The sequence below is a fragment of the Rana temporaria genome, chromosome 4 (genome assembly GCF_905171775.1).
Source record: "Rana temporaria chromosome 4, aRanTem1.1, whole genome shotgun sequence".
Classification (NCBI taxonomy): domain Eukaryota; kingdom Metazoa; phylum Chordata; class Amphibia; order Anura; family Ranidae; genus Rana; species Rana temporaria.
In genome coordinates, this window is record NC_053492.1 from 306,583,961 (window position 1) to 306,728,139 (window position 144,179).

The window sequence follows — 144,179 nt, forward strand, 5'->3', positions numbered from 1 at the left end:
TCTACTGGCAGCACATACCAGGATTCTTGACTTGTACCGACAAATCAAGTAATTCTGACCGCGGGTATAGCGGCTCTGGCGCTGTGATTTGCCGGAGCCGCAATGAAGTCACGCCCGTGCGCGGGAGACGCCGGTTACGGCACACTCATTGAAGCAACAGCACGTACGTGCCATTGCTTCAGTGTGCATGTGCCAATGATATCGGCACATGCAAATACAGGGGATATCTCCTAAACCATATAGGTTTAGGAGATATCCTGGGTATCTACAGGTTAGCCGTATTATAGGCTTACCTGTAGCAAAAAGTGGTCTGTAAGGGTTTACAACAACTTTAATACAGGAGGTGTGTTGCTGGACAGATCACCAGGTGAAAACAGAGGGGAAAAGACCAAAGTATAGAAAATGATACAGCCACCACATCTAATGATTGGAAAGCTGCAATATATTACATTTTTGGTTTGGGGTTTAATACCGCTTTAAATCTTGGTGGTGGCAGCATCGTACTATGTGGATATTTCTCTGCAGCATACTCTTAAAAGCAGGTGAATGTAGAGGGTAAAAAGAATGCAGCAAAATACTAAGAAAATCAGATTCTTTCTAAAAAAGCAGAGGTAGAAAATTGAACCAAGCATAAGGCCAGTAGCTTTGCAGTGAGTTTTCCAACTTTTTTCAAAGTTTTTGTAATAGCGTTTTTTAGCGTTTATTAGCATGTTTTTGTGTTTTTCTGCGTTAGTGTTTTTTAGAGGTTTTCTTTTTCAATGGATCAAAAACGTTTAACGCTGGCGAGTGATGTTTTTGAGTGTTTATCTGCGTTTATCAGTGTTTGAACGTTTTTACAGCTGAAAAACGTCTCTTAGAACCCACTATTTGTTTTTTACTGCTCAAAAACGCCACTGCCCAAAACTGCTGATAACAGCCTATGTGTGCATAGACACATTGGATAACATGGAGAGTTTAATGACTGTAGAAAGAAACATCTACTGCCAAAAACAGCTGCTGTAAAAGCGATCTTTAAAGCAAAAAAAAAATTTTTTCTCAAACACCATCTTAAAAGCCCTAAACCGTCCGCGGGAACTATTCAAACTAGTCGCTCAGACTATGAACCCTACCTGTCTAGAGCCGCCAGCAAACGACACTCAAGAATTCTGTAATGAACCATCGGATTTTTTTATTGGCAAAATCGAAAATATTCGTGTAATAATTCAACAGAAAAAAACATCCAACCCCATTCGTACATAGCAAGAAGAAGAAATCACCACAAATAGTCGACAAATTTTTCGTTGGACATCTTGGCACCCACCATAACGCACATCATAAACCAATCGTTCAGGGAAGGGTTTTTTTCCGATCACCCTCAAGCAAGGCATAATTAAACCCCTCCTAAAGAAACCCAACCTCGACCCTAAAGACCCAAACCATCGCAGACCAGTAACAAGCCTGAACACCATCTCCAAGATCATGGAGAAAGCAGTAGTACAACAGCTACAACCCCATCTGGACTCCCACAAACTCCTAGACCCGCTTCAATCAGGTTTCCGCCCAGGCCACGGGACAGAAACTCCTCAAGATATGGGATGACGCCCTTGAAGCAGCAGATGACGGAGAATCCTGTCTCCTAGTGCTGCTGGACCTCAGTGCAGCTTTTGACATGGTAGACCACAACACTCTGCTCACTCGAGTCAAAGAAGTAGCCGGAGTCTCAGACTGGCATCCTTCCTAGAAAATCGATCACAGACCGTGAAACTAGGAGGCTTCACGTCAGAAACATGGACCATCACATGCGGAGTCCCTCAAGGATCACCCCTTTCACCTGTACTCTTGAACATCTACATCCGCCCACTCCTCAAAATCATCAGCAAACAGGACCTGCACTACCACTCTTATGCTGATGACACGCAACTTTACTTTCGAATCACCAACAAAAAAGACCAATATCAGGAACTAGGAAAATGCCTCACTCTGATCGATAATTGGATGACGGAAAGCTCCCTCAAACCCAATGGATCCAAAACAGATCTCCTTATCCTTCACGCAAATCGTAAATCTAATTCTAGGACCACATAGACACTACCCACTATCCTTGGACAAACCATCACCCCAAGCAACAAAGTCAAAAGCCTCGGAGTCATCTTTGACTCAGACATGACGATGGATGCACAAATAGGAGCAGTAGTCAGCGGTTCTCACCATCTTCTCCGCCTGCTGCATAGACTTATCCCCTTCATCCCGGAAGAGGATACAGCAGTAGTGGTGGGAACAATCAATTCCCGACTCGACTATACAAACTCACTCTACTTAGGACTACCCAAATACCAGATTTTGCGTCTACAAGTAGTCCAGAACATGGCAGCCAGACTGGTAACAGGTAAAAAAAACGTGGGAACCAATCTCCCCGGTCTTGAGGTCCCTCCACTGGCTAGCCGTAAAGGATCGGGTCTTATTCAAGACCCTCTGCCTCACAAACAAATGCAGACAAGGAAACTTGCTGGCCAGCGCTTTGGACTATTGCCATTTTTTCCCGTGTTTAAAACATCCATGCTTGTTCCTAAAGCAGAACTACCCTGCATCTGAGCACCAAAAACTGCTTTTAACGTTAAAAACAAATTAAATACAAACTCCCCATCCATGTCTCCATGCTTTATGCATTATTTTTGAGAAATCACTTTGGAAAAACACCCCCAAGCATTTCTGGCTGTGGCAAATTGGACAAGTGCAGATAATTGCTGTAACATTTGCTTCCTGGGATCCATTGGCCCTTTTGCTCAGGCATACAGGCAGGAGAGTGTGCTTAGCTGAGAAAACTCCTCCTCCCCTCCCAAAGATTCCTGGGATGTATGACATCATTTGCCTAGGCCTAGAAACCAGGAAGTAACTGATAAAATGTAATAAAAAGGTTAAAACAAGTAAATCTGATATACCTTCTTATCTATTTACTAATGCTATCAGCATAAGGATTAAAAATGGTCAATGTTGATTGAGAGAGTAAAGTTCCACTTCCGATTTAATCTACATTATAAATCCCCTTTAACCTCAAATAAGAAATAAACTCGTAAAAGACAACTAAGACGTTATTCATTTGGTCATTTATGGATTTTGTTTTATAATTTTTTTTTCCATGGGTGTCTTCTGAGGTTTTTCTTTGGACAGACTAGGACTGGTCTAGTAAACTAATGTACAGTAAACATGCTTTTTTTCAGGTTTACTTGTTGGGGTATGACGGACAGCTTGAATGGATAGCGCTCGGAGACAAAGGAATGGTTGTAATATTACCCAGACTTGGACCTGCAACTCTTTCTTGGGGATGGACTCTCAAGATATCCAACTTGAATGAAATTGTAGTAAATGCCACATAGCTGTGTACTGTACATAGCTGAGAGAACTCTACATATTTGAACTACCTAAAATAATTGCACTCTTCTTGTGCAGCTACAACTCAGGGAAAAAAATAAAGATTTTATGATGATCTGATTTTCTAACTGAAGTGGGATTTACTTTTTTCCTCATGAAGAATATGCCTTATCTTTATACTACGTAAGAATACTTTGTTAGCAAAATGAATAAAACATACTTTAAAAAAAAATTGTTTGCTTAATTTTCAACAAGGTAACCATAAAATACTAATAAATTCATTGTAGTTTGTTCCTTGGCATTGCAGAACTGTTTCTTCTTCATCCATTTTGGTGGTCTGCACTTTCCAGATGGCTCCTCTTTTAACATGCTGCTTATGATTGATCTATAGCTGCTTTTCAACTGCATTAGGAAGCTGATACATAACAACATTCACAATAACCTCCGATTGCTATTACTTCGAAAGACAATTATCAGACATGGTCTATACAGGCCTAGTTTTCATGAAAGTGATTGCTGATGGAAAAATCCATTTCTGTCATGGTACCTTCTTATAGCCATATACTGCATTTGCAGTAAGTGGTAGTTTAGTGCAGTGATTCTCAACCTCAGTACCCCAAATGGCCATGTTTTGGGAACTTCCCTTCGATAAAATAGCTTTTATCAATACCGTGTCATTGATATTGATTTAGAGCAGCCGTGCAAAGTAAAGGAAAACCTGAAAACATGGCCCGTTACTTGAGGACTGAGGTTGGGAACCTCTGGTTTAGTGGACAAGTCATTGTTCTAGCTTTAATAACTGCCACAAAAATAGTTAAATACAATAAAAACACAGAACTAGTACAAAAAAAACAAGTTCTGATAGATCCAAAGTTTAGTAAACAGGTTACAAAAATCCTGTTTTTTTGTTTTTACTTACTGTAGAAGTTTAATGGAGTTCATTAAGCCACATAATTCAATTTTTGGAGACAATTGGGATATACTGCTGTCTACATAATTTGAATACTGACAAAGACAAAAAAAAAAGATGGCCAACCAGGTATAACCTTTTCTACTCCCAGCATGCTTCAGTTTGGTTGAAAATCAGCATTTAGGAATAAGTCCAAAACATAAAGGTGTAGGACTTGCATCCCTTAATGAACGCCATAAAAATTGGATTTTTACGTCACACTTACCTGTAAAATCCTTTTCTTGGAGTACATCACGGTACACAGAGCAACCATAAAAATGACTGTGTGGGTTATACGCCACCTACTGGTGGATGGACACTGGCGATAGTCCAGCAGGAAGTCCACCCCTATATAACCCCTCCTACACAGGAAGGACCTCCATTTTGTAGCAAAGCAATGAATATCCCAAAAAAGATGGGATGTCCGATGATGTACTCCAAGAAAAGGATTTTACAGGTAAGTATGAGGGAAAAATCCTAATTTCTATATTGTACATCATGGGACACAGAGCAACCATAATAATAATTATATGGGATGTCCTAAAGCAAAGCACTTGAGGGGAGGGAGACACAATCACAGAAACTACCACCTGAGTAGGACTCATACTGTGCCCAAGCAGTATTCCCCGTTGCTTTGATATTCACCTGGTAAAATTCTGTGAATGTATGAACAAAAGACCATGTAATGGCCTTAAATCCTGAGCCACTGACACCAGATGGCGGATGGCCCTAGACCCCCACACACCTGGTAGCGAGCGCTTTTACCAAAAAAGGGGTTGGGGGGACCTTGCCCTTTCAAGCCATAGGGTTGAATAATTCACTGGCAAATCCAAATTAGAAAATAGTTAACTTGGATGCCTCCTGCCCATCCTGGGCTCTACTGGCAGCACATACCAGGATTCTTGACTTGTACCGACAAATCAAGTAATTCTGACCGCCAGAGTATACAGTTATCTATTTCTTGCCAACTGAGGATCAGAAAGGGGCAGTGCAGTGGTGTAGTGTAGTGAGTAGCACTTTTGCCTAGCAGCAAAAGGGTCGCTGGTTCGAATCCCGACCACGACACTATCTGCCTGGAGTTTGCATGTTCTCCCTGTGCCTGCGTGGGTTTCCTCCGGGTACTCCGGTTTCCTCCCACACTCCAAAGACATGCTGGTAGGTAAATTGGGTCTTGTCCAAATTGGCCCAGTATATATATATGTATATCTGTGTGTATGACTGTGTCCCAAGCGTGTCACGATCCTACGGTTTAAAATGACCGCACCAGCCAAGCAATCACTGGCTGGAAAAAGCGCCTAGAGGCCATTCGGTTCGCATGTGTAGCGCTATACAAGTCATTCATTCATTCAGAAAAGAAGGCAAGACATCGTCTTGAGAAACGACACCCAAAGGATAAGTAATCTGCTTACCAAATGTATCCGACTTCTTTAATTAAAAAGAAAGTCAGATATCGCTTTGGCAGGATAGTGTCTGCTCACATATAGATATGATAGGAGAAGTATGATAAACCTCTTCCTCGTAGTTAAAGGCAGGATATATAAAAGGAATAGAAGACATCCATAGCGTAATACTGATTTAATTGTAAAAAAGCATATAAAACAATAGCCAAATGGCTCTACATTAAAAAGTGCCTATCCCGGCACTGGGGCTGCTGGCTTATCTGAATCACCTTGCGTCCACCGCTGTGAATGGCATGGGACATAGATTGCACACCCTGGGGGATTCTAAGGGCCAGCCGGTATTCTGCATTTCCATTTATTTTACAATAAAGACAACTTTTGAAGTTCCTTTGGAGTGCGGCTGTCCATCCCTTTAAAATTTCCACATTTTGCCTAGTGCATTGCCAGCACCCTTGCTTTCCTGAGGCCTCGTACACACGGCCGAGGAACTCGACGTGCTAAACACATCGAGTTCCTCGGCGAGTTCAGCCCTGAAGCCGCCGAGGAGCTCGGCGGGCCGAGTTCTCCCATAGAACAACGAGAAAATAGAGAACATGTTCTCTATTTTCTCGACGAGTTCCTCGGCGGCTCCATCGGGCTGAAAGTGTACACACGACAGAGTTTCTCGGCAGAATCCGGCTCTGACCGAGTTTCTCGCTGAATTCTGCCGAGAAACTCTGTCGTGTGTACGAGGCCTGAGAGGTTCCTGATTGCTTGTTGGACCCACCTGGAGCGGTGACTCCCTTCCCCTGACCCCCTCACGAGGGTTTGGGCTTAGCTGCATGCTGACCCGAGGTCACGACCCCCAGGTTCACCCTGCTCGCGAGGAGAGTACCAGAAGACACAGTCCGACACGGATGGATGAAGCAAAAGTAGAGCCGGATAGCCAGCCAAGGTCAGGGCAGACAGCAGGCAACGTAATCAGGATAACTAGCCGAGTATGTACACAAAAGATCAGTTCACGAGAAGTCAGGTTAAGCAGGTTACAGGAAGGGTGCTCAGGAAGAAGTGTTGCTCAAGCGACCAGAAACTGGTCTGAGTGGAATTTAAATAGCGAGGCACATGGGGGGCTGGACAGAAAGTAGCAGGAAGGAAGGATATATTAAGCAACAGGTGAAGCCGGCAACACCCATAGCTGCTGAGTGCAGCCAGAGCTGAACACGAACTTGTGGAACAACAGCAGTAAAGGTGTGACATTGGAATCTAGTAGATTGACCTACAGAGTTAAATTTTGCCGATTTTCTATACCTGAAATATGCACGGATGATAGAGATAGTCCTTGTGCTGTCCCAGACAGCATGTGGTTCACCTTTCTGAGCCGCATGTCTCCTGGTGCCACCCTGGTGGTACATGCCCCTGCAGAGGCTTTCCCAGATAAAACCTACAACTGGTTTGTACCATAATCCAGAGCAAGGCGTACTGGCTGAATGCTATAAGATATTTATGGGCAGTATACTCTTCTGTGGAGTACTGAACTGTAGCCACCCTCAAACCAAATGGAGAAACTGGCATCATTGGTTATCATCTTCCAATACCTGAAAGGAAGAATTCAACCTTTATAGATTTCAAACCATCAACCACCAATCTTTAGCTGTGCAACACCCTGGGAACAGAGCCCTCCGGCAATACAATACCTGGATCTTTGATTTCCGAACTGAGAGAATGATCCTCTCCATGACCTGGAGTAGGACTGTACATAAGAAATGTGCTTTGACCTAGCAACAGCTTTCTACTGCAAAATGTATTGAAGGAAAATCTGGACCAACTGCTTCCTGAGCAAAGGTTATTGAGGTATACTGAGATTGACACCCGCCTGCGTCTTTAGCAAGTCCAGCACCGGAGCTAGGAGCTTTGTGAACCTAAGAAGCTGTGTCCAGCCCAAAGGATGGTCACAAAAAAAACCCACGACTTTTCAATGCAATTACAGAAATCTTTGATGAGGCTGGAAACAACCCAGTACATGAAGCTGTGTGTTTTCTGATGATTCTGAAACAGAAGGATGCCCAGCGGATTGAGATCTAAAGATAGACCTCATGCTCCTATTCAGTTTTAAAGCTGCTACCATTTAATTGTTTACAATAATGAGCCAATAACTTTTGCTCCAAGACCCAACGCAAGGCAAAGACTGACCCGGCTAAGGAAGGGGCAACCACCTCAGACTGCTCTAAAATCTTATGGTCTGAGATACTTTCAAACACAGCAACCTCAGACGCCTCCTTCACTTAGGAAGGAAACCTGGGCAGTCTCCTATCCAAGTATTAACCAGGCTTGATCCGAGATTAAGCGCCACAATGGCTCAGATTACCCCGATACCATTGGTCCAACAGGAAACGTGAACATTGCCAGATAACTGAACCTGAGGGCGGTGGCACCCTTCTAAGTAATTTAGCTAGTCTTAACAGATACATAAAAGTGACTGTATTAGACAAAGTAATACACAGTTCCACAAGGATGCAGGCCTAGGCAATGTTGGTCTACCGCTATACAACCCCATAAGTATGCAGGTATACAGGTATGCAGGTATGCAAATATGCAGGTATAAAAGTTTTCTTGCCATTCATGCATCTATGTATGCAGCTCAAGGCAATAAGCACATTTGTATGTAGTCCTAGGCATAAAAAATGATATGTATGTAGTCCTAGGCAACAAAGCACATATGTATAAAGTTTAATGTAAATAAGCACATATGTATGCAGTTCAAACTAAACATATACGTATGCAGTACAAACGAAAACATGCCAGCATGCGTTTAAGCAATATGTATTTATGGAGGAATGCTTTTATAGAAGCATGTAGGTATGTGCATTTAGGCAAAACACGAAAGCGTGTCCATGCAAACACGCACTTATGTAATACGTTCCCATGGAGACATGCATTTACATAACAAACAAGCATGCGTTTATGAAATGTGTTTATGCAACATATTACTCAACACACATCTATGCAAACATGTATCTATGTACCATGTGTTTATGCAAACACGCATCCATGCAAACACGTATATATATATATATATATATGCAACATGCATACACATTTATGCCCACATGTCTATACAAACATATGCATCTAAAAGCCTGCGTTTAAGTAACATGCGTCCACACAGATGTGCCATCACAGCCAGCCTTGGGGGGACTGCATGCTGGGCCCGGCTCCCCTTGTCGAGCGTGGCCCTCTGCGAACATGTGCTTATGCAGGCTTGTGTTCTATACAAGTAAGCAAGCTTGTATACTATGCTACACATGCTCAACTGCACCTGGGCCCATACTAGTTATAGTCAGGATTAGCCAAGTACACAGGCATTTAATGCAGCCTCTATGCTGCTTCAACAGCCTACGGCCTCTTCCACACCTGTGCGACCTGTCCTGCAACTTGAGACTGCAAGGTCGCCTGACAAGTCGCACCCCATGATTTCCAATGAGTTCACTTCACATCCGTGCGTCTTTAAGTCGCAGCGACCTCAAAGCAGCCCACTCCGGTCCGACCTTGGCACGACTTGAGGTCCATAGACATCAAGATTAAACAGGCACTGCTTTATGTCGCTGCAAAATCACATTAAAGTTGTGACCAAAATTTGCAACTTTTAAATCGCACAAGTGTTAAAAGGGAGGCCAAAACTCAGCTACTGCAGACCCAATGCATGCTTTTCTGGAGACAACTTCTTGAAAGTGCACTGATGCCCAAGTATACTATGCTGCACTTGGCCCTATACTAGTTTTTACTAGTTTAGCACATATGCATGCCACGCAGCCTTTTCCTGCTTCAGCCAAAAAAGTAAGCTCCTGCAGACCAAATGCACATTATTCTGAAGTTTGCAAGTATTCAACTGTTTAACTGCACCAGCCCCCATACTATTTTTGTGCTAAATGCACAGTATTCTGGAGACCCAACACTTTACAGTGCACTGCTAGGGGTGTATCGACTTACAGTTGTACAGGCCCCCCAGATTAGGCAGTAAGTATGCTGTATATAATCATGACTTGTCTGGCCACACATTTCTCCCATAGTAAGCTGTTGAATCTGTCGAGCACACGGCTTTCTAAACATGGCCGCCCTTCCACTTCCTGCCTATATAAAAAAAAAAATAGGCCATACTGAGTGAGCCTGCACCCTCTAGTGGCTGGATGGGAAACAGCAGCCCACACGACTAAGAAGTACACAACATGATTAAACAGCACACTGCCCCCAGTGGCCACTGGAAGAACAGACAGTCAGACCTCTCTTTTTTTTTTAAAGAGGAAACTGCAAAAATGCAGGACTTACCATTTCTGCTGCAGGACTCTGAAAAAATAACAGGAGTCCAATCTTCACCTATCATGGCAAGCTTTGTCATAAAAGACCTTCAGGGACTGGGTCCCCCTTAATGTGGGGTCCACTCCCCTGGACCTCCATAGCACCCTGCAGGAAAGCACCTTGGTCAGAACAAACACTGCACAGGGTTCCATTACGCAGGGTCCAGTTTCGTAAGGCTGCATTACAGGCAAAACCTAGAGGAATCTTCTCTCCTTCCCATGAGGCTCGGGTACCATGCATTTTGGCCGATAGCTTTTTTGATTGGATCCGAATGAAGTCCATGATTCTAAATAGAACCATCCAGACCTCCAAGTATGCTCCAAGAGCACATTTATCACATTAGGGACCATTTCCACCTTATAGACACTGGTGAAAAAACTGAGGTCCTTCCTGTGTAGGAGAGGTTATATATGGGTGGACTTCCTGTTTGACTATCTGCCAGTGTCCATCCTCCAGTAGGTGGAATATAACCCATATAGTCATTATGATGGTTATTCTGTGTCCCATGATGTACAATAACATTTTTTTTTAAGGTAAGTACAACAATCCTGTTTTTTTTTCTTGTTTATTAAGTGACACAGAGATCAGTATTCAGAGATTTTTTGGGGCCCATGTAAAGAAAACAAAACAGTAAACCAGAGGCAGCCTGCAGCTAAAAGAGCTGCCTGAGGGACCTTATACCCGAAACTTGAACAAGTACGAGAAAGTTGCCTGATCCCTAAAAGCTCACAAAGCACAGATTTAGGAGAGTGCAAAGAAGGCACACTCAGTGGTGATAGCAACAAGCAATGCAATCTTGTGAGTGAGTGTACAGTGGAATATTCCTGATGGCTGTCCAAAAACCACCCTTTTGACCTAACAGAACCAGTTTAAAGACCCTGATATCATAGGAGGTTGTACAGAAGGAACAACATGAGACAAGCCTCATACAAAAGTCCTAACCAATGAATGGGGGACTAGTAGTCTTATGCATGTCCACAGAGCTCTGGAATGTTGAATGGCAAATGCGATTCCTCTGGTGATCTGCTGTGACATTGTGCAACTAAATCCTGAGCATACCAGATTGTTTGCAAACCCAGAAAAAAATCGGGACTCGAGACAACGTCCTTTTGTGTGACAAACACGTAGGGTGAGCGACGTGCTGACGTCACCACGCTTTCCACGTTCCGCGAGCGTGCTTTTCACTATTTGCCGGACGGCTTTTGTTTGTTTATACTATACCTCTAGTCTAATGCCAATACAGACTTCTATTTTTATTGAATAAATCATTATCTGGTTTTACCGATGGCGGTCTATTTTTATTTTCTCTCCTTGGGTGCATGCATCTATTGAGACCAGCCCCTCTGCTACGTTCCCCTGTTGGATCAAACATCAAGTTGCCAACATCCAGTGTGCTAGCTGGCTTTTGGGATTACCACAATATCCAGGCTGGAGTTCCAGGAACGTTAGGCCTGTGAATCGCAGTGTAGAAGGATCTTAACAACCCAGGTTGGGTGACAAGCCATTCTAGCTTGATCAGCTAGTAAGCCTTCATTCTGTGTGGTGGCGGATTCCCAGTGTCCCGTGTCTATTGAAGACTTGTCACAGGGTGTTGCAGCGTATACTCTTCTTGAGCATCCATGAAAGAGACATGTTATGCTATTTGTTTTCTACGGTATATTAATATATGGTTTAATCTCAGTTAATACCATGGTTTATTGAGGACCTGATTTATGGGGTTCCAGTATGCAACAATTTGGCAATTTTTTCACTTGAATTTCTTTGGTGTGTTATCACTGTATGTATATGTAATTTTATATCTCTAATCTTTTTTGGTAGCCCTCTTTGTTTGATATATAGTATCTCACAAAAGTGAGTACACCCCTCACATTTTTGTAAATAGTAATCATGTCCTTAGTCTGCCTCTCTTCAGCAAACTGTATGCAGGCTTTCTTGAGCATCATCTTTAGAAGAGGCTTCCTTCTGGGACAACAGCCATGCAGACACATTTGATGCAGTGTGCGGCGTATGGCCTGAGACATTTACAGGCTTACCCCCCCCCCCCTCAACCTCTGCAGCAATGCTGGCAGCACTCATATGTCTTTTCTGGTTGACCATGGCAAGGCCTGTTCTGAGTGGAACCTCTCCTGTTAAACCGCAGTATGGTCTTGGCCACCATGCTGCAGCTCAGTTTCAAGGTCATCTTTATGTAATGCAAGTATTCTTTTTTTCAGATCCTCAGAGAGTTCTTTGCCATGAGGTGCCATGTTGAACTTCCACTGACCATTATGAGAGAGCAAAAATACCAAAATTTAACACACCTGCTCCCCATTCACACCTGAGACCTTCTAACACTAATGAGTCACATGACAACGGGGAGGGAAAATGGCTAATTTGGCCCTATTTGGACATTTTCATGTAGGGGTGTACTCACTTTTATTTCCAGCGGTTTAGACATTACTGGCTCAGTGTTGTCCCATTAAAAGATATAATAAAATATTTACAAAAATGTGAGGGGTGTACTCACTTTTGTGAGATACTGTATGTATGTCTTTTTATATATTAGAAAAAATACTTTTTTTTTTTTTATCAATGTACAGTATGTGTACAATACATTATCGGGGAACCACCATTTAACACCCAATCCTTTACCATTTCTCCTTTCCATATATTTAATGTATAGGGCTGGTGCTCCCTGATAATTTGTTGAGCTATTTTAGCCAAAGACCCTTGACTATATATTTACCGTGCTCTGTTTCCAATAGAGGAAAAACCCATAGCACAGAGCACAGGAATATGGGAATATGTTCTATAGTTTTCTACAAAGAAGTTCAAACACATCCTTCAAACACAGTATTAGAAAGAGGGAGAAATCAACAACCAGATTTTTATTAAGCCCCATACACACGGTCAGACTTTTTGACAGCAAACTTCAAAATGAGCAGTTTTTCAAAAAAATCTGACCTTGTCTACGCCTTATCAGACAAACTTTTTCGGTTTTCATCGGACAAATGTTCGCTCTGCAAACAGACAAACTTTTCGGCAACAAAAGTCCTACGGTACAAAGTCCTATCGTGTGTACAGAAGTTCATCGGACTTTTGTCCAAAGTACAAGCATGCATGCCCAGAATCAATGTTAAAATCAACCAACAATAGCAGAAGTTGACCAAAGGGTGGCGGTAAAGAGCAGAAAAACCGCGTGATTTTGGGAAAGTTTGCTGAAAAAGTCCTGCCGTATGTATGCATACCAAGTTCACGGCCAATGCCCTTCAAACAAAAATCCACGGAAAAGTTTGTTTGAAGTCCGACCTTGTGTATGGGGCTTTTTTGAAATCTTTCTTAAACTAGATGTGAAAAGTACCTTTGCTGATCTTTAAGTCTGCAAAAAGGTAGCTGCCAGGCTGTCATGCTGAATCAATTACTATAATTCTTTAAGTCCCTAAGCTATAACAACAAGTAAGCAGACAAGTATTTCTGCCTTTATTAATATGCATAATTATGCTGAATTAGTGAGTTAGCAATCGCTGAAGTCAGCTGTTAAGAACAGCCAGAGAGAAAGCAATTTTCTGAGATGGTAACCCACATCTTTCTATTGGTAAATGTTTACTTTATGGGCTTGTTTAACCTTGCGGTTGGGGGGGAATACAGGGCTGAACCATATTTTTACTGCACCCCCCCAACTGTTCGCCCTTAAACTGCAAAGGCAGTGGCAGGGGTGTACACATGCCGCATCCATGATGCTTTACTTGGCAGCAGGAATCAAACCTCCTGTGAAAAAATTCAAGTGAATGGGCTGTGCTGCAACGGCTCCCTAACCACTTGCATTTTTAGCACAATAGTGCAGTATTTAGGGGGTGAGGAGATGACATATCGCCTCCTTAATGCCTGCCAAATGCAGTTATTGTCGCATGTATTAACAAGCCCTAAATGATTAGGCTACATATACTCTAAATGGATCATTGTGCATTTAAATAGATTCTCTGGGTTGCTAAGAGGCGGATTCTATATTCCTTTATGCTGGGAATTGGATTCACCTTGTCTCCATACAGTAGATGAAAAAAAAACATTGGATGTAAAATTGTCTATCTGGCCAATAGTATATAAGCACTACTTGTATAAGTGGTTTTTATGTCTATAATACTTTAGAAGTAATCAAACTCATGTACCCTTGTTGTAGACGTTTATTAGTGCAACGTATAAAGTATGTTTTTGCTCCCAAAAATAATAAGTAGTACCCTTTCCTTAAAACCCATATTAAAATAGAACGGAATGCCCTACCTTCATATAAGAACATTGTCCTGCAAATATCAAATGTTTTTTGCTTTTACTGCTAGTATACAGTACAGATTAGCCATTTTCTGCAAAACAATTTCATAGAAGATTATGTTTTATAAACATAGTATAATCATAGTATGGATAGTGCCACTATACTAGGACTACAACACACCGCACTGTGGGTGTGATAATTGGCTTACAGCCTGGAAGAGCGTTAATTTTACACTCGCTAGTAGTTTCTTTTACTTCTGGTTTTTACATGCCATGTGTATGACAACCTAATCCACCTCCTCTAGTAGATGTTCGTACAGGACATTAAGCTCTCTCTCATGACATGCTTTAGACCAGTGGCATGCAACCATTTGACCTTCCTGGGCTACATTGGAGGCTCGAGCCACGGCAGCTCATTCATTTGAATGGGTTACTGCGCCTGCGCTTCATGCATGAAAATGGATCCTGCACCATTTTTTAACCCCATTGGTCAGAAAATCGTGGTTCACACAGCTGAAAATATGCTTTGCTTTTAACCACTTGCCGACCGTATCACTTAGATATACAGTGGCAAGACGACTCTACTACGCTGTGTATCTAACACATGATACAGCACTTCCGGGTTGGGGGTGCAAAGGGCGCTCTGCTGGTGGCCTGCTTCCGCTGTGATTATTTACAGTAAAAGCCGAACACCTACGATCCTTCAGTTGGTTGACTCCACTGCTAGATTATCTTACCAGGTGGCAAGGGAGGGGGATCTGTCCATAACCTCCGAGATGGAGAACTGGTGTAAATGGAGTATGCAAATCCATAAAGTTGCCTTGATTGAGGCAACTTACAAAGTCCACGCCCAATGGTATTTAATGCCAGAGCGCCTGTCAAAAATGTACTCTGGCACCTCGGCTACCTGTTTCAGGGGCTGTGGCCAGATAGGTTCACCATTGCATGTGTGGTGGTCATGTCTCAAGGTCCGTCGTTTTTTCAGATGAGGGTTCATTAAATTATTTTTACAGTCACAATGGTCAACATCACTAAAGATGCGAGTATTGTCCTACTAAATAAGCCTGTTGAAAATGCTCCACAACATACTCAGACCTTGATCTACCTTATATTTCGAGCAGCCAAAAATCACGATAGCGACAGCATGGAAAAGTCCCATCATACACATTGCGATAGTAAATTGAAAACTCACATGGATCATTTTGAATGAAAAAATTGTGAGTGTCTTACGAGATAAACAATACATTTTTGACAAAGCATGGTCCCCTTGGCTTACTTACAGGTTCCGAATGACTGAATCTAATACTACGAATAAGTTGATACTGGATCCCCGGACGGATCCAATTCTTTTCTTCTCCTTTTTTTTTCTTTTGTTGTTCCCTATATTTTGGCCAGCCTTGGCATCACGTCCATTTAGCTTTTTATTCAAGCACTTGACATTGGTCTCCTCTCCCTAACAGGACATGGATCTCTGTGTTTACACACAGAGATCCACGTCCCTGGCTCTGTGTCTGCCCATCACGGGCGGACATCGTGGCCCCAGGCACGTGCATCGGCACCTGTGTGACGTGGCGACGCGCGTGTGCCCCTCAACGGTGCGCGGCCAGAGGCCTCCCGGCAGATTGGAGCCACCTTGTGGCCGTAAATAGTCGGTGGCTGGATGGCAGGTGGTTAATGACAGTTGGCAACCCTGGCATGTACTGTGTAGAGAGATAGAGGGAAAGTTGCGGGCAGGGGGCACAACTAAAATCTGGGGGGGGGGTGCAGCTCACCCCAGCACCCACCTGATACAGCCAGTTGGTATTTACTTGTCTGGCGTTATGTGGAGTCCTTGCATTTTCTGTTTCTTTCACAAAAAGGCACTCCCAGCATCCCATCAGCTGTGCCTGATCCTAGATCTCTGTGATGGCCGCCCCAGCCTCTATGCATATACAGCCCTGCCGACCCCTGTGTTTTCTTAAAGGGCACTCCTCCAGCCATGCACGGGCCACACTCTGAACTATTCTGGGTCGCATGTTGGACACCCACACTTTAAATATTTATTAGCCATTTGAGTTGGGCATGGCTAGGCGGTCTTTACTGTATAGAAGAAGAACATGAAAATCTACCTGAACAACAAGAGATCACAGATCAGTAAGGGTGGGTCACTTTTTTGAAGGAGATCGCTTACCATGACCACATTAAAAAGTATTAGTAGAGCAAGTAAAGTCCAACCAGTAGTTAGCTCACCCTCTTCCACCCGAAAACAAACAGACACTCACATCCTTGAAACATCATTACAGCTTTTTATGTTTTTTTAGGAAGAACACAACACGGTGCACTCACCAAGCAGGCAGAAAGGTGACAGGGACTTTCTTCTTTTCCTCCCTCTGACCAAATGCAACATCTTTCCTGGAAAGGAGGTCCAGGCGAGAGCAGCCAGCACCACCTCCCAGTTTTCTCCTCCTCCCCAGCGTCGGCTTGCCAGCCTGGCTGCTGACAGGAGTATTGAAGCTGCTGTCACTACTCTTGTCAGTGGGGTGGTACAGACAGTAAAGCCCAGTTGTGTACTACCAGTGACATGGCTGCCATCACTGGGTAGATTGAAACTGACCCATTCCCGACCCCTGGTCTAGATTATCATTTGTCCAGCTGTGTGTGCTTGAACCACATACAAATCCAGGATGATGCTACTCAGCAGAGTGCAGTTAATAAAAGCTCTGGAGGGTCCAAGTAGCTTGTGGGCCATTGGTTAGTCCTCACAGGTCTGGAATATGTAAACAGTTATTAACAAATGTGTCAGTAAATCCACAATATATTTAATAAAACAAAATGCATCATCCTAAAGCAATCATTTTCTTGCACATCAGCACACGTTGTATGCCCTCATGCTTATTTTTCAATAGCATTACAAACAAAAACTGTACCCAAACTGCAGGTTACACTAACTGAGATAGCTAGAATTTAACCCTAATATTGGTTGCTGCACTTTGCAAAATCTTATTTACAGCCTGACCTTCAAAATGTGCACTACTGTGCAAACGTTTTAGGCAGGTGTGAAAAAAAGGCTGTAAATTATGACTGCATTCAGAAATAGAAGTATTAATAGTTTATTTTTTATCAACAAGATGGAAAGTAAATGAACTGAAGAGAAATCCAAATCAAAGCAATATTTGGTGTGACCACTTTGCCTTCAAAACAGAATCAATTATTTTAGGTACACATGCACACAGTTTTTGAAGGAACCCAGCAGGTAGGTTGTTCCAAACATCTTGGTGAACTAACCACAGATCTTCTGTGAATGTAGGCTGCTTCAAATCTTGTTTCTTCATGTAATCCCAGACAGACTCAGTGATGTTGAGATCAGGGCTCTGTGGGAGCCAAACCATCACGTCCAAGATTCCATGTTCTTCTTTATGCTTTAAGATAGTTCCTAATACCATTGGTTGTATGTTTGGGGTCGTTGTCCTGCTGCAGAATACATTTGGGGGCCAATCACACACCTCCCCGATGGTATAGCATGATGAATAAGTATCTGCCTGTATTTCTCGGCATTGAGGTTACCATTGATCCTGATCAAATCTCCAACTTTAGTTGCAAAAATGCAGCCCTAAACATGCAAGGAACCTCCACCATGTTTCAATATTGCCTTCAGACACTCATTTGTTGTACTTCACCCTTCATCAAACAAACTGCCTTCTGCTACAGCCAAATATTTCACATTTTGACTCATCAGTCCAGAGCACCTGCTGCCATTTTTCTGCACCCCAGTTTCTACATTTTTTCCATGTCGAAGGTATGACGTTTTGGCCACAATTTTTCCATGAAGACAGTTTCTGGCCAGACTTCTCTTCACCGCTGGACATCTGATATCGAAAGGAAGCAATCATGATGCGTTTTTGTTTTGCTTTTGTATTAAGGTCATGTTGCAATAATTTAATGAAACTTGTAAACCATGGGTCTTCAAACTACAGCCCTCCAGTTGTTCGGGAACTACAATTCCCATCATGCCTAGTCATGTCTGTGAATGTCAGTGTGTTACAATGCCTCATTAGATGTATAATTCTACAACAGATGGAGGGCAGTAGTTTGAGGACCCCTGTTGTAAACCCACAAAAAAAAAAAAAAACCCTGCAAGACAGAGGCATAATGAGCTAGTATGCATAGCACCTTAGATCGAAGCCCCTGCAGCGGTCCCTGTTCACTGCTCCGGCCAGCGACAATCGCTCCTGGAGTTACTTCCGGGTATGGCGGACTTCGACGATGTCATTGGCAGGAGCCGCGATGATGTCACTCCCGCACGCGGGAGCTTTTCGGTAATGGCACACTAACTGAAGCAACGGCACGAACCATTGCTTCAGTGCGCATGTGCCGATGACGTTGGCACATGCAGATACAGGAAATATCTCCTAAACCGTGCAGGTTTAGGAAATATCTGGAGTAGCTACAGGTAAGTCTTATTACAGGCTTACCTGTAGTAAAAATTTGTAAGGGTTTACAACCACTTTAAACACTTGCTGACCAGCTGCCGCTGATATACGACAGCAGGTCGGCTCTATTGCATGATTCGCCGCAACGGTACATCGGTTCGGTTGATAGATACAGCGGGTGCGTGCGCAGAAGGAATCAAATACCACCAAAAGAGAGCTCTATTTGTGGGGGAAAAGGGACATATATTTTGTTTGGGTACAGCGTTGCACGACTGCACAATTGTCAGTAAAGTGGCACAGTGCCGTATTGCAAAAAATGGCCTGGTTATTAAGGGGGTAAATCCTTCTGGGGCAGAAGTTGTTAATGTGCTTTTACTAAATGAAAAATAAAATGCTGTACATACAAAACTATTAAAATTATTTTAGGAATACAATACAAGACTGGTAGATTTACATACAAACAAAATGTAACCTACTTCCTAGGAAATAAGCAGAAACTATGGTGTGTAAACAGTAAAAATACACTGAAAAGTTACAGAGTAACTCGGGCTACAGTGGGTTCATGATCTCCGTAGGCGAAGAGGATCCCAGGCTTAATCTATAAGTGTTTGCTGGAGATCAGGTGAAAGCATCTTTAGTTATAAATTCTTCTGGCTGGTACAGACCTTCCTTGGTGTTTAGTCGTTAGAGAGTCCCCCTGTCCGCTTTGCCTGATGACCTTTTATTTGGAAAGTTCCAAATTCCACCTGGGCATATGCTTTTCTGCCTTATGACACCAATGTCAGATATAGGGAAAACATTTTCTAAGGGCTAGTTTACACTTGCTTCAAAACATGGCTTTGGACACTCTTTGTTAAAGCTCTCTGAGCATCATTCAAAGCCCCGTCACTAAATAAAATGGTTAGCTTACAGTCCTGTTTACCTTGCTTTTGCTTGGTGCTTCAATGAGGCTTTGGTGGAGCTTCCATAAGGCTTCAGCGGGGCTTCAAGCGAGCTTTGCTATTGACTTCTATGAAGGCTTTGAAGGACCACTATGGCTAAATGGGGTATAATTTTTGAAGTGAAGCCAAAGCAAAGCAAAAGAAAGGTGTAAACTGACTGGGGAAATTGTATTTAGTGATGGGGCTTTTACTAGCGTTCAGAGAGCTTTAACAAAGCCTGGCCTAAGTCTTGTTTTTGAAGCAAGTGTAAACTAGCCGTTAATGTGTGTTGAAGCCAAAACAAGCAAGTGTAAATGAGCCCTAATGCAACCTCTAGCTGGAACTGTTGTATCATACATGTCAAAATGTGTTTGACCAGGTTACAGAAAAGACTTGTCCGACTGTCAACAATGGTATCTATGTTACCACTGTATCCAGGGTATTTGATGAGTATCCACTCAAAACTCTCCAGGAAACTTAATGTCTGCCTCCAAGACAAACATCTGAACTTACAGTTGTGCTCATAAGTTTACATATCCTGGCAGAATTTATGATTTTTTTTGCCATTTTTCAGAGAACATGAATGATAACACAAAAACATATCTTTCACACATGGTTAGTGTTTGGCTGAAGCCATTCATTAGCAATCAACTGTGTTTACTCGTTTTAAATCATAATCAAATAAACCACCCAAATGACCCTGATCAAAAGTTTTGATTGGTGATTTGAAGTGATTTTAGCCTGATAACATGCACACAAGTTGACACAAAGGGGGTTGAATGGCATTTGAGGATGGTTACCTTTTAATAGCCAATCAGCAGTGTTCAAACTCTAATCAAGAAGTGGAAAATGAGGGGTTCTGTTGAAACCAAACCACGGTCAGGTAGACCAACTATAAAATTCAGCCACAACTGCCAGGAAATTTGTTCAGGATGCAAAGAAAAACCCACAAATAACTTCAGGTGAAATTCAGGACTCTCTGAAAACATGTGGTGTGGCTGCTTCAAGATGCACAGTAAGGAGGCACTTGAAGAAAAATGGGCTGCATGGTCAAGTCGCCAGAAGAAAGTCATTACTATGAAAATGCCACAAAGTATCCCACTTATAATACACCAAACAGCACAGAGACAAGCCTCAAAACGCCTGGCTCAAAGGTCATTTGGAGTAATGAGACCAAAATTGAGCTTTTTGGCCACAACCATAAAGCTACATTTGGAGAGGAGTCAACAAGGCCTGTGATGAAAGGTACACCATTCCTAGTGTGAAACTTGGAGGTGCATTGCTGATGTTTTGGGGATGTGTGAGCTACAAAAGCACAGGAAATTTGATCAAAATTGATGGCAAGATGAATGCAGTATGTTATCAAAAAAATACTAGAAGAACATTTGCATTTATCAGCCAGGAAGCTGCGCATGGGACGTACTTGGACATTCCAACATGATAATGATCCAAAACACAAGGCCAAGTCGACCTGTCATTGACTACAGCAGAATAAAGTGAAGGTTCTGGAGTGGCCATTCCAGTCTCCTGACCTCGATAACATTGAGCCACTCTGGGGAGATCTCAAATGTGCAGTTCATGCAAGACAGCCCAAGAATTTACAGGAACTGGAGGCTTTTTACCAAGAGGAATTGGCAACTTTACCACCTGAGAAAATAAAGAGCCTCATCCACAAATATCACAAAGGACTTCAAACTGTCATTTATGTTAAAGGGGGGCAATACACGGTATTAAGAACTGGGGTATGTAAACTTGACTTCAGGGTCATTTGAGTAGTTTCTGTTGTCATTACGATTTAAAAATAGTAAACACAGTTGATTTATAATAAATGGCTTCAGCCAAACATGAACCATGAGTAAAAGAAAAGTTTGTGTGTGTCATCATTCATATTCTCTGAATAATGGCCAAGAAATCATAAATTCTGTGAGGGTATGTAAACTTATGAGCAGCACTGTATTCTTCTTATGCAAATCTGAGAAAAAAAAAACATACAAAAATGTATATCAAACACAGCACATTCTTTCATTTGCATTAAGTTTCCTTGACCATCCACTGCCTCTATGGACCTCAACTTTGCAGGTTCTTCATGCTTTTTCAAAAGAGCTTGAACATGCACACATTGAACCCCAGTCTGCTTTGAAATGTTTGCCTGGGAGAGACCTTGCTGATGCAGTGAAACTACCTTGTGTCTTGTTGCTGTGCTCAGTCTTGCAATGGTGTATGACTCGTGACATGAAACAGTCTTCCACAACCTCACCTTAGTAGCAGAGTTTGACTGTTCCTCACACAGCCCCCCTGCACAGCTATTTCTTCACTTATTGACTGTTTCTTTAATTTTATGTATACATTCTGTATTTCTCCAGATATATAGAAACAAAACAGGTCAAATTAACATCAAGAAAATACAAAAATTTGGTAATAATATTACAGGCTATATCTACAAGAGTAATAAAAAGCTCTATTTAAGGATATATTTAGCAATAAATTATTCATATGATTTCTAGATTTATACTTAAGGTTAGTTCTGCAAAATAAACAGTAGTCAGGAGGTGTAAAAGAAAAGGAGTGGGATGAGAAAAAAAAAAAAAAAAAGACTTAAGCCTCGTACACACGACCAGTTTTCCCGGCAGGAAAACTGCCAGGAGAGTTTTGGCCAGGAAAACTGGACATGTATATGCCTCCTCGCAGTTTTCCCGTCAAGAGAACAGGCGGGAATCCCGTCAGGAAAATAGAGAACCCGCTATTTTCCCGTCGGGATTCCTGGCGTTTTTTTCCCCGCCAGATCTACTACTTACCTATGGGAAAGACTGTGAGGCAGTGCCGATGGAGCATACACACGGCCGGGATACCTGGCCAAAGCTCCATGGCAGTTTTCCTGCCGGGTTCTCGGTTTTCTCTGGAGACTTTTTACCGCGGAGAAAACCGAGCGTGTGTACAGAGCTTTAGAGAGAGAATTTCTATACAGTAACCAAGGTTTCAACCTACATATAAAACTGATGATCATTAGCACCTACTTGGTGTAACTGGTTAATCATACACCTTACTCTAAACCTACAAAATCCCTGACTTTGTGCAAGTGTACAAAGTGTGCAAGTGTAAGATTTGATGCTGGCTTGAAGCCAAAGGGTCATTACACCAAACTTTGATCTGATTTAGATGCATCTTCTGTTCGCTCACTTTGCATTTTGTAAGTTGATAAAAATGTAAATATATATACACAACATTTCTTCACACTTGCAAAACTTTTGCACAGCACTATATTTTAGAACCAATGCGATCCAATTGTCGTAACTAGTTTCAAGTTGATTAAACACAGGCTAAACTGTCTGAAACTTGCTGTGGGTATGGCTAGCAGAGCAGAAGTGGGTGTTCCATCCAGAAAAGCAGCATGAATATGGTATATTCATTACATATGTACTTGCTGGCAGCAGCTAGGCCTATTCATCAATAAAATCTTATTTTTATTATCAATAGGTTTAGCAATATTAAAATATTTTACAGTGCAGCAATATGCTGGTTACAACAATTGGCTATTAAGGCGAGTTAGGAGTCTTATTTGAACACAGTGTGTTAGCCATGCCACATTCATTTTGTTTATAACTTTACTGACTCACTTATATGAAAATGCAGATTAATAAATTACCTAAACTAATAATTAAAGACTTATATGTCGAATACTTCTCACAAACCTGCAGCAAATAACATGATGGAATATATAAAACAGACGTTTGATTCTGCACTGACTGAATGTAAAAATTGCTGTCCATTGTCACGTAGGCAAAGTATCCATTCTTCTGGTCAGGATGCAGTCATTTTACCTTACTTTAATTAAAAAGGAATGGTATGCACAATCTGTAAACATTAGTGTTCCTCTGGATTCTGAGGAGAGGTCTGGCACATTGGTGCCCAGTGGAGTGACACTACTTCTCTAGTTGCTGGGGTGTGCTGAAAGCCTCATACACATTAGCAGCAAAGTCCTTCACTTGTTCCATGAGTAGTAGTTCCTGCAGGGTGATCACAATTAAATAAGTGGGCATACAAATATTAAAAGGGATGCATATCATTTGTAAAATGCTGCCATATTTGTTGCAGCTGCAAGTATAACATCCAACCTAATATTTGATATATTGAGAGTCTGTCAAAACTTATGTAAGTATAATCACAATAGGACTTATTTGTTAGTGTCTAAAGGAAGTTATTTTGCTGCCCATTCCAACAACATAGCTGGATGAAAGAAATCCCACATGTCAAGTATTCATACTTCATTTTAGGTGAATAAAGGGGGCATACACTATACCAGCTGATTGTACAATCACCTTTAGATTTACCAAAACATAATAGTTAGAGAACACACCCATCTATCCAATCAGGCAGGCCCATGAACTAGGTGTACCCACAGTCACCATCCTTTTTTGACGACTATCAGGGCCTCTGGTTCTATTCATGCGCTTAAAAAAAACCCCACCCGATTGGAATAGTAGATTAGGGGGCCGATGAATTGCACAGGAACACAGAGTGATCCTGTGCAATTCACATGCAGTTCCTATTGTAAATGGGCCCTAAGAGTAGATAAACAGGAACAAAAAGTTGAAAATCTTCATTCTTTTCCTCGTTGTGACTACTGTAACACAGGTCATGATTAACCACTTCCAGTCTGTGCCAATTCTGTAATTTATCTCATACATGTAAAAATCTACATTGTTTTGCTAGAAAATTACTTGGAACCCCCAAACATTATATACAGTATCTTACAAAAGTGAGTACACCCCTCACATTTTTGTAAATGTATTATATCTTTTCATGTGACAACACTGAAGAAATGACACTTTGCTACAATGTAAAGCAGTGAGCTTACAGCTTGTATAACAGTGTAAATTTGCTATGCCCTCAAAAGAACTCAACACACAGCCATTCATGTCTAAGCCGCTGGCAACAAAAGTGAGTACACACCCAAGTGAAAATATCCAAATTGGGTACATCTAGCAATCTTGCCCCCACCCCCCCCATGTCATGTGATTTGTTAGTGTTATAAGGACTCAGGTGTAAATAGGGAGCAGGTGTATTAAATTTGGTGTTATCGCTCTCACTCTCTCATACTGGACACTGGAAGTTCAACATGGCACCTCATGGCAAAGAACTCTCTGAGGATCTGAAAAAAGAATTGTTGCTCTACCAAAAGGATGACCTAGGCTATAAGAAGATTGCCTAGACCCTGAAACTGAGCTGCAGCACAGTGGCCAAGACCATACAGCGGTTCAACAGGACAGGTTCCACTCAGAACAGGCCTCACCATGGTCGACCAAAGAAGTTGAGTGCACGTGCTCAGCGTCATATACAGAGGTTGTCTTTGGGAAATAGATGTAGAAGTGCTGCCAGCATTGCTGCAGAGGTTGAAGGTGGGGGGGCGGGGTCAGCATATCAGTGCTCAGACTATACGCCCCCACACTGCATCAAATTGTCTGTCATCACAGAAGGCCATCGCACAAGAAAACCCGCAAACAGTATGCTGAAGACAAGCAGACTAAGGACATGGATTACTGGAACCATGTTCTGTGGTCTGATGAGATCGAGATAAACTTATTTTGTTCAGATGGTGTCAAACATGCGTGGTTGCAACCAGGTGAGGGGTACAAAGACAAGTGTGTCTTGCCTACAGTCAAGCATGGTGGTGGGAGTGTCATGGTCTGGGGCTGCATGAGTGCTGCCGTCACTGGGGAGTATGACCATATACTGTGACATACTGAAGCAGAGCATGATCCCCTCCCTTTGGAAACTGGGCTGCAGGGCAGTATGCCAACATGATAATGACCCCAAACACACCTCTAAGATGACCACTGCCTTGCTAAAGAAGCTGAGGGTAAAGATGATAGACTGGCCAAGCATGTCTCCGGACCTAAACCCTATTGAGCATCTGCGGGGGCATCCTCAAATGGAAGGTGCAAGGTCTCTAACATCGACCAGCTTCGTGACGCCATCATGGAGGAGTTGAAAAGGATTGCAGTGGCAACCTGTGAAGCTCTGGTGAACTCAATGCCCAAGAGGGTTAGGGCAGTGCTGAAAAATAATGGTGGCCACACAAAATATTTGGGCCCCAATTTGGAAATTTTTACTTAGGGGTGTACTCACTTTTGTTGCCAGTGGTTTAGACATTAATGGCTGTGTTTTGAGTTATTTTGATGAGACAAAACATTCACACTGTTAAACAAGCTATACACTTACTACTTTGCTACAATGTAAAGTATAATTTCTTCAGTGTTGTCACATGAAAAAATATAATAAAATATTTACAAAAATGCGAGGGGTGTACTCACTTTTGTGACATACTGTATTTTTTAAGCAAAGGCCCTGGAGAATAAAATGGTCGAGTTACACAAGAGGTCTGGCACTAGAATTGCCGCCCTTACTCGATACCGTACATATGTGATGCGATCACCATTTACACATGTGTGCAGGACCTTCACATTTGCATGAGACTACAGGGGCGCTCAGATTTTTTTATTTACATTTTTTTTAAAACAACTTTATTGCTATTACAAAGGGTGAACACCATCCCTTGTGATAGCATGGCCGGTGACAGGCCCTCTTTATGGAGAGCTCTGGAGTATATTGGACCGTAGATCTCTCCTCTGGCCTCCAATGCAGCCGATCAAACACAGATCAGCTTGATCGGCTATATAAGTACCTAACATAATAATAATAATAACTACTATGACGAGCCATGCTAGAAAATTATACTTTTGATTCTACTAAAAATGTCACTTTCACATGTTTTTTTTTTTTTCAGCCTCTAAACACACCTCTATGTTAGCCTATGTGGCCATGCACACAGAGTTGTTTACAGGTGTATTAAAAGAGCAGACAGGTCAGTTAAGGGTCAGACATTTATGGTGGGTGGAATGGGGATAGATGGGGGGAGGGTTATGGCAGGTGACAAGAAAGTTCCCATGTTGCAAACAACCATTGGAAATAATAGTGCTATTTGTACTATTAAAAAAGATATGCAAAACACCAGCGCAAAACGTAATATTGCATTAAAGTGTTTGTTCACCAACGCCAGAAGTCTGCCGAGCAAATCAGGTGAGTTGGAAGCCCTAGTGCACGGGGAGAGCTACGATGTAATCGGTATTGCTGAAACTTGGCTTCGTTCCTCACATGACTGGGCTATTAAAATTCCTTTCTATGCGGGGGTAAAAAGGAAAGGTGGAGGGGTCTGTCTCTAAGTGAGAAGTGATCTCAAAGAGAGTGTGAATGAGGACCTAATTGATGGAGAGTGTGATGAGTCTGAAGCATTATAGGTGGAACTGCATACAGATGTGCGTAGTTCAAAGTTAATCATTGGAGTTTGTTATAGACCACCCAATGTTAATGAGGAGGTGGAGACTCAGTTCCTTGCACAGGCAGAAAGGGCTGCAAGGGCTGGGACAGTGATAATAATGGGGAATGTTAACTACCCGGAAATTGACTGGAGTAACGGCACTGCTGGATCAGTTAAAAGGGCAAACATTTATAAACCTATTACAGGACAATTTTATGGTCCAGTTTATTAAGGCCCCAACTAGGAATGAAGCTCTGTTGGACCTGGTAATCTCAAACCATGCAGAGTTTAACACTGTTCATATAAAAGAACATCTGGGTAGCAGTGACTATAACATGATTTCAGCTGCCTTTCTCTTATCAAGAAGAACTAACTCCTTAACTGAAGTATAAAACGCAGTAACTTCATGTGAAAAAGTAGACTGTAAAGGGGCATTCTTCCCACTGACCACCAATGTAAGGGGCATCCTTCCCACTGACCACCAATGTAAGGGGGCATTCTTATCCCTGACCACCACACCAATGTAAGGGGCATTCTTCTCCCTGACTACCACACCAATGTAAGGGACATTCTTCTCCCTGACCACCACACCAATGTAAGGGACATTCTTCTCCCTGACCACCACACCAATGTAAGGGGCATTCTTCTCCCTGATCACCGCACCAATGTAAGGGGCATTCTTCTCCCTGACCACAAATGTAAGGGGTATTCTTCACCCTGACCACCGCACCAATGTAAGGGGCATTCTTCTCCCTGATCACCGCACCAATGTAAGGGGCATTCTTCTCCCTGATCACCGCACCAATGTAAGGGGCATTCTTCTCCCTAATCACCGCACCAATGTAAGGGGCATTCTTCTCCCTGATCACCGCACCAATGTCAGGACACCCACTAACACACAGCTCTTTTCTCCATCTGCAAAGTAGAGAGCGTCCTGACCCTCCTGCTCGCCCCCTCCCCCTCAAGAGGCTTTCTCCACACCAGGGAGAAAGCCTTGCATTACGGTGTGTAGTTACAGACAGAAGAACAGGAAGTGAGCATTTCTCAGAAGAAATAAGGACATTTAAAAGCAAAATCGAAGGATTAGGTAAGTGAAGGAGGATTGCACTAAGGTAAAGGAAGCTATTTAGATAATTTTTTTTTACCTTTACAACCACTTTAATGTAGATAAATGTAAAGGTATGCACTTGGGGGCTAAGAATATGCATGCATTATACATACAAGGGGGAATACAACTGGGGGGGATCCGTAGTGGAGAAGGATCTGGGGGTTTTGGTAGATCGTGAGCTCAATAATGGCATGCAATGCCAAGCTGCGGTTTCCAAAGCGAGCAAAGTCCTTTCCTGTATTAAGAGAGGTATGGACTCCAGAGAGAGAGAGATATCATTTTGTCCCTGTACAAATCATTGGTAAGACCTCATCTGGAATATGCAGTTCAGTTTTGGGCACCAGTTCTGAAAAAGGATATCGGGGAGCTAGAGAAAGTGCAGAGAAGGGCAACCAAACTAATAAGAGGCATGGAGGAGCTCAGCTATGAGGAAAGATTAGAGGAACTGAATGTATTCTCTCTTGAGAAGCGAAGATTAAGGGGGGATATGATCAACATGTACAAATATATAAGGGGTCCATAAAGTGAACTTGGTGTTGAGTTATTCACTTTACGGTCAACACAAAAGACGTCTAGAGGAAAAAGATTTCATCTCCAAATATGGAAAGGTTTCTTCACAGAGAGAGCTGTGAAATTGTGAAATAGACTCCCCCAGAGGTGGTTCCGGCCAGCTCAGTAGATTGCTTCAAGAAGGGCCTGGATACTTTCCTAAATGTACATAATATAACTGGGTACTGACAATTATAGGTAATGTTGATCCAGGGAAAATCCGATTGCCTCTTGGGGGTTTAAGAAGGAATTTTTTCCCCTGCTGTAGCAAATTTGATCATTCTTTACTGGGGTTTTTCACCTTCCTCTAGAATAGATCAACTGTGGGTATAGGATTGGGAATATGGGATTGTTTGATATTATTTTTTATTTATTTATAAATTTTTATGACTGAACTAGATGGACTTGTGTCTTTTTTCAACTTGACTAACTATGTAACTATGTGTTTAGAGGCTGAAAAAACAAAACCTCATCACTTTCACGTTCAGGAGAGGAGCGTTTGAGCAGGAAAAAAAAACACTTGCATGCCTAAATGTAAATGCTAGGCCCATTTAGTGCTTGAATGTTCATTAATTTCAATAGCTAGAATAAACTAAGATTTTGGCCATTGGAACGAAAGAACGCCCATATGCTTATTGTGATGTCTAAAAACATTAACAATTTACATACCTGCACAAAGTGATTGGGCATCTCGCTACATATTGAGTGGATCTGTCCGTTGACAATTGGAATAACTTTGGCCAGAGGAAGACTAATGGTAGAAAGGCTTAAAAAAAGGAAACAAAAATAAAAGCACTGCGAAGGGTCAACGTACTTACACACGTATATATGGTCTCGGTACAAAATGCATAACATTGACTAAATCTAAAATGCTTGCTGTTCCATGCGCTTTTACAGTTAGGCCTGGTTCACACTGCCACGACTTTACTTTGAAGATGACATTCCAGCGCGACTTTGGCACCACTTGCATATGACTTCTTTAACAGAAGTTAATGCAAGTTGTGCCGAAGTCGCACCAAAACTAGTGCAGAAGACTTTTTCTCTGAGTCCAAGCGGCTAAAGTCGCTCCTATTAGATTGGTTCCATTGCACTTACTGGGGTGCGACTTGTCATGCGACTGTGTGAATTGGGTCTTGCATGAATACTAAGCTACATATTTTCAGCCATGTGTGGCCGTTTAGCACTAGCAATGACAGAAAAGATATACAATTGTATCCTATCCTATTTGAGGCTTTAACTTGTTCTGTGGGCTGTCTTGGTACAGTATATGGATGTCACTCAGTTTGTTAGTAACTCTCTGCCTGTTAGTGTGGACAGGCAATGGGTGACAGCATGAATGACAACAATGTTGCAGCAAGTGTCTGTGTCCATGAGTCTGCATCCAAGGTGGTTAACAGCTTTGAGGCTGGATCTCAGGGTGCAGGAGAGGTAGCTATCAAAGAGGTTCACATGCAGGAAAACTGACAGCAGTATTGCCTGTTGGGGGAATTATTCACTTTTGTATATAGCAAGCGGATTGTATCGAGTGCATGATTGATTGCACAGAATCATGTGAGTGTTCATTTGTTTTTACATAAAATATATATATATTTTTTAATGGCTCATTTGAATGCTTCTGAAACTCTGATCCTTGACATCCTGGTATAGCCGTTACCAGATTGCAGGGAATCTGCATCTAGATCTTTTATAATCTGAAAGACCATCCAGCAAGGTGAGAGTGTGTCCAGAGTGGGGAAGGTGGTGGTTGCACTCCAGTTTATACTGTTTGAAGTCATAAGGAAACCAAGAGCTAATTTGTATTGCAGCATACCGTACATGTAAATACATATCTTATGGGACTTCTTTTTTCTTTAAAAGATAATGAGTATATGTCTGATGCACTTTGCACCTGCACCAACTCATTATGCACAACTGTGGACACATTTTTTTCAGCTATTTGCAATTTATAGTTGTTTTGATAAATCCATCTATTGCAATTCATTGCCATTTAGGTATAATTTATATTTATATATATATATATATATATATATATATATATATATATATATATATATATATATATATATATATATATATATATATATATATATATATATATATATATATATTTTGTATTATGCACTTTAAATGATTTATTAAGGTGGTTCTAAAGCCTTAAGTTTTTTTCCTCCATGCATTCTATGTAAGAAGTTAAAAAGCCTTCTGTACTGCACAAGCCCCCACTTATACTTACCTGTGCCTGATCCTTACCACCAATGCGCATGAGAGCAGCAGCTCCCATCACCAGCTCCCTCCTCACTGGTCACATTGATGACACCGGGAGCCATTGGCTCCCACTTCTTTTATTCAAATGTTTGACCAGGGAGTGGGGGGGGGGGGGCTCAGCGGAGCCGCCTGATCTGTGTCAATAGATGCAGACAGGGTGGCTCAGGAGCAAGCACATGTGTGCTCCAACTTGCTTGCTATTTGGGGCATTCACCAAAGAAGAGGGGTGCAGCAGGGGACCCTAAAGGAGGAGAAAAACGGGGCTGCTCTGTGCAAAACTATTGCACAGAGCAGAGAAGTATAACATGCTCATTATTTTGATACTAAAAAACCCGAAGGTTTAATGTCACAAAGGCACATTGCACTTTACAGTGAATAATTTAAGATTTAACATTGTATTCATTTAAATAGTTAGGGTGACACTCTCACATATACAGTATATATTCGTGGATGACTCAGCTTTTCAGGTAGACATGCACAACAACGTTTTTTTTTTATAACAGAAGAATTTGGTTAAGCAAATTGAAACTAAATACTTCTTGATAACTTTAAATTTCATTTGTTTTTCAAGTAATAATAATAATAAAAAAATAAAAAAATAAAAATAGAAGAAAAAAAAAAGTACCTGTCTGCTGGACTATGCTGGGTAAGCTCTTGGTCATTAGGTCGAAAGAACTCAGCGATGCTGTCAAGAAGCCTCCCGAAGCCTCGACTTAAGCATGAATTCAGCACTGTGCTAAAATCCTGACTGTGAAAACATGAGACATATAATAATTACATAATGTAATTCATAATGCACCCTTAATTTCTAGTTGACTATAGATGCAGCTTTTTTGTTTGTGTAAAAAAAAAAGAAGGATTTGGCACTGGAAAATGTAAATTTCATTCTCACATGTCAGTGAGAAGATGCAACACCTCACATCTCTATGACAGAAATTTCATGTACAATCTTATTCTTGTGAAATTAATTGCTCGCAATCAAAAGAATTTATAAATGGGGTTATAGTTCGATATAAATGATAGAACACTGCCACATTGAAGCCTGGAAAAATTTTCCTTAAAAAGAAGACTAAAAATGACTACAGCAGAGCATCCATCTTTATTGATGGGACTGCCCATAATATCATTATAGTGTACATATAAAGCTGTAGCACACACACAAAAAAAAAAAATGGTATTGCTGCAGTTGGAAAAATGGTCGAACATTGTGTATAAAAACACCTTGCAGGCCCATTCATACTTATCCATTTTCCTCTTTTACTGCACAAAAATACATTTTATAGAACAATTCCCTTTACCACTATGTGGCTAGATCATATATACGAGGGGCATTCAAAAAGTTTGTGGAAAATAATTGTATTAAAAAGTAAACTTGAACAGGGTAATATTTAACCTCCCTGGCGGTATGATTATTTCAGAATTTTGGTGCTGAAAGCGGTACCATTATTTTGCAAGGAAATTTGGCGTTTTATATTGTAGGCCTGCAATTCTTAGGAATAACTCACTTAAATCTGTCCAAACAAGAGTCTAGTAGACATCTCGGGTATGATAAAGTTTGAAGCACAAAATCATAAATTATAATATAATAAATAACTATAATAAATAACTATAATAAATAACTATAAATAATTATAACAAATAATAATATAATAATAATAAAAATGATTAGATAGAGATGAAACTTGGCTTCATCAGTATGATCCTGAAGACAAATCTCAGTCAAAACAATGGCTACCTAAAGAATGAAGGGGTTCAGTCAAAGCAAAAGCAAACCTGACAGGAGGAAAGATTATGAAAACAATTTTTTGGGATATTGAGGGAATTCTGCTGGTTGATTTTTTGGAAAGGAAAAGGATGGCAATATCGGCTAATTATGTAAGTGTATGGAGAAAATTAGTTAAACAGCTAGCCAAAAAATGCTGTGGAAAGCTTCATCGGAGAGTCAACTTCCACCACACCAATGCCCCTTGCCCATTCCTTTCAACAATTAAAAGTTAGCATTGTGAGAAATTTTGGTGAGAAATCATTAGACATCCACCTTACAGTCCTGATTTAGCACCATCTGACTTTGTCTCATTCCCAAACTTAAATTATTATTTTTTTGTTAGTGCACTCTCAGCCCAGAAACATTGGCTGCCCAGCTATGCATATGTGCAGTGTGTGGGCATTAAAGCCCACCCCTTTGCCCTGTATACAGTGGGGAAAATAATTATTTGATCCCCTGTAGATTTTGCAAGTTTGCCACTTACAAAAAAACAAAAGGGTCTATAATGTTTACCATATGTTTATTTTAAATAAGGAGACAGGATATCAACCAAAAATTCAGAAAAAAAACAACACATAATACAAATGTTATAAATTGAGCTGAAGTTCAGTGAGTAAAATAAGTATTTGATCCCCTACCAACCAACAATAATTCTGTCTCACACAAACGGTCTACAGTATGTACTTATATGGTACACAGAGTCCTGTCAATTTAAGAAGGTGCTCCTAACGACAACTCGTTATGTGTATAAAAGACCCACCATCATGGGCAACACCGAGCCGTCAAAGAATGTCAGGGGCAAGATTGTGAACCTGCACAAGGCTTGAATGGGCTACAAGACCATCTGCAAGAAGCTTGGTGAGAAGGAGACAAAGGGGTTGATTTACTAAAGGCAAATCCACTCTGCAATGCAAGTGCACTTGGAAGTGCAGTCGCTGTAAATCTGAGGGGTAGATCTGAAATGAGGGGAAGCTCTGCTGATTTTATCATCCAATCATATACAAGCAAAAATGCTGTTTTTATTTACCTTGCATGTCCCCCTCAGATCTACAGCGACTGCACTTCCAAGTGCACTTGTAGTGCAAAGTGGATTTGCCGTTAGTAAATAACCCCCAAAGTGTTGGAGCGATTATTCGCAAATGGAAGAAATACAAAATAACCATCAATCGCTCTCGGTCTGTCGCTCCAGGCAAGATTTCGCATTGGGGTAAGGATGTTCATGAGAAAAGTGAGGGATCAGCCCAGAACTAAATGAGAGCAGCTTGTGAATGATCTCAAGGCAGTTGGGACCACAGTCACCAAAGAAACCATTGGTAATACAGTCCTGATCAAAAGTTTAAGACCACTTGAAAATTGGCAAAAAATAATTTTTTACATTGTTGGATCTTAACAAGGTTCCAAGTAGAGCTTCAACATGCAACAAGAAGAAATGAGAGTGAGACAAAACATTTTTTGAGCATTCAATTAATTGAAAATCAGTAGATGGCCTTCGTGCGGCTGTCTTCACCACTTGGAGAAATGTTCCCACTCACCTCATGGATACGCTTGCATCAAGCACGCCGAAACAAATTTTTGAAGTGATCAACAATAACGGCGGAGCTACTCATTACCGAGTTCATGTTTGGAAGTTGGATTTCTGTTTTGGGGGGGTTTAGTTTTTTTTTGGAGGTGTGGTCCTAAACTTTTGATCAGCTGAAAAACAGCCCGTTTCAGTTTAATCGTTATTTTCAATTAATTGAATGCTCAAAAAACGTTTTGTCTCACTCTCATTTCTTCTTGTTGCATGTTGAAGCTCTACTTGGAACCTTGTTAAGATCCAACAATGTAAAAGATGATTTTTTGCCATTTTTCAAGTGGTCTTAAACTTTTGATCAGGACTGTACAATACACCGCCATGGATTGAAATCCTGCATCACCTGCAAGGGCCCACCTCCGCAGGAAGGCACATGTACAGACCCGTCTGAAGTTTTCCAAAGAACATCCAAATGATTCAAAGAAGGATTGGGAGAAAGTGCTGTAGTCAGATGAGACCAAAATTGAGCTCTTTGGCATTAACTTGAATCGCCGTGTTTGGAGGAAGAAAAATGCTGGCTATGATGCCAAGAACACCATCCCTACAGTCAAGAACAGAGGTGGAAACATTATGCTTTGAGGTTGTTTCTCTGCTAAAGGTACAGGCCGACTTTGGCGCATTGAGGGGCCAATGGACAGGGCCATGTATTGTAAAATTTGGACGAAAGCCTTCTTCTTTGCTCCCAGACCAAGCCGTGGATGGGTCTTTCAGCATAACAATGACCCAAAACATACCGCCAAGGCAACAAAGGAGTGGCTCAAGAAGAAGCACATTAAGGTCATGGGGTGGCCTAGACAGTCTCCAGACCTTAATCCTATACACAATGGGCCAGATTCTCAAAAGAGTTACGCCGGTGCATCTACAGATACACCGGCGTAATTCGAAATTCCCGCCGGCGTATCATTGTTTTGTATTCGCAAAACAAGATACGCCGGAATTAGGCTAGGATCCGACTGGTGTAAGTCACTTACACCGTCGGATCCCAAATGCAATACATCGCTGACCGCTAGGTGGCGTTTACGTTCAGGTCTCATTTGACTATGCAAATTAGCCTGATACGCCGATTCCCGAACAAATTTGCGCCGCATCGTCGTTTCCGTAAGCGTAAGGTTACCCCTGCTATATGAGGGGTAACCTTACGCCAGTCCGCCGTATGCCATGTTAAGTATGGCGTCGGGTCCGCGTCGTCTTTTTCCGTCGGTTACGTCATTTTACTAAGTCGTTCTTGAATACGACTTTACGTCAATGACGCTCACGTCGAAGTCATTGACGTTTTCCGTCGTGAGCTGGAGCATGCGCACTGGGCTATTTTTCAGCCCGGCGCATGCGCAGTTCAATCGGCGCGGGGGCGCGCTTAATTTGAATACAAGCCGCCCAAATGTATGTGAATCTGGGCCCATGTATAAAAAGGGAGCTGAAACTTTGAGTTGCCAAGCAACAGCCTATAAACCTTAAGGATTTAGAGAATATCTGTAAAGAAGATAGGACCAAAATCCCTCCTGAGATGTGTGCAAACCTGTTAACAGACTACAAGAAACATCTTGCCTCTGCGCTTGCCAACAAGGGTTTCTTCACCATGTACTAAGTCACGTTTTGCTTGAGGATCAAATACTTATTTTACTGCAACTCAATTTATAACATTGGTATCATGTGTTTTTTTTGTATTTTTGGTTGATATTCTGTCTCTATCATTTAAAAAACACCTATGATAAAAATTAGAGACCTTTAATTTTTTGGAAGTGGTCAAACTTACAAAATTTGCAGGGGATAAAAATAGGATTTTTTGTACTCACCGTAAAATCCTTTTCTCTGAGTCCATGGACGGACACAGCTCCTTAAATCTTGACAAGTGGGTTATGTTCCCTGTTTACAGGAGAGGACTAGGCAAAAACATGTTAGATAATTAAATACATGTTACATTAACAGAGTTGAACAGCCCTGCCCAGGGGGCGGTCCCTCCAGACATAACACGCCTCACTGCAGCCTGCAGCCTCAGTTCGTAACAAGCAGTACAAACCTAAAAAGGAGGGGTGGGTGCTGTGTCCGTCCATGGACTCGGAGAAAAGGATTTTACGGTGAGTACAAAAAATCCTATTTTCTCTTATCGTCCATGGACAGACACAGCTCCTTAAATCTTGACAAGTGGGACGTCCCCAAGCAGTGTCAAAAACGAGGGGTGGGAAATATATCAGTAAAACCAATTTTAACTTCACCCCAAAACAAGCAGAGCTCCTCAACGGAGGAGGTGCAACTTTAAACAGCCGCCGGCAAAAACTAGCGGCCGAAAAAAGCATCATAAGATGCACTCACAGCAACCATGTAAATTCTGGAAAAAGCGTGAAGGGACGAGCAAGTCGCCGCCTCGCACACCTGTGAGACCGACGCATGATGTCGGAACCCCCCCCCCCCCCAGGAAGCACCAATTGCCCTGGTCGAAAGTGCCGTGACCGGAAAGGGGGGCCCGCCCCTTAAGAGCATAGGCCTGTATGACGGCCTGACTGATCCACTGAGGAATGGTGGTCGACGAGACCGCCAGGCCCTTTTGTGGACATGACACAGACACAAAAGAGAGTCAGAACTCCGAAACGGAGCCGTAGTAGGCTGGTACACCCGCAAAGCGTGTACCACGCCTAAAGTATGAAAGGTCGAAAACCTCCTTCGGAAGAAGGGAAGGTTGCGGGCGCACCATCACCTAATCCTTATGGAGGATCAAGCATGGTGGCTTGCAAGACAAGACCGCCAACTCAGAAACCCCTCTAACAGAGGTAAAGGCCACTAAAGGGGCCACCTTCTGAGATAGTGTCAAGAGAAAATCTCTCTGATGTTTCCAAAAGGAAGGTTCCTGAAGAACCGAGAGCACCAGAGTCAAAACTCATGGGGGAAGAGATGGGCCAAGAGGGGAAAGTATATGACAACCCCCTGCACACAAAAAGGGGCCCACCAGGGAACGGGCCGCAAAAAGGCCACTGAAATTACACAGCCAAGGCTGAAATCTGCCCCCAAATGGTGCTTTAAGCAATTTTTAGATCCACTCCAAGCTTTAAAAACAGCAGGACCCTGGACACCAAGTACGTCCGTGGACGTCACTCCATCCCTTCGCACCAAGAGATGTAGGCCTGCCAGGTGCAACGGTAGATCCTCCCGAAGAAGACTACGGTGCCCTCATCATTGTTGAGATGACCGAGTCAGACAGACCCAGGTCACATAAAGTCTGGCTTCCAATTGCCATGTTGAGCAAGTCAGTGACTGTACAACAGGAGGAAGTATGGGACCTCGAGACAGAGGGACCTCCTGCCCTGGCAACCGCCAGGGTACCTTCACTACCAGGCGCCCGATATCGGCGTATCAAGGACGCCAAGGTCAATCTGGAGCAATTAGAATCATCAGGATCTCCTCAGCTTCCACTCTGTGGAGCAGCCGAGGAAGCAACTACCATGGAGGAAAGGCAAAAAGTTGCCGATACAGACCCCACAGGGCCACCAGCGCGACTGACGTGTCTGTACCAGATCACTAGGACTTGGCCACTAACTTCGACACCCTTACGGCGGAGACGATCGGCCAGGAGATCCATGCCCTGTGAGGCTCACCTCCTGCAAGGGAGCCGAAACCCCCCAAGCACAAAGACCAGTCGCCCTGGTCCAGCATCTGGCGACTCCAGTAGTCCGCCTGCCGGTATACCTGATGGTAGACCGAAGCCACGACCGTGGCGTTGTCTGGCTGAAACCAGATCGGTCGACCATGAGGAGAAGCATAGCCTGATCGCCTAAAATATGAACAGTAGACAGCACCTGGTATTCCCAGGCGGTCTCCCACCCAGGCACTAGCCAGGCCCGAACCCTGGGTAGCTACCGAGACCAGACACATTCAGGGAGGTGTGGCTGTAGGTCCACGCAAGTCCAGCGACTCAGGGCCGACTGGAACCCCCCCAGGTTCACAACCCGTGAGCTGGCATCCGTCGTAAATACTGACCACTGGAAGGAAGAAACAACTTCTCTGTCACCAACTCAGAGAGACTCTGACTAGGTGGCGCACCGGAATCTGATGATTTCAGAGACAAGAGATTTTTACCACCTGGACAGTATTTCCCAATGAAAACCCGAGTGTGGAACTGGGCATACAGTACCGCCTTGAAGGAGGCTACCCACAGGCCCCGAACCAGCAGGCGCCCGGAGAGAAGACCGATTACGTGATGCCAATACCTTCACCGCAGACTGAAGAGTCTGCAATTTCTCCAGGGGAAGAAGGACCTTCGCCACCAAGGAGTCCGGATCAACACTACATACTCCAACACTGAGTCGGAACCTAGCATGCCCAGGATTTGAACCCTGGGTCGCACACATGGAGGGCAGGCTTGCTGCCACTGAGCTACACCTTCTGGCCTAAACGTTTAACACCCACCCGAATCTTCGGAGGGTCTGAATGGGAATAACACATCCACTAGGTCGGAGACAGAAGCTGCTCTCAGAAGACAGTTGTCCAAGTAGCCAAATTAGGCAAAACCTTGCTGTCCCAACAAAGTTAGGATAAGTGCGAGCTCCTAGCTGAAAACCCATGGTGCTGACGCCAGATCAAAAGGGAGGGCCACAGGCTGACAGAGACCCTCTCTCATCACGAAGCACAGAAAAAAACACTGACATGCGCAAAACGGGACATGCATGTATGCGTCCCTAATGTCCGAGGACGCCAGGACGTCCCCCGGATGGAGCGCAGCTACCACCGAACAAAATGATTCCATGCAGAACTACCCGACGTTCACAAAGGTATTTAGGGCTTGAGGCCGATAGAAAACCCCAAACCTCTCGTCCTGCAGGAAAGGTAAAATTACCCCGCAGCTTAGCAAATCCCACACTGCCCAAGGCAGACCAACGGGCCGGGAGAGGAAGACAAGAGGAAAGAACTTTGTTCTGTGGATAGGAGGAAACCCTATCTAGTACTCCGAAGAGACCACCTCGCAGACCCACTGGTCAGAGAGCAGGGAGGTTTCACCGAATTGTGAACCTGCAAGCCGCCCCTCCCACCTAGAGACAGGGAGGGAAGGCTACATACATTGGCAGGATTTGGGTGCCGGCGTCATCGGCTTACGCACCCAGGGACGGATTAGTCCCCCAGCTGGGCCTTTGACGGCCTGGGAGGGTTGCCCCTAAATAATACACACACATAGTGTGTATGTATATTATGTAGGTGTATGAACACATGCCTTTGGAGGAAACCGGAGTACCCGGAGGTAACCCACGCAGACACAGGGAGCGACAATGCAAGCTTCAGGCAGATTGGCGTCAGTGTCCAGATTCGAACCAATGACTCTCTTGCTGCCAAGTAATGGAGTTAACCACTACACCACTGTGTGCATAAAACCATTCTGAAACAGAAGCCCTGGATAACAAGGGCGCAGCATTCAATGAAGCATCACAGACCTATATGAGGCCCTGGACCAGCTGGTCCGCTAGCCTAATAACTTCGGGAGAGAGTCGGTGCTCCTCCACTGTCTGGTGCAAAATGCTCACTCCGTGAGTTGTATACAGCACTAGGGGTCAGGACTACTCCAAGATGGCTGCCGAGCGTTCAGAACGCGGCCACAGGAAAATGGCCGACCGCAATGTAAGCTGCGCCATAGCGCAGCTACGACAAAATGGCCACCAATGGGAGTTTTCAATGTAATTTAAAAACCCAAAAAATGGCACCAGGGCCGACTGAGACCCCAGAGTAGTGGCCACAATAGGCCGCAAGTCAGACCCCAGCATGGTAAACCTGGAAAGGGTCAGTACTTCGGATCTTCTATCAGTCAGATCTATACAAGCTATGAAGAAGCACTAAGGCATAGTGCGAAACGTCAGCTTTTCTTTTGTTGTGCTGTTTTTTGCTGTGGCATGTATTTTGTGATTTTTAATTAAAGGAGGAGTTTTTTTGGAGTGCGGCTGTCCCAGCTTTTTTCCTTCATCCTAATCCATACAAGCGGGGGGTTCCCGCCCGGCGGTGAGGAACTACAAAAGCCCTCAGCGGCTTTTCTCATTCCGCATCTCAGAAATTATCAAAGAAGGGCACAGAAGGAAAAAACCTACACAGAGCGGTCCGATTTGTGTGATCCAAAAAAGACAGAGCCCTCGGCGGAAACCCAGCTGCACTATCCAGCTTAAGAGAGTCCCTTGCAGCAGTAAAAAGCGCACCCATAAATGCCTTAGTCTGCTTTTTTTTTTTTTTACTACCCAGGTACCTGGTCCATGGCTCCATAACAGAGCGTTCCCCAGGAGATAACGGGGGAAGGGGGCACTCTTTTACCGCCTGTCCACAGTCCACCCCCACCCTGGCACAAACGTGTCCAGGACTAACAATAAAACCTCTGTGGGAATCCCAGGTGCCAACACCTGCTGCCACCACCAGCATGTGGGGAAGGACCCAGATACTGACTCCAGATATTAATAATATTTACATAGTGTGTATTAGAATATGCACACCTGTCCTTACAAATAAACAAAAGCTCCTAGAGCCCTATTCAGGGCCTCTCACCCACTTGCTGCGCTGACCAGGGGACTCACCTCAGGAGGAGACTGCCCAGCGCTGCCGTCCGCTCTCAGCACACAGCGTGTGAGAGGAAAAGAACCGCGAGGTAACTGTGCGGCATCTGCAGGGACCTGTGTGCCAAATGGCGGCAAAATGCCACATTTAAACAGGAAAAGCCTCCTAGGACTTTTTTTAAGGATAAGACACAGATACATTGCAATGAGCATATGAGATATAATGACCATACAAAACCGTTACAGGTGGGTAAGGATCACCAATCAGTCAGCGTCTAACTACTCACTGAAGTATAACACAGGGTAATCATAAACATCTGTGCTCATCACAGGGCTTTTTAACAGTAAAAAAACACAGGCCATATAACACAGTCCCCTCAAGAAGGCCCCCTCCCCCCTGACAGCGATGTTAGCAATGCAGCAAGGGAAAAGGAGCAGGGAAGGGAGGAGAAGAGGACCCCCGAAACCCCAGGAATGCCTAGCCGTACCAACCCACCGAAGCAGGAGGGACTGTACTTACCCGTCCGAGCGAGGACTAGCTGACTCATTCCTGACAGAACTACAACCACAATGGAGGTAGCTGTCGGCCCGGTCCACTGTGAGTGAGACAACACCACAGCCCAGTCATATGTGGACCTCGGAGCAAAGCTCACCGGCCACCCCAGGAGTCATGGGGTATGGCGTGGCAGACCCAGCCTCTTTGCAAAGGTGTGCCCACGCTTGCTGGTCGGACTGAGTAGACTACAAGGATCTATATTATCCAGCCTGTCTCTCAGCCGACAGTTGAAAGAAGATTCTTCAAGAAAAAGTAAAATAAAATAAAATACAATTTCTCCTCAGGGCGCTGGGCCCAAAGGGAGCCATACGTCCTTATCCTTGTTAGGCAGAACAAAACTGAGGCTGCAGTGAGGAGGGTTATGTCTGGAGGGACCGCCCCCTGGGCGGGGCTGTTCAACTCTGTTAATGTAACATGTATTTAATTATCTAACATATTTCTGCCTAGTCCTCTCCTGTAAACAGGGAATATAACCCACTTGTCAAGATTTAAGGAGCTGTGTCCGTCCATGGACGATAAGAGAAATAATTATTATCCACACTAAATATGTGTTATGCACAAAAAGGTTGATGACCAGGATAAAACACTGCACACCAAAGACAGACCACCCTTTTAGTAAAAGAGCGGCCTGTCTCCTCCCAGGGCACACCCCTCTAACATGTTTCATCCTCCCACAGGGCTTAATCATTGAGCCAATACGTTTAAGCCCTATGGGAGGGAGCGAAATATGTCAGGGGGGCAGGACAGCTGTCTTTGGTGTGCGGTGTCCTATCCTTGTCATCAGGTATCTCATAGCAAGCCGGGACAAGTTTCCTAGATGCCAGCACCGGTTAGCGAATGAGAGCCACCAGATGAGTTTAAGTTGGTGCTTTGTGTGGCGCTCTGTGAAGATGAAAAAAGGTTTCTTCAGGCAAATGGTCAATATCCCCTGTGTAATTTAGAAACCCAAGATAACAATTTCTTAGCCTAATATAATAAACCTTTTATAAATAAAATGTTGCATGTTATCTGAAAGAATCTGCATGTGCTTACGAAAATTTTTAATTTTTAAACGCTATGATTAAGGCGTATCTAAACTCAAGAACAAAAATGTAACATACTGCAGCTTACCAGTCCTCATATGTGGTGACTGAATTAATTTTCTTTATTTTTACCTAGTGATTTTGTCAGTAATTTGTCACTCACTGTACTGTATTTGGAGGACCAGCTTTGTCACTCCAAGTTGCTCACTCCTAATTTTAACTACGGAATACACCCCCCCCCCCCTCTCCTCATCTCTGTAATACATATACTGTATTTTGTTACTGAAACACATAAAACACTTTCAATGTTATACTGAACGAATCAAAAGAGAGCAAATATGAGAAGACATTTTTACATACACTTTAAGACCTTAAGCAATGGACACAACATGCATCCTTTACCTTTCTAACATGTCCCTGGTTTCATTTAGTAGCCGTATTGTGATGACATCTTTTTCTGTCAGTCCACATGCCTAAAAAAAAACAAAGGTATACATAATCAGCAAAGACAACAGTATAACATTGAAAGTGTTTTATGTGTTTCAGTAACAGCTCTGAATTATTGTATGTTTATCTCATTTCTCTAAATGGAATACAATGCACAGGCAACATTGATTCCGCTATGTTTTTAAGGGGGTTATTGAATGACAGAGCTACATAAAACTAGAAGTGGGATAGAAAATACCTGAGCTGTTAATGGGTTCTCTTCATCTGCCATCATAAATTGACACAACATTGACTTGCTTTGAGATGCCTTTACAGTTGGTGTTTCACCGTATTCTTCCACCAACCTTCGTATTTCTTTGATATGTTGCTCCAAATCCATGAGAGAGAGAGAGTGCTTCAGAGATAAGCTGTTAAAAAAGTATAATCAATGTACCTGCACATTATGCCAAAAAATGTATTTCTAAGACTGAATATGAATTTGAGATAAAAACGATTAGGTTGATTGGGAAGTTTTAAGCACCACAATATTATCAATGAAGAAAATAATGAAAACTCAATGGGACTTTTAAGGTGCTGCAATAAAAAACATCTACAGAATGGAATTAAAAAATACATACAACATACAATTGTTACTATACCACAACAAGGACTGTACATTATAACATATACAAAACACATACTCATTTTTTAGAAGCGTTGCCACTGGAAAAAGTGGAATAGTCTTTTCGGATGCGTTTTACACTTTTGCTTCTTAGCCTAGGTTCACACTGAGCTGCGGAAATTAAGCCGTGTGAGTTCAGCTGAACACACACTATTTCACTCAGCCATGTCAGTCCAGATTTCGGCCGCAATTACAGAGACATCCGTGCAGGTTGTCCGAGGTTATCAAATCAGTGTCAAGCAAAGCTCTCACTATTGGTGGAACATTGTCCCCTAGCCTTTATACAAGCAGGTCCCAGTGTTCACATGGCTGCAGTTTAAAAGATCGTTTAGATGTGAGGGCAATTGTTGCCCATGCTGCCCCCACATTTTACGAGGCGACACGATTCATTCTAGATACTTAGATAAAGATTTTAAGGCATCTTCATTCATCAATTCTAACACTAGGTATGTAGTCACCTATGAACAATGTTCTGTCCAATACGTGGGGCACATGGCCCACAGGGATAGCCTATATGATCATCTTTATGATATATCCAGAAATCATTCCACCAACGTAGCGAGGCATTGGAATTTATGCCACGATAATGATGTCAGTAGCCTACGGATCCAGGGGGTTGAAAAGGTTATGTTATCAAAAAGGAGAGTTCATTGGATATTCCATCTCAATACCAGGCAGCCCATCGGCCTTAACTTTGAGTGGGATGTCTCACACTTTTAACACAACTTTTTTACACCATTTTGTATACCACTTCTATACCAATCTTTACACCCCCTTTATACTGAATGTTTTTACATTCGCTATGCCAAAATTGATGGTATATTTGATGGTATATATACACTTTTGGTTTGAGTTACATATGGGACCTCCCCAACTTGGAATAGTTCTTTATATTTACTTTTATGATATTTCTTGATGAGATGTTATGATTGTCCGCTGCTTGCCAATACATTCCATCTTAGTTCTGTTTGGTTCACACATTTTCTTCTTTTTCTGCCATGTTCCCTCTTTTCTTAACCACTTCCTTACCAAGTCATTTTAATTTATATTGCGAAGAATAAAAAACCCAGTGGTGATTAAATACCACCAAAAGAAAGCTCTATTTGTGTGAAATTATAAAAATGTTATTTACGTACAGTATTGTAAAAAAACTTCCTTTTGTCGGAGGTCTTCAAGCTGGTTGTGTGACAGGCAGGGTCTTGTTTTCAGCACTAGGTGGCACTTGATGATGCAGAGAGCACTGCTTACATGATAAGAGATCATTCTTTGCATCAACAAATTAGTGCAGGGCATCATAGGGACACAACCACTAATGGATCACAGGAAGCAGGTTGAATGGTGCTGGGATTTTTCAATTCGGAAGAGAAATGGCACTCAGTCGTAGAGCAGTTAGTCTGTTAAGGACAGTGCTGGAGAGGAGGCAATCATTACAGCAAGAACTGCTGTTCATATATTTACAATTGTTTCAAAAAATAAATCTGGAATTGGACTTTCAAGTAAAACTAAAAAGGCAAATTTTTATTTTTATACTGAATAAAGTAAGGGCGGGTTATATCCCCTGACGTTTTTTTTTGTCCCATTGGGGAAATTGTTTTTCACCTCCTGCCCTATAGCCAAAACAGAAAATCCCGCCAAAGTGGGGGACTCCCTGATTTTCACCAGGGTCCCCACTGGAAAAGTTTCCTATTATATCTGCCCTGATGTTATTCCTAAATTTAGAAATGTTATTTAATTTCCACTGATGATAATGGTAAACAGAACAAATAAAGAGAGTAAATCTCCCTAATGGAAGCGCAGAGAGCAATAAAAACCTGACAGGTGTTCCAATCCCTCTCTTGGAGATCAAGAAAACAATGGAAACCTTCACTTTTATCATCCCTGCCTAAGAACTCTTTACACTGGGGCCGCAGTCGTGTTAGCGCTAAAGTGCTGCTTGTTTAAGAGAAGCTTTACCGCTGTTTAAGCTGCGCTTTTCGGCCGCTAGCGAGGTGCTTTTAACCCTCCAAAGAAGGGGTTAAAAGCACCCATGTTGCGGTGCTTTCGAAGCGCTGCCAATTCATTTCAATGGACAGGGTTGTTTTATGAGCGCAAAATACAGTGCTCGCAACCCGCCCGAAAGATGGTGCTTGCAGGACTTTTCCTAACGTCCCGCAAGCGAACCCCCCAGTGTGAAAAGGCATACTGAAATGAATGGGAGGCGGTTTTCAGGCGCTATTTAGAGGCTATTTCTAGCACTAAAATGCCTGAAAACCACCTCAGTGTAAAAGGGGTCTAAGGGTTACAGAATGCACATGCTCTTATTGTAGTTTTTAAATATTTTATTTTAACAACAATACAAATCACAGTAAATTAAGACTTTTATAAATAGCAGCTTGTTTGCTTCACACAAAATGGCATAAGTGTGTAATCTGTATGAAACCTACTTCTAATTAGACTTACCTGCCAAGCACCTTCTGCACTGCTTGTTTCACTATTGTTATCAGTTCTGTCAGGCCTGAGGAAAAAAACATAACAGATCATGCCCTCCACTTCCGGAGTAAGCACAGGTATTCTGACATGGAGAAAAAGCCTAACATCAGATACTTCAAAATGAGCAAAGTGTGAAATTATATCGTACCATCTCCTAGGAGGTGTTGAATGCTAGACAAATACTGTTGTTGCACCTCTGGAGATGCTTGGAGACCCTGGTAAAAGAATAAAATAATGTTTTACTGCCAAGTCACCCATGTGTGCAACACATTTAAAAAGCAGTATTTACAGTTTTCTGTTAAAGTAAAGCAATTTATTTTAGACAGAAACTGACAGGGGTTTTAAAGGCCAAGTTCACCTTTCTGGAAATGTTACACCCGTATCTAGGGGGTAACATGCACACACCTCCCCCCCCCCCCACCCGCCAGTGGGTGGGGGGGATCCTTTCCCTGAACCCGCTATTGCAATTTGAAAACACGACAGAGTCCTTCATTCACAGTTTCCTGTAAATGAATGGACTACAAGTACCAACGGCCATTGTGGCCAACAACTTGTAGTTCTCAATAAACTGTGAGGGCGCTGGTGAGCGCGCTCGTAGTTCCTTGATCCTGCTGCTCTCAAGCAACTGCCTGCCCACATCCGAGGTACAAGCAGGCAGCCACCCTGAGAATCTTCAGAAGCCTAGCATTGCACCCAAAATCTGATATAGGGCGCAATGCTCTTCAAGCTCCCTAGAAAAGGAAAACTAAATGCACATTTTTAAAAAAAATTATAGGCGTAAATCGCACTGCAAATAATAGCATGCGATTTGAACAGGAATGTGGTGCGAAAGGAATTGCACTGCATTTCGGTTCAAATCACATGCAATTCTTTGCAATGCGATATGGGCCCCTCTTTTTTTGTATTGACGCAAATCTCACCGCAAATTATTGCTACTCAGAATTGGCAAGAACTTGACCAAAAGTATCGGTACTCATACTTGCCGATAACAAAAGATGGTATTGGTGCAACCATACATTTCAGCAATTTCTACAGAAAAAAAAAAATCTATAGAATAGAGCATGGTGTGGGGGACGTGTCTAAATCTTGAAGTTACTAGATTAGTCTTTTGGCTTATATAAAGGTCTAGCTTGGACCAATGCACAGACAATGTGCAGGTGTGTTTCTTGACTTACATTACAGGGTTTTCCTCCTGATGAGTTGTCCAGATAGATGTATCCACCGATAATATTTAGCTGAACACGAAGCAGAACAACCAGCATACATGTGCTATAAACTGCTCCTATACTCCTGGTGAAACCTGAGAAATTACAGAGTAGTATACCCTTGTGTTAAAATGTTAAACTTTGATAACAATTATTCATAACCCAAAAAGGGACATTCCAAAGTAATTAAAATGTAGAAAAATGGAAATCTCCCAATCAGATTTCACATTAGTTCGGTTGTATTAGTACATACAGTATATTGCAAAACTTTTTATTCAAGGAGAGAAAAGTCATCAGGTATATTACAGGGCTTTTTTTCAGGGGGAACTCAGTTCCACCACCTCTGGCTCAGACCCTTGCCTGCTCACCACAATCACTTGTAAACACAGAAGTCTGGTTTCTGGGTTTACAAGTGACAGCTCTACACTCTGTGTGTAACCCCCTGAACTCTACACTATGTATGTAATGCAATCCTGGTATTTAATGCCCCTTTAAGACCTTCCTACTGTTTGTGAAATTTGAATGGGGTCGTGGTTGAGTTCCTGCACCTATTTTTTGAGAAAAAAAGCTCTGGGTATATTTTTATATATATATATATATATATATATATATATATATAGATAGATAGATAGATAGATAGATAGATAGATAGATAGATAGATAGATAGATAGAGATAGATAATGGCGAGGTATGGCAGCACCTTTAAAAAAAAATCAAAAAAATCAGATCAATGTCATCACATGCTGCAATTGTGAAGGATGAACACTGGGGTGGATTCAGTAAGCAATTGCGTCTGCGTAACCATAGTTACGCAGCGCAATTGCTTAGTTGCGCCGGCGTAACGACTTTTCTGTATTCAGAAAGCTCGTTACGCCGACTGCAGCCTAAGATATGACTGGCAAAAGGCTCTTATGCCGTCGTATCGTAGGCTGCATTCTTACGATGGCCGCTAGGTGGCGTTCCCGTAGTGGTCAGCGTAGAGTGTGCAAATTGCATACTAACGCCGATTCACAACCGTACGCGCGCCCTACGTACGCAGTTTACGTCGTTTACGTTCGTCGGGTTCCGCGTAAGGCTGCCCATGCTATTAGCAGGGGCAGCCAATGCCAAGTATACCCGTCGTTCCCGCGTTGCGATGTTTGAAAATGACGTTGTTTGCGTAAGTGAATCGTGAATGGAGCTGGACGCCATTTACGTTCACGTTGAAGCAAATGACGTCCTTGCGACGTCATTTGCCGCAATGCACGTCGGGAAAGTTTCCCGACGGAGCATGCGCACTACGTTCGGCGCGGGAACGCGCCTAATTTAAATGATCCACGCCCCCTACGGGATCATTTAAATTACGCGCCCTTACGCCGGGCAGTTTTAAGGAGCGCCCGCGCAAATTACGTAGCTACTGCTTCATGAATGAAGCGTAGCGCAGGTAATTCACGGAGGCGCAGCGTTAAAACGGTACGCTGCGCCTCCGTAAGAGGGCGCAATTCCGACCTGAATCCAGCCCACTGATGTGATGTGGGAAATGCACAGGAATTGCTGCGTTTTCAACATCACATAGCAATCACACTGTGTTAATGAGATCTGCCATGGGCGTCAATTAAACCCGGTTCACACTGTCACATCACATGTGATTTGCACAGGAATCGCACCACATTCCTGTGCAAATCACATGTGATTCTGTGCATTGATGTTCATACCCATGCAATTTGATTCAGGCAAATGCTTTGGGACCTGTTTTGCAGGAAACACAGCAATTCCTGTGCATTTCCAGCATCGAATCAGTGTGAACCGGCCCTAAAAGTTAACAACACTCCAAAAGCACGTTGCAGATTGCAGTGTGTTTGCCTGAATCAGATCGTATGGGTGTTTATACCAGTTTATATCCAGTTCAGCAAAAATGCGGATGTGGTGCCATTTGAGCCATACAAAATGATAGGCTCAAAAAACACTGCATAGAATCACATTTGATTTCCACAAGAATGCAAAGCACTATTCCCATTTCACGTTTCTGGCTGTGTATATAAGTGGGTGCTAAAGCAACCACTGGCTGGAACCATAAATAGTCAGAGTTAGACAATGTTACCAGCACACCATGAATCTCCAGAATAGGTCCAAAGCTTTATGCAACAAAAACATCGTTACAGCACATCTTAATGTTTCAGCGCCTCGAAGGATTCCTCCATCAGGCATGCAAAGGGGTCCTTTGAGGCTCTGAAACATTGCTATTTGCTGTAATGATGTGATTGCTGACCCATTCTGGAGATCAATGGTGCTCTGGTGACATTTTCTCGTTATACAGGAATGCGGTGCGATTCCTGTGCGAATCACATGCAATGTGACAGCATGAACTGGGGCCTCTTTCCTACAGGTGGGCCGGTGAGGATGGCAATAACAGGCAGATGGGCCACTGAACATCCACTTAAACCTACCATACAGCTGAAGGGTGCTGTATACATACCACAGCCACAGTGCTGTGTGTCATGGTCACAACAAATTTGTTGAATTTACAGCTCGCCAATTCAAGTCAAAGGGGCAGCACTGCAAACACGAGCCAAGTGCTTGGCTTATAGTTTTGGTATGTTAGGAGGAATTAAACATTTCTGTTCAGCAAAAAAAAAAAAAAAGACAGAAATCAAAAATGGCAGGATCATCTGAATGATTGGAAGCAGCTGCCTGCCATCTTTTAAAAAGTAATTAACTGCAAATTGTTTTTATAGACATCCCAAGATATGATCTCACTCTGCAATTAAAACAGACCTTCCAGGTAGAGATATCAGTACCGTTTGTTGCTTAGCAATATATGCATGGACTTTAGCTTTTAGCTAAAAGTCAACACCATTGACTATGATTAATCATTAAAAAAAAAAAACACACACACATACAATCCTACTGGGTCTGTATTATACAAACTTTTGGTCTAGTGGGGGGGCTCCATAACATACATACACAATTACAAACCCAAGAGCAAATGGATATATATTAATATACAAGATGTGTGCAAGTTTTAGATTTTAGTGCAGTCTGGTCAGCTGGTTGCTTTTAACATAACTATGTCTGTCTAGTTGTCTATTAGCTGGATTCAGGTAGGGCGGCGTATTTTAGAGCCGGCGTAGCGTATCGTATTTACGCTACGCCGCCGTAAGTCAGAGAGGCAAGTGCTGTATTCACAAAGCACTTGCCTCCTAAGTTACGGCGGCTGATTTACGCATTCTAGGCGTAAATCAGCGTTCACGCCCCTAGCGGCCGGCGGAACTAGACAGCTAAGATACGACGGCGCAGGCCGTCGTATCTTAGTTACATTTAAGTGTATCTCAATTTGAGAATACACTTAAATGTACGACGGCTTAGATTCAGAGTTACAGCGGCGTATCTACTGATACGCCGGTTTAACTCTTTGCGAATCTAGCTATATGTGTATAAATTTGTGTATTTTTAAAAGAATACATTTTAATTGGGGGCTGTTTTTCCTTCCTGGGTAATATTTTTGGAGATGGGCTTTACCTTTTCCCAAACCACTAGTGTTTTCCTGCAACCCTACTAGAGCCGCACGATTAATCGCGAAAAGATCGCAATCTCGATTCACCCCCCTCCTGCGCGATCCCCAGGCTGGATGACCCGCGATTTTCTGATGCGGCCATTTGAAAAGTCCCTGACTTCGGCCTAGCTCCGGAGCGGCGGCCATCTTGGTACACCTGGCGGCAGCTGTCTCGTCGGGAAGTGAATTTTCGTCGCCGCCATCTTGCTCCACCCCACACTCCTGCACATCTTGTTACACCCAACGGAGTTTTAGATTTCACAGTTATTTTCAACACAAAACGGAGCTTATGTACTTAAATACAGTATATGTAAATCTGACAAACTGTTTACATGTTAAATTTTAAAAGCAGCAGCAAACTGTACATGCTTGCTAATGTGACAGAACACCTCTGATTTTTACATTTTACATTTAGTTAAGGTCAGCAGGTTTGCTGCGGCTTTTAAAATTTAACATGTAAACAGTCCGTCAGATTTACATATACTGTATTTAAAGAGGTTGTAAAGGTACAATTTTTTTTGCTGAAATAGCTTCCTTTACCTTAGTGCAGTGCTCCTTCACTTACCTCATCCCTCGATTTTGCTTTTAAATGTCATTATTTCTTCTTAGAAATCCTCACTTCCTGTTCTTCTGTCTAACTACACACTGTAATGCAAGGCTTTCTCCCTGGTGTGGAGAAAGCCTCTTGAGGGGGCGAGCAGGAGTGTCAGGACGCCCACTAACACACAGCTCTTTTCTCTATCTGCAAAGTAGAGAGTGTCCCGACACTCCTGCTCGCCCCCTCCCCCTCAAGAGGCTTTCTCCACACCAGGGAGAAAGCCTCGCATTACTGTGTGAGAAGAAATAAGGACATTTAAAAAGCAAAATCAAAGGATGAGGTAAGTGAAGGAGGACTGTACTAAGGTAACGGAAGCTATTTAGGGAAAACAATTTTTACCTTTACAACCCCTTTAAGCACATAAGCTCTGCTTTGTGTTGAAAATAACTTTAAATAAATACATTTTTGAGAATCGTGATCTTCATTTTATGCAAAAGAATCGCGATTCTTATTTTTCCCAGAATCGTGCAGCTCTAAACTCTACCCAACAAGGCCATAGGATCAGATACAGTATTTGAATTGGACATTTACTGATCGCAGTCTGTGCTTCCCTGCACGATTGTGTCAAAAGTAGCAATCCAGGGGTCTCGGGGAAACATAAGGCATTGAAAGTTACATTATACTTACTCATAACCTTTAAATCTTCCCAAATTTCTATCTTGTTTGTTGGTCTGTATCACAAAACAAATAAATTATGGTCAAATAAATATTTCAACGTCAAATCGTTTTTTAATGAATACAAATTTTAAGAAAATAGTTTTCCAAGCTGAAGAGACTGTGGAATAAAGAGATTTTTAATACAGCTTACCTGTAAAATCTTTTTCTTGGAGTACATCACGGGACACAGAGCGGCATTCATTACTATATGGGTTATATGGAGTACCTTCAGGTGTAGACACTGGCAATCTCAAACAGGAAATGCCCCTCCCTATATAACCCCCTCCCATAGGAGGAGTACCTCAGTTTTGTAGCAAGCAGTATGCCTCCCAAAATGGTCCTCAAAAAAGAGGGGTGGGAGCTCTGTGTCCCGTGATGTACTCCAAGAAAAAGATTTTACAGGTAAGCTGTATTAAAAATCTCTTTTTCTTTATCGTACATCACGGGACACAGAGCGGCATTCATTACTATATGGGATGTCCCAAAGCAATGCTTACAATGAGGGGAGGGAGAACATCTCCAAGACAAAAGGATTTAATTTAGAGATATACTCAAATCATAATAAATCCAACTTAGTTGAGAAAAATAAAATTTTTAAATTTAACTCGAACAAGAGGAGCCCCCGGAATCCGAGGGTCTCAAACTGCAGCCTGCAGCACTGCCTGCCCGAAGGCAGTATCAGTATTCCTTCTTACGTCCAACTTGTAGAATTTTGTAAACGTGTGGACAGAAGACCAGGTTGCCGCCTTGCAAACTTGAGCCATAGAGATCTGGTGGTGTGCTGCCCAGGAGGCGCCCATGGCCCTAGTAGAATGAGCCTTTAATGATACTGGAGGAGGCAACCCTTTCAAGCCGTAGGCCCGAGTGATTAATTGCTTAATCCACCTAGAAATGGTGGACTTTGCAGCTGCCTGCCCCTTCTTGGGCCCATCCGGTAGAATGAACAGCACATCTGTTTTCCGGATCTTCTTTGTAGCTTTAAGATAGGCCTTCATGGCCCTGACAATATCCAAGGTATGCAGCAACCCTTCCTTTCTGGAAGTAGGTTTAGGGAAGAAGGATGGTAATACCAAATCCTGGTTCAAATGAAAACTGGATATGACCTTCGGAAGGAAGGAAGGATGAGGGCGGAGAACGACCCTGTCCTTATGAAAAACAAGATATGGTTCCTTACAGGATAAGGCTGCCAGCTCCGAAACTCTTCTTGCGGAAACTATGGCAACCAAAAATACTAACTTCCTTGTCAGTAGAACCAAAGGAATATCAGCCAACGGCTCAAACGGTTGTTTCTGTAAACTTGACAGAACAAGATTTAAATCCCACGGACAAAGCGGGGATTTAACTGGAGGTCTAATACGTAAGACCCCTTGAAGGAAGGTCTTAACCAGCGAGTGGGTGGCCAGCGGCCGCTGAAACCACACTGACAGAGCAGAAATCTGTCCTTTGATTGTGCTTAATGCCAATCCTTTATCCACTCCTAGCTGGAGAAAACTTAATACTCTATCGATGGTAAATTTGCGAGAAAGCCATCGCTTGGACTCACACCAGCCTACATAGGCCTTCCAGACCCTGTAATAAATCACCCTAGAGACCGGTTTCCTGGCTCTGATTAGGGTAGAGATTACTTTCTGAGACAGACCTCTACCCCTGAGAATCAGGGATTCAGCTTCCAGGCCGTCAAATTTAGATGCCGTAAGGCAGGGTGGAGGATCGGACCTTGCGATAGCAGGTCTGGCCGTAGAGGAAGAGTCCACGGGTCTCCCACTACCATCCTTAAGATTAGTGAGTACCATGCTCTTCTGGGCCATGCTGGAGCTACCAGGATGACTGGTATGTGCTCCACCCGGATCCTGCGCAGCAGGCGGGGTAGTAACTGGAGCGGGGGAAACGCATAAAGAAGTTTGAACTGATGCCAAGGGCAAACCAACGCATCGGTTCCGCAGGCCATCGGATCCCTTGAGCGGGACATGAACCTGTCTAGTTTCTTGTTGAGTCTCGATGCCATGATATCCACGTCCGGCACTCCCCATCTTTGGCAGAGTGCTTGAAAGACTAGTGGATGCAGAGACCATTCCCCCGGCCATAGAGTCTGGCGGCTTAAGAAGTCCGCCTGAAAGTTGTCCACTCCTGGAATGAATATTGCCAATATGCAGGGCACATGAGCCTCTGCCCATAGAAGAATCAAGCTCACCTCTCTCTGAGCGGCTTGACTCCTGGTTCCCCCTTGGTGATTTATGTATGCCACGGCCGTGGCATTGTCTGATTGAATTCTCACCGGGAACCCCTGCAATTTTGACGTCCAAGCCCTGAGGGCTATTTGAGCAGCTCTGAGCTCCAAGATGTTGATGGGCAACTGCTTCTCTGGCTTTGCCCAAGTACCTTGGCGAGTGCAACCATCCAAAATTGCTCCCCAGCCCGTCAGGCTGGCGTCTGTGGTCACTATCTTCCAAGCCACTGGGCTGAAAGACCTCCCCTTCAGTAGATTCTGAGGGTCTAACCACCAACACAGACTTTGTCGGACTCTTGATGAGAGCGGCAACGGGATATCCAAGGCCTGTGGCCTTCTGCTCCATGCTGACAGGATGGCTGCCTGTAGGATGCGAGTGTGGCTCTGGGCGTATGGTACCGCCTCGAATGTGGCCACCATCTTGCCTAGTAACCTCATACATAGGCGAATAGTCGGTTCTTTCTTGCTTAGAACCAGTAGGATTAATTCCTTGATGGCTTTTACCTTCCTCAGAGGTAGGAACACTCCTTGTTGTTCTGTGTCTAATCTCATGCCGAGATATTCCAACTGCTTTGTGGGCTGGAAAGCTGACTTTTCTCGATTTAGGACCCAGCCGAACCTCTCGAGGTATTGGACCGTGAGGGCCACTGCTCGCTCCAAGCCGGGAGACGAGTGATCTATGACTAGGAGGTCGTCCAGGTATGCTAGGATCGTGACCCCTTGGATCCTTAGTTTGGCTAGGATTGGAGCTAGGACCTTCGTGAACACCCGGGGGGCCGTAGCCAACCCGAAGGGAAGCGCCACGAATTGGAAGTGACGCGAAGCCACCATGAAGCGTAGATATCTTTGATGTGGCTGATAAATTGGAACATGAAGGTAGGCATCCTTTATGTCTATGGACGCCATGAAGTCGTCCTTCTGGAGTGTGGCAGCTGCTGACCGCACGGATTCCATCCGAAATGAGCGGATCTTTAGATATGCATTTACCATCTTTAGGTCCAAAATTGGCCTGACATCTCCATTGGATTTTGGGATGATGAATAGGTTGGAGTAGAAACCCAGCCCCTGTTCCAGGACTGGTACCTCTACTATTACTTCCTGGGAAAGTAGATGATCTAATGCCGATCTTAATGCGGCTCCCTTTTCCGGATCGTTTGGAATCCTCGACTTCTGGAAATGAGGAGGAGGAAACCTTAGGAAATCTAATTTGTAGCCTGTGGCCACGGAAGACCGTACCCACTCGTCGGGAATGCTGGCTTCCCAAATCTCTGAAAAGAGTCGCAGCCTTCCCCCCACCTTCGTGGGTGGGGGCGCCCCTTCATAAGGTTGGCTTGGGGGCTGGTTTTGCTGGTTTGCGAAACCACTGCCTTTTGCCTCTAACAGCCTGTCCTTGTGATCTGCTGTTGAAGCCGAAGTTTGCTTTTGCAGGAGGCCGTCGATACTGCTTGGCATTAGAGGGCCCCTGCCCAGGGGAATACTGTCGTTTAAACGCAGGTCCCTGAACCTTCTTCTTAGTTGGCAAGAGAGTACTCTTGCCGTTTGAAATGGTCTGAATGTATTTATCTAGGTCTTCTCCGAAGAGTCGTCCTCCATGGAAGGGGAACCCTACCAGGAGCTTCTTGCATGGGGGCTCAGCCTCCCAGTTTTTTAACCATAAGAGTCTTCTCATATGGATAAGGGATAACGATAAACGTGACGCTTGCTGGATAGAATCCTTGATTGCGTCTACCGTAAAACATATGGCCTTAGGGACATCCGAAAATTTTTCTGCCTGCTGGGCCGGAATAAGTTTAAGCATCTGCTTAAATTGATCCGATAATGCTTGAGCGACCCCAATCGCAGCCACAGCTGGCTGTACTACTGCCCCTGCAGTAGTGAAGGAGTTCTTAAGTAGTGCTTCCAAGCGCTTATCAACTGGATCCTTGAACACCTGTATGTTTTCTACAGGGCATGTTAACGATCTGTTAACACATGAGATGGCTGCGTCCACTGCAGGAGTAGCCCATCTTTTGGAAAATTTTTCTTCCATAGGATATAGGACAGAGAACCTTTTAGGTGGTAAGAAGATCTTATCTGGCTTGTTCCAATCTTGGAACAAAATTCCCTCTAATAGAGGATGGATCGGAAACACAGCATTGCTTTGAGGCGCCCTCAGTGAGCCCAAAGCTGAAACCGTCGATACCTGGAGATCTGGTACTGGCAAGTTGAATGCCCTATGGACCAAGTCCGACAATCCTTGAATCCACCAGCTCTCCCTCAGGGAGACTGCCCCAGACTCCTCTGTATCCGGGTCTTCGATCCCTGAACCTACTTGGTCCTTGTCCAAGAGGTCGTCCAATTCCCCTGAGGAAAGGACCTCCTCTTCTGAGGGTCCGCGCTCGGGCGACGGAGATCTATTCCGCTTACTGCCCCGCATAGCTGCGGCTCCCATGCTTTTCTGCATCTCTTTTAAAGAGGTGAGTAATACCTCCTCCGTGACCATCTTAGGGTTGGACTGACCCGCGTCAGCTCCAGCCCCAGATCCCGATGGCCCCAAGGCTCCCTGTAGGGAAAACAGCGGCCTACCATGGTACAATACCGAGGTACACCTGCTACCTATTGGTATTTGGAACTATAAAAGTTAATTGTCCAAACACCTGTTTGGGGGATAAAAAAATGCTTCCTCTCCCCTAGATGACTTTTTTTTTTTTTTTTTTTTTTCGTTTTTGTTTCAAATCCAGGAAAGAAAAAACATTCTGTCCCCCTGAGCAGTATTGCAAAGAAAAACTATGAGATGGAAAAGAAACAGCCTATTTCTAGGCTTGAAAAAACAGTCCTCTGAAGACTGCAATATCCTTTCTGGCCACTGTGTGTCCTCGGCGCCCCGTGCTGCCGCTCTGGTCTTTCTCCTCAGTTCCAAAGTATTGAATGGAACAAACAAGGAAGGGCCGCCCCTTCCTTTAAGCCACTGACCCGCCCTTCCCCCCCAGCAATCTCAAACAGGAAATGCCCCTCCCGACAGGGGGAGGGGGGGGGATTTTGGGAGGAAGGGACCTCTCTGTTCCAGCAAACTGCAGCCTGCAGCCTGGAACCATGAGGAGGTCAGCGTTTTGCCTGCTTGCAGGCTCTGAGGAGGAAGACTGAATGGAGCATCGCCTGGAGGCCTGCAGGTAAGCAAAGCTCTCTGACACACACATATATTTTTATATAACACAGGCCCCACTCAATGCTTTTCCAACACTACAAGGGAGGTCACATCTTATGGGGAATAATACATAGAGAGCCATCCTATCTTTATGATATGTGACTAGTTTGCCAGATGCAGTGCATAACTTTAGGCATGTCCCCTGTGACCCCCCAGAAAAAAACCTGCTAAGAACCAAGTTCCGCAAGTTTTCCCCTCACTTACCTGCTCCATGCCGCAGGACTTTGCCAAGCAAGAGGCCCAATCTTCCCCCATCTCCGTGGGGATGTCTAGACCTTCAGGCCCTGGGTTCCTATGAAGGATCCACTGTCCTGGGCCCATATAGCACCCTGGCAACAGAAAACTTTAGGTACCCAAAGGTTTCTAAGTTCTGGGCCCAGGGTCCAGCTCTCTAAAAAGAAAAGCATTATGGGCTATACCCCAAGGGTTTGGGGTCCGGTTACTGACCACTTTAGCGCTGAGGCTTTTTTGGACAGAACCGGTAGCTCACCTAATCCCAAGGATGCGGAGGCAAGCTAAACCATGACTAACACCTAAGACACTGGCGTAAAAACTGAGGTACTCCTCCTATGGGAGGGGGTTATATAGGGAGGGGCATTTCCTGTTTGAGATTGCCAGTGTCTACACCTGAAGGTACTCCATATAACCCATATAGTAATGAATGCCGCTCTGTGTCCCGTGATGTACGATAAAGAAAAGGCCTCATGTATACCGCAGCAGAAAAACTGACATTTAGGCTGGATTCACACTAGTGCGGTGCAAATTCCAGCTCTGTTATCTCTGCAAAGAGATAAGAGAGCTGTTCAGCAGATCATCTCCGTTTTATCTGCGAATTTGGAGACCTGGGAGAGGGGAGGGGGAGGGGGGAAGTGTATTGAGGAGAATGAGAGAAATCCTGATGAGAAATGAACACATCTGCGAATCAGATGCGTGCCCATAGAAGATAATGGGCCTGAATTCGCACCTGAGCCGCACCGCAATGCCTATAAAACGCACACGTTTTTTGGGCAATGTACAGTGCGAATGCCTCATTAAAATCAATGTATTTTTATAATGGTATGCAAATTGGATGCGGTTTAAGCCGCACTCAATTCGCATAGTTGTGAACCCTGCCTAAGGAACATTTGGGCGTTTTTTTTTCAGCAGCCCCTGAACTCTATGGGTACATGTACACTCAAGTGTTTATAGTAGTTTAGAAGCAGTTGAGGTTAGAAGTTTTTTTTTTTTTTTAAAGCAGGAAATTGCAATCAGGAGAATAGTTGAGGGGCACTTGAATTGGCAAATGCTTGCAACGGCATGTAACAGCGACTTAACGTGGTAACTCGTGTTTATAAGGCCCCGTACACACGAGAGGATCCATCCGCTGGAATTGATCCGCGGACCGGCTCCAGCGGATAGATCCCCTGGTGTGTACAATCCAGCGGATCTGTTTCCGCGGATTTTTATCCCCTGGGATGGATTTCCAGCGGATAAAAATTTGAAGACATGCTTTCAAATCTATCCGCTTGAATCCATCCCAACGGATTGATCCGCTGGTCTGTACAGACTCACTGGATCAATCCGTCCGAATGAATCCCCCGCATGCGTCGTAATGATTCGACGCATGCGTGGAATTCCTTATATGACAGCGTCGCGCACGTCATCATCGCGGCGACGGCGCGACACGTCATCGCGATGGGATTTCGGCGCGGATTTCGATCCAATGGTGAGTACACTCCATCGGATCAAAATCCTCGCAAATCCTCGAGAGGATTTATCCGCGGAAACGGTCCGGTGGACCGTATCCGCGGATAAATCCTCTCGTGTGCACGGGGCCTAAGGGTTTTTGTTTATAGGTGTTTTCAATGGGGAATCATTGCCAAGCATTTGCAATGGTAAAAAAAAAAAAACAGACTTTCCAAAACCCTTGTATATAGTGGGGTGCAAGGGGGAGAGAGAGATTATTTTCCAGCATTGTAGGCATTTGCGAGGGTCTAATCGGTTATCTGTAAAAAAACACTTCTAAAAATGCAAACGCTCATAAACGCCGCAAAACACGCATAAACACGGCATGCACGAGTGGCAAAATGAACGTTTTTAACTGTCGGTTACTAGCTGTCAAGTTTCAGAATTCAGAAGAGGTTTTCAAATGTACTGTGTACATGAAGCCTAACAATGGAACTACAAATATTTTTATATAGATACATAAAAAATTACAATAAAAAAAAAAAAAACCTGATAAATACCCTTTGTCCCTATTTTATAAGTGATCGCTTTCCCTCTGTTCTCAGATGTATAAGAGCTGGGGGACGAGAAACAGCAGTACACTAAGCAGTGAACGGCTGTGCAGCAGGGGAGCGTCACAAGTCTGATCATTGGAGTAGAGTACACCGAGTTCCCAGCATAGCTAGAGAACTGACCACTGTGTGCTGCCCTGCTTAGTGTGGTCAGTTTTTAATAGGAAAGCAGAGGGACTGGCAGGAACACCAGAAATTTCACATAAAGGACACAATACAAAGAGAACAGGATACTTTCTTATACAGGTATATGGTACAGCAGGCACATATCAGGAATATGACGTTTTGGGCTAACAAATCCAGAGATGGGAAATAACACAAGAACATATAGGGGTTGGTTTACTAAAACTGAAGAGTGCAAAATCTGGTGCAGCTCTGCACAGAAACCAATCAGCGTCTGTTTTTTTGTTTGTTTTGTTTAGCCAAAGCTTAATTGAACAAGTCGAAGTTAGAGGCCAATTTGCTACCATGCACAGCTGCCCCAGATTTTGCACTCTCTAGTTTTAGTAAATCAGCCAAATTGTCCAAAGTAACTGGAGGGTTTAATCAGTTAATATACATGCTTGGGCATGATCCAGATGTTTGGGCCCCAGCCATACATTCACATGTGGTGAGAGACAAAAAAGAAATAGTCTTATGCCACATACACACAGTCAGAATTTCCGACAAGAAAAAAAAAATCGATGTGAGCTTTTGGTCGGAAATTCTGACTTTTTCTGTCGGAGCTTCGGACAGCAAAAATTTTAGAGCCGATTCTAAAACAGGAAAAGTTCTTGTCGGAAATTCCAATCGTCTGTGTGCAATTCCAACGTGCAAAAAAAAAAAAAAAACATGCATGATTGGAAGCATTGAACTTCGTTTTTCTCAGCTTGTCATAGTGTTGTACGTCACTGTGTTCTTGACACTCTGAATTTTGTGCGAACGTATGCAACACAAGTTTGAGCCCAACATTTTTTTTACCCCATCATCCAGCTAGTAATTCTATTACTTTTCAACTTCCTTTACCAGACCAAGTGGTCCAGCAAAAAAAGGAAAGGTTAAGGGTTATAACTGCGTCCACTAAAACCAATGCTGGGGGTTATTATTGTGTTAACTAACATCAATGTTGGGGTTTTTACTGCATCCACTGACACCAATGTTAGGGGTTATTATTGTGTACACTAACATCAATACTAGGGGTTATTTTTGCACTCTCTGAAATTAATGCTAGGGCTTCACTCCCTGATTCCCTTACCGAAGATGGTGGCGGCAGCATCTGACAGCAACTGCAGTATTTGTAGCTGCCGACTTTAAAAAAAAACATAGACACACTCCTAAACTTTGTGGACAGCCTTCCCAGAAGAGTTGAAGCCGTTATAGCTGCAAAGGGTGGGTCAACTTAATACTGAACCCTACGGACTAAGACTGGGATGCCATTAAAGTTCATGTGTGTGTACAGGCAGGTGTCCCAATACTTTTTACAATATAGTCTATATGCACACACACATATTATATAGAGGTTGACTTTTTGCAGCATTTCTAAGCTAGCCATAAGTTTCAGTACTACATAAGCTTCAGTAGTTAATCATGTCACCCAATGGAGTTTGTTGATCAAGGCACACCATAGATTTATATCTGCAAGTATTGTAACCAGTTAAATATCAACAGAGATCTGTAAAGTCTACAAATCTGTAACAAAGTTGCTAGTGTGAGAGAATCATTAGCAGCACATTTTAAATGCAAGTAAAAAAAAAACAAAAAAAAACTGCTTGCTGCATCTTTGATGAAGTTTCCAAAATGCATGTTATGTACATTTTATTGGGACTTAACATTAAACGTTTCTAAAGTTTACCACGTCTAAAATGTGCAGATGTAAATGGGGCTAACAAGGCTTATGTCACACGCATCCAAGTACAAAGGAAACTTTGGGCACAAGTCAGTTATCCCGACCGTATGCCTTCAGATCTATAGAGAAAACAAAAATACCCAGAGAAAAAAAAGAAAGGAAAATTCAAAAACTGTACAGAGACAAAACCTATATGCCATAAACGGGTAAATGGGGGGTATCCATGGAAAAGGTTAGACTGTGTTTTATTCTTCATGGTTATACAATAAATGTAATTTGCTGATTTTATTTTTGGAAGCAAGATTTATCTATTTACCTTTGTCCTACCCATGGATAACCCCCATTTACCAGTGAACAGCATATTAGTTTTGTCTTGGGTTCTATAGATTACCAGAAGCATGGTGCTCTTAGGTTAATAATTGCATCTTTATCGGGCCACCAAGTGTTTAGCACCTTTGGTCCAGTTGTGAATTAAACTGTACAGACAGAATATATATCAGAGCTGCAAGGTAAAGGGCTGGGTTTACCATTAGGCAAATCAGGCCTATGCCTTATGCCTAGTACACACATTTAGAAAATCGGATGACAAAACTCGGTTTCGGAGCGATCGCACGATAATCTGATCATTAGTACACATCTTTCGAGTCGATCAGTATAGTTCGTCCAACAATATCTGGAGGGACAAGTATGACTTTTTTCGGAGGATACCAGATTGTCTAATTTTTGTTTATTCAGTACAGTATTCGTCCGAAAAAACGAAAAATAATCAGATCAAGACCACGCATGCTCGGTAACGAAATAATACATTACAACACATTTCATCACTTCCTAAGTTGTATTCTGTCGTACAGCGAATTTCATAATCTCATTGTGCGTAGAAGGCTTTAGGCCGGGTTCACACTAGTACATGTCATGACAGTCGTATAACTATAGATCTGACTTCGCCCTGCGACTTGAAGTTTGACATCCATCCGATTTCAATGAACAGAGATTCAACTTTGATCTCGACACTACAAGGCACTTTATGTCTGGCATGAATCTTTAGGGCAAACTCCATGCCAAATAAAAAAAATGGCATGGGGATCCCCCTCTAAGACCATACCAGGTCCTTTGGGCTAGTATGGATTTTAAGGGGAACCCCCACGCCAGAAAAACAAGCGTGGCCCCCCCCCAAAATCCATACCAGACCATTATCTGAGCATGCAGCCCAGCAGGTCAGGAAAGGGGGTGGGGACAAGCAAGCGCCACCCCTCCTCCTGAACCATACCAGGCCACATGCCCTCAACTTGGGGGTGTGAGTGCTTTGGGGCAGGGGGGGCCCTGCACCCCCCACCCCAGTGCACCATTTCCCCCATGTTGATGAGGACAAGGGCCTCTTCCCGACACCCTTGGCCGGTGGTTGTCAGAGTCAGCGGGCGGAGGGGCTTATCGGAATCTGGAATCCCCCAGATCCTGGCCCCCACCCTATGTGAATGAGTATTGGGTACATTATACCCCTACCCATTCACCTAAAAAAAAAAAGTATCAAAAACAAAAACAGTACACAGATTTTTGACAAAGTGATTTATTAAATCAGCTCCGGCGTCTCTTCCGATTTCTTCTCCCCTCGCTGTCTCTTCTCCCTCCTCTTGGGATGTCTTCTCCCTCTGCCTGTTAGTCCCCCCTCTCCGGGTCTTCTCTGGGCCTGGTATGGTCTTAAAGGAGGAACCCCATGCCATTTTAAATTTTGCGTGGAGTTTCCTTAGAAGATCCTCAAAGCACAAGTCGCAGTCCAAAGTCAGATCAGTTAGGACGATGATCCAAATTTAATGCTATTCAATGGGCTGAAGGAGGATCAAAGTTGGACCAAAGTAATGCAGGAACCTTTTTCAAAGTTGGACTGACTTCTGTCAGACCAGTTAAGAGGTCTCTCATGCGACATGATCTCCGAATGTTGGTGCGTTTGTCGTACAAGTGTGAACATGGCCTAAGGCCCCTTTGACACTTGCATGACTTGTCCTGCGACTTGGGACTGCAAAGTCGCATAACAAGTCGTTCCACGCGATTTCCAATGACAACCATTTATATTTGTACGACTTCAAGTCGTGCCGACTTCAAAGTAGTCCCTGCACTGGTCCGGCTTTGATGCGAGTTACACAGGCATTCCTCAAAATCGCACCCGCGAAATCACGGCGAAGTCGCAGTAGTGTAAAAGGGGCCTTGGGCAGCATGTTCTCCATATAAGTTATTAGCTACATGTTTCCCATCATTTGTTATTTGACACCTGAAAAATACAAGCTATAATGTGGACTGCTACTGAATCAACTGTACCTGTAAATTGGCAGCAGCAAAGTGAGAAAGGGTACATAATGTAAAAAATCCCAGTAAAACCAACTATAAGATGTTTTTACTATAGAAATTAATAAAAAAAACGTAATACCTGCTTTTCAGAAGACTTGTTAGGCTCTCCGAATTCAGTTGTTGCATTAAAGCTTCCTTCAAAGCAGGGAGCATTGATAAAACTATAATGGGAAAGAGAAAAATATAATAAATGAGTGTTTCAGTATGATATTTAATGGTAAAAATAAATATGAACTTGTGTGACACATACTATGTTGCGCTGAGCACAAAGGGCAATATTGCATATGCAGAAAGAAATGTGAATACACAGCTCATCTACAGCTTATATAAAGAAAAAAAACCTGCTCCACAAAATGTTAAAGGGGTGGTTCCCCTAAAAATAAACTTTTGACATTGCATTTGCTATAATAATTACAATTAGAATCGGCTGGTTTTATGTAAAAAATACCTCCGTACGTAGCGTTTGGTATATTCGTTCCCACCGCCACTTCCGGGTACGATGCCGGCGGTGGGCGTTCCTAATTGATGGACAGGCATCCGACCGACGCATCCATCGCGTCACGAGATGCCGAAAGAAGCCGAACGTCGGTGCGCATGCGCCGTATAGAGCCGCACCGATGTTCGGCTTCTTTCGGCATCTCGTGACGCGATGGATGCGTCGGTCGGATGCCTGTCCATCAATTAGGAACGCCCACCGCCAGCATCGTACCCGGAAGTGGCGGTGGGAACGAATATACCAAAACGCTACGTACGGAGGTATTTTTTACATAAAACCAGCCGATTCTAATTGTAATTATTATAGCAAATGCAATGTCAAAAGTTTATTTTTAGGGGAACCACCGCTTTAAGCCTAAAGCAGAAGATAAAGCTGCCAGAATCCTGCTTTGTGTAGTCTGGGCTGGATGTTGCATGCAAGAATTCAGTACAAGGGTATGTTTCTTCCTTATGGAAAAAATACTAACTTATGGTGGAAATTGATCTGTAATAGGGCTGGGGAAAAAAAAAAAAAATCAATTTAAAAATTGAGTTGGAAGGTCAAATCGATTCATATTTAAAAAAAAAAAAAAAGAAAAAAAAAAAAAAAATGTTTTTCCCCCCAGGACCGGCGCTAAGAATCCTCCTATTACCGGGTGCAGACCCTGACAAACGACCCACCTGTATCACTTCTGTCTTAAAAGCCTCACCGGGGTGTGCAGGGGAGAAGTCAGTCAGCCGCCATCCCAGGAAAGGGCCACGAGGTAGGCCGTCTCGGACTAGGCCGAAGCCGCGGCCTCGCCTAAAAAATCCTGCCTGCAGCTCCTCAGGACAGGAAGCTAGAGCCCTCCTGCTACCGAGTGCGGACCCTCACACCTGACCCTTCTGTATCCCTACGGGGCCTATTTTTAGTGGAAAGTGGATAAAGCCATTTGCTCCCCACTGGACTGATGAGTAATTCATAAAACACAGGCCATGGTGTGGAGCCTATGGTGGCTCAATGAGTGTTTTCTGCATAATGCTGCAGAGAAAACTCCATGATGGTGGAGAGGTCAGTTCCATGACTGAGAGGTCATGTGACTAGACTTTCTTCTTCCAAGGTTTTTTAATTCCTCATTTCTTGAATTGAAGCCAAAACAAGTGAAGTGCTAAACACATTTGTAAAGCACAGTGTTGTGCTTCAAGCGGAGTTCCACCCAAAAGTGGAACTTTCACTTATCCGTCTCCACTCAACCCCGCCCCCCCCTCCGGTGCCACATTTGGCACCTTTCGAGGGGGGAACGCATAGCTGTTTTTTCGCAGGTACCCAGTCCCCACTTTCATTCGGACTTTGCCGGAGCGAAGTACATCAGAAGTTTGGCCCCCTCCTCCTCCCCCGCTGCTGGGCCAGTAAGAGAGTGCAGCGCTCTTTGCGCATTCGCAGTAGGGACCCGACCGCGAAGCCCCAAGGCTTTATGGCCGGGTTCCCTTACCACGGCAATGGCGGCAGCACTTGACAGCCGATGGAAACATTGGCTGCAGTGGCAACATCGTTGGATTTCAGGACAGATACCGTATTTGCCGGCGTATAAGGAGACTGGGCGTATAAGACGACCCCCTAATTTTCCAGCCAAAATGTGGGTTTTGGGATATACTCACCATATAAGACGACCCCCTTTCCTACTAGTCTGTCTGGAAGCTGAGGGGTAGCCGGAACAATCGCTTACAGGAATCTCACTGTGCCATTACATGCCACACTGTGCCATTGCATACCTCACTGTGCTCATTGCATGTCTCACCACGACGATCCCATACCTTATCCCTGTATGCAGTCAGACTGCGGGTGTCCATTATTCAAGAGCCACGCCTCCTCCTCGTGCTGTTTCGCGATAGACGGAACACTCAGTTTCCCAGCATAGTCTGTGTTCGGTGTTCCGCCTATCACGTATGTCCTCTCGCCCGAAGATGAGAAGACATCCATGATAGGCGGAACACTGAACAGAGGCTCTGCTGGGAAACTGAGTGTTCCGCCTATCACGGAACAGCACGAGAAGGAGGCGCGACTTTTGAATAATGGACGCCCGAGATCTGACTGAGACAGGTACCGGCGTATAAGACAACCCCTGAGTTTTGAGGCAAGTTTTTAAGTACAAAAGGTCGTCTTATATGTCGGAAAATACGGTAAGTAGCTGCTGACTTTTACATTTTTGGAGAGGAGGGCCAGAACACGGCTTTAATAATTGGGTGCGTTCATTTTCCAGGCACCATAAGGCACACCGCTGCTTTATAAATAGGCCCCTGTGATGTATTTACCATTTTAAAGGGGTTATAAAAAGGTACAATTTTTTTCCCCCTGAAAAGCTTCCTTTACCTTAGTGCAGTCCTCCTTCACTTACCTCATCCTTCCATTTTGCTTTTAAATGTCCTTATTTCTTGTGAGAAATCCTCACTTCATGTTCTTCTGTCTGTAACTCCACACAGTAATGCAAAGCTTTCTCCCTGGTGTGGAGTGTCATGCTCGCCCCCTCCCTTGGACTACAGGAGAGTCAGGACGCCCACTAACACACAGCTCGCTTCTCTGTCTGCAACGAAGAGAGCGTCCTGACTCTCCTGTAGTCTAAGGGAGGGGCCAGCACGACACTCCACACCAGGGAGAAAGCCTCACATTACTGTGTGGAGTTACAGACAGAAGAACAGGAAATGAGGGTTTCTCAGAAGAAAAAAGGACATTTAAAAGCAAAATCGAAAGATGAGGTAAGTGAAGGAGGACTGCACTAAGGTAAAGGAAGCTATATAGGAAAGAAAAAAATTGTACCTTTACAACCCCTTTAATTTATTTATATATTATAGATTCGTCAGTTTGATGAATGGGCAGAATAAAAATAATGACCTGTCATGTTGCATGTTCTCTGGTTGCTTTCAAAATGATACTGCCTCCGTGCCTGAGCAATGTACTCAGCAGCTTCTCTCTCCTGGATTTCTCTAATTTTCTTCTGCGCATACTTCCCCAGAATATAAACACCTAGAAAAAAAGACCTAATGGATTATCTTGCATACCAATTAAAAATATCCACACAGATTGCATGCCTGTCACTTCCCCCCTATCCCATCTGTAAAAATGAAAAGAAAACATTTACTTAAAGAAATACAGAAGCTGCAGTTGTTGATCTTGTGTTGTAAAAATGTTAGTTGCCTGGCTGCCCAGCTAATATAATAATTTCAGCATTTTCTAAACAAGAACAAGCATAAACATTAATTCTGACTCTTTGGCCTGATTGGCAAGCGTCATGTCTGGAGGAAACCAGGCACCACTCATTACCTGTCCAATACCATCCCTACAGTGAAGCATGGTGGTGGCAGCATCAAGCTGTTGGGATGTTTGTCAGCGACAGGAACTGGGAGACTAGTCAGGATCGAGGGAAAGATGAATGCAGCAATGTACAGAGACATCCTTGAATAAAACCTTCCCCAGAGCGCTCTGGACCTCAAACTGGGACAAAGGTTCATCTTCCAACAGGACAACAACGCTAAGCACACAGCCAAGATAACAAAGGAGTGGCTACAGGACAACTCTGTGAATGTCCCTGAGTGGCCCAGCCAAAGCCCAGACTTGAACCTTATTGAACATCTCTGGAGAGATCTGAAAATGGCTGTGCACCGACGCTCCCCATCTAACCTGATGGAGCTTGTGATGTCCTGCAAAGAAGAATGGGAGCAACTGCCCAAAAATAGGTGTGCCAAGCTTGTAGCATCATACTCAAATAGACTTAAGGCTGTAATTGGTGTCAAATGTGCTTCAAAAAAGTATTGAGCAAAGGCTGTGAATACTTATGTGATTTTTTCATTTTTTTTTTTTTATAAATTTGCAAAGATTTCCAACAAACTTCTTTCCCGTTGTCATTATGGGGTATTGTTTGTAGAATTTGGAGGAAAAATACCAGTTACACTTACGGTAGCTGTTTTTCTGTAAGTCTTAGGCCGGGTACACACGGACAAACATGTATGGTGAAAGCGGTCCGTCGGACCGTTTTCACCATACATGTCTGCCAGAGGGCTTCTGTACGATGGTTGTACACACCATCGTACAGAAGTCCGCGCGTAAACAATACGCGGGGCGTGTCCGCGGTGTCGCCGCGTCGATGACGCGGTGTCGCCGCGACAATGACGCGGCGACGTGGGCGGCCCGCCTTTAAAATGCTTCCACGCATGCGTCGAAGTCATTCGACGCATGCGAGGGACGGCGGGCGCCTGGACATGTACGGTAGGTCTGTACTGACGACCGTACATGTCCGAGCGGGCTGAATTCCAGCGGACTGTTTTAAAACAAGTCCAGGAATATTTGTCTGCTGGGAAAAGGCCCGGCGGGCAAATGTTTGCTGGAATTCGGCCCGCTCGCGCCCACACACGACCAAACATGTCTGCTGAAACTGGCCTGCGGGCCAGTTTCAGCAGACATGTTTGGTCGTGAGTATGGGGCCTTACAGGACGGCACCTTGAGAGTAGACTGGCTCCACCTGACAGGAAACACAATCAGAAAGAGGTTTAAAAGCCCCGCCCCTCCCCGTGCACCTCAGTTAGTGATAAAGTAACCACCATAAGAGCACGGGAACCAGTATATAAAAATACAAACCATATAAATTCCTCAGGGTGGGAAATAGGCCTGCCGTCCTGTAAGACTTACAGAAAAACAGCTACCGTAAGTGTAACTGGTATTTTCTCAAGTCGTCTTCCAGGACGGCACCTTGAGAGATAAGCAAGTAACCCTCAGGCCTACCTTAGGGCGGGACAACTGCCTGCAGGATTCTTCTGCCAAACGTCAAGTCTTGGGGTGACAGAAGTTCCACTCGGTAGTGTTTGAGAAAGGTGTTCTGGCTTGACCACGTTGCTGATCTACAGATTTGTTCCACTGAAACTCCTGCTCTCTCTGCCCAGGAGGTTGCTATAGATCTCGTGGAATGTGCCTTGACTTTAGGTACTGTTTTGCCAGCTTTAATGTATGCTAATGAAATTGCCTGTCTTATCCACCTAGATATAGAGGCTCTAGATGCTTGGCAACCCTTTTTCTGTCCTGAAAAATTAAATTAGCAAGTGAGATGAGCGTCTGAACTCGCTCACCCTTTCCAAATAACTTAACAAACAGCGTCTTACATCCAAACAGTGGAAGGTCTCTTCCCTTTCGTTCTGTGGATTTGCGCAAAATGAAGGAAGAATAATTTCTTGTGACCTATGAAATTTCGTTGCCACCTTAGGTAGGTACAGGGGATCCTGACTTAGGACTACCCTGTCTTCAAAAAGACGAAAATAAGGCTCTTTGATTGAGAGCGCCTGCATGTCTCCTATTCTTTTGGCCGTAGTAATAGCCAGAAGAAAGGAGAATTTAAATGTCAACAGCCTAACCGGAATGCTGTCTATCGGTTCAAACGGAGGTTTGGATAGATGGTCTAGAACCAAGGTGAGGTCCCAGGGGGGAACCCTGGAGATTTGAATAGGGGATAACCTATCCCTAGCCGACAGGAATCGCTTGATCAGCGGATCCAGGGCCAGCCTCTTGTCTAAAAAGTAGGACAAGGCGGCTACCTGTACTCTTAAGGTTCTTGTGGCTAGTCCTAGATCAACTCCTTCCTGGAGAAATTCCAGGATGACAGATATTTCAGGTAGTGGGGCTTGCCTGGCTGCACACCAGCGTGAAAAAACCCCCCAGGTCTTAGCATAGATTTTCCTAGTGACCTCCTTATGACTAGCCAAAAGGGTATTTATTACCTTCTCCGAACAACCTCTCCGCTGCAGGTTCCACCTCTCAAGTACCAGGCCGTCAGACTGAAAAAGTCGGGCTCTGGGTGAAAGATCGGTCCCTGCCGCAGAAGGTCCACTCGGACCGGGAGAGGAAGGGGAGGAAGAACTGACCAACGTTCTAACATTGGGAACCAAGCTCTTTTGGGCCACTGGGGAGCGATCAGGATCAGCTTCCCCCGTGAGCGACTCAGTTTCTGTAGGACCCTTGGGATCAGACTCAGGGGAGGGAAAGCATAGGCCAGCTGAAATGTCCAGGCCTGGGCCAACGCATCCACACCCTCCGATCCCTGATCCCGGGAGAGGGAGAAGAACCTTTCTACCTTCCTGTTCGCGAAGAGGTCTATCTCTGGGTTGCCGAAACGATGTCGAACCCAGTCGAAGACTTCTCGATTTAATTCCCACTCCCCCTGGAGGATGGGTTGGCGGCTTAGAAAGTCCGCTTCTAAGTTTAGGACTCCCCTGATGTGGATTGCTGAAAGGGAGAGGACTCTCTGTTCTGCCCAACTCAGAATTTCTAAGGACAGCCTTAGGAGGGAACGGGACCTGGTGCCTCCCTGGTGATTTATGAACGCCACCGTGGTTGCGTTGTCGGAGAGAATCTGTATTTCTTGGTTTATGACTCTCTCCTCGAACGCCTCCAAGGCCTTCCCGACCGCTAATAATTCGCGGAAGTTGGAAGAGGACCTGCTCTGTTGTCGATCCCAGCACCCCTGGGCCTGGAGACCCGACATGTGGGCTCCCCACCCCCAGGAGCTGGCATCCGTGGTTATCCTGAGAGGATTTGTCTGGTTCCATGGGAGGCCTTCCTCCAAATTCTGAGGAATGAGCCACCACCCCAGTGTGCATTTTACTGACTCCGGGATGCTGACCCTGGAGTCTAGGGATGAGTCCTTCCCGTCCCAGGAGGAGAGCAGGAAGGCCTGCAGGGATCTGTAATGAAGCTGGGCCCATGGGACCGCTGGGATGCATGAGGTCATCAGTCCCAGTAACCTCATGATCTGTCTGAGGGAAATTTCTATTGACCCCATGACGGACCTGACCACTGACCCGAGTCTCTGGATCTTGTCCTCTGGAAGAACCAGCTTTTTCTCTATGGAATCTATCAGGAATCCCAGATACATTTTTCTCTGTTCTGGGAGGAGAGAAGATTTTTCTCTGTTTACAATCCATCCCAAAGATTCCAGAGTAGTCAGGACGGTGGCCAGATCCGAGAGAAGGAGTTCTCGGCTGGGGTTGAAAAGCAGTAGGTCGTCCAGGTAGGGGACAAGGGAGATCCCTTTCAGATGTAGAAAGGCGACCACCTCTGCCAGGACCTTCGTGAAAACCCTTGGGCTGGAGGCCAGACCAAAGGGGAGTGCGGTGAACTGCCAGTGCTGAATCCCCTGAGGGGAGGCAATGGCAAATCGGAGGAACCTTTGATGGTCCCTGAAGACTGGGACATGGAGGTAGGCGTCCCTCAAGTCTATGGTTACCATAAAGACTCCTTCTAACAACAGTCCCTTGAGACTGTAAATGTTTTCCATGCGGAATTTCTTGTAGAGGAGAAAGGTATTTAAAAGTTTTAAATTTATGATCAATCGGAATTTCCCCGAAGGTTTGGGCACCATGAAAATATGTGAGTACACCCCCTGACCCTGTTGTCCTGGCGGAACTGGGATTATGACTGCCTGCTGAGCTAGATCTGTGACACTTCCCAGAAGGGCAGCTGCCTTGAGGGGATCTTGGGGTAGATGAGTGAGGAGAAATATTGGGGGGGGGAAGTTGTCGGAATTCCAATCTGTAACCCTCCCTCACTATTTGCAGAATGTGAGGACTCCGTGTTATACTCTCCCAGGCTGGAAAAAATTGGGAGAGTCTTCCCCCGACTCTTAAGTCACTTGGAGTCCTTACCTGCGGGTTTGGGATCGGGGAAAAGGATACCCCCTTTTGGCTTATCCTTTCCCGCGATCCAACGCTTATTAAAGGCCGATCTTCGGTCAGAAGGTCGGTTTTTATTCTGGGGGCCTCGAAAAAATCTTCTCCTGTTAGGTCTAGGTTTTGGGGGTAACCGTTTCCCCTTTTCTGAGGCCCTAGTTAGAGCTTGATCAAGTCCTGCCCCAAAGAGAAGAGTACCTTCAAAGGGCAGGGCACATAGACGGGTCTTGGAAGCAAGATCACCTTCCCACGTCTTGAGCCATACCGCCCTTCTGGCGGCGTTGACGAGAGCACCCGTCTTAGCAGAGGATCGGACTGTTTCAATCGATGCGTCTGCAAGATAGGCAACCGCACTGCCTATGACTGTAAGAGAATCTCTAATTTCTTTAAACTTGGAGGTCTGAGGTACATGCTCCAGAAGTCTGGTTAACCAGGTATCTGCATTCCTAGCGATGCAGGAAGAGGCTAAAGCGGGTCCAAGGGCGGCCGTATTAGCCTCCCAGGCCCTGCGAAGGGAGGTGTCTGCCCGCCTGTCTAAGGAATCCTTTAAGTTTCCTGCATCTTCAAACGAGAGGTCAGACTGCCTGGAGAGTTGGGCTAGAGATGCATCTAGTTTAGGAGTTTTAAACAAAGTATTTTCTAACTCCTCCTTAAAGGGACAGCGCCTCTTCCAGGTCTTGTACCTTAGTAGTTTCTTTTCAGGCTCAGCCCATTCCCTCAGAACTATATCTTTAAGTGACTGATGGACTGGGATAACCTTTGGCTGGGGTTTAGCTAAACCCTGGTACATTCTGTCCTGAGGTGACACCAGCTCTGCTGGCTGCTGGATCCCCTCAGAGGCATAGACAGCAGACAGCAGACCCCCCATGTCATCTGTAGAAAAAATATATTTGCCTGATCTGGCATCCTCATCCTCATCCTCAGAATGACTATCAACTACCCCATCTTCTGGAGCCTCTGAATCTTCGGTGTCAGATAGGAGAGACTCCCTAGCCCTGGAAACTCGTGGCACTGGGGTGGATGAGCTCTCTTGAGAAGAGGGGCCGGCTGCTATGGGCTCAGGATCCCTATTTTTTAAGGTGTCCTTAAATTCCTTTAATGTGGAGAGCATTTGGGATTGGACAGCTAGGAATTCTTTCATAATCAGGGAAGTTTCCTTTGCTGTCAATTTTTGTATGCATTTGGCACAAAGAAGTTTGGAGTAATCTGCAGCCAGCTTAATGCTACAGTTACCACACCTCTTGGTTTTGGAAGTGTGTTTTAGGGAGAGAATAGCAGCTTCCCCCTGGGCAGAAACCTCCTCCCCTGTAAGGGGAGAGAAAAAATATATCACAGTTCAAACATCAAGTGTGAGAGGAGAGGAGAGGGGGGGGGGGGGGAGGGAGAGGACCCAGTCCAATATGCCCCCCTGACATTCTGAGGCAGACTCACCCTTGGTGGTGTCCTCGGCAGCGGCTGCTAGCGAACGATCCTCGCGCTCCATAGCGAAGTCGTGTAGGCGCCACTCTCCTCCTTGCTGCAGTGAGAACAGCGAGGAGCCGACGCCGCTGGCGGCCGCCATTTTGGTGAAGACCGGAAGCGGAACTTCGTCATCACCGCGCGCCGCCTGTGACGCGGCGTCGACTGCTGGCTCCATTCGAAAATGTCCCTGGGAGGACAGTACACCGGAGCCACGCTGAGGAAGCCCTCACACCCGCCCAGCAGGTAAGGGGTCCTGGAGGAGAGGGAACATGGCCACATAGGAGTACTGGAATAGCCACTATCCCAGGGATTCCTACAGAAAGGAAAGAAGGGGGGTATTGTTTGCAATCTTCCTCCCCCCCCCCTATCACACGGGGAAAACCCCCCGGGACAGGCATTACACCTTTAAGCTGAGGCAGGGACGGCCCCCAGGACCCACTGCTCAGTACCCGGAGGGGGACCACCAGCCCCAGGCCTTAGGTCTGATAAAAAATAACAAACTGTTTCGCTGGTGGGAAACACAATCAATAACTGAGGTGCACGGGGAGGGGCGGGGCTTTTAAACCTCTTTCTGATTGTGTTTCCTGTCAGGTGGAGCCAGTCTACTCTCAAGGTGCCGTCCTGGAAGACGACTTGAGAAATAATGAATTGAATCCATTTTGGAATAAGGCTGCAACATAACAAAATGTGGAAAAAGTGAAGCGCTGTGAATACTTTGCGGATGCACTGTACTTATTTTACTGAAAAAGCTAAAGTTTCAAACCATTTAAAAAAACGTATTGACTAATCTAGGTAACAGACGCAATTTATCCTTATAAAGTTCAACAGAAATCTTTATTTATTTTATAGAATTTTATTTTATTTCTGCCAATGCATGTAGTAAAGCAACACAGACAAGGTAATGCTACTGGTAGTTGCAACATTTACTGCACCATGTTTGAGCTCATATTAAGAAATTACCTCCTGCAAATGCACCAAAGAAGAGGAATTTTTTCTTATGACGCTTCAAGAAATTCCAGACAGACAGCATTGCTATTGTTAAAAGGTCTAGAATGAAACAAACAAAAGGATAAAGTGAATTCAAATCATTTTGCTTTATGGCACATTGGCAAGGTTAAAAAATGTTTTTTTACATTCTCACCTATTACCACAACAAATTCAACAGATTTTTATGATGGGACTTGTTATTAAATAAAGAGTCACTGAACATACCAATAATTGCCACTAAAAAATGACTATAATGCCTTGTACACACGATCGGAATTTCCGATGAAAAAAGTCAGACGGAATTTTTTTATTAGATACTCCGACCGTGTGGGCGCCCCATCAGACTTTTTTCTGTCGGAGTTTAGAAATAGAACATGTTTTATTTTTTTACGATGGAAAAAAACCGACGTTAGACCTACCGGTAACGGTATTTCTATGAACCTTCCAGGACGGCACCCGAGATGATGGCTCCTCCTGCAGGAAACACAATCACATGACAGTTTAAAAGGCCCCACCCTTCCCCTTGCTCCTCAGTATGCAATAGAGTAATCCTGAACTGGTTCACAAGGGACGTAGTCCTTATCGGTACTTACCTTTTCTCCCTTTCCCCATAGGGTGGGAAGTAGGCCTGCCGTCCTGGAAGGTTCATAGAAATACCGTTACTGGTAGGTCTAACGTCGGTTTTCTCTTACCACCTTCCAGGACGGCACCCGAGAGGATAATTGAGTAATAAACACAGGCCTACCTTCAGGGTGGGACCACAGCTTGTAGCACCTTTCGACCAAAGGCTAAGTCTTGCTGTGACAACATTTCCACACGATAGTGCTTCAGGAATGTATGACGGCTGGACCAGGTGGCCGCACTGCGGATTTGTTCCCAGGAGGCCCCTGCTTTCTCAGCCCAGGAAGTTGCTATGGCTCTGGTAGAGTGAGCCTTGATCTTTTTGGGAGCTGTTGCTCCAGTACATACATAGGCTTTGGATATTGCTTCTCTAATCCATCTTGAGACTGAGGCTTTTGATGCCTGCAGTCCCTTCCTGGGCCCAGCGTGTAGAACTAGTAGGTGGTTAGATCTTCTAAAACTCTTAGTTCTCTCTAGATAAATAAGAAGACACCTTCTTACGTCTAACAAATGAAATTTCTTTTCTTTTTCGTTCTTTGGTTCAGAACAGAAGGACGGCAATATTATGTCTTGCGTCCTATGAAAAAGGGATGCCACCTTAGGCAAGTACAGGGGGTCTGCTCTAAGGGTGATCCTATCTGGCTGCACCCTCAGGAAGGGTTCTTTCATGGATAGCGCCTGCAAATCCCCTACCCTCCTGGCCGAAGTAATGGCTAACAAAAAAGTCAACTTTAAGGTTAGAAACTTAAGGGGAACCTCTTCCAGAGGTTCGAATGGGTGTATAGATAACGCCTCTAACACCCTAGTTAAGTCCCAAGGTGGACAACTATATTTTTGGACTGGAGAAACTCTTTCTCTAGCTAACAAAAAACGTTTTATAAGGTCCTCTTTCGCCAATCTTTTATCAAGATAGACTGAGAGAGCCGTTATTTGGACCCGAAGGGTACTAACTTTTAATCCTAAATCTACCCCATCCTGGAGGAAGTCCAGGATAACCGGGATAGAAGTTGAAGCTACCTGTCTTTCCTTACGCCAGGAACAGAAGGTCTTCCATACTTTTTGGTAAATCTTTTGAGTTACTGGTTTTCTGCTCATGAGGAGAGTATCTATGACCTTCTCTGAGCAGCCTTTGCGTTCTAGAATCTGGCGCTCACTAACCAGGCCGTTAGCTGGAAGAATTCCGGCTTTGGATGGAGTACTGGGCCCTGCCTGAGGAGATCTGCCCTGTACGGGAGCTTCAGAGGCTCCACCATCGCCATGGCTCTTAGGTTTGCGAACCAAGTTCTTTTTGGCCACCATGGTGCTATCAGAAGAATCTGGCCTGGAGACCTGCTGAGTTTCTGAAGAACTCGCGGAATGAGCGCTACCGGCGGGAAGGCATAGGCCAGCCCGAAGCGCCAGGTCTGGGATAGCGCATCCAGACCTTCCGACTGTAGTTCCCAGGAAATCGAGAAATACCTTTCTACCTTCCTGTTTTGTCTGTTGGCAAACAAGTCTATTTCCGGTTCCCCGAAATACTGGACCAAGTGTTGAAAAACCTCTGGGTTCAGTTCCCATTCCTCCTCCCTCAACCTGTGACGGCTGAGGAAGTCTGCTTCTGTATTGCTCGTCCCCTTTATGTATATGGCCGAGATAGAGAGTACTCTTTCTTCTGCCCATATCAGAATTTCCTTGGAAAGTTCTAGTAGGGGACTGGACCTGGTCCCTCCCTGGTGACCTAGGTACGCTACTACTGTAGAGTTGTCTGAGCTTACTTGGACTTCTCTGCCTCTGATGTCTTCCTGGAAGGCTATTAAGGCTTCCCCCACTGCTCTGAGTTCTCTGTAGTTGGATGACCTGCGAGCTAGTGAGCTGCCCCATTGCCCCTGAGCTTTTTTCCCTTCCAGGTGGGCGCCCCACCCCCAGGAACTGGCGTCCGTGGTAACCTTCACTGGGTTCCACTGAGCCCATGGTCGCCCTCCCCTCAGGTTTTTGGCAGATGTCCACCACTCCAGGGAGGACAGAACCTGGGGGGTGAGCAGTATTTTCTGATCTAAGGACTCTTTCTTTTTGTCCCATGAGGACAGGAAGAAGAAGTGTAATGTCCTGGCATGAAGCTGAGCCCAAACTACCGCTGGGATGCTTGCTGACATCAGGCCTAAGACTCTCAGAACATCCCTTCTGGAGAGTCTGGGGTTTTTGATAAGGTTCCCAACTGCTGAGGTTAGTTTTAAAACTTTTTCTTCTGGTAAGAAGAGTCTCTGCTGTCTGGTGTCCACTAAGTATCCCAGGAAGGTCTTGACCTGTTCTGGTTTGAGGGAGGATTTTTCTTTGTTGATTATCCACCCTAGGCTCTCTAGGAGTGCCATTGCTTTGTTGGCATCCCGCGAGACTTGGGCGGCTGATTTTCCTGAAATCAGCAAGTCGTCTAAATAGGGTATAAGGGATATGCCCTGAAGGTGCAGGTATGCCACCGCTTCTGCTAGGATTTTTGCAAAAATCCTTGGGCTGGAGGTTAGCCCGAATGGTAGTGCTCTGAACTGCCAGTGGAAGGTTTCTCCTTCCACTACGACCGCATACCTCAGATATACCTGGTGATGCACGTGGATTGGCACGTGAAGATAGGCATCTTTGAGATCTAGGGTCACCAAGAAGGCCTCCTTCATGAGGTTCTTTCTTACCGAATAAATACTTTCCATAGTAAACTTTTTGTATTCCAGAAACTTGTTCAGGTTTCTCAAGTTTACTATTAGACGGTATTTTCCGGAGGGTTTTCGCACTACGAAAATATGGGAATAAAATCCCTGGTACTGCTGAGCTTTTGGTACTGGTACCACCACTAGTTGTTTGGCTAACTCCTGTATGCCCTCCAAGAGGGCAGACCTTTTCAGGGTATCCCTGGGAAGGTGAGTAATGGTGATCATGGTGGGGGGTGTAGTCAGAAATTCTAGGCGATAGCCTTTTTGAATTATTTGGCAGATGTAATGACTGTTCGAAATTCTCTCCCATAGAGGGAGGAATTGAGATAGTCGACCCCCCACTCTGACTTCGTCGTCACTTGGACGGTTTGTCGCTGGGTTTTGGAGGAGGGAAAAGGAGGTTGTTCTTCCTGTTCCCTTTGCCAAAGTTCCAACGCCTAAAAGGTTCCTTTTTGGCTTTCTGTCTACCCTGCCCCTGGGGGCCTCGAAAAGTTTTCTTGAAACCTTCTTTTTTGGGTTTAACTGGGAATTTTTTACCTTTTTCTGATGACCTAGCAAGGACATCATCCAGGTCTTTCCCAAACAACAGGGAACCTTGGAAGGGGATGCCACAGAGTTTTCCCTTGGATGTAGCATCTCCCTCCCAGGCCTTGATCCAAACTGCCCTCCTAGTAGAGTTAATGAGGGCTGCTGTCTTGGCTGCTGCCCTTGCAGATTCCGTAGCTGCATCTGCTAGGTAAGCAATCGCCTTCCTTACCACTGTAAGTGACTCAACTACCTCCTCCGCCTCCGAATTCTGGACGAGGTGGTCGGTGAGTGTCTCTACCCAAACATCTGTATTCCTAGCTACACACGCTGCTGCTAAGGCTGGGCTTAGTGCTGTCGCATTGGCCTCCCAGGCTTTTCTAAGGAGAGACTCTGCTCTACGGTCCATCACATCCTTGATGTTACCCGCATCCTCAAAGGAGAGATCAGATAATTTAGTGACTTGCGACAAAGCCGCATCAAGTCTAGGAAGCTTAAAAAAGACTTCCTCATCTTCCTGGGAGAAGGGGAATCTTCTTTTCCAGGTTTTTTGTTTGATTATTCTCCTTTCAGGGTCTCTCCACTCCTGAAGGACTAACTCCTTGAGGGATTTGTGCAGGGGGAATACTTTAGATTGAGCGTCACTCAGGCCCCTATAAACTTTATCCTGTGCTGAGGTAGGTTTAGGGGTCTCAGGAATTTCCTCTGTGGCGTAGATTGCCTGGAGGAGACTCTCTAGATCAGTGTTTCTCAACTCCAGTCCTCGGGGCGCACCAACAGGTCTTGTTTTCAGGCTTTCCATTATTGTGCACAGGTGATTTGATCAGTTTCACTGCCTTAGTAATTACCACAGCAGTTTGATCTGAGGGAAATCCTGAAAACATGACCTGTTGGTGCGCCCCGAGGACTGGAGTTGAGAAACACTGCTCTAGATCTTCTACAGCAAAGAGGTGTTTTCTTGGACGTGTGTCTTCCTGAGACTGACTAATGGAGTCTCCATCTACCTCTCCTGAGCTGTGCCTAGACCTAGGTAGACTGACTACCTCACTTTCTTCACCGTCTGCTTCCCCCAGAGGGGGAATTTGTGAAGGTGTAAAGAAAACTCTTGGGCCCCTAGAAAAGGGGGTCTCCTGAGAGGAAGTGCCTTCCTTAGGGGTAAGTTCCTCCGTTTCGGTCTGTGCCGACTGCCCGGCTGCCTCCCGGAAGGCCTTAACTGTTGCTAACATTTCTGTTTGCATGGATGAGAGAAAACTCTTCATCATGGCAGCAGCCTCCTTTCCTGCCAGTATATTAACCACTTGGGATCCGCCTGCCGTCAATTGACGGCTACAGTGCGGATCCCAATCTCCAAACTGCCGTCAATTGACGTCCGCCCCTTAGGGCGGTCCCCGCGCGCGCTCCAGAGCGCGCTGCGGGGAAAATCTGTGTTGGCCGTGTCCCTCGGACACAGCCAATTACAGATCGCCGCGAACGGCCAATCAGAGTGGCCGTTCGCGTGGCGATCTGTGCGGCCAATGAGAGAGGATCTCATATGTAAACATATGAGATCATCTCTCATTGCCGTTTTACACAGAGACAGCGGTGCTGTCTCTGGAGAGGAGACGGATCTGTGTCTCTTGTACATAGAGACACAGATCGGTCACCCCCCCAGTCACCCCCCTCCACCTACAGTTAGAACACTAAGCAGGGATACATTTAACCCCTTCCTCACCCCCTAGTGTTAACCCCTTCAATGCCAGTCACATTTATACTGTAATTAGTGCATATTTATAGCACTGATCGCAGTATAAATGTGAATGGCGCCAAAACGTCGCAGTCCCATTAAAAATCGCAGATCGCCGCCATTTCTAGTAAAAAAAAATAATTAAAAAAAAATAATTCTGTCCCCTATTTTGTAAGCGCTATAACTTTTGCGCAAACCAGTCGCTTATTGCGATTTTTTTTTTTTTTTACCAAAAATATGTAGAAGAATACGTATCGGCCTAAACTGAGAAAAAAAAATGTTTTTTTTTTTTAAATTGGGATATTTATTATAGCAAGAAGTAAAAAATATTGTATTTTTTTCAAAATTGTCTCACTTTTTTGTTTATAGCGCAAAAAATAAAAACCGCACAGGCGATCAAATACCACCAAAAGAAAGCTCTACTTGTGGGGAAAAAAGGACGTCAATTTTGTTTGGGAGCCACGTCGCACGACCGCGCAATTGTTAGTTAAAGCGATGCAGTGCCGAAAGCTGAAATTTCACCTGGGCAGGAGGGGGGTATATGTGCCCAGTAAGCAAGTGGTTAATACATTTATAGCAGAAAGGTTTTGTGTAGGATTTGGGGAGCTTCTCTCTACAATTCCCACACTTTTTAGAGGAACTATGCCCTGTAGCGGAAGGAGACTGAACTGAGGCCTCCTGGGGTCCGCTGGGGGTTTCTGTAAGACATGAAATATACATTTTAAATTGTCTTTTTCCCCAAGACTACTGGCTGTACTGGGGAGGGGAGCAAGTGGACGAGAAGGGACCAGATCCTGCTCCGGTCGTTCCCTAAAAGTTTGGGAACTCTCACCGCTTCCCCCCTCCCTTTCCAGGGGGATTGGTACTTACCGCCCCCCGACCTGGATCTGCCAGCGGTCGTGTCGGTCTTTCCGTCCTCTTCCATGAGGAGGGTGACTCGGTCCTGGCTGTCGGTACTCCTGTACTGGTCACCGCAAGCCGACCCGTCCACCACCCACGCTGTCTCCACGTTCCACTGGGAACTTCCGGGTTATGCCGTCTGGAACCGCCCACTTCCTGTGATGCAGTTCCTGTCTCAGAACGAGGCCTGGAGCGCGGCGTTTTTGCGTCTGGAGACCCGGGAAACGGCGATTTGAATGGTGGTGGATTCGATAGCATACAGTGATGGCTCACCTCCCCGCAGCTCAGAGCACTGGTGCTTACATAGGGCGACCTGTGAGTTTGGACCGAAGTCTACAGGTAAGTTCAGCCCTCCCCGGCCTCCCTTAGACCTGTCTCACAGGGGTACCTTCGACCCTCCCCGGTCTCTAGGTTTCCATTAACAAAACAAACGTGTCGCTGTGTTGGAGAAACACAATCAATACTGAGGAGCAAGGGGAAGGGCGGGGCCTTTTAAACTGTCATGTGATTGTGTTTCCTGCAGGAGGAGCCATCATCTCGGGTGCCGTCCTGGAAGGTGGTAAGAGAAAATCCTATCGGAAATTCTGTGTGGAACTTCGACGGAGAAAAAAACAAGCATTCTCAGAATCAATTTGACGCATGCTCGGAAACATTGAACTTCTTTTTTCTCCGCCCGTCGTAGTGTTTTACGTCATCGCGGTCCGAATTTGGTCTGACAGTGTGCATGCAAGCCAGCTTGAACGGAATGCCGACAGAAAATTCCATCGGATTTTATCCCATCGGAAATTCCGATCGTGTGTACAAGGCATAAGACATCCCCCTATTATCGTACAATAAAAACACATGTTGTCTTCAATACATTACCAAGCTCCAGTGACAAGTGAAGTGATTTGGGCAAGCCCCTGCAACTGGATCCATGCAGCCCAGAAAAACATTGGACATTAGTGCTAGGTGGTACTTTTCAATAGGGTTATTGGAAAACGCTCTTGAACAGATTCATATCTGACAGGTTAATAATATAAGCAGTACAACTAGCTCCAGATGAAATACAGCAGCTAAAGCAGGGACCCAAAGCAGTGCAAAAGACTGAAAATCAAAGTATGAATAACAGAAAATCTTTAAAATCCCAAGCTAGTTTTGAGGGAATAACCTAAAGGATACCCACAGTGAGTGACAATGGCGATGTTGCTGTATGCACAGTGCCCACAGTGAATAGCAGAGTCAATACAGCTGTATGTGTAGCAACCGCAGGAAGTGGTATTGACTATGTAGATGTTTGCAGCGCATCTCCAGTGAGCGGAAATGGCAACGCTGGTGTATGCACAGCACCCACAATAGCAGTGCATATGCTGGTGTATGCACAGTGCCCACAATGAATAGCAGTGCCAATGCGTATGTGTAGAAAATACAGGAAGTGGCATTGGCAATGTTGATGTATGCAGAGTATCTACAGTGAGCAGAAATGGCAATGCTGGTCTATGTACAGCACCCACAGTGAATGGCAATGTCAATGCTGGTGTATGCACATTGCCTACAGTATGTGCCAATCACACTGTTGCCATTTGTGCAGTGCCTGCAGCAAGTAGCGTTGCAAATGCTGGTGTATACATGGTGCTTGCAGTAAGGGGGAATGCTAATACTGCTGTATGCACAGCTCCATTGGCAGTGGTCGTGCACATGATAGTGTATGCACAGCACCCATGGCAAGTGGCAATAACAATATATGCACCTATAGTAAGTGGCAATGGAAATATTGCTGTATGCACAGCATATACTGTATAGTGAGTGACTGTGCCAATCACACTGTATACACAGTGCTTCCAGTGAGTGCCATTGCTGTTGTATGCACAGTGCATGACAGTGGCAATGTAGGTGTATGCACAGCGGTCACAGGAAATGGGAGGGATAATGCTTTTGTATGCACAGAGCCCACAGTGAAATATGGTGCCTATGCTGGTGTATGCAGCATGCCAATGCTCCAGTATGCAGAGCACCTGCAGGGAAAGGCAATTCTGGTGTATGCACATTGCCCGCAATACGTGTCAGTGCAAATGCTGGTGTTTGTACAGTACCTGCAGTAAATACTAGAGCTGCACAATTTTGGCTAAAATGAGAGTTTTTTTTTTTTTTTTGCTTAGAAGATAGATCACGATTCTCATGTGAAACACCATCTTTCACATTAAAACAAAAAAAAAAAAATGGTCAGACTGCCCAGATATTTTTTTTGACAGCTGTGAGCAGATAAAGTCTCTCCACTTGTTATATGAAAGAATCGAAAACTCTGCATTGGAGATCTTCAGGGGGGTTGAATCGAGATCACAATTTTTTTAATGATTAATTGTGCAGCTCTAGTAAATACTTCTGTATAAACAGCTCCAGCGGGTACATACATACTGGTGTATGCACAGTACCCACTGCATGTGGCACTAGCAACACCAGTGTATGCACAGCGCTCACAGTAATTGTCAAAAGCAATGCTATTGACAATTACTGTGGGCAGCAGCAACGCTGTTGTATGTACAGCACCCACAATAGCAGTGCCAATGCTTGTGTGTGTGGCAACCACAGGAAGTGGCTTTGGCAATGTTACCGTATGCAGAGTATCCATAGTGAGTAAAAATGGCAACACTGGTGTATGAACAGCACCCACAGTAGACATGGTTCCTGCAGTAAGTGGCAGTGCTAATGCTGGCGTATACACGGTGCCTGCAGTAATTAGCAGTGCTAATGCTGGTGTATACACTGTGCCTGCACTAAGTGGCAGTGCTAATGCTGGTTAGGGATGAGCGCCAGCGTGTTCGCACAGTCCACGTGCAGAGCCCGCCAGAAGGTCGGCACCGCGCTAATCACGGGCAGTGAGACATTTCCTGATCTCTGTAGCCGCGCATCGGGACAATGTCTCCCTGCCTGTGATTAGCGCAGCACCATGCCGACTTCCTGGCGGGCTCTGCACGTGGACTGTGCGAACACGCCGGAGCTCATCCCTAATGCTGGTGTATACACGGTGCCTGCACTAAGTGGCAGTGCTAATGCTTGTGTATATATGGTGCCAGCAGTAAGTGGCAGTGCTAATGCTGGTGTATACAGCACCATGGGCAGTGGTAGTGCACATGATGGTGTATGCACTGCACCCATGACAAGTAGCAGTGGCAATACCAGTACCGTATATTCACCTATAGTAAGTGGCAATGGCAATGCTGGTGTATGCAGAGCACCCTTAGTAAGTGGCAATGGCAATGCTGGTGTATGCAGAGCACCCTTATTAAGTGGCAATGGTAAAGTCTTTATGCACAGTGTCTGCAGTGAGTGTTGGTGACAATATTAGCCCCCTCAGTATGTAGTATGCAGACATACTCCTACCAGGTTGCAGACACAGGTAAGGTATGGTGTTGTGTAAAGTGTCACACTTAGCTGTCTGTCCCCCAGGACCTGAAAGCAGGACAACATCCTGGTCTCAGAGCAGCTTTCCATTATGCCAGGTCCCAGGAGGGAAGCTGAGCAGGGGGGTACACGTGTGAAGCTTTGGGGCATTGCTGTATGTTATCATTTCACCCCCTGCTGCTCTCTTATACAGCCATGAAACAATACCTTCTCTCTTGATTTTCTGCTCTCCCTCCCTGACTGGTAAATCTGGTATTCAGCAGCCTCTTTCTTCCACTACTCCAGTGTGTCTCTCTCCTCTCTTGCCTCCTACTGCGTTCCAAGCCTCGTTCTGGCGGTGACTACTTCCGCGTTCCACACCTCCCTCTCTTCTTCCAGCAGCATGGAGCCGCTGTGGAAATAAGTTTCATGTGATTGAGGTGAGAAGTCTGTCTCGCCTCTCTCTCCCTTCACCCAAACCCTACAATCTCGTGCCGTTTCAAAACAAAACTTTCTTCCGATATGTACATATTGCATCACAACTCCAAAATGACAAGCAGAATGACAAAGTATTTTCCTTTTGTGTTTTTCAGAACGTAAAAGGAGAAACATCGAGATCGAGGCGTGGAACGCAGAGACAGGAAATACAAGAGAGGCATGAGAGATACTGGAGATATGGAAGAGAACAGGGGGAGAGACAAATAATCCGGAGACGAGGTAGTAGTTGTTACAGGGAATGATAAATAGACCACATATGTGTCTCTATATAAATAGATATAAGCCAGGGGTGCCCAACCTTTTGAAGAGCGAGGGCCACTGAAGCGACTTGATAACCGTTCGCGGGCCAAAATGGGCGAATGACAGGTCTGTGTCCACGCTGTATATGATGGACAGACACAGCCCATGCTACTCTCTATGGGCTCTCCGATTCAATCAGCCCAGACGGGAGGGGACGGATCCCCTTCTGTTTTTTTTAGCGGATCGGATTGGAGGTAAGCGGTCCAGGGACATTCTCAGAATTCAGACCCACGTCCCAGTCTGAGCCTGTCCTGGGTAGAATCCTGGAAAATAGGCTTTGTTCCAGGCAGGGGAGGACTGGACTGGGGGTCTGACCCCCCCCCCCCCCCCCCCCATATAAAAAAATAATGTACCCATTACCTGGCGTGAGAATGGTTGGCAAAAAGATGTCATCCTGGGCCACTCACATAGGACTGGGTGAGGGAGGGATGTAGGAGAAAACTTCAGCCACCTACTGGCTAAGGAGGTAGCAGGAGGCGGGCTACACTGCTGTCCATTATAGCCGATGTAGTGGCATGGAGCTGCTGTGGAAAGAAGTTGCATGTGATTGAGGCAAGGAAGTTGTCCTAGCAGCCAATCGCCTGTTTGATAACCTTGGGCAGCTCCGCCCTCCACCCAGAATTGTTCCGACTCCCGCTGTCGGCTCTGTGAGGATTACACAGCGACGGCAGGAGGAAGAAAAGTCTCCTACATCGCAGTACCGAGGCGGTCCGAATGGCAGAGTGCCGCGGGCCGCATGTGGTGATGCCCAATCTACTCCGAGGAACGCCATTTCCTACAGCCGGCCGCCGGGCTCTCTCATGTCGCCTGCTCGCACCCGCGGCCCGACTGCAGAAGGTCTGCGGCCCGGTAGTGGGCCATGGACCGGGGGTTGACGACCCCTGCTATAAAGGGCTAATTTCAGTTTTTTTAACCCCATCATGTTACTGGCCGATTAATCGATTATGAAAATTGTAATAGATTAATTTCATAATCGATTAGTTGTTTCGGCCCTAATTTTAACCATGCCCATTTGTTTTTTGTTTTTTTTACTTCTACTAGACCATGCCTACAAATTTGAGAATGTTGGCTACTATGCTACTTCAGCACAGTTTCAAAGCCGCAGATAAGTGCGATTTGGACCTCCCAATTTTATTGCGGCTTACAACTTAATTTAATAGAATTAGGTTATTACCTCTTTTTAATAAAGGCATTGATTTTGAGTGCGACTGTCCAGAATTTTCACCTCACCCAATTGCCTTTGCTTAGCCTGCACCTGCTGTTCCTATTATGAGGAGAGTTATATTTCCAGACACCCTTCCTAGAGCAGCACCCATTTTCCCTTCATTTAACAGACGTCACAATGCAAGTCGCAATGAAATTGAAAAAGTGTGTAAATCCATCTGACAGCTTTTATGATCTGTTCTGGGTTACTCCAATTTAGTGATTATAATTGAAGCTGGTTCCACCTGTGATGTGAAAATTCTCTAGACCAGGGGTCTCCAAACATTCTAAAGAAAGGGCCGGTTTATTGTCCTGCAGACTCTTGGAGGGCCGGACTTTGGCCAGCAGGAGGGAAAATTTTCCTGGCATCAGTGGGAGTAAACATCTGGTGTTAGGGGGAGGAATAGTGCCCCATTGCTGGTATCATAGGGAGGGTGAGTGCCCCATTAGTGGTGTCAGTGGGAGAAATGGTGCTCCATTGTCGGAGTTCGATGGCAGAATAGTGTCTCATATCATTGGGAGGGATAGTGCTCCAAGGGCCAAGGCAAGCAAAGGGCCACATCCGGCCCTCGGGCCACAGTTTGGAGACCACTGCTCTAGACCATCCCTTTTCTGCACTGCCAGGACCCATTGGGGTTGCTTTACTAAAACTGGAGAATGCAAAAAGTAGTGCAGCTGTGCATAGTGACCAATCAGTTTCTAACTACAGCTTTTTCAAGTAAGCTTTACACTACATCCTGGAAGCTGGTCGGTTGCTTTGCAGAGCTGCACCAGATTTTGCACTCACCGGTTTAACCCCATTATGTTTGGAAATGATTTGCTCAGTGGTTAGGAGCAGGTCTTGAAAACAATGGAAATGCTGACCTGAGGGTTTTAGCATTATATGGGATGTTTTTGCATTTGGACATACAGTAGTTCTTTTTCTTATATGCTTTCAGTGGTATTGCTGTGAAAAGAAGTCCAGATGGATACAACACAATATTTGGAGGAGCCATCTCAGATAACTGAAGAAATGAAAAGTTGGATGGAGAAGGCTTTTCAGATGGTAGGAACAACTACACAAGGCAATATAACACCACTCTATTTAACACACACTTTATTCAGATTTGCTATGCATGTAATGTTTCTTCATACATGGGTCATTTTATTACATTGTCAATGTTTACCAGGAATATAATGCACAATCACTGGCTACTCTACTGTGCCTGGTAATCTACCTTTTGGCCCATGCTGACCAAATAGCATCGACATTATGCCACAAGCCTGAACCAATGACACACAGCAGGATAGATCCATGGATTCATTTTGTGTGCCAAATTCTTAACCTTAAAGTGGATGTAAAGCCACTCTCGTCCTTTCTAAACTACTGCCATAGTGGTGATCCATAAGGATATACACGCCTCCTGCATGTATCCTTACCTGTCAAATGTCTCCCCTCTGTCTGTTATAAGAACTGAAAAACTGCAGATTCTGTGGGTGGGTCTGTTATCTGGAGCTCGGTGGGTGGAGTTGTGAAGTAACCACAAGACTTCAGAAAAGGAGTGGGGGTAGGAACTAAAAAATAATGCCAGTCTCAGGCTAGTGCATGAGATATGTAAATAACTTGTCACTCACAGCAAGGGGGAAGAACAGACAAAAGTTTTCTCCTGTTTGTCCGTTTATCTCACTGAAAAAAGAAAAGAGGATTGCTCATAGCTGGATTAACTCTTTGTGGCAAGACTGTGCACAGATGATAGTAAATCTTACACTCTACATTGTGACAGCAAAAATAATATAAAAAAAATTGGGTTTACATCGACTTTAACCTGTCTTTTCAAGATAAAGCAGAAATTTATCAGAGAAACTGTATTTACTGGTTCATGGCCACTTTGCTTTAGTTATATGTTCTTGGCTGACAGGAATGGAACTAAGCATGGTCTTCTGCTGTGGTCCGTCCTGCTCAAATTTGGTTTGCTGTACTTTTAAAGAAGACGCCTGTCTGTGTATTACTGTGGTATATTGTCTTTTCTTTTTTTTGTTTTTGCGCAGTCGTTGCCTCCTTAAAGTATTTTTATTCCCATATCTGCCACTTACTGGGTTTCTTTTCTCATCCTCTGAAAATTCGAGGGGCAAGATTCAGGTAGGGGGATGTAAGGTTATGCGGGCGTAGCGTATCCTATTTACGCTACGCCTCCGCAACTTAGACGGGCAAGTGCATTATTCACAAAGCACTTGCTCCGTAAGTTGCGGCGGCGTAGCGTAAATCTGCCAGCGTAAGCGCGCCGAATTTAAATTGTCAGGAGGTGTGTGTGTGTTTTATGTAAATAAAACATGACCCCACGTAAATGACGTTTCTCACGAACGGCGCATGCGCCGGCCGTGAACGTATCCCAGTGCGCATGCTCCTAATCACGTCACAAATGGTCAATGCTTTCGACGTGAACGTAATTTACGCAAAGCCCTATTCGCGAACGACTTACGCAAACGACGTAAACATTTTCAAATTCGACGCGGGAACGACGTCTATACTTAACATTGGCTATGCCTCATATAGCAGGAGTAACTTTACGCCGGAAAAAGCCTACGCAAACGACGTAAAAAAAATCCGCCGGGCACACGTACATTTCTGAATCGGCGTATAAGAGACTTACGCCAGTCGGATCTTAGCCTAAATTCGGCGTATCTTGCTTTCTGAATACAGAAAGAAGATACGCCGGCGCAGATTTGAATTTACGCGGCGTATCAATAGATACGCCGGCGTAAATTCTTTCTGAATCTAGCCCGAGATTTGTAGTTTTTGCCCAAATGGGCTGAGATAATGCAACAACTACATATAGCACTGTTAGTCAAATTTTGCTTGGATCACACATCTTCCCATTCTGATATGTGGTCAGGCAACTAAACATATTGATCATATCTGCCTGTTTTATGTATTGAGTTTGAAGTACATAACTTGGCATTGGTTCTATGCAGTAGCAAGCAGATATGCTTATTAATTTGGCCAATGAGCATGTCGAAGAAAACGGTTTGCAATTAAACTTTCCTATTTGTACCCAAGTACAATAAAGAGAGAACCCATAGACAAACCTTGGTTTATAAGATGGACTCAGGTCTTTATACCTGGCACCTCTATTGTAGGTACCTGTTCACATATTCTGTTTTACGTTTTAGATGCCTGGAAATCCCCAAATCTCAGGAGAAAGAGCTTCTTTTATTTTCTCCAAACATGAAGTGGTTATTTTTATGTTGCCATGGCTACAGCAACTTGCGAGTTGCTCAGTTTAAAGCGGTGGTTCACCCTCCATAACAACTTTTTAGCATAAAATGAGGCATAGTAGCGCGAGCTACAGTATGCCTGTCTTTATTTTTTTATCCCCGTACTCACAGTGCAATCGTAGAGACAAGATTACGACTCCCAGCGGGGAATTGGCGTTTTCCTATGGAGAGAGAAGGTGATTGACGGCCGGCTCTGGCACGTCACGCTCCCCGAAGACAGCCGGAACAGGTCTCGGCTCTTCACGACTATGCGCAGGCGCCGTGAAGCGCCAAGTCCTATTTCGGCTATTTCTGGAGAAGCGTGACGTGCCAGAGCCGGCCGTCAATCACCTTCTCTCTCCATAGGAAAACGCCAATTCCCCGCTGGGAGTCGTAATCTTGTCTCTACGATTGCACAGTGAGTACGGGGATAAAAAAATAAAGACAGGCATACTGTAGCTCGCGCTACTATGCCTCATTTTTTTTTTATTAATAGGGTGAACCCCCGCTTTAAAGTTAGGGCAAGGTGTAAAAAATAACAAACGGCACCAGATCTCATACAGCGTACATATCATTGGTGGGCCAGCTCAGAGACACAGAAGAAGACGGTCACCGATGACGTCTACCTTAATATATATATATATATATATATATATATATATATATATATATATTTTAATACACGTTCTTGTGATTATTGATGGCAATTTCATAGGGAGAGTATGAGGGGGGAGGGGGGGGGGTTGCCTGTTTTTGATTGCAGTGTCATTTACACATTTTCTCTTCTAGGCCCAAGATGCTTTGGACAATGGTGAAGTCCCTGTTGGATGTCTCATGGTATATGATAATCAGCTTGTAGGACAAGGAAGAAATGAAGTTAATGAAACAAGGAATGTAAGTTTAGATGCTGTTGACTGTAAATATATGTTTTTACAGTATGATAGTGTGGGTTTTTTCTGAATGGATATAACATTATGTTGGATGGCCTAAAGAAAATCTGTTGCCCAGATTTTAACAAAAAAGTTTCAATAAGATTTTATGTGCATTTAAAGTAGTTCTAAAGTGTAACCGTTTACCTTAGTGCATTTCTTGCATTAAAAAGTGGATGTAAACTCAATTTTTTTTAATTTTTTTTTTTATGTCACAATGTACAGTATAAGATTTCCTATCATCTGTGCCCAGTCTTGCCACACAGAGTTAATCCAGCTCTGAGCAATCCTCTTTTATTGTTCAGTGAAATAAAACAGACTTGCAGAGAAAAACCTTAGTCCGTTCCGCCCCCTTGCTGTGAGTGACCGTTTATTTTACATATCTCATGCACTAGCCTGGAGACAGGCATTATTTTTTTAATTCCCACCCCCACTCCTTTTCTGAAGTCATGTGGTTACTTTTCTGGATTTTGACTGGATGTTAGTGATCATAGCAGAATTTAGTGTAAGGAATACACAGGAAAAAATGCATGTTGACAAGAGGTGTATAGAGGTGGGTGGGGAGTCTACTGACATCACGGCTCCACCCACAGAGCTCCAGACAACAGATCCACCCACAGAATCTGCAGTTTTTCAGTTCTTATAACAGACAGAGGGGAAACATTTGATAGGTAAGGATACATGCAGGAGGCATGTATATCCTTATAGATCAGCACTATGGCAGTAGATTAGAAAGGATGAGAGTGGGTTTACATCCACTTTAAGGTAAAAAAACTCCCCAATAACTGTTCCCCCCCCCCCCCCCCTAACCCCCCTACCGTCAAAGCAGAATCCGCCTGCTTATCGGGGGGATCTCTCTGCTGATTCCCACTGAGCAGGCGGATGACAGTTTTGCTATGTAGATTGTCTTTCGAACCACCATTATCAGATCGGATGCCTGGCGGGTGTCAGTGGACACATGCCCGCTGACATCCGCCTCCTTCTCTCCTTGTTTTGTGTCCGTCCAGAACTAGTGTTCTGAGCATAGGTGTGTGTCTGTCCAGAACTGATGTGTGAACATAGGGCAGCCCGTTCAGTACAACAAGTAAATTATGCGCAAGAGCTCAGAATATTAATATCACAGCAGCATAGTCCGTGTTAACAGCACATAGAACACGTGTCAGGAGACAGAGGAAGTTCAAGCTGTTGTTGTTGTGGTTGGGAAGTGTGCAGGTTTGCTTTGATAGGGGTATGCTCTCAGGGCTGCCGTCAGTGGGGAACAGAGACCATGTTCCAGATCTAGGAGGACAAGCAAGGAGAGAAGCGCCTCTGGGTGCAATACTTTAAAACAGTTTTAATTTTACAATAGCCAAAGATTAAAAAACACTCACATTTTGGTGGTGAAAAACAGGAATATAGGTAGGATTCTCCAGAAGGGAGAGGTAGATGTCATCTGGTGCGTCTATGTAAATCCTTCATCGGGTCCCTGGTGTAGCGCTGTGGAGTGAGGGGGTATCAGTCCTTCTGCCGCTGATGGTAGCAGGTGATTGCGGTGGACGGGACCGGCACATATCCGGGGGTCGGAGAGGGCTTAGCTGCTGAATTTTGACAGCATTTTACAATCTTAATACCAGTAGCAGTGCTATTTAGTCTGCTGAGACTTTGCATTTTAGGAAAATAACATTTAATTCAGCTAATGGAGTGGATTATGCTGAAGGTACCGTTCTGTTTATGTGACTGGGAAATGGAAAGGTTCACTTTAAGAATATAGTGAAACACATTATTATCTCCTGATTTTATCTTTTTGTAAATTCACATGCAACTTTCTACAACACTCCTTTTTGCTCCTTTTAGTTTACATAGTAATTCTTCATTTTCTCTAATAGCTCAAATATACATTACAGTCATTTATGAAAATTGGTAACCATGCCAACCAGATATTTGTTTAATGTTCTACACTGCTCGAGAAGATGACAGAATCTGTTTGGTTGCTATGGAAATGCCAACTATTTCTATGCTTTCTTTTCTGTTTCCCGTTATATCTGAAGTAGGTATGCGCTTGACTCACACGTTCAGACTTAATATGCAGTGTAAAGTGCAGTAACCTTTAGCATCAAATCAGATTTCACTTAAATGGAATACGATCAGCAATTGGTTGCTATGGATTACTTTTAGTATGCACATTTTTCTTTTCCTTAATAAAATACCCAATTGTCTTGGCTTAAGTACTGGTAATATACAGTTACCCAAAGCAGCCAATCAAGATTTGCAGCAGTTCATTAGTAGAGCAATGCAAGTAAAATTCTGTTTATTTTCTATGGGTTTTGGAACCTGCGGTAAATTCTCAAAGGTCACCATATTTTTATGTGTAGTTGGATTGTGTTGATGTAATTGATTACAGGGTTATTTTTATTGTCAAATTTGCCAGCATTGAAAGCTCAGGGAAAATAATGTGTTTCTGATTTTCGACTTCTTAACTATCCTTCTCTGTTGCAGGCTACACGCCATGCAGAAATGGTGGCGGTTGATCAGGTTCTGGACTGGTGCAGGAAGAATGCCAAGAATTCCGCACAGGTTTTTGAAAACACAATTTTATATGTGACAGTTGAACCGTGCATCATGTGTGCTGGGGCTCTGCGTCTACTCAGTATCCTTGTCATTTAACTGGTATATCCTTTGTAATAAGATATAAATGACATGCATGAGCAGCAAAACAAGTGCGCTGTGCGTATATACTGAATGATTAAGTGATAAGGCTTTTGTAATCTTCTTAACTCCTTAATCTGTCTACTAGTAATGACAGAATTAGTACATGAAACTTATTACAGAGCATTAGCAGTCAGAAATAACCAGTGCAGAAATATTCACAGAACTAAGGGTTTGCATTATTTAAACTGGAGAATGCTAAATTTGGGACAGCTGTGCATGGTAGATAATCAGGTTTTAAATTCATCTTGTTCCATTAAAGTGTTTGTTATCCTAAAAAAAAAATGGATCCTGTTACCTTAAAGTGATTGTAAAGCTTTGAGTTTTTTTTTTTAAATAACAAACATATCATACTTGCTTCCACTGTGCAGTTAGTTTTGCACAGAGTGGCCCCGATTCACGTCTTCTGGAGTCCCTCGGCGGCTCTCTCACGGCTCCATAGACACAGAATGTAGGATGCATTAAGGTGAAAAAACACGTTGGTTTACAACCCCTTTAAAGCATTTTATACAGCACAGTGCTTGTTCTATGTCATTTGGCCCCCTGTATCGCATAAAATACCTGGCTAATCCTGCCTGGCTATGTCCCGACACTGTGGTCAGTTTACGTGCCTCTGTCAACCGAAGCTCCCTTCTCTGCTTTCCTCTGTCCTCTCTCCCCTTCCCTCCCCACCTGTCAGCTCCCTGTCATAATGCAATAACGTTGGTACAATCCCCTCTGCTATATGAAATATTGTCCCCAGTGCATATTTTTTTTTTTTGCAGCCGTGTACCTAATTTCAGATGTCGATCGGCACTCACGTGACTGGCCGCCTCTCTCCTCTGTTCCTCCTGGCTTATATCAGCAGGGGTTTCCCATCCCTGCCCACTTTGCTGTCGGATTGAGAGAGGCGGACGGTCACATGAGCGCTGATAGGCGCTCTAAAATGAGGTACACAGTGGCATTTTTATTTTTAAAAACGCATACACTGGGGGCATTATTTCATATTGCAGAGGGGATTGTAGCAAGGTTATTGAGTGGTTTAACAACAAATTTAAGCTTAAACAACAAAAAAAAAAATCTGGAAGCTGATTCGTTTCTTTGCACAGCTGCTACAGATTTTTCCAGTTTTAGTAAATTAAAGCGGGAGTTCACCCATAAATGTTTTTTTACCCTTAGATGGATGCTCATTTAGTCTAGGGGAATCGGCTAGTTGTTTTAAAATCCGAGCAGTACTTACCGTTGTAGAGGGCGATCTTCTCCGCCGCTTCCGGGTATGGGTCTTCGGGACTGGGCGTTCCTTCTTGATTGACAGTCTTCCGACAGGCTTCCGACGGTCGCATCTATCGCGTCACGAGTAGCCGACGTCGGAAGCCTGTCGGAAGACTGTCAATCAAGAAGGAACGCCCAGTCCCGCAGCCCATACCCGGAAGCGGCGGAGAAGATCGCACTCTAAAAAGGTAAGTACAGCTTCGATTTTAAAACAACTAGCCGATTCCCCTAGACTAAATGAGCATCCATCTAAGGGTAAAATTAGCAATTTCCCGGTGAACCTCCACTTTAACCCCTCTTTTTTTATAGTACATTTGTACAGTGTAAGTTTCTTTTGATATTGCAGGCATGAAAGTGGGCGTCCACACATTATTTTCCTCCCCTCCAAACCTTTCACCCCTCAACCACACGAAAATCTACTTGCCCTAACATGTCATCCCCGGTGCCTCATTGGATATGCACAAAATGTCCGATGGACTTTTTTCATCTGAAAAAAAAAAAATTGTGTGTGGGCCCCATCTGACTTTTTTCCATCGGTGTAAAAAAATAGAACTTGTTTTAAATTTTTTCCGATGGGGAAAAAAAATTATAGGAAATTCCGATGTCTGTGTGGAATTCCATCGGAGAAAAATCCACGCATGCTCAATATCAAGTCGACGCATGCTCAGAAGCATTGAACTTAATTTTTCTCGGCTCATCGTAGTGTTTTACGTCACTGTGTAAGGACAGTCAGAATTTAGTCTGATAGTGTGTAGGCAAGACTGATGAAAGTCAGCTTCATCGGAATTTCCGACGGAAAATTCCATTGGATTTTATTTAATCGGAAATCCGATCGTGTTCACGGCATAACAATTCCTTATTCGGACAGATCGTTCGATGAACACATAGTGTGTAAACAACTTTTCAGAGGGACAAACGCAAAAAAAAATTCTAGTACGCGAACAGAACTTTTAATGTGTACTGTATTTGTACAAGAAAAATCAGAACATCAAGAAAATAAACACACAGGAATATTCGTAAGCATAACAGCAATTCAAAAGACATGAATGTCAGTGAACAGTGGCTTCGCCCCCGACCCCCCCCCCCCCCTTGACGGCAAGAGAGAGAGTGAATAATCCAAAACACTCTGACAGTATGGCACTGAAATGCACGGATACAAGGTCACACGTACATTACATGACTTCCTCATCCACAATTTTCCTACAGCAATACGAAAAATGCCTTCATTGTAAGAGAATTTTAGTAGTGTTCGCACCAGGTCGAACCATCAAAGAAAACCAGACGATCGTTCGTATGACTTTCTTTTAATGTGTACCCGGCTTTAGGCTCCAATGGGATACCTGGCAAGAGCATGCCCTCAGTATATTTTTATGGAGCTTTTCTGTGAACCCTATTTCCATAAAACATTTATTTCTTCCTTCCTTAACAAAGAATTAGGAATTCCATTGGTGGTATACGGTTGCCACAATGAACGATTTGGTGGATGTGGGTCCGTTCTGAATGTGGCTGCAGATGACATTCCAGCTACAGGGGTACAATTTAAGGTACCGGAATTTTTTTTATTTTTTCAACTGTTATGAATTGAATTTTGATTTTGTAACTAAAACCATCTAATTTAGCACGTTTCCTACACCGCATTGCAATCACACCGTGTTTGCGATCTGATGCAGGTGTCAATACAAAGTTAACCCCAAAGGGGATTGCAAATTCGGTGCGGTTTTCCTGCACTGGATCATATGGTATAAAACGACCCTGCAATCCGGTTGCAGTGCAGCTCCAGAAAAAGGTGCCTGCACGTCTTTGGTGCCATTTGAGGCCATTCAAAATGAAAGTGCTTAAATCGCATTGCACCGAATCGCATGTGAATGGCACAGAAATGCAGTGCAGTTCCTGTACAATTAACATGTGGGTTATGGTGTGAACCAGGGCTTACTTGAAATAAAAAAGAAAACAAAACTCATGTACAAGTGTTCAAGAAATTATCTTTTACATTGGTCAAAAAAAAAACACAAAAAGCGTAAAAGTCATTCTGTGATGATAATAATGTGATCACCACTAAGAATAGCCATGCATAAGAGAGCTGGAAAGTTGTCAAGGATTTTTATGGCAAGGCAATGAGTTTTCTTAAACCAGAGTTCCAGCTTGTTTTTGTTTTTTAAATAACCGCCATGATGATTGCACCTAATGCTATTCATAATGGAATGTGTATGACATGTAGTTATTATAAATCATGATCTTTTAAAATAAACTCTCTTTGTAGTCCCCAGGGAGCGCGCTCCAATCTTTAGTGTGGGCGTCTGAAGCACACTCGTTCCTTCTTCCGGTATACGGCGCTGCTGGTTACCCAGTATGCACCTTCCGATCTTGCGCATATAGTACAAAGCACCATGCAATTCTACAAGCGGAGTCATGTCTAATGCCTAGAACTCTGCTTTAATGTGTAGTCTTGGGTGTTCCCAAAAGTAAACTGTTAACTTCAGACAGGCAAAGTGAGGGTTGAACTGATTTATAACATGAAATTACAGATCAGAGCAACATAAGAAGGGAGGACCTCCACCATGCCAACAACCAATAGATATAGAGAAAGGTTGAAAAGAGTAATTCTAACTCTCCCTAAAAAAAAAAAAAGCACTTTGTATAACATGAGGCAGTAATTATAAAAATGTTTATCTTTTGATACAAAAATATTAAAATTACATAAATGTGACAAACGCCCTTTGACAAGGCATGGATCGTGTCAATAAGTTGGTGAAAAGTCCATAAATTGTGCAGAAAGCGGTATGTGTATATACCAAGGGGTTGGGTCCGTGAACTCTTCCATGAAAAAGAAAAAATTATATGAATAAGTATCAACAGCATTGATGCTATATATGCACATAAGTATAGGACAATTTTATACAAAGAGGGTCCGAAGGCAAAAGCGGGTCCAACTTGGTACTAGCAAGGTGTACCTAACAAAGTGGCCAGTGAGCTCATATTTTTGATGTATTCAAAATGTCATCAATGTTGATTATTTGTAAATTGATGAGCATATTTTGTTTTGTTGAGATATACTTGAAGTTTACCTTCAGATAAAACACTGATGTATATCCCTGTTTTAAGATTTCAGATACCGTTTTTTTTTTTTATATTCACTTTTTTATTATATTCACTTGTCAAAACCAGTGTATTAAAGGATACAGTGCTAAGAAAGCAGTGGAAATGCTGAAAACCTTCTATAAGCAGGAAAACCCTAATGGTTAGTGTCTCATTTCTGTTTCAGTAGGCAAGTACATTAGATCTTTCCTGGATTTAAAAATGTTCTTGCTTTATTTTTCAGCACCAAGACCAAAGGTTCGCAAAAAAGAGTAACCATCAACCGAAAGATGTATAACCGTTGCTTTGTAGCTGCAATGCAGCATCGCACCACCAGTAAAATGTTCTATTCTTGATGAGCAGAAGTGTATAATCTTATCACCTCATTAGGAGCTACTGGCCCAAGCTGCCTACTTGGCAGATTAACAAGTGTTTTTTTGATTAGGAAAAAATCTGCCTACGATCATTAAACTCATATTTTCATGTTTCTGATATAAAGAAACTTTGCGCGTGTTTTTATTTTATTTATTTTTTATAGTATGTCTTGTGCTTGAAAAGCCGATTTTATGTTCTGCATATAAAGCATCCTCAGTAATACAAAGCAGACCAGAAGAGGTCAGCACAGCTACAAGCACACACAGTAGTACAGAGAAAACGTATTCCTAGATGCTACACATTCCTATCCTGAAGTGAACCATGTAGTATGCTTTAACTGTTCAGCAATAGAAATACAAGTAAGGAAATCTGTCTTAAGAGAAATGTTGACTGAAAATTTACACTTAACTGTTACTGTAACCAATAGCTTCAATATATGGAGTCACTGACCTGGAAAGTAAAGTTAAGCTGTACATAGATGGATTGAAATTCACCAGGGACCAGTTGAATTTTGATCCCTCTATGGCCATTCCCACTTCCCAGAAGGTGATGTTTCTGTTATAAGGGAATGTTGAAAAAAGTTGTTTGATCAACAGCTACACTCACTGATCAATGTATACTGACAGTGGAGATTGCCTATGTCAGAATACAATGGCACAGGGGGAAGATTTCCTCTACCCATCTCTACTGTGTGGATAGTAGAATCTGATAATATATATATATATATATTTTTATTTTTTTAGCCTAGTGGCTGAAGAAAAATCTATAGGCAACCTTCGAGCCGGTTCACACAGGGGCGACCTGGCATCCGACTTGAAGTCTCCCCAAGTCGTCCCAAGTCGCGCGGTTGAGAAAATCAATGGAAGTGAATGGAGCCGTCTTAATGTACATTACTGAAGTCGCTCCGACTTCAGAAAAGGTTCCTGTACTACTTCAATCCGACTTGTAGGCAACGTGTACTCATTGATTTCAATGGAAGTCGCCTCAGAAGTCTGATCACTGTCTTAACTGAAGCAACTTTCCAGGAAGATAACATACACTTCTCAGGCAAACCCCTCCCCTCCCTCCTTCCCACAGAGCTGATTGTTGTTTTATTGGCCACTGGAAAGCCTCCTGTCCAGGAGACAATTTGAAGTTGCCTTGTAAGTTGCCTGATGATTCATACTCAAGTCGTGTCCAAGTTGCCTCCCAAAGTCGTGCTGGAAGTCGTGTTGCCCCAGTGTGAACCGACTCTTAGGCCCCGTACACACGGTCGGTTTGGTCCGATGAGAATGAACCGAAGTTCATTTTCATCGGACCAAACCGACCGTGTGTATAGGCTATCGGTCTGGTTTCCTTTGGTCCAAAATTTCTAAACATGCTTCAAAACCGAACCGATGGACCGCTGCCCGATCGGACCAAACCGATGGTTAGTACAGAAAAGCATCTGTTCAAAACCCGCGCATGCTCAGAATCAAGTCAACGCATGCTTGGAAGCATTGAACTTTGTTTTATTCAGCACGTCGTGTGTTTGACTTCACCGTGTTCTGACCCGATCGGATTTTGGACTGATGGTGTGTGAACATATCAGGCCGTACGGCCACTTCAGAGGTGAACCAATGAAAACGGTCCGACGGGCCAGTCTCATCGTTTTGGTCCGACCGTGTGTACGGGGCTTAGAGGCCATTGTCTATATAGATGTTTAGGGTTAGTGACTCAAGAATTATTACCCGAAGGTGAGCTTGACAGCCAGGCAACTAACTTTTTCAGAAGTTGTTTCAACCAAATTGTACTGATCATATGTCTTTTTTTTTTTTTTTTTTTTTTTTTTTTTTTTTTTACAAAAAATTCTTGTGCATGTGTATATTTTTATATGATATGTATGCACAAAGATTTGCCTACAATTTATGCTCTATGGAATAAAATATTTCAATATGTCTAGGTTTATATTTATTTACTTTAATTAGTTCAGTGTTAAACATAAATGATTTTCTATTTAGTGATGCATGTATACATTTTCAAATTTTTTTTATTTTTTTTTTCTTCTCTGCATTTCACTTTTGTACATTTTTTTAGGTACAGTAAAACCTTGGATTGCGAGCATAATTTGTTCCAGAAACATGCTTGTAATGCAAAGCACTTGTATATCAAAGTGAATTTCCCCATAAGAAATAATGGAATCTCAGATGATTCATTCCACAACCATTTGTTCATATACAGATGATTGCAGCAATACAAAATACAGTAAAAAGTGTAATCATATTGCTACATTTAGAGGCACAAAGAACAAAAAGAGCAGCGCCATCTAAGTTAGAAGGATCAGGCCGCGTACACACGATCAGTCAAAACCGACGAAAACGGACTGAAGGACCGTTTCATCAGTCCAAACCGATCGTGTGTGGGCCCCCATCGGTCAGTTATCCTTCGGTCAAAAAAAGAGAACTTGCTTTAAAATTTGACCGATGGACGCCTAACCAATGGGTCAAAACCGATCGTTAGTATGCAAAAGCATCGGTCAAAAGGCCGCGCATGCTCAGAATCAAGTCGACGCATGCTTGGAAGCATTGAACTTCGTTTTTTTTAGTACGTCGTGTGTTTTACGTCACTGTGTTCTGACACGATCGTTTTTTTAACTGATGGTGTGTAGGCACATCAGACCATCAGTCAGCTTCATCGGTTAACCGATGAAACGGTCCTTCAGTCCGTTTTCATCGGTTTTGACTGATCGTGTGTACGCGGCCTCACAGTTTTAATGTAAAAAAAAAAGGTGGGATGACACAATTTTTCAAAACAATATCCCACATTAAAGCGGAGGTTTACCCAAAAATCCACTTTTTGACATTAGCTGTAGCATACTGCTAACATCTGCAGTATGCTGTGTTTTTTTTTTTTTTTTTTTACTGTACTTATCGTTATATGAGCCCTTGTTTTCCGGCTCCGAGCGGGGAATCCTGCGGGGAATGGGCGTTTCTAAGCGAAGAGGAGTTGATTGACGGCTGCTAAGGCGCGTCTTGGCCTCTGTTTAATCTTCAACTGCCATGATGCTGCACATATGATCAGTTATGTCACCAGCCATTGGATGGTTTGACAGTTTGGTTGAGAGCACAACCATTGTGACAGTTAGCATTCCCGGCATGCCAGGAATGTAACTGCTTTTTCAAACTGTTAAATTGATGGGTTTACTTCCGCTTTAAGGATGCTGGAAAGTTCATTTTGAGGGTGAACCTCCGCTTTAAGGAGTCTGGTGCTCATCTTTGTAAAGCCACTGGTGTATACAGTGTGTGGCCAGAGATCCAGGGGTGCTAGTGGCTCCCAGTGCTTCCTAAAAAACTCGGAGACACTGGGTAACTGTTGATGCCACTTCCAGTTTTTTTTTTTTTAATCCTTTTTCACAAAATGGACAGGCAATGGGGCTAGAACCCAAAGATGGGAGCCCAGATGTGATACTTTCAACATGAGCTAGAGACTTTTTACACTATATTACCAAAAGTATTGGGATGCCTGCCTTTACACACACATGAACTTCAATGGTATCCAAGTCTTAGTCCATAGGGTTCAATATTGAGATGCCCTGACTAAGCTGTGGACACCCAGTGAAAGACGTTGACGTCATGCTCCTGTACGTCTAACAATGGTCCTTGCTGTCAGGAAAGGTTCCACCCGCCGGTAATACTATCTGATATTTGGCGTGCAGTACTGATGTCCACCAGCAGGTGTCTCCTGGCAGTTTGGAACTGTCAGGAAAGCCTTTCCCTGCTGGTGTTATGTGATCTTTGGGCTGCAGTACTGGCATCCACCAGTGAGTGGATCCTGGCAGTATGGAGCAGATATCTCCTCCTGCAGTCAAGAATCACCTGAACCTGATAACAGGTAATGGTATAAAGACCTGGCAAGTTCACACACACACACACACACACCCTGCCTTGGTTTTGTCCTGTGCCCTGACCTGTTAGCTTTGATCCTGAACCTGACTCCCAAACCTATTTTGTACCTGTTCCTGTATCCCTGGATCTGTGCCCTGCTGTCTGATCCCTTCCACCCTGCTTGTCCTCCATCTGCTGATCTCCTGTTATGGGCCTGGCTGAGACTACGATTCTGGTATTCCCGTTTTGCTGTATATACTTGTCTGATTATTGTTATTTTTGGGTCTTGTCTAATATTGGTTTGTTGTGCACTGTGTGATATTGGAGGTGGTTGCGTTTATATATTATTCACATTTCTTAATAAATTATTATTTTCTTCACCTACATACGTCTGGTTCACTTGTGCAGTACACACAGTTCTGATCACATCTGATACGTGACACTTGCATTCTCTTGGCCTCACCGCTATCTGGCTTCCATGGCGTGGACATGCTTGTAGGACTGTGGGCATGGAGCTACACTGCCTGGCTGTAGGCTTATCGAAACTGCTCGGAGCCACTCTCATACACACCGAGCAGCGGGTCGTGGATCCGCGTGTGGCGTGCTGTTGAGTTGCCACAAGGAGAGTCACCGCTAGTCTGCATTTGCTACAACTTGTTGAAAAAGGTGTTTACCATTATTCCCTCCATTTGCCTGGATTTTGGCTTATGCGTTCATATAAATATTGGGGGGAAAAAATTGCGCTAACTAAGAAATGTGGACCAAGTAGCAGCCGGCACACAAACAAACAAAGTCTAAAGTAAACAAAACGAAAAAAGTGCAGCGCTAATAACAATAATGAGTGAAAAATGTTGCCATAATCGCATAACCTGTATAAATGAAAACAATAAAATGCTAAGTAGTGTGAATAAAGGATCATTCAACATAGGACCAATATGATGACCAGTCCATAGGTGTGTTAACGACCAGGTGGGTGGAAACACTATACAGGTGCAATGAGCAACATAGGAGAGTTCAATGATCAGTGAGGAAAGTTCATAGAAATGCTTGCCAGTGAAAGAGTAAAAACACTTTCCAAATGATGGAGATTCAGATAAACAAAACGGCAGTAATGGCTTGTCTGTAGCAATCTCCAAGGCAATATATATATAAGAGAATGGGTACTCTTACCAGCTGTGGTGGACTTGCATGTTAATACTAACACCAAGTCAGGTAAGGCGTGATGGTCACAGCGGACCCTGGGGCTCTGTACAGATGGATGGCTCTGTCGGATGGTCACTCCATTTGCAATGATGAAACCGATCTAGTCAGATGCTCTCTCAGGAACAGGAACCCGAATGGATAAGGCCGATCGTAACAAGGGCCACACTCATGGATCAACACAGCATGTATAAGGAAGGAAAGAAATGCTCCAATGGTGCAGATCAAAAAGTAAAACCGTGAAGGCTTTATTAAAAAAAGTAACAATAAAATCACGTGAATTTTTTTAAATAAAAAGCAGTATGGGGTACACGGCATGTTACCCGACGCGTTTCGGCTCAAAGCCATCAACAGGGGCATGTATCTGTACCCCCACACTGCTAAACTTATATGTACCAAACACTCTGAAACTCCTCCCCTGGAAGGGAGGAGACAGGAAGTTGAACAAGCATGGTGAAAACAAATACATATTTGCATAAGCAGACAATGTTATACCGCATCTCAACATAAAAACCTTCAATACTATTAAGAAAAAAATATATATAACCAGTGCCATGCAAGCAGTAGCAATATACTTTATAATAACCACATATATATAGCGAATAATGATTAGACCCAGTGTGCGGTGAGGCATATCCGTGCAGAGTAAAATAATCCAATCGGAGGGTGCAGTGTGCCGCCAGCCAAAGCACACCACCACCCTCTCAAGGATCCACCATATATATCAGAAGCCATCAAAAGGCAAATCGCCATTGAGCTGTGCAGAAAACATTGCACAGCTCCTAAAACGCTATCCAGAGCATGAATCCATGCTCTGGGGACACCCAGCGTGATTGGAGCATACGAGGGAGATCGGGGGCGGAGCCGATGACGCGATCGGAAATTCATCCAACCACTGTCATCAGCCATGTCCCCACCCCCGTGTCTCATCCATAGACCAAACTATACTGGAGAGGGAGGGGCCAAAGGCATCCGCCTATACGAGGGTGGGATCGTCGATGACTGACATCGACGATCCTGCGTATAACGGGGGGAGCGGGCGTGCCGACAGAGAGCCTTTAGAGCGGCCGCCTACTACACATGATGGGCGGGCGCGGCGAACGAACAGACCGTAGAGCCTGCGCGAGCCCATCATGCACCAGAGACGTGACCGCAACCACCGCCAATCAGAACAGCCGGGGGAAGCCTCGATACTCTGACGTGCGGCGGGGGGGCGGTGACGGAATGACAGAGTGGCCAATCAAACATAGACCGGTCAGTCTGACGCTCAATTGAGGGAAAACCAACCTAAGGGGACACTCATGGAATGAAAAAATTATTGGCAAAGGCAACCACAGAAATGATGCCTGTAAATGCCAAAACTAACTAGTGAAAGTACAGCATGTGAACACACTGAGGGGCCTCAGTGAGAAAAAGGGGGATGTACAAAAAAGGGGGCAATAATCCGCATCTCCACCAAAATTCCAGTGCGTCCCAAGGCAAACCATATAGGTCACAAATGCCCAATGAATGGACCAGGTAAAAACGAGGGTCCGCCGGAGTAGGTGGAAAATGCAAAATATATATCCAATAGGAAAAATATATAGAAAGAAAAAGAAAAGACAATCAAAAACGAAAATAAAAATGATCGTCTCTAATCTTTACCCTTTTAGTTTTTGTGCAAACATACAGGTCTCCAAGAGCTCACGCCCGATTGATGAAACAGTTGACATCCCAGTTAACATTCATACCGTGGGGCGTGTAGCTCTTGAGTTCGTGTATCCAGAAGGTCTCTAACCGTGAGACACCTCTGACACAGGAATCGCCCCGCCAGTGTGGTACAAATTTGTCGATCACTTGAAAAGAGGTGCCACTGGGGTCTCTGGCATGACACTCCAAATAATGCCTAGAGACGGTATGTTTAGGGCAGCCCTTCCTAATTTTCCCCAGATGTTCATTCACTCTGATCGCAAAATTGCGGATGGTTCGGCCCACGTATTGCAACTTGCAAGGGCAGGTAATGAGGTACACAATGTAACTGGTGAAACATGTGGTGAACTGTTTCATCTGATACGTGCGGTTGGTCACTGTAGAAACAAAGGTATCAGTCCTCCATTGGCCCAGTACATTAACAATACATGTATTGCACTTACGACAGGGATGGTATCCTTTAGTTTCAGGAAAAAATGCGACTTTTTTTGGTGGATCGATGACATTAGGCGCAATTTCACTCCGCACGGATTTTGCCCCCCTAAAAATAAGACCTGCCTTTTCAGGTAGGGAAGGTCCCAGAATCTTGTCACTCCGGAGCACCTTCCAATGTCTATTTAATATTTTTTTGATGTCATTGTGTTGTACTGAATAATCCGTGAAGAAGGACCATTTGAACCTATCATCCTTGCCTTTCTTGGGTTTGTCAATAAGCAAGGAAGACCTTTCCATATTGGAAACAGTGTTGATGGCCTCGTCCAAATCTCGAGTTCTATATCCTTTGTCTAAGAACCTCTCTTTTAATATCTGACACTGAGAGTCAAAATCCTCCTTCCTGGTGCAATTCCTCTTCATCCAAAGGAATTGACCCGAGGGACGGATCGCAACCATTGGTGGTGGTGGCAGCTATCGACCGGAATGTAACCATTCCGGTCGGTTGGCTTAAAGAAAGTCTTAAACTCGAAATGACCATTGGTCGCCAGGATCTCTAGGTCTAAAAAGTGGATTGAGGTGAAACTGGCTTCATATGACAAAACGATACCACGATCGTTGTCATTAAGGAAAGACATGAAAGAGTCTAAGGACTCTCTCGTGCCCTTCCAAAGGAGGAGGATGTCATCGATGTACCTCGCCCAGAGAACCAATTCGGGTCTCCATGAGGCATCGACGACATCCTCCTCCCACTGGGCCATAAAGAGGTTGGCGAGGCTGGGGGCATGTTAATAAAGTAATAGTACGCAACCCACAAACATATAAGTGAAAAGTAAAATTACATATGTAAAAATAAACAAAAATAAAGTCTGTAATAAAGATTTCCTGTGTAAAAAAAATGTTTGTCCAAAAAGCATAAACTGGTGAGATTAAGTGCATAGAATCAAATGCAGTCCATAAACGAACATTCCTAGTTTCTGACACCAGCGATCAGCTTGCTTCAATATAGGAAAATTGGTACATCCATGCAGTACAGATAATACGGTGGAAAGTGTAGATAAATAAGCCTCTTACCAGAGAGACGATCTTATGGGCATATCATCCCCGACCTGGGAGCTGTAGTTCGTGCAGACAAGCAGGATCTGGTGTTCTGTGCTTCAGGTGCAGCAGCGCTTGTAATCCACTCCTCAGCAATGAGGTGATCAGCATATACAGCTCTCCCCGGATGTTTTAAAAAACAGGTAGCAACAAAGTAAAAAAAGAAGAAAAGGAAGATTTCATAGTGTAGTACTTTGTAGCAAAACACTTTTTTATTAACCACTTAAGCCCCGGACCAAAATGCTGCCTAAAGACCCAAGGGGTTTTTACAGTTCGGGACTGCGTCGCTTTAACAGACAATTGCGCGGTCGTGCGACGTGGCTCCCAAACAAAATTGGCGTCTTTTTTTCCCCACAAATAGAGCTTTCTTTTGGTGGTATTTGATCACCTCTGCGGTTTTAATTTTTTGCGCTATAAACAAAAATAGAGCGACAATTTTGAAAAAAATGCAATATTTTTTACTTTTTGCTATAATAAATATCCCCCAAAAACATATATACATTTTTTTTTCCTCAGTTTAGGCCGATACGTATTCTTCTACCTATTTTTGGTAAAAAAAATCGCAATAATCGTTTATCGGTTGGTTTGCGCAAAATTTAGAGTGTTTACAAAAAAGGGGATAGTTTTTTTTGCATTTTTTATTTATTTTAATTTTTTTAACAAATAATGGCGGCGATCAGCGATTTTTTTCGTGACTGCGACATTATGGCGGACACTTCGGACAATTTTGACACATTTTTGGGACAATTGTCATTTTCACAGCAAAAAATGCATTTAAATTGCATTCTTTATTGTGAAAATGACAGTTGCAGTTTGGGAGTTAAACACAGGGGGCGCTGTAACATTTAGGGATCACTGTGTATGTGTTTACTAGTGTAGGGGGGTGTGGCTGTAGGAATGACGTCATCGATCGTGTCTTCCCTATAAAGGGAATGACGCGATCGATGCGCCGACACAGTGAAGCACGGGGAAGCCGTGTTTACATACGGCTCTCCCCGTTCTTCAGCTCCGGGGAGCGATCGCGACGGAGCGGCTATAAACAAATAGCCGCGCCGTCGTCCCGGATCGCTCCTGAAGCCACGGGGACCGCCGCATGTACCGGGGGGGTCCCGATCGGACCCCCGACCCACGTCAAGCAGGGCACGTATATATACGTGCATGTGCCTGCCTGTGCCATTCTGCTGACGTATATGTACATGAGGCGGTCCTTAAGTGGTTAAAGAAGTGTTTTGCTACAAAGTACTACACTATGAAGTCTTCCTTTTCTTTTTTTACTTTGTTGCTACCTGTTTTTTAAAACATCCGGGGAGAGCTGTATATGCTGATCCAGTGGCGGTTCGTCCATAGAGGGCGCTGGAGCGCCGCCCCCTCTGGCTCTCACGGCCACTGAGTCAAATAACATAGATTCATGCATTGCACGAATCTATGTTATTTTCGCCGCTGCCGCTGTTATTCAGATGGTCGGCGCTCAATGTCCGGCCATCTGAATAACGCCAGCTGGTTGGCAGTAGGGAAATGTCTATCAAAGCCAGCGGCTCTGATAGGCTTTCCCAATACAGCCCTCGGGTCCCGGAAGCTTATTCTCGGAGCGCACAGACTGTACGCCCCTTGAATAAGATGACAGGCGCCTCAGCCAATCAGGTTGGCCGGTTCTGGCTACCAGTAACCTGATTGGCTGAGACGCCTGTCAGTCATTGAGGGCGGGAGAAGACATCGTGGGACGTGGATGCCTAAAACCAGTAAAGGTAAGTGCCGGGCGGGGGGGGGGGGAGAAAGCAATTTACAGGGCACAGTGGGGACAATTGGCACAGTGGTGACAATGTATGGCACAGTGGTGACAATGGATGGCACAGTGGCTGCGTTTAATGGCATGGCACAGTGGTGACAATGTATGGCACAGTGGCTGCGTTTAATGGCATGGCACAGTGGTGCAAATTGATGGCACAGTGACTGCATTTGATGGCATGGCACAGTGACTGCGTTTAATGGCATGGCACAGTGGTGCGAATTGATGGCACAGTGACTGCATTTGATGGCATGGCACAGTGACTGCGTTTAATGGCATGGCACAGTGGTGCGAATTGATGGCACAGTGGCTGCATTTGATGGCATGGCACAGTGGTGCAAATTGATGGCACAGTGGCTGCATTTGATAGCATGGCACAGTGGTGCAAATTGATGGCACAGTGGCTGCGTTTGATGGCATGTAACAGTGGCTGCGTTTGATGGCATGTAACAGTGGCTGCGTTTGGGCACAGTGAGACTGCAATTTTTTTTTCCTTTGCGCCCCCCCCAAAAATTTTGAGCACCAGCCGCCACTGTGCTGATCACCTCATTGCTGAGGAGTGGATTACAAGCGCTGCTGCACCTGAAGCACAGAACGCCAGATCCTGCTTGTCTGCACGAACTACAGCTCCCAGGTCGGGGATGATATGCCCATAAGATCGTCTCTCTGGTAAGAGGCTTATTTATCTACACTTTCCACTGTATTATCTGTACTGCATGGATGTACCAATTTTCCTATATTGAAGCAAGCTGATCGCTGGTGTCAGAAAATAGGAATGTTCGTTTATGGACTGCATTTGATTCTATGCACTTAATCTCACCAGTTTATGCTTTTTGGACAACATTTTTTTTACACAGGAAATCTTTATTACAGACTTTATTTTTGTTTATTTTTACATATGTAATTTTACTTTTCACTTATATGTTTGTGGGTTGCGCACTATTACTTTATTAACATACTTTTGCTTGCTGAATATTCCAGCAAACTCCACTATTCCAGCACCAAATTGAAAGTTTTTTCATCTCAAACCCTTCCTTCACCTATTGAATTCAATTAGAGTCCCAAGGTGTCCTAATTAGAATTTAACCCTTTATTAATACTCACCATTATATCTGCCAACATTTTTTTTCATTTATTTTTGTATCTGATACTATTAAGGAGAAGCGCAAATTCACCTTGCCTTAGAGGCTGGGGGCATATTTAGCCCCCATCGCCACGCCTTTGACTTGGGAAAAAAACTGACGCTGAAACCAGAAGTAATTGTGCTTCATGGCGAAGTCCAATAGCTCCATTATGAAGTTCCTCTGGATTGCAGAGAGGGATGGATTACGCATGAGAAACAATTCCACCGCAGCCAGGCCCAAATGATGAGAAATACATGTATATAAGGCAGAGACGTCGGCCGTCACCATCAATATCTCTCCCTCATACTGAACAGCCTCGAGTAATCTAATAGTGTCCTTGGTATCCCTCAAATAAGACGGAACCAATTTCACAAGGGGCTGAAGGTGAAAATCTATGTACCTGCCGATACGGGATGTCACGGAGTCAATCCCGCTGACGATGGGTCGCCCAGGGGGGATTGACAACGTTCTTATGGACCTTCGGCAGGTAATAGATGACCGGAATGCGGGGCGCCAAAGGGATCAGGTATTCCGCTTCCTTTTTATTTAAGATATTAAGAGCTGAGCCTTCTTTAATCAGAGCTGTTAGGGCCTTTTTATATTTGGAGGTGGGATCTCCAGGGAGGATGATGTAGGTGGTCTGGTCACCCAGTAGCCTATTCATCTCCTGGAGGTACGCCTCTTTATCTAATATCACCATTCCCCCGCCATGTCGGCCGGGCGAATGATGATATTCTTTTTGGCACAAAGGGTCAAACCTATTTGTATAGCAGGGTTTTGGTGGACTCTTTTTTTGGGGAGCTTGTCCAAATCATTCAAAACCAAACTGCGGAACACGTTGACAGAGTGGGCTGTGTTAGCCGCAGGGTTGAATAAGGAAGGGTTGACAAGCCAGAATGTATGGTCGCTACATTGGAGGTAGAATTGAAAGTGGCACTATGCGTGGTCACTATATTCGGAATGGAGTTGGAGGGAACATGGTAAGAGGCCTGTTGGCTGGACGTGGGTTGGGATAAAAAGTGTCTCTGTATATTTAATTTCCAAATAAATTTCTGTAAATCGATAAAGGTAGAAAAACTATTAAGCTTCCTGGGAGGAACGAATTTCAAACCCTTATCGAGAATGACCTGTTCTTCTTCAGAAAGGGTAACTGAACTGAGATTAAATAGGCCTAGGCCTCTGAGATTTTTCTTTTTTTGGCGCTGAACACGCCAACCGCCTCTGGTGCCTCGTTTGGTCTTTGGCTGCGGGGTATGTGGTACGTGGGGGGGTAGAAACCCTGTGGTCTGGGAAAACCCGGTTCCTCATACCACCCATCATAAGAAGTTCTAGGGTGATCCTCGCCTTCCTCATAGTAGTGGGGATAAGGGCAGAAACCATAATGAGCTTCATATGTCTCTCCTGTGCGTGGAGCATTAGAATATGAAGCTCTCACTGGGGTATGGTGGGTGGATCCCCTTCTGATTGAACCACTCTCCTGTATCCATCTAGGAGGCCCCCCGTCGTGCTCTCCAGAATGTGTATGGTTATAGTCATATTGTGTATAACCTCTATTGCCACGATTGTGGCCCCTCCCCCTGTGTGGAAAACCCCTACTGTTGGAAACAGATTGGTGTCTGCCACGACCCTCAGAGTGTGGAAGAGAAGGTTTAGGGGGATTCCTAGTGGTGCTATCTTTTTTAGGAGGTGGTCTCACTGGGGGCTGAGAGGGAGCCTCATAGGCCAGCGTCCTATCCGAAATAGCATCAAGAGGTACAGAAATTTCCATGTCTGAATGGGCATTGACAGGGTTAATGGAAATTTTCTTCTGATAGTTAAAAACAGTTTTAGCTCGATAATCTGCTATATCCCGATTATACTTCTTATGTTTTTTGGTTTTCTGTTCTTTCTCTTCTTTTTCAAGTAGAGTTTTCAAACTTGAAGACAGAGAAATATACTCAGGGGAGTTAATGGAAGGAATAAGTCTTTCTCTAATTTCCTTAATCTCTTTATCCAAGACACTCAGCCTGGCTTTCTTGCGTTCCATCATGAAGGCAATAAGCTGGAGACCTGCCTCGTTAAAGTATTTAAACCAGGATTCCAAGTCTAATTCACCCCACCGTAAACCTCGGGGGACCATAGATTCCTTTGTATACTGTTCTAAGAACGCAATGTCCCAGTGGATGTGAACCTCAGAGACCATAATGTTTTTTAGCCTGACAAACACACCACTGATTTCAGTGTTAGGATTGAGGACTGTGAAAGCACCGTGAGTGTTGAGGGACCTAGAAGTCCTGTATTCAAATACATCCATGACGGATGAAACAAAGGGAAGCAGCAATTGATAATGTGTCAAGAACGTGGAAAATATTGGGGGGAAAAAATTGCGCTAACTAAGAAATGTGGACCAAGTAGCAGCCGGCACACAAACAAACAAAGTCTAAAGTAAACAAAACGAAAAAAGTGCAGCGCTAATAACAATAATGAGTGAAAAATGTTGCCATAATCACATAACCTGTATAAATGAAAATAATAAAATGCTAAGAAGTGTGAATAAAGGATCATTCAACATAGGACCAATATGATGACCAGTCCATAGGTGTGTTAACGACCAGGTGGGTGGAAAACACTATACAGGTGCAATGAGCAACATAGGAGAGTTCAATGATCAGTGAGGAAAGTTCATAGAAATGCTTCCCAGTGAAAGAGTAAAAACACTTCCCAAATGATGGAGATTCAGATAAACAAAACGGCAGTAATGGCTTGTCTGTAGCAATCTCCAAGGCAATATATATATAAGAGAATGGGTACTCTTACCAGCTGTGGTGGACTTGCATGTAAAACATTGCACAGCTCCTAAAACGCTATCTCCCTCGTATGCTCCAATCACGCTGGGTGTCCCCAGAGCATGGATTCATGCTCTGGATAGCGTTTTAGGAGCTGTGCAATGTTTTCTGCACAGCTCAATGGCGATTTGCCTTTTGATGGCTTCTGATATATATGGTGGATCCTTGAGAGGGTGGTGGTGTGCTTTGGCTGGCGGAACACTGCACCCTCCGATTGGATTATTTTACTCTGCATGGATATGCCTCACTGCACACTGGGTCTAATGATTATTCGCTATATATATGTGGTTATTATAAAGTATATTGCTACTGCTTGCATGGCACTGGTTATATACATTTTTTTCTTAATAGTATTGAAGGTTTTTATGTTGAGATGCGGTATAACATTGTCTGCTTATGCAAATATGCATTTGTTTTCACCATGCTTGTTCAACTTCCTGTCTCCTCCCTTCCAGGGGAGGAGTTTCAGAGTGTTTGGTACATATAAGTTTAGCAGTGTGGGGGTAAAGTTACATGCCCCTATTGATGGCTTTGAGCCGAAACGTGTCGGGTAACATACCGTGTACCCCATACTGCTTTTTATAAATTTTTTCACGTGATTTTATTGTTACTTTTTTTAATAAAGCCTTCACGGTTTTACTTTTTGATCTGCACCATTGGAGCATTTCTTTCCTTCCTTATACATGCTGTGTTGATCCATGAGTGTGGCCCTTGTTACGATCGGCCTTATCCATTCGGGTTCCTGTTCCTGAGAGAGCATCTGACTAGATCGGTTTCATCATTGCAAATGGAGTGACCATCCGACAGAGCCATCCATCTGTACAGAGCCCCAGGGTCCGCGTGATGCCTTACCTGACTTGGTGTTAGTATTAACATGCAAGTCCACCACAGCTGGTAAGAGTACCCATTCTCTTATATATATATTGCCTTGGAGATTGCTACAGACAAGCCATTACTGCCGTTTTGTTTATCTGAATCTGCATCATTTGGGAAGTGTTTTTACTCTTTCACTGGGAAGCATTTCTATGAACTTTCCTCACTGATCATTGAACTCTCCTATGTTGCTCATTGCACCTGTATAGTGTTTCCACCCACCTGGTCGTTAACACACCTATGGACTGGTCATCATATTGGTCCTATGTTGAATGATCCTTTATTCATACTTCTTAGCATTTTATTGTTTTCATTTATACAGGTTATGTGATTATGGCAACATTTTTCACTCATTATTGTTATTAACGCTGCACTTTTTTCGTTTTGTTTATGCGTTCATATGACATTAGTATTATATTTCATGGCCTACCTAAGGGGACCGTTCCATACACTATTATGTACCTTTGTTCCAGTCATGGTCTATAGCCCCCTGGATTTAAAAGTCACTGCAATCATTGATTGCTATTCCATTATTACCAGAGTTGCTGAGATACCCAGCTACCCGTGTCTGCTATAGTTTTCTATTTCATTATATGCTCCATTTATGACTTGATAGTTATACTGTATATGTGGATGTATTGATGGTGTCTAGATGTTTATTTGTTACAGACAAATGTATTTTTAGATGGAGGAAGGTTAAGGTTTTGTTCATTCCATTTGTTTCATTGGTTATAATATAAATAAACTTTTGTATTTTTAGATTTGGTTTTTCTTTTTATTGTGGTACTATTTCCCTGTGATTCAACTGTGTGGTACTTGAACTGTACCCCTCTTCTTGGTACATGTGATGGACTCCGGACACCCTGTTGGGTATTTCCGCCAAGAAGCTGCTTCCCAAGTCCTGGAACAAGAGATCAATGGATCTGGCTATAATAACACCCAAGAACCAGACACGTTGTCTGGTTCTTGGGTGTTACTATAGTCTTGGAGTACACCAGAAATAGAACGGTTTATTAGAACATGAATACAGGCTTTTAAACACTTGAATAGGAGGTTCCCCCTCCTGATCATATTACACAAACAATTCAATAACCAGAAACATAAATTAACATGAGCTAATTAACTAGTCATTTAACCAGACTATGTAACTCAGAGATATGACATTTCAGATCGGCCTTGTCATCTCCTAGCTCACTAACTACAATACACATTATCATAAATATCAACACAGAACTCCTTCACACAATAGCAGAGTTAATTCGCACAAACAACAACGAGTGAAAGACCCTTAGAAGCCACACTAGACTTATTTACAATAAACACTTTATAGCAGACAATCCCAGACAAGTGGCCCATAATCAGTATGCAAGAAGCTAGCATTCATTCTCCTCCAATAGCCTATGTCCCGGGTGAGTCTATAACATTTCTCCCCCATCAAAAGTTGGCTAAAGAGATCCCAGACCTCCACCTGGTCTGGACATTTCTTAGTCGGGCAGAGTGAACTCACATAGTCAGTCTGCATGATCTCCATTCTTGGCTACAAGGAATAACTTGTAACTCCACAGATGCTGCTGTTAGGAAATTCCATGTCCCTGTTGTGGGAGAAAGCCCGACTGCCTCTTCTCTCAGGAAGCCTGTAGCTGCTGTTGGTGCTGGGCAGAGCTCAGTAATGCTCTGCCCTGATGCCAGCTGTTCCACTGGAAAGTAAACTGAAAAGTCGGTAGCCTTGCACAACTCCTCCAGGGTCACAGAGTGTTGTAGGCAGAGGTCAGTAGTGCAATGCCTGGATGCGCACTCTTCTGCTGTAGGCTCACTGGGTTGTTTCTCCTCAGCAGACAAGTTTATTAAATCCCTAGTCGTTGGAACTGGTGTCTGGGGATAGAGGTACACCATCTGCTGTCCCTGAAACCCAGAAGATGTTACCGGTGCTGGTCAGAGGCTAGCAGTGCTCAGCCCTGTTGTTAGCACTTCAGTTTTGGGGATGGTAATCTCCAGAGTTTCCATTGCTAATTCTAGGGCATGCTGCTGAACATGTTCTAGCAGTTCCCTGTATGCCCTTTCCAGAGGCTGTTCCTTTCTTAGCAAATAATCCAGGTCCGGTTTAAGCTCTGAGACCCATGGAAGACTGAGCATAGCCTCTCTATAATCTTGCAGGTCCTCAAGGGTAGGTTCCCCTTCATCGCCAAACACAAAAGATCTATAAGGCTCTCCCACAGCAATCCAGGGCCGCCAAAGTCATATGCCTCCAGAGAGCATTCTGTTGTCACCCCTAAATATCCCTGCTCTGTGTGCCATTGCAGAGCCTGATACAGATTGTCCAACTATCTCCTGCTGGACCAGCCTGTCCAACTCAGTCACCCATTGCTCCTGGGGCCACTCTCCCAGGAATGCAATGCCCGTTGGTCACTGGCCCATTCTTTTGGGGTTGGAAAGCACTTGGCCTGTTCTATACCAGCGGCCTGGAGGGCTCCAATCCAGAGCCCTACCCGAATCTGCTGCCTGAGCTCCAGGTATTCATCCTCAGACACAGACCTGATGTATGCTGAAAGGACGATCCGCAGCAGCCCTGGGAGCTCTGATGCCAGATCCATATTTCCGCTGGGTCTGCTATCCCGATTATTAGGTCCCATTGGTGGTTTGGATGTTTCAGGCACAAGGAAGCATCCCACTGCTGCTAACCAAATGTGACGGACTCCGGACACCCCGTTGGGTATTTCCGCCAAGAAGCTGCTTGCCAAGTCCTGGAACACAAGACCAATGGATTTGGCTATAGTAACCCCCAAGAACCAGACAACACCAGTCTTGGAGTGTACCAGAAATAGAACTGTTTATTAAAACACGAATACAGGCTTATAAGCATTTCAGTAGGAGGTTCCTCCCTCCTGATCATTTTACTGTAACAATACAACTGTAACCAGAAACATAAATTAACATGCTAATTAACTAGTCATTTAACCAGACTAGGTGACTCAGAGATATGACCTTTATGGTCAGCCTTGTTGTCTCTTAGCTCACTAACTACAATACACATTTTCATAAATATCAACACAGAACTCCTTCAGCAGTTAGTGAAAGACCCTTAGAAGCCACACTAGGCTTATTTACAATACACACATTATAGTAGAAACCCCAGACAGATGGCTGGAGTTGACTATATCAGCATCTGCTATGAGTCCCAACAGTGTGAAGCAGTCACTATTTCTAATATGGCATATAGGCCTAATACAGCGTTTCCAGAGTCTGTGTGTCTTGGGGAGATATGGACTTGAATCCAAAGTAGCATTACTTCAAGGGACCCCAGGCATACACCTCACAAAGAGTAGTGTTCCCTTAAACTCCAGGACCCATAATCAGTAGGCAAGAGGCTAGCATTCAGTCCCCTCCAAAAGCCTCTGTCCCGGGTGTTTATCATAGTATAGTTCCGTTCTTTTCATATGCTGGCCTTTGCCACCAAGCCCCACTCTTTGGAGTGGATGAGTATCAAGCAGAACTGTTTTGTACCTCTCATATATTTTGGCTCCCGACAATTTTAGTAATTTCAATATTGAGTTGGCCCACCCTTTGCAGCTATAACAGCTTCAACTCTTCTGGGAAGGCTGTCTACAAGGTTTAGGAGTGTGTCTATGGGACCATTATTCCAGAAGCACCTTTCTGCAAAGTTTTGACTGAAGTACTACCTTAAAGTGATTGCCAAGGCTTGTTTAAAAAAATGTAAATAAATAACAAACATGTAATACTTATCTCCTCTGTGCAGTTGGTTTTGCACAGAGCAGCCCCGATCCTTCTCTTCTCGGGTCCCTCTTTGCTGCTCCTAGCCCCACCCTCCTTTAAATAGCCCCTCAGCTAGCAGCTTGCTACAGGGGGCACTCAAGCTGAGTCAGAGCTCCGTGTATCCATTCAGATACGTAGCCCCAACCTGGCCTTGCCCACTCTCACCACTGATTGGCTGACTGACAGCTGCGGTAGCCAATGGCGCAGCTGCTCTGACTCAGCCAATCAGGAGGAGTGTCTTGGATGGCTGAGGGGATTGTGGACATCGCTTGAGGGAGAAGGGGCTCAGGTAGGTAATTAGCGGGTGCTGGGGGGCTGCTACACACAAAGGATTTTTTTTTATCTTAGAATGCATTAAGATAAAAAAACTTCTGCCTTTACAACTTCTTTAAGATAAGTAGATGTTGCTTTTTTTATCACCTAATATACACACTATTTGAAAACTATACTATGTTTAATTTTATCCTTTTTCACAAAATGGGACTAGGACCCAATGATGCAAGTATGGCAGCCCAGATATGATACTTTCACAATGAACAAGAGACTTTTCAAGTATATTTCTGGAAATGCTTATTTACTGTATTTGCAAGACATAATCACATGACTATAGGTCAACGAAGGATTCTAATTCACAAGTAATGTATGGAGTACAGATCAAGCTTGAATATCACTCACGGCTCTTGGTACATTTAATTTTCCACTGAGTAGATAGCATTTGTGCACAGTATCATCTTCCATCCTGGTCTAAAATAAGACACATTTTCTGCACAAAAACAAAATCTATTTCATTTTAAGTCCTTGGGGGAAATAAAATCTCAGCTATGAATGTTAATGCTTTCTGTTTATATATTCACCTATTAAGCTGACATTGCTCATTGTACTTGCATGTCCTTGTCACAGCATCTCTCACCCTGAAGGAGCAGCACACAGAGTTATGGCTGTGGATGATGTCTGTGAGTGACAGTCTGCACATAGGATTTTAAGCTGAGATGCAGCTTGACACCTTTTTCCGGCAGATAGCAAGGACTGCTGTCACTTCTAGGTTTACTGCTATCAGAACAGAAAAACACAAGCTACAGAAGGATTTCTGATTGACCTGCAGAGCATCCAAACAGTGCCCAGACACACAGGGAGGGCATATGTGCAAAACAAATTGGTCACTTCTGTATAACGCATTTATTGATGCCCTATTCATTTCCAGTAAAGATTATGTGTTTTATTAGTGTACACATTGTGACTTTTTTTTTATTCCACATGCCTTTTTTCACATTTAAATACAGGCCAAAAAGATAGTGCCAGGTTTTAGGATAAACTGCCAGGGGTTCTTGAGCGTTTGCAGGAAAGTATTTTTTTTAAATGGAATTTATAGAGCAGACTTTCCCAAATATTTTAACGTAGAGGAACCCTTGAAATAAGTTTAAGGTCTCAGGGAACCATGTCTAATGATTATTATATATGCAGAGTGCATTGGCATTAAGCATATTTTAAGGTGTAAGAATTTATATTTTAAATCCCAGGGGAACTCTATACAGAAAATATATTTTTAGTAATCATATTGAAACAAAACAAATAATATCCACAAAAGAAATGCGGTATGTGGAAATTGTATTTCCTTCAATTGGTGTGCCATGAAAAGGTTTCCACTTATTATTGCCAATGAAATACTTCCTTGCATTGGCAGTCAGTGGAGACGGTGGACTCTTAGACCAGTGAACAGGTGAGTAAGGACCCCTTTTTTTGTGGTCACTGGTAGAAGGTCCCCCCTTATTGGGAAAAATGCCCCCTGCATTGGTGGTCAGTTGGAAGAATGTTCCTTACTCTGGGGGTCAGTGGAAAGAAGTCTTCTTACATTGTCAGTGGGAAGAATGCCTCCAAACAGACAGCTGAAAACATCACTGGGATCCAATCCATCCATACATCTTGTACCCCATCCAGTGGCGGCTGGTGCTCAAATTTTTTTGGGGGGGGCGCAAATAAACGAAAAAATAAAAATTTAAAAACAATTGCAGCCTCACTGTGCCCATCAAACGCAGCCACTGTGCCCATCAGAGGCAGCCACTGTGCCCATCAAACACAGCCACTGTGCCATCAAATGCAGCCACTGTGCCATCAATTGTCGCCACTGTGCCATCAATTGTCGCCACTGTGCCATGCCATCAAATGCAGCCACTGTGCCATGCCATCAAACACAGCCACTGTGCCATCATTTATCACCACTGTGTCCATTGTCACCACTGTGCCATCAATTGTCGCCACTGTGCCCATCAATTGTCACCACTGTGCCATGCCAAATGCAGCCACTGTGCCATCAAACATAGCCACTGTGTCATGCCATCAAATGCAGCCACTGTGCTATCAATTGTCACCACTGTGCCATCAATTGTCACCACTGTGCCCATCAAACGCAGCCACTGTGCCCATCAAACGCAGCCACTGTGCCCATCAAATGCAGCCACTGTGCCATCAAATGCAGCCACTGTGCCATCAATTGTCCCCACTGTGCTATGCCATCAATTGTCCCCACTGTGCCATCAATTGTCCCCACTGTGCCATGCCATCAATTGTCGCCACTGTGCCCATTAATTGTAGCCACTGTGCCCATCAATTTTTGCCACTGTGCCCTGTACAATGCTGCCAATCTGCCCATCAATTTTCACCACTGTTCCCTGTAAAATGCACTTACCTGAAGCTTCCATGTCTTCCCTCGATGTCTTCTTCCACCTTGGTGACGCTTCAGTCAATCAGGTTCCTGATAACCAGAACCTGGGAACCTGATTGGCTGAAACGGCCGTCAGTCTTATCCAAGGAACGCAGGGGGGCTGCTTTTCTGAGTATAGACATCCGAGAGCCGGAGGGCTGTACTCGGAAAGCCTATCAGAGCCGCTGGCTCTGATAGGCAGTTCCGCTCAGCCAACCAGCTGCCGTTATTCAGGTAACCGGCGCCCTATGTCCGGTTTTCTGAATATACCAGGCAGCTGGCAACCAACAATAACATACATTCGTGCAATACAATGCATGAATTTATGTTATTTGTGAGAGGGGGTGGCGCTGCAGCACCCTCTATAGACGGCCACCAGAACTGCAGCTAAAATGTAAAAATGAAATTTTAGCCAAATAAAAGTTCTTAAAGGGCCCGTTTTTTTTGTGTGACTACGAGAGGGGGGTGCGTCTCCCGGGCATCCCTATGGACGGGCCGCCACTGACCCCATCGTACACCAACCTGTACCTGGGGGAGTGGGAGCAATCCTTTCTGGCTGATGAATCAGTTTCACACTCATCATGTAGCGGTTCCTCTACATAGATGATATCCTGTTATTATGGGAGGAATTTGTGGTTGAACTGGAGGAACGTATTTCTGCCATGAATCAAAATGAATTTAATCTAAAGTCAACTTACAGTGAAACAAGTAATACTTTTTTGGGTGTCACCATTACCAAAAATAGTGATGGGGAGTCTTTTGAGTGGACTCTACCGGAAATCAACGGCAGGAAATACAATTCTACATGCCTCCAGTTTACACCCCCAGCCTCTCATATATTCAATCCGTACAGCCAATATCTTAGACTCAAACGGAATTGCTTCGATCTGGATTCTTTCATACAAGAGGCTGGTTCCTTGAGGGAAAGGCTCTTGTTAAGAGGCAATTCTCACACCTATTTAAAAAAGGCCTTCAAGCAGGCCAATGGACATGTGAGACGGGAGCTGCTATTTGGTAAGAAGAAAAAAACTGATGACACGCAGGTCGTCAGAATTATTACCAAATACAATAACCAGCATAAAGCAGTCAGAAAAATAATCGGAACATTTTGGCATCGCTTGTGTATAGACCCCTTGTTAAGCCCATATGTATCACAGATTCCAGCAATTACTTACCGACGGGCATCCTCACTAAAGGACCAGTTGGTCCAGAGTGAGTTTGTGGGCAAATTCCACAAGGACCTGTGTAAGAGAATGGGCACATTCACATGTGGGGTATGCCCAATATGCCAATATATGAACAGATACTCCCTAATGGACGTTTATACAAACCTCGCCATTTCTTCAACAGCAAAACTGAGGGAGTGGTGTATCTCTTGACATGTCAGTGCCAGAGGTTCTATATAGGGAAAACAAAACTTACATTTTATAAGAGAACATCGAGACATGTAACTTCTATGAAAATGGCCAACCCAGAGTTTCCCTTGGGGAGACATGTTATCGAACAGCATCAGGGTAAATTCCCTAAGATCCCATTTTTAATTTTGGATAGGATCCATCCTAGTTCTTCTACAGCGGGAAGCACGCTGGATTGCGGACCTTGGGGCAACCTCACCTCCTGGACTTAACGAACAACTTAGTTTTCGACCATTCTTAGAGGGCTTCTCTTCAGGTGGATACGAGAAAGAATGATTTGTTCCCCGGCGCGTCCACTCCGAGAGGGTCCTATCCCTCCTGGCATCTTGCTATGGGTAGTATTGGTCATTCTTAGTTTATGCTATATGGCCATGTAGTTTGAATATGGAATTCATTTATGTTGTCTTCTATGATAATTGATGGTTCTAAATATTGTAATCTTATTGATGTGATTCAGTATTGAATGGTTTATATGTCTAAAATTGAGGTTAATTGTTTATCATCATAATCCTCCAATTTTCTATCTGATCCTGATGTTCTCTGCTTGGACCAGTGGTGGCCTTGGTGGACGTTTATGATACCATCCCATTGGTGGGTCTCCCCTTATCCTGTCCGGTGCCCGTAGGCCTCCCGTTAATTGGGCGGCCTCATTGCGGCTTGGGTCGGCCAATTGCATCTGGGGTACACATTGTTGGTGCCTGGAGCTGTGCCCGCCTTGCAGGCCGCTTGGTTGCGTTGGTGGGTGTTTTCTGCGGGATGCCTTCATCACAATGTCCCCCTATGGGGTTGGCCTTGTGGTGGGCGCCCGTGCAGTGAATGCTCAGGGTCCTCCCAGGTACAGTGAGATGTGTACCAAATATCTAATTGCTTGCGACGCAACCGCTTGCCTTTTACATATATTGGTAATGGTTGGTATGGGTGTAATATCCAAATGGAGCTTGCTCCAGGCTCTGTGGCTGTATGGTATCATGCTTTAATGGTTGCTATGCAACCAGCAACTACAGGCTGCTCGGCATGGATCCCTGCATATGCGCTGTAAAGTTGCAGGAGAACTTAAGCCCCGTTATGACGTCGGACGTAATCACGATCCCCGCACATGCACTGTGAGGTTTTAAGAGAACATAAGCCCTGATATGACAGGGTGACGTCTGATGTAATGATGTCAAGACGGCACACATCATTCTCTTATTCCTTTAAAAAGCTAGCGTTATACGCCATGGCTTTGTCACTGGACTAGACAGTGTAGTTGAGCACAGCTTATCACTATATTGGAGCTGGAGGGTATTCTCCTCTGTTCCATGGTGCATTGCGGAATTTAGATTCTATTAAGGTATGTCCTGGCTCCATGGGCTTTCATGGAGCGATTACATTGGAGTTCATGTCCGCCGTAAGGTAGGACATGAGATGTTTTTTTAATGTTGTTACAACTAGATGCTTCCTCTGCCCTTGTGTAGATTACACCTCATAGTGACATAGGAGTAAACTGGAGGGGTGAATTTCTTATGCACACCATTGGTCGCTGTGGCTCCCTGTGATACCTGGGAAGTGGACTCCATTGAGGTAGGATATGTTTGCACAGGGATTTATATAAATGTGCTCTCCTTTTTCTCTATGCCCATGTCTTTTAAAAGGGAGAAATCCGTCAGACATGGAGTAATTCAGTAATACTTATTTTAGAAATAAATGCTTCCCTATCTCTATACTAGATTATACACCAAGGAGATTCTTTGGCGAGATCTATGTATGTGCCCTCTGTCGGTACCACTGTGTTGGACTTTTGTGAATGAGTGGGGACCCACCTGGTACAACTTTGTCCTTGGGACGTTAGGGGGTGTGTATTTGCGATGTGTTTGCCGCTACTGATCTAGCAGTGAATTTTCATGATGATCGTTCTGGGTATGCCTCTTATCTTTATGCAATTACTATGCTGTATGTTCTGTACTTCAAGCAACTGGCCGTAATCACTATTTATACTGTTACTCAATAACGTATTTGATTCCTATTGTATAGTTTGATCCCTTCCTGACAAAAGCCCCTGATGAAGGGACGGATTGTGTCCTGAAACGCGTCGGGCCGTCTGGACTCTATATGGGAACTCATCACCACTAGCATCATCAATTTTTTTTATTCGTTTGAATTCATAATGTGTATATTTATAGTCTTTGAATAAAATTATATTGTATGTTACCTGTACTCTATTGCCGTTAAAGTCCCATTATTATGGAGGGTACCTCCTTTTTGATCTAATCACTGGGATCCAAGGTTACTTATCTGAGAGGCAAAGATTGTCATTACTCAATGAACCCCTAGCAACCTCTGGAGGAACCCTAGGGTTCCACATAACTCTGGTTGAGAAAGACTGCTATAAAGATTTTGGGTCAATGTTATTTATTTGTTTTTTTTAGTTTGTCATATCCGTGTCACCCTCAGCCTGGGTTCACACTTGTACAACAAACGCTCCGACATTGGGAGCTCATGTCGCATGACGTGTGAAAATCAATGTTTCCCTATGAGAGCCGTCTTAACCAGTCCGACGCAAGTCGGTCTGACTTTGAAAATGCTCCCTGCACTTCTTTGGTCCGTCTTTGATCCTACTTCAGCCCATTGAATATCATTGAAATCGGATCAAAGTAGGATCCTTGTCCTAACCATCTGACTTTTGACATCCGACATGGTGATTACAGCAGCAGTAAAAAAGAATTTATGTCACACTGGGAATTTTTTGATTGGTCAAAGGACAAGTCAGACTATCACAAAGTTTTTACATGTAGGAGCAAAGTGCAGGAATTGCCCGGATGGGAAGTAGTTAAGAAAGATTAAGGCTACTTTCACACTGAGGCATCAGCAGTAAAGCGCTGCTTTAAAGCGTTTTACCGTTGTTTTTGCAGCGCTATTCGGCAACTATCGGGCGCTTTTAACCCGCACTAGAAGCCGAAAAAGGGTTAAAACCGGCAGTTTGGTGGTGCTGCCCATTAATTTCAATGGGCAGGGGCACTGTAGGAGGGGTGTATATACCCCTCCTACAGTGCCTAAAAGATGCGGCTAGCAGGACTTATTTTTACCGTCCTGCCAGCGCACCACTCCAGTGTGAAAGGCCTCAGGCTTTCATAATAGAGTGAAAGGAGAGGCTCTTTCAGGACACTATAGCGCCTGCAAAGCGCCTCAGTGTGAAAGTAACCTTAAGCATGAGAATCAAAGGTATCCATTCAAAACACCCCTTGCCACAGACAGCTGGACAGCTGGGTCTGCTGTAGATATGAACTGTATGCATAAACGCATGTAAAATAATAAAATAAACAAATACACTGAATGTCATTTATCACATTTTATATTATATCAAGCCAAAAGTTGGTAAAGCCTATTAGGGTAAGGGCATAATTAAATTCTATAGTCCAAAAACAAAGTTTCGCTAAAAGTGTGACATATACAGTCATGGCCGAAATTGTTGGCACCCCCGAAATGTTTCCAGAAAATCAAGCATTTCTCACAGAAAGTTATTGCAGTAACACATGTTTTGCTATACACATGTTTATTCCCTTTGTGTGTATTGGAACAAAACAAAAAAAAGGGAGAAAACAAAGCAAATTGGACATAAAAACTCCAAAAATGGCCTGGTCAAACTTCTTGGCACCCTTTATCTTAATATTTGGTTGCACACCCTTTGGAAAAAATACCTGAAATCAGTCGCTTCCTATAACCATCAATAAGCTTCTTACACCTCTCACCCGGAATTTTGGACCACACTTCCTTTGCAAACTGCTCCAGGTCCCTCTTATTGGAAGGGCGCCTTTTCCCAACAGCAATGTTAAGATCTCTCCACAGGTGTTCAATGGGATTTAGATCTGGACTAATTTTCTGTCAGAATTTCTGCCAAGAAAAATTTGAAAAACGTTTTTAAAATTTTCCGACGGAAAAAGTTCTTGTCGGAAATTCCGATCGTCTGTATGCAATTCCGACGGAGAAAAATCCTAAGCATGCTCGGAATCAAGTCAACGCATGCTCGGAAGCATTGAATTTAATTTTTCTCGGCTCGTCATAGTGTTGTTCTTGATGGTCAGAATTTGGTGTGACCGTGTGTATGCAACACAAGTTTGAGCCAAAATTCCGTCGGAAAATAATCCACGGTTTTCTTGTCGGAATTTCTGATCGTGTGTACGTGGCATTAGGGTAAGCGGCAAATTTATTTGGTGGAGGTTTTGTCCTTTGGAACTTTATTTTGGCAATTATAAGTGCACTGCGGGATTGTTTTTACTGTACATCACTGTATAGACCTTTTGCTTACAGTATCACTGTTTTCATATTTCACATTTTTAGCGAAACTTTGTTTTTGGATTATTGACTTTTCTGTGTGTGTCTCACAGAATAAGTTGCTGCTGCAGGTATATATTTTTTTCATTCATGTTTGTATTTTTAGATATATACTATATACTGTACTTTTTTAAATGTTATGCTCACATTGATTCAAGTTGCAGAGTGTTGCCCATTACTTTTCAGTGGGCCCTCCAAGCATGTCGAAGAAAAATATACCTGTTCACTTGGCAACACACAGTCATCAGTACGTGTGGTGCACTAAGAGACTCGTATGTTTACTCTGTGTTTGGATGTTTGGATGTCATTGATCAAAAGCAATGCAATGTACATACACACCATGTCCTCACTTCCTTTGGAAGCATCTGGTAGGGTGTTCATGCAAGCAGCTTCCAGGCAAAATGTAACCCTTTAAATACAGTTAAATTACAATGTTTTTTCATTTATCAAAGCATTTTTCTGTGACAGAGGGATTTGATATATTGGCTTTATGCAATTAGCTTCATATCAACATTATTTTACTTGTATATAAAGCCATCTCAGTACTTAAGAAAACAATAAAAGGTACATTTATTTCTATTAAAAGAGACCATTATAGGGACAAGGGTAACTGAAGCTATGAAATTAATATTAAGTTGAATGAAATAATGGCTCTAATCAGGTGCTTCAAAAAAACTCCCATCCCACATTGGATTCCATGTGCCCAGGTCCTGAAAGGGGCCGGAAGCTCCAGGACCTTCAAAAGAGTAAGAGGTAGTCTATGAATTATATGTGTAATTAACTTCTGACGGTGCTACTTGCATGTTGGGCTCTCTATGTGGCCAGGCTGTGTAAAAATCTCACACGTGTAGTAACGCCATACTCAGGAGGAGTAGCAGAATACATTTTGGGGTGTAATTTGTGGCATGCATATGTCGTATGAGAGAAATAACCTTTAAAGGGTCAGTAAAGGAAAACATTTTATTAGCTAAATAGCTTCCTACCTTAGTGCAGTGCTGTTTTCATGTCCTCATTGTTCGTTTTAGCTCAGCTGTTGATGTATGGCTTTTTTGTTCTCCCCACTTCCTGGTTGTCTGTGTAAGAAAAGCATAGCAGAGCGAGGATTCCTGGTGTGTGGACAAACGTGCTCGCCCCCTACTGTGTACGTTCCAGACTGCAAGAATGTGTTAATTACTGGGTATGTCTGTAACACCCCAGCACCTCCTCTCTTTCATTATTACAGCCGAATGGAAGGGGGTGGGTGCGTTCTGCCTCCTCCAGCCCCCTCTCTCACTGTGCCCGCCCACACTTCAGCCAGCCTGTGTGATCCATCGTTGGGCGGTATAGTGGGCAGGCTATTCAAATCTATGCACAGAGCGCGCGTCCCGGTTTTTTAACTGTGCATGCGCAATGCGCAAAGCATTCTGGGAATTGTAGTTCCCAGCATGACGTCGACGTCGCTCTCAAGAACGAGCGCAGAGATTGAGGAAGTGAAAAGCAGAAACGAAAGTAGATAGAAGAAGGTAGGAGATATGAAGGGATTTAATCCATTGTCACTATATTTTTAAAACAAAATCAATAAACTTTTAAGACTTTATACGATACAGCAGTGCATTTTAGCCAAAACATTTTTTTCCTTTAGTGATCCTTTAAATATGACAATTTTGTGAAAAAACATCTTTATTTTGCAAAGAATTGTGGGAAAAAATTACAACTGCAAAAAACTCCCCATGTCTCTTACTAAATACCTTGGAATGTCTACTTTCCAAAAAGGGATCATTTGGGGGGTATTTGTACTTTCCTGGCTTGTTAGTGTTTTAAGAAATGAGATGGGCCGTCAGTACATCAGGTGTGATACTTTTTCAATGATTGGTACCATAGTTAATAGATTCTATATCTTTCACAAAGACCAAAGAATTTTCACTGATTTGGGTTATTTTTACCACCGATATGTAGCAGTATAAGTTTTTCCAAAATTCATGAAGAAATTTACTAATTTGCTAAATTTTATAACAGAAACAAAGAATTTTTTTTTTTTTTACAACATTTTTGGTCTTATTTCATTTATAGCGCAAAAAAAACAACAACACAGTGGTGATCAAATACCACCAAAAGAAAGCTGTGTGAAAAAAATAACAGAGCAATTATCATTTAAATTGTGAGAGCACCGAAAGCTGAAAATTGGTCTGGTTAGGAAGGGGGTTTAAGTGCCCAGTGGGCAAGTGGTTAAATCAGTGGGTTTAGTTCCACTTTAACTTTTATTTTGGTTTGAGAATTATGCAGGTAAAGAAAGGGCCTTTAAAATACATACACATCAATATTAACCCCCACCCCCGCATAAAGCAAAATAGCCTTCATTTTAAGCCACTCCAGGATGTTGCTGCAACTGTGATCAACATGGCTAGTTTAAAATTAGACTCTGGACCAAAAACTAAAATCCTGCTTGCAGATCATTTCTAATCTCTCTTTCAATGCTTATTCTACTTTACCATTGGATCACCTAGCCCTAGAAAACGACATATATCTCAGCACCTATCACCATCAAACAGTAAATCTCTTCCATTACCAATAACTTGAAGCACAAAATGTAATACTCCAGGGTTAAAGAAAACTGATTTATTGCAGTTCTGTGATCAGGCGGTTCATATATACAACGGAATGAGTCAGTTGTATGAGTATCTCCTCTCCATCTTTCCACGTTAAGATATTTCTGTTAGAGATTAACTAAATGTACCTGGGGTGCGTTTAAGTCAGGTTTGGCAAAATATTACTGAAGTAATTACTACATGGCAAATGAGGTATAATGTAGAAAAATGCAATCTATACACTGGGGGAGAACCTCTGGGGGAATCTAGGATGGAAAAGGACCTTGGGGTCCGAGTAGATGATAGGCTCAACAATGGCATGCAATGCCAAGCTGCTGCTAACAAAGCAAACAGAATATTGGCATGCATTAAAAAGGGGATCAACTCCAGAGATAAAACGATAATTCTCCTGCTCAACAAGACTCTGGTCCACCCGCATCTAGAGTATGCTGTCCAGTTCTGGGCAGCAGTCCTCAGGAAGGATGTACTGAAAATGGAGTGAGTACAAAGAAGGGCAACAAAGCTAATAAAGAGTCTGGAGGATGTTAGGGCCAGATCCACAAATATCCTGCGTAACTTAAATTTTCCGATTTAAGTTACACCGCCGCAAAATTTCTACCTAAGTGCCCGATCCACAAAGCATTTACCTTGAAATTTGCGGCGGTGTAACTTAAATGTGTCCGGCGCAAGGTGTGCCGAATCTAATGGGGCGAGTCCCATTTAAATTAGGCGCGCTCCCGCGCTGGACGTACTGCGCATGCTCCGTCGGGTAACTTACCCGACGTGCATTGCGCTAACAGACGTCGCTCGTACGTCATTTGCTTAGACGTTAACGTAAATGGCGTCCAGCGCCATTCACGGACGTCTTACGCAAACGACGTAGAGTTTAAAATTTCGACGGCCATACTTAATAGGGCTTAGTCAAATAGGACTTAGCCCTATTTTTACACGGCATAACTCGACGTAAACGACGTAGATTTAGCGCGACGGGCCCGTCGGAATGTTCGTGGATCGCCGTAAGTGTTCATTTGCATATTCTAGGCCGGCCGCAATGGCCTCGCCACCTAGCGGCCGGCCTAGAATTGCATCCTTAAGATCCGACAGTGTACTTCAATTACACATGTCGGATCTTCTGCCTATCTATGGTAAACTGATTCTGTGGATCAGTTCCATAGATAGAAACAGGGATACGACAGCGTATCAGTAGATACGCCGGCGTATCCCTTTTGTGGATAACCCCCTTAGTTATTAGGAAAGGTTGCGAGAACTGAACTTATTCTCTCTGGAGAAGAGGCGCTTGAGAGGAGATATGATTTCAATTTACAGATACCGTACTGGTGACCCCACAATAGGGATACAACATTTTCACGGAAGGGAGTTTAACAAAACATGTGGCCACTCATTAAAATTTGAGGAAAAGAGGTTTAACCTTAAACTATGTAGAGGGTTCTTTACTGTAAGAGTGGCAAGGATGTGGAATTCCCTTCCACAGGCGGTGTCTCAGCAGTTTCAAAAAACTGTTAGATAAGCACCTGAACGACCACAACATACAGGGATATACAATGTAATACTGACATATAATCACACACATAGGTTGGACTTGATGGACTTGTGTCTTTTTTCAACCTCACCTACTATGTAACTATGTAAGTTTATCTCCCAGATCTGACCCATTAAAGTCAAATGACAGCTCTGCCTATTTCTGTTTGTAAACAAAGGGCTGGGAATTCTCTTCATTTATACCAAACCTATATCCTAGATGGGGTTCTGGTATAATAGGGAACCCATTAAGAAAAAAAGTTAAGAAATTTGCCCTAAAACGACATACTGTACCAGACCTTATCCTTAATGATGGTCTGGAATGGATGTCAAGGGTCTATGCAAAAAAAGGAAAAAAAGTGGTGTAAGGTACACCCCCAATTTCCATATCATACTGTTTGGGTATGGTATGAACTTGAAGGGGGAGCCCACGCAAAATGCATACCAAAGCTCTTACCTGAGCATGCAGCCTGGTAGGCCAGGAAAGGGCATGGGGAAGGGGGATAAGTTTGCAGACTCCCCTTTAAACTATACAAAGCCACATGCCTTCAACAAGTGGGTTTACCCTGCCAGGAGGGACCCACCTGGCAAAGGACATTGTACACATGTTGATGGGTAGACTTTGGAAGCACTCTTTAACATAATCTTGATGAACACCTTCCGCCTAATAACATTTTTTTTGCTGACTACTGAAACAATCCACTCCTGTCACTCAATGTAATGTTAACAAAGGGTGGGATCTCCCAGGTGATGTCATTGACCAAATAATGCTTTCTCCGCTCCATTGTTTAAATGACTGGGGTTGGTGATAACACCTGCTACTTCCTTAACAATTAATGACAGGAAGTAAGCTGTCATACTAAAGCAGTGGTAGAAATACTGCTACTATGCATATTGTTCGACTTCTACTGAACAAAGTCCAGCATTTGGATAAATGCCTGAACCGCCAAAGTTCTGTCCAAACTTGGCTCACCCCAATTCATCATGCTGCAGGAACAACCAGCAACTGTTGGTGCCATGAATTATTGCTGAGCTTTTATATGAACACAAATAAACATGAAAGCACTCTGAATTAAATATATAAAGATTGTGTTCAAATGATGAGGATAGTTCTATAAAATACTAGTTTATAAACCTAAAAAACAGGTTTAAAATGACCAGAAGGCACTATAATTTCCCATTAAATTAATATATTTGAATTAATATATTAGATTTTTACAAATTTCTATCCAGGTGCCTGGGATTACTGGAAATCATATTTTTGAGCTGTAGCACATGCCAGTTGGATTTCATGACCCATTCAATAAATTGCCTCAGTTTTCAATTCAACCAATTAAAAGTTGGCGGTTTATGGTGGACACAGTCTGCATTTTCACTGCAACATTGCACATTGCTTTTATGATTCCAAATTGATTTTGGTTATTGAATCACAAAGTGAGTTTACCCAGAAGATGGTTAGGAAAATTAACATTTTTCATTTCAATGTTTAATAACAGGAACAGTAACTAGCCAACTTTGAGTTGTTAGTTAAAGTATATTAAAAGTGAAATATGTTTTGGAAATTTTATGGAGCGGGTAAAAATCCTTTTCATTTTTTACATCTGTGACCCATTGGGGAGGATTACTTTCCCTTCATGTCCCACAAACAGAAAGTAACACTCTATTTCTGTACCAGTGGCAACATTTTGGATTTCCTCTCACTAATTGTTCTTGTGACAGTAGTTACCAGGTCTCGTAGAAAGGTTGAATATCACCAATGGAAGCATAGACAGCAAAATGAACCTGACAGAGGTTCTAAATCTTTTCTACACCATCCAAATAAAACATGTTTGAGCTTCAGGTACACTTTAAGAATGCTAGACTCAACCAGAGCTAATTACATAAACTGGAATACATTATGAATGTCTATAACATTTCCATCCTGCTGTAAAGAAATATTAGTTACAAGTTTTGGTTAATTAAAGCATGAAAATAATGAAAAACTATACCATGCACTAACACCTTACATGTCATTATGAGCCGTTTGCATTTTTTCATTAAATCCCAATGAATGCTGTTTAACTCCAGTGCTAACTAAATGCTTGTTTGCACTGGAGTTTTCCCAATGCATAGCAGGGAACCACCAGTTACCCTTAGTCAAGATGGCGGTGCCAGCACCAGATGGCGATTAAAAAATTGGCTTGGAGGAGGACACTGCTGGATTCATGGACAGGTAAGTGCCGTAATATTAACCCCTTTACGTCGATCATATGCAAATATGCGGCCCCACTGGACTGGGCTTTTTTGCGTATCTCCCTTTGTGCTGGGAGCTCACCACACACAGAGCCCTGGGCCAATACCACACTCACCGAGAGCCCTGGGCACTGTTCTAACGATCATGACCCAGAACGGCCGATTCCGGGTCACCTGAACACTGTGATAGCCTCTGATTGGCTATTACAGTGATCAGTCACTCTGTAGCCTGCCCCATGTTTTCTATCTCTGTGAATGGACGAGAGAGATACATTGTATCATTCTCTGTCCTTGCAGAGATAGAAATAAAAAATAAGAATATCTAGATCAAAATTTGATCTAGGTCAGTGCCAGGGTTATATTTGGGTCAAGGTCAGGGTCAGTATTTTTTGGACAGGATTTTTTTTTCTTTTGTTATTTTTTTTTTATTTATTATTAAATTAGTATCAGTGTCAGTGTGTTTAATGTAGGAACATAAAAAATGCAAAATGTGAACTATTGTTTCTGGGCTGTACTACAGGTACAAACAACAACTAACATACACATACTGTATGTGGTATAGCTGTAACCATCAGGAGTGGGAGAATTTTTTTTGGGTTGTTCTTTGGTGGTATATTATGGTAGTAGTAAGAAATATACAGTTAAATAATTTTTTTTTTTTTTTTACTATTTTGGGCCAGTTTTCCTTTGATAAAAAAAAACTCAGGAGATATCCATTACCATATATCACCATATGAAAGCACACTTTTACCGGAAAAAAAAAACAAGGTGTAATCCACCTGGATACACAAAGTAGTTGTGATTATATGTACAGTTTTACTAACACAGGTTAAAATTGCAAAATTGGGCTTAGGCATTTAGATTTAAAAACCCTTAAGCTCAAAGGTGTTAAAAGTCAGCAGCTATGGCTACTTGCAAATACATCACTATGCCCAATCCTTCGCCCTGAATCTCCAGTTTTCAGCGCCATCCCCTTTCGAGAGCATAATTATGGAGGGAATGGCATGATATCTGATATGGGCCTGATATCTGATATCTACTGGCTGCTTAATTCCCACTCCATTGCCAACCAGGGTAAGCACGCCTACATGCTTCGCTGGGAAAAGGTACTGGGGGAAGAAATCCCGGAGGCGATGTGGTGGACGATCTGGTCTCAGGCAGCAAAAAGCTCCTACTGTACTCTCTACAAGGAGAACGCTTATAAAATTCTCTATTTTTGGTACCTGGCACCGGATAAGCTTCACGCTATCTACCCCTCCTGCTCAGAATGGTGCTGGCGCTGCCAGGATGACAAGGGCACCCTTTACCATATTTATTGGAGCTGCCCCAAGATTGTACCTTTTTAGACGGAGACACAGCTCTTGCTATCCCGCCTTTTGGAGGTACTGGTCCCCTTGACTCCAAAACTATTCTTACTACCGTGTTTCCCCGAAAATAAGCCTGGGTCTTATATTCATTTTGGCAACAAAAGTCACAGTAGGGCTTATTTTCGGGGTAGGTCTTACCATGTAATATGCTGTCATCTCTCCTCCTCTCTCTCCCTGCCTGTCAGGAATCCCCAGTGTGAACGGAGTTAAAATGCTTGCAAAATCCTATAATCCACTCTATTACAGTATTATATAATGTACAATGTGTGTGTTTCTGTAATATAATTGTGCCAAATACCTTCGTTATAGCGCCTCTCTGCGCTTCTGTAACCCGCCGGAGCGCTTTTCCCCGCAATTATGTTACAGAAACACACACATTGTACATTATAGTCTACTGTAATATAGTGGATTATAGGATTTTACACGTTTTTAAACTAGGGCTTATTTTCGGGGTAGGGCTTATATTGCAACCCTCCTGGAAAATAATGCTAGGTCTTATTTTCAGGGTAGCTCTTATTTTTGGGGAAACACAGTAGGTGTATCACCTTGCGGATTTCCAAACCATTCAAAAAATTGCTTAGACACATTCTCACAGTTGCTCGATGCCTGGTCGCCCTCCACTGGAAACGGCACTCCCCACCCTCCCAAGAAGATCTGTATGCTAGAATAAAAGATGTAGAACTCATGGAAAAGATGACAGCTAGGCTACAAGATAGGCTGGAAATGCATGATCAGGTCTGGGAGGAGTGGCGCCAATGGGAAGGCCCTCCCTGAGCCGAGGGTTGAGCTCCTACCCCTGCCACCCATTCCTTCTTTTCTTGCCCCACTCCCTCAGTTTTTCTTCTCTTTCAAATTTTTCTATCTTACCCTTTTTTCTTCTTTTCTCCGTTTTTTATTTTATTTTTTTCTGGCCTTGGATAACCTGTGGCAGTTTTTATTCAATGATTGATACCTTGTGCAGTATGCCAGTTATGACTATTTTCTATATGCAGTGTTGATACAATGAATGCACTGGCTATATTGTTGCTCTAGCGATTCATGTAAACTACTGCGTTCAGTTTATGTTGATATGACCAATAAAAAAATATGTTATTTGCAAAAAAAAAAAAAAAGTCAGCAGCTACAGTATTTGTAGCTGCTGACTTATTCTTCTTTTTTTTTTTTTGAGGGGGGCAGCCTAAAGCTGAAGCTCCTCAATAAGGTGCTAAGTGCCTTTTGTTCTTAGCACAGTACAAATAAACAGGCACATACCGTTTCTAGCAGATTTGTTAAGAAATTAAAATTTTTGGGGGAAACCAGGACACCCTGGGAAAACGAACACAGGCATGGGAAAAACATACAAACTCCATGCAGAGTATGTCCCTTGTGTGAACTGCAAAGACAAAAGTACACACGATCTTGGTTACTGTGTAGTTCTTCAATACCTATCTGAGATCATAGAGAATAACATACACCATAAATGCCTAAAAAAGACCCACACCTGAACTTTGACATTTTCTGATAACAAAACTTGATACTTGAATGTTTAAAGGTATAATAAAAATCCACTGTTATCTTCCTATATCAGTATTATGTCTAAGATCAGTAAACTATTCTATAATTGGATTAGAGTCTCCAAAGGGTTTGAAGGGAGGTATAACTGTGTTCATAACACACTTATAAAGCATTCATGGGCACTTTATTTTAATGACTGCCATTAACCTGCACGGTCATCCAGTTGGTTGAGACACTTTAGTGCAGTCTCAGAGACAGTCAGTATAACTATTATGTGACACTGGGGAAAAAAGTTACAAAATGAGCACAACACTTAAAAGAAAATAGTGAAGTTAAAGGCCATGTTGTGGCTCTCAGGCTTGTGTGATAGTGTGCTGACTGTAAAAAAAAAAAAAATGAAATAATTTAGACATAGGTTTGCAATGCCAACAAAGTGACTAATAATATCTGTATTATAAAGTGACTGTTTACAGTATAATACATCAAAATGCTGTGCTATTGTGAATACTGGAATACAAAATACAAGAATTTGATCCAATTATATAAACATACCAGTGTAACAAAAGAATACATACAACTGTAGTAGTGAAAAAAAATGTTCAGTGTATAAGCTCAAAGTAAAGTCACCCAGTGATACATAATAATATGAACACATAAATTCATAATTACATAAGAAAAGTCATCATAAATTGTCCATAAATACATTATAAATTGATCCCAGTAAAACCTTCACCAAACTCTTATAGGAACTCCCATTCATATCACCCTTAGGGAAAAAAGGTCTATCATACTTCTCCTTTGTATAGCAAGAATGAGGCTGTCCTTCTGGAAGAAAGTGTGAGCAGCAGAAGAAATGAGTTTGTGCTTCTGGAAGTCAGCTCCAAGGAAATAGGATACATAGTGCTTTCCATAGTACAAAGTTTCTATTCATAAAACGGATACACTCACTTTTTGTAAAAGGCTGAAACAAGCCTTCATATACAGAGTGACCACAAAAGGGCAGCACTGCTCCAGCTAATACATGAGGTCCTCTACACTGCAATCTCCTCCGGCAAACAAGCCACAACTCTGTCCAACATGTTTCTTTAGGGACAACTGATAACATTGTTGCTGATGACATCATCTGGCCTACTGGGTCAGATCAGGAAATAATCAGGTGTTTAGGGGCTGCCCCAAACTTTTGTAGACACTCTCTGGGTGACTCAACTTGGGGGAATAATCAGTTGTTTTGTATTTTTTCAATCAATTACTTTTGTTTTCTATGAGATAAGGACAAGACAAACTTCTCTGATATGCCAACAGCCTGCCTTGAGGATGGTTGGACAATGCCTGCAGATCTGACCTCCTTGTAAGGTGAATGAACAAAGTGTGTGCAAATTTACTGATAAAAATGAAAGTGGAAGCCTGGGCTAATACTATCTAAGCTTTAACCTACTTTGTTCACCTGATCAGCTCCCAGCATTGGCTTTAGTGGGCTGGAGGGATAGCATACAACGGATAGTTTCATAGTATGTCTATGGGAAACATCACCGCCCATTCACTGCAGCCGTTGATACTGCCCTCTCCTATTCACTGAAGAGCGTGATTAGATTAGGTAAGCATACACATCTTTGCTTTACAGAATAGTTAGTATAGGGAAGATGTATTAACCGCTTCCATACCGGGCTGTTATACACACATCCATACCGGGCCTATTCTGGCACTTCTCTCCTACATGTACAAATCATAATTTTTTTGCTAGAAAATTACGCAGAACCCCCAAACATTATATATGTTTTTTTAGCAGACACCCTAGGGAATAAAACGACGGTCATTGAAACGTTTTATCTTGCACACTATTTGCGCAATAATTTTTCAAACGCCTTTTTTTTGGAAATTAAAAAATAAACAAAACAGTAAAGTTAGCCCAATTTTTTTTGTAAAATATGAAATATGATGTTACACCGAGTAAATAGATACCCAACATGTCACGCTTTAAAATTGCGCACACTCATGGAATGGCGCCAAACTTTGGTACTTAAAAATCTCCATAGGCAACGCTTTGAAATTTTTTACAGGTTACCAGTTTAGATTTACAGAGGAGATCTAGTGCTAGAATTGTTGCTGGCACTCTAACGCACGCGGCGATACCTCACATATGTGGTTTAAACGGCGTTTACATATGTCGGCGGGACTTGCGTGTGCGTTCGCTTCTGCGCGCGAGCTACTGGGGACAGGGGCTTTTTTTTTTTTTACATATTTATTTATTTTTTTACACTTTTATTTTTTATTTTTATTTTTATTATCACCTTTATTCCTATTACAAGGAATGTAAACATCCCTTGTAATAGGAATGTTTGTGACAGGTACTCTTTATGGAGAGGTGCGGGGTCAATAAGACCCCACATCTCTCCTCCAGGCATGAAATGGAAAGCATGAAATCGGTGAAAAAAAATTCACCGATCTCATGATTACCGTTGCTTAGCAGCGGCAATTGCGGCTTTGTTAACTTACGGGGACCCGGGCGTGACGTCATCACATCGCGCCCGGGTCCTTCGACGGTCATAGAGATGACTGGTGACCATCTGGTCACCAGTCATCTCTATGCTTCCTGCCAGCGCCGGACGATTCGTTCTCCGGGCCCCCGATGGCACGGGAGAGCCCGGAGAAGCACCGGATGGCTGCGGGAGGGGGGGATGTCCCCTCCCGCCGCCTGTAAGAACGATCTAGCGGCGGAACTGCCGCTATGATCGTTCTTACATTGTGCAGAATCGCTGGCACAAGAGAAGGATATCTGAATGATGCCTCTAGCTGCAGGCATCATTCAGATATCCCCCCACAAAGCCCAGGACGTCATATGACGTCCTCCCGGGTTGGGAAGGGGTTCCTGCCGCCGTCATTTCACAATGACGCGGTAGGGAAGTGGTTGAATTAAAATTTAAGAAAGTCTAGTCACTAAAAAAAAAATTCAGCCGAGGTTTGATTTTCAAGTTTGTGCTATGACTCAGAAAGATTGTAGTCACTGTATATCTATTAAAAACTGATAAATTTACTATTTCCATAGCATTTAAAAAAAATGTATTATCAAGTTTCAGTTACGACATTCTTACATTAGTTGTCCCCATCAGAGTGCCCTCTTACATCAGAGTATTCGCATCAGAGTACCCTCTGTCATGCTTATGAGGATAATTTTCCTGCACAGTATTTATAAATGAGTACCGGTCATTTTTTTAATCAATATTTTTAGGACACAGGATCAATCACTATGAACACAGACTAAAAATAGGAGATTTATTACCCAGACATGTATTCATATAAAATAGTTATGTATATTGGTAGACAAACACTGTTGTTACATAAAATCAAGAATTAATTGAAACACCCATTAGTGGGAGTGTAGTACTTTTCAAATGACTCCGAAATTATAACATTTCCCTGTAGAATCAATAACCAAGTAAATATGAAGATTAGACAGAATGTCTGTATTTCACGAATTCAACCGTACTATACTGCAGGTAAGGAAGTGATTAATAACGTGAAATAAAATTTGACATTTTCTATGTCAATAGAATGGAAACTATAAAATTTGCAGCTTAGAGAAAAATCTACAAGGCAGTTATCAACTCAAGAGAAATAGTTATCCAACTGTATATAATAATCAATAAATCAATATTTAAGATAACACAAATGAATATAAGGTAAAAATCAATACGCCATAATTACCCTTTCCAAAATGGCTACTGGTCTAAAATGATGGTTACCCGAGTTTTAAAATAGCTGCCATGGTTTCCAAGATGGCTTTAGCTTAAAGAGGGAAGGAATCTTCATGAATGTGGAGATATGAGTTGATGAATGAAGTGTGTGCCTGTCTGAATAAGTGTCCCTCCATAGCATATATCTTGATCCTATATACCATTTTTGACAATGGGCTCAACAAAATTATAATAAACTTAGCCCAGAAGGTGTAACTTCTTTTCCATTGGTTGAAAGATCTATTGATTACCTTTTTGTAGATTTAGGTAATACCTCCTTCAACCACCAGGCGTGTCCAAGGGCAGAAATACTTGTTCTGTAATATCTTAAAGCGGAGCTCCACCCTAAAGTGGAACTCCCGCTGATCGGAACCCTCCCCCCCTCCGGTGTCACATTTGACACCTTTCATGGGGGAGGGGGGTGCAGATACCTGTCTAAGGACAGGTATTTGCACCCACTTCCATCCACACAGTCTCGGGCAGACTGCGGGCATGACGTCACCTCCCGTCCCCCCCACCGTTGTGTTCTGGGAACACTCGGCTCCCAGTACACATCGGGAGCCAATTCGGCAGGTGTAGCGCGACTCACGCATGCGTCGTAGGGAACCGGGCAGTGAAGCCGGAGCGCTTCACTTCCTGGTTCCCTCACCGAGGATGGCCCCCCGCCATCCTCGGTGAGGGAACCAGGAAGTGAAGTGCTCCGGCGCAGAGTGACGAGTGATCGCTCGTCCTCTGCTGCGGACGGCGCTGGACTCCAGGACAGGTAAGTGTCCTAATATTAAAAGTCAGAAACTGCAGTATTTGTAGCTGCTGGCTTTTAATATTTTTTTTTTCAACTGAGCTCCGCTTTAAAGGGTCACTAAAGGAAAAAAAATGTTGCCTAAAATTAATGTCTGCAAGGTAGACAGACAGAATAGTGTTATGATTCTGTTAAAAAAAGAGTAAATACCTATTAAATTCCTTCATCTATATCACCTCCGGCGTTCTAGTTTCTGTTCTCTCATTCACTTCCTGGTTTGCATCGCTCGTTCATGTAAGAACTACATTTCCCAGTATGCATTGCGGCACGCCCAATAATTCACACCTCCTTGAAGTCTCTAACACTTAGAGAGCGTCCTGCCACACAGATGTAGTTCCAAGGAGGGGGTGAGCACGTTACTGACCACTGCAGTAAAGCCTCCCATCACGGTGGTCAGTAAAATCAGACAAGCATTCCTGTGAACAGAACAGAGAAGAAATAGAGCAACTTCTGAGCAAAAACAAACAACGAGGAAGGGGAAATAGAGGAATGTCTGCAGGTAAAGGATGCTTATTATGAAAACATTTTTTTTCCTTTACAACCCCTTTAAGTAATATGTTCAAGCTTCATAATAATAATAATCTGCTTATATAGTGTTGATATATATATATATATATATATATATATATATATATATATATATATATATATATATATATATATATATATTATATAATATATACTGGTAACCAGTACAATGTAAGGGTAAACTTTTACTCATCAAAATGACATAAAATCATTAAATACGGATAAATGTGTTATTCTTGTAGATACTAGTAGGTAGATTCAGAAAGAGTTATGCCGCATACACACCATCACTTTATGTGATGGAAAAAAACGACATTTTCTGTGAAGTAAAAAACGACGTTTTTGAAACTTCAATTTTCAAAGACGAAGTTGCCTACACACCATCGTTTTTCTCACAATGTTCTAGCAAAGCGAGGTTACGTTCCACCACGTTTTTCCATTGAAGCTTGCTTCATAAGTAGCTTCTGGGCATGCGCGGATGAAAAAACGTAATTTTAAACGACGTTTTTGCTACACACGGTCAATTTCTGTGAAGTAAAAGTTGACGTTTTGAAAAACGACACATAAAATTGAAGCATGCTTCAATTTTTTTTGGTCGTTTTTTAGAAGACATAAAACGACGTTTTCCCCCACACACGGTCAATTAAAGTGACGTTTTTAAAAACGTCATTTTTTTTCATCACATAAAACGACCGTGTGTACGCGGCATTAGGCCGGCTTATCTACAGATACGCGGCGTAAGTGTAAATATGCGCCGACACGCTTTTGTTCCGTACCCACAGAACAAGATACGCCTGAAAATAGGCTTCCTCCGACCGACGCAACTTTTCTACGGCAGCCTAACTTGGGCGTATATTTAGGCGCGACGCATCTTCCGCTCGCATTGATTTCCTATTTAAATATGCAAATTACGGAGATACGCCGATTCGCGCATGCAAGTGCATGTAAGTGCGCCCGACGCAGGCTAAGCCCGGTGCGCGCAAGTGTTACGTCAGGCCTAAAGTTATTCCATCAAAAAGGTGGAATAACTTTGCACCAGACGGACACAGGTCAGCTGGAGAGCAGCTACAGCAGCGTTACAGACGAGCTGAGCAAGCTAAGCACCCACACTTGCAGGACAACACATCTGTGTGCCAACATGCCAGGGGCAGGTGTGCTCCTAGCACTACTAATGGGTCGACCGACTCGTAGGAGGGCACAGGAGCGGATATACCGAACGTGCATGAACATCTTTGGCATGGGTGATTCGGAGGTGTATCGCATCTTCAGATTCAGCCGTGATGCCATCCTGGATTTAGCCACAACCCTGCTGAATGACATCACCAGCCCAACACACCGCTCACAAGCAGTGCAGCCACTGGTCAAGGTCCTGGCAACACTGCATTTCCTTGCCAGTGGATCTTTTCAGCGCACAAGTGGACTCTTGTCTGGGATGTCACAAACCAGCATGAGCAGATGTGTGCACCAGGTTGTCCCCGCAATCTTTAGACGCATGTCCCACCACTTCATCAGACCCACCAATGAGCACCTGCAGCAGAAGGCAATGGAGGATTTCTACAGAATTGACAGATTCCCACGCACTGTGGGGGCCATTGATTGCACACATGTGGCACTACGGCCCCCCCCGTGAGACAGAGCACATATACCGCAATCGGAAGCATTGGCATTCCATCAACGTACAGGTGATAGCCGATGCCCAATGCCTCATATGGCACGTCCGTGCCAAACACCCAGGGTCCAGCCACGACAGCTACATATACCGTCAGAGCAACATCCTAACAGATTTTTAACAGAACATGTATGGGGACAGCTGGCTGGTTGGTGAGTGACATGGGTGTCTGGCATGTCTGTGCGCCCCCATGATGCAGACATCACGAGCGGCACATGCACGACTAACATCCTCCTGTCTTTTCCCTTCCAGGTGACTCTGCATATGCACTTGGACCCCATCTCATGACTCCATACCGGACTCCCCAAACCCCAGGAGAGAGAAGATACAATGAAGCACACACATGTACCCGTGCAGTGGTGGAACGCACCTTTGACCTCCTGAAGTCCCGTTTCAGATGCCTGGATAAGTCTGGGGGGACCCTGTTGTATTCCCCAAACTTTGTGTGCCAGATCATCGGGGCATGTTGCATTCTGCACAACTTCGCCGTGAGAAAGGGCCTGGAGATTGAGCTACGTGATGACCTGACCCCCGAACCACGCAATCCCCCCCTGAGGATTACCCGTCTGCTGTGGGAGCAGAAGTCAGAAGACGCCTCACAGAAGACATCTTTGCACGTTAAACACACACATTCATCATGACACAAGTCGAATGCACGCATGCACACCATTGTGGTCTCTAGCTCACACACCCCACATCCTCATCAAATTGGATTAGACCAAAGTACACCGCACGGTACCTGGGAGCAGCAACGCCACGCCAAGGCTCCAATTATGTTGCTGTACATTCATACACCTTTCACACGGCAGAGGGTGACACCCCTTTGCCAGCAGGAGTGACACTCCCCCCATTCACACACCAGTCACACTGTAGCAGCACTCCTCACCGTGTGCTTTCACAAATCATAAAAAAGCATCACCTGAGCCTTTTTGGAAAAATCAAGCTCATCACCTGAGCAGATAACAAAAATAGAAGCTCATCACCTGAGCAAATAAATAAAAATCAAGCTCATCACCTGAGCAGATAACAAAAACAACAACAAAAAAAGGCAGTTATTTTGCCTTACGCTGGCTGCGTCTGCTGCCACCTGTTTGGCTCCTCAGCTGCCTGGGGGGTGCCTGGGGTGGGGGGGTGCGACATCTGGAGGTGGCTCATCCCCGGGTTGGCCACTCCTGGCAGGTGACGGCTGCCTGCCCTCCAAGGCAACAGCAATCCGGGTGAGTACCAGATTGGTTTGGGCCTGCATTCTTAGCTGGCAGGTGAGGTTAACACTCTCATTCCGTTGCCTCCGTCTCCCCTCCTCCTGTATGGCAGCGGTGTTGGCGTTTTGAACCACAATAAGGCTATCCACCTTGGTCACCAGGTTGGCAGTGTTGGCCTGCAGGTCAACCACACAGGTGGCCAGTGTAGAGCTGTTGCAGCTCACCTCCTGCACTGCCTCTCGTATTTGGCCAGCATCATAAGCCAAATGCTGGAGGTGCCCGGCTAGCTCCCCCATATGCTGGGTCTGCTGGCTCTGATCCAGGGCAATTTGGTCCTGGACATTCCCGGGTACAGCCCTCGTCTTCCTGGTCGCCTTTCTTGGGGCAGAAGAGGCGACTGAGCGGGTGTATGGGGAGCCCCTTGAGGTGGTTCCCCTGCTGGTGGGAGATGCAGGGGGGCTTCCCATCATGGGGGTGGAGGTGTGAGAGGGCCCAACCATCAGAATGGACTCCTCTATTATTATGCCGATCTGGCCAAGGTCCACAGACTCCTCAACCACCTCCTCAAGAGGAGAAGTGTGGACAGTCCCCTCCACCGCAGCATCTTGGGGGTCTTCCTGAGGCTGCTCCTCTGAAGATGTGGTTGGACGGCCACCGACACCAGATGGGCCCGCCCCCTCCTGCACATCTGTGGATGACACAAAGCAGTCACATGTTGGGGGACCCACACACTTGTCACATGTTCCCTTCCACCCCCACAAATGCTACACACCAGATAGGGAATATAAAACACACTTACCTGTCCTCAAGACCTCTTGCTGGGAATCATACCCCTCTACTCCCACCACCTGCTCCTTATGCAGACACCGGGCGACCCTCTCATCCTCCGGGGTCAGCTCGACATCGCAGGGTGGTCCACCCCCAGTGCCAGTCCGGTGCTTATTGATTTTTGCCTGCTTCTCCCGCACACGGAGCCGCTTATCATTGATCTTTTTATTAATGTCCTTTGCAATGCGGGGGACATTGCCAAGGGCATTGACCCGAGTGGCTATAATGTCCAGGATCTCCTGCTTTCTGGCACGGCTGGTATTCCTACTTTCCGGACCATGGAGGAACTGATCAAACTCCTCCATCCCAGAAATTATGATAGCCCTCTCCTGGGCAGTAAAATTATTTTTACGCTTGCTGACGGGAGCAGCCATCGTCCAGAAAAAAGAAGCAAGCCACCAGCAAAATTACCTTGCTCAGGGGGGGGGAAGCAGGATGTAATTTTGCGTCGGATGGACGCATGTCTGGGCGTATTTATGCGCTCGACGCAACACAATAGGCCGGCGTACAACGGGAAGTTCGGGCAACCTAGATGCGCGCATGCGCACAAGAAAGCGCTCCGACTTAGACATCACTGCGCATGCTCCGTTGAAGTTAGGCCGGGCGTAAGCCACTGCACCACGCTCAGACAATCATTTGCATAAGTTCACACCCACTTCCACTTACACCGGCTTAAGCCTCCAATTTTAGGTTCGGCCGGCGCAAATTGGAGAGCAAGTGCTTTGTGAATCATCAACTTTGTTATCCGACTTATGCCGGGGTAGCGCATATACGTTGCGTTACGTCGGCCAAAATATGCGCCCATCTACCTGAATCTAGCTATAGGAGTACTTATTCATTTAGGTAAAAAAACATGCTATATGGATATTTATGTAGACATGGTCACAATATATATATATATGTTATTCACAACACTGATTGGTATACTTTAAAAAAGTCTAACTACACATTTAGCCAGTTCAGCTGGATAAACAACTCTTGGAGTTCTCACAATAGTCTCTGTCCACAGACAGGGATTGCATCTGGAGAACAATCAGCATATATGCAGCCTCGGCTTTCAGGGATCATACCGGGGTACCATCATCCTGGTACCGTTTTTTAGACCGGGCATGCGGCTCTTCAGGGATAACAACCAATGTGCCTAAAAGTCCCTTGGCTGTTATACCGGAGGAGCGAGAGAGGATGTCCCACTTCTGCCACTCGTACTAGGCCTCCCGCCCCCCGGAAGACCCAGTCCACAATCTGGCACTTCTGCCGGATAGAGAGTGAATGGCACGAAGCTGGAAATGGCTTCTTTCCAGTCTTCTCTCTGTAAACACGGAAGCTATGTGTTACGACCCTGATTCTGAGAACACTCTGTCTCAAGTTTAGACTCCAGCTGTAGAGGCCTATCAGAATTAACCACCAGCTCACTCTCACTGAACTATAAGAGTATGGGGTCTATATCATCATATCCTCTGATTGGAGCAAAACATGTAGTAATAGTTTAATACTTGATAAACTATGTTGT

The 144,179-nt window shown here is 43.8% G+C and overlaps 2 protein-coding genes across 3 annotated transcripts; one reads left to right on the plus strand and one right to left on the minus strand.

Moving 5' to 3' along the window:
- Positions 1–23,043: 23,043 nt before the first annotated feature.
- Positions 23,044–85,303, minus strand: PEX3 (peroxisomal biogenesis factor 3). Of its 2 annotated transcripts, none has more exons than XM_040350573.1 (13): positions 85,264–85,303; positions 74,272–74,358; positions 67,034–67,165; positions 63,770–63,851; positions 51,809–51,852; positions 47,021–47,145; positions 45,994–46,060; positions 45,816–45,870; positions 42,954–43,122; positions 42,671–42,741; positions 31,466–31,588; positions 29,245–29,341; positions 23,044–23,607 (listed from the first exon to the last, which is right to left on the minus strand). In XM_040350573.1, the coding sequence occupies exons 2-13, from the start codon at positions 74,339–74,341 to the stop codon at positions 23,524–23,526; spliced, it is 1,119 nt and encodes a 372-aa protein (XP_040206507.1). In that variant the 5' UTR covers positions 74,342–74,358; positions 85,264–85,303; the 3' UTR covers positions 23,044–23,523. The 2 variants fall into 2 exon arrangements, with proteins under 2 accessions (XP_040206507.1, XP_040206506.1); XM_040350572.1 differs by lacking the exon at positions 85,264–85,303 and adding an exon at positions 84,334–84,446.
- Positions 84,454–98,005, plus strand: ADAT2 (adenosine deaminase tRNA specific 2). The gene is made up of 8 exons (XM_040350576.1): positions 84,454–84,545; positions 84,699–84,822; positions 87,045–87,151; positions 90,130–90,234; positions 92,745–92,895; positions 95,643–95,749; positions 97,371–97,443; positions 97,525–98,005. Exons 3-8 carry the CDS (start codon positions 87,071–87,073, stop codon positions 97,554–97,556), a joined length of 549 nt encoding a protein of 182 aa, XP_040206510.1. The 5' UTR covers positions 84,454–84,545; positions 84,699–84,822; positions 87,045–87,070; the 3' UTR covers positions 97,557–98,005.
- The last annotated feature ends 46,174 nt before the right edge of the window (positions 98,006–144,179 follow it).

Excerpts from the sequence above, each read along its gene's own strand:
- PEX3 (XM_040350573.1), bottom strand. The coding sequence starts at position 74,341 with ATGCTGTCTGTCTGGAATTTCTTGAAGCGTCATAAGAAAAAATTCCTC. Across the intron at positions 43,123-45,815 it reads GTGCAGAAGGTGCTTGGCAG|CTTATCTCTGAAGCACTCTC; the intron begins GTAAGTCTAATT and ends CTTTTTTAACAG. Across the intron at positions 29,342-31,465 it reads CAGCATAGTCCAGCAGACAG|CCTTTCTACCATTAGTCTTC; the intron begins GTACTTTTTTTT and ends CCTTTTTTTAAG.
- ADAT2 (XM_040350576.1), top strand. The coding sequence starts at position 87,071 with ATGGATACAACACAATATTTGGAGGAGCCATCTCAGATAACTGAAGAA. Across the intron at positions 92,896-95,642 it reads TGGGGCTCTGCGTCTACTCA|GAATTCCATTGGTGGTATAC; the intron begins GTATCCTTGTCA and ends ACAAAGAATTAG. Across the intron at positions 95,750-97,370 it reads CTACAGGGGTACAATTTAAG|TGTATTAAAGGATACAGTGC; the intron begins GTACCGGAATTT and ends TGTCAAAACCAG.